The 140736-nt window shown below is 41.2% G+C and overlaps 1 protein-coding gene and 2 long non-coding RNA genes across 18 annotated transcripts; 2 read left to right on the top strand and 1 right to left on the bottom strand.

Annotated features, from left to right (window-relative positions):
* Positions 1–11877: 11877 nt before the first annotated feature.
* LOC122461584 lies at positions 11878–15109 on the top strand. The gene is made up of 3 exons (XR_006283557.1): positions 11878–12010; positions 12503–12566; positions 14513–15109. It is a non-coding gene; the product is annotated as an uncharacterized LOC122461584 (long non-coding RNA).
* A 4106-nt stretch (positions 15110–19215) lies between these two features.
* Positions 19216–130035, top strand: ACSL3 (acyl-CoA synthetase long chain family member 3). 14 transcript variants are annotated; one of them, XM_037909765.2, is made up of 16 exons: positions 19234–19394; positions 35049–35167; positions 55250–55354; positions 65901–66326; positions 81114–81291; positions 91382–91491; positions 94206–94344; positions 98542–98692; positions 99875–99998; positions 100293–100364; positions 101592–101731; positions 105032–105204; positions 111006–111080; positions 112554–112745; positions 117539–117653; positions 118797–121878. In XM_037909765.2, exons 4-16 carry the CDS (start codon positions 65976–65978, stop codon positions 119131–119133), a joined length of 2157 nt encoding a protein of 718 aa, XP_037765693.1. In that variant the 5' UTR covers positions 19234–19394; positions 35049–35167; positions 55250–55354; positions 65901–65975; the 3' UTR covers positions 119134–121878. The 14 variants fall into 14 exon arrangements, 12 of the variants coding, with proteins under 12 accessions (XP_043377703.1, XP_037765693.1, XP_037765695.1 ...); XM_043521764.1 differs by lacking the exon at positions 19234–19394 and adding an exon at positions 25034–25142; XR_006283556.1 differs by lacking the exons at positions 19234–19394; positions 35049–35167; positions 55250–55354 and adding exons at positions 48026–48170; positions 125508–127688; positions 127828–130035 and having other exon boundaries at positions 121851–122008.
* On the bottom strand, positions 81285–89590 carry LOC119567144. 3 transcript variants are annotated; one of them, XR_005226936.2, is made up of 4 exons: positions 88817–89590; positions 84965–85009; positions 83464–83549; positions 81285–82601 (listed from the first exon to the last, which is right to left on the bottom strand). It is a non-coding gene; the product is annotated as an uncharacterized LOC119567144 (long non-coding RNA). The 3 variants fall into 3 exon arrangements; XR_005226935.2 differs by lacking the exon at positions 88817–89590 and adding an exon at positions 86294–87712; XR_005226937.2 differs by lacking the exon at positions 88817–89590 and adding an exon at positions 85673–85782 and having other exon boundaries at positions 84936–85009.
* Positions 130036–140736: the final 10701 nt, after the last annotated feature.

Raw genomic sequence — 140736 nt, 5'->3', positions numbered from 1 at the left:
CCAATATCTGTGGCATCTGTTCACATACTTAGGACCACATTCTGAGTTTCTTGCTTGGGCAAAACTACTAAAGATAATGGGAGTTTTGCTTGATTAAGAACTACAGAATTTAGCTTGTAGGTAGTATGTGTCATTTATAGTGGAACCTGCAGAAGAGGGCAAATGTTGAATATGACACCCCTTAGCTCAATTTAATAGTTCTCTCTTTAAATATGACTTTAAAATAGCTCGCTTTGGGAGCAGCAATACCTTCACTTTAGGAACAGCAAGACCCCCAAAGAAAAATATTCTCCTGTCAATGCTGTATACAAGTCTCAGAGAGCCAGGAAATTATTGCTGTGAACAAATCAAAGGCCTATTATCCCATCCTCTCAACCATCCACTGAATGAATGAACAAAAACGAACAGTAAGAGCTGTTCTGAGCCAACAAGAACTAAAGAACTAGCATCAGTTGGTAATCCTTCTTCCTTCTAATTTCAGCCCAAGCAATCTGTCACCCAAGCAGCGGAGAATTCAATAACAGAGTTAAAGGGCAGAAAATACAGTCATTTAGACTTGATGATTAAAACTGTTATAAAGGAGAGTTGTTATTATAATTAGTGTTCAACATGAGTATGAAACAAATGGGGAACCAGGCTTTCAATTGTTTTTAAAATGCATCACACTTCCTGCACATGCAGGCTTGCTCTCCAGTTCAGCAGATGCATGACCAGTCCTTTTTGCCTACTTGGGACATCTCAACCCACAGTGTAAGTAAAAATTGAAGGAAGTGACGTGTGTGTGTGTGTGTGTGAGATTAATTTGACACCATCAGAAGTGTTTGTTATGCTTTGCTTCAACCCAGACCAGTGAGAGATTGTCCTGCCACCTGCCTTGTATCTTTGGGTGCCTCAAATGCCCATGCTGATGTGGCTCACAGCCTGGACACCAACAGCTTGCATACAAACATGCAAGTCACACCCTGGCTTTCACCAACCAGTTACTGTTTGCAGCATGACCCCAGCACCCACCCAGTCCTGAAATTGTCTGCGAGCAGTGTCCAGCCCTCTTCTGGAACCCACTCAGAAGTTAGTCAGTTTGTTGCTCCTTTAAAGAGACAATACATTACCGTTTGTTAGCTCAACTGGGGTTAATACACCCTTCCCTTCAATCAGTGCACTGAATTGTTTATATTAAAAGTAAAACTAGTTTATTTAACAAAAGGACATAGGATTAAGTGATACCAAGTATAAGGAATTAAGATAGAAAGGATTACAAGCAAACAAAAGTAAAAATATGTTTCTAAGACTAAAAACCTGATCTAACAAATAAAACTCTCTTGTGCAAAGAAGTGTTTTCAACCAAGTCTCTTTTCAAACATGGCTCCCCAGACTTTCTGGCCAGGACTCTTCACAGATCTCAGTGCTTGGTTCCTTTGTCCCTTCAGGTGAAGGATGCCAAAATGGCTGCTTCTCCCTGTTTACACCTTCCAAAAGTTCCCTGACCCTGCTTCAAGCGGCAGGAAGGTTTCCCACGGGTGCAGTCTGCAATCGCCATCAAGATTGTTAGGTAGTCTTCTTTTCCCCACGTGCTCTCCTTATGGCTTTGTTTGCCTTGTATGTAAATGTTTTAATTTGTCTTTGATCACATCTTGCCTAATTTACATCAGAGACCCATTCAAGCAGGTGGAACTACATTCCCCTGTTTGGAACAGGTGTGGTTTAGGACTGTTTGACAAATGCATTTTAATAACATATTTGCAGCACATTTCAATAAAGTCCTTGTGGACTGACCATACATACATCACGTCAGAATCTTAATGATCAGTGGGTCATTAGTTTTCCAATGATATATTACATGACACCCTTTGGGTATATGTCATGACAACAGTGTGTAGGGGTACACTGAACATGCCAGGCCTGATAAGAGGTGCTGACACAGAGCAGGGAACCTCCAATGGGCCTCTGTGTCACAGATGTATAAAGACCCATGACATGACTGATGAAGACAATGAGTCGATATGTATTAGTGAAAGTTCATTTTAGTTGTACAGCACCACAAGTGTGCATGAGGCCTTACAGATGTATAAAGATATTTCCCCTGGCCAGAAAGAGTGTAAGTCTAAGGCTACTATCCTGCAACTAGATATATAGGCATGAACCTTTACTCCCATTTTAACTGCACTGGCACATCTATTTGCAGGATCAAGGACGAGGTCACACATAATACGAGTGATACAGATAAACAAAGGGAAGAAGGAGGGGAAAGACAATAAGGGTTATATCAGTAAGGTTGGGTGGATGCTGTGGTTAAATTACAAAAGCATCCGGATCCTCCCACATTTCATAAAGTTGTTTACGATTGTCATAATGGTTTTTGCAAGGGTTGAAGTGTGCAGAGAAAATGTTGGGAGGAGAGAAGTAATAGAATTCATGTGAGTGAAAGAGGAGAGGGAGAAACAGAATGGAACGAGTAAGGGACAGAAGGGGTGTGATGAAAGGTGAGCAGAAAAGAGTACAGTAGGCAGCAAGAGTTGTGCTGGTGGGTGAAATGGAGGTGCTGGAAGGAGCAGAAGAAAACAGGAATTGTGGATCTGGACCTTGAGCCAGAAGAGGGGTCTGTGTACACACACAGTATGGATCCAAGGGTGGGCCCACCATTTGAGAATGCTGGAGGAACAGGAGGCAGCTTTGGTGGGCAGAAGTCAGGACCCCGATGAGTATGTTTGTGTGTGTGTGTGTGCGTGTATGTATGTGTGTGTGCAGGGGGTCCTCTAGCTGGATTGGCTCCAGGCCCCATTTAGTCTTGATCCGTCACTAGGTGCTAGGGCTGCCTGGTGCTCAGAAGTCACTGGAATCCAATGTCCCTGGGCAGCTTGTGCGGGGAAGAAGGGGAATAGGGCAAGTTGGCTTGGCTCTTTTTTTTCTAGTTCCTTGTTGTTGGTGGAAAGTAGTAGAGTGACATCAGTGATTAGCAAAACTAATAACAGCCAGCCAAAAAGACCGTGTGAGAAAGGTGCTGCACTGCTCAAAGCCATGACATGGGCTAGGCCTCTGTTCCTTACAGGTTCTTCCTTGCACGCCTTGTGGATGAGACCACAAGATTTTACATAATATTGTCAAGACATAATGCCGCAGTCAGTGGAACCACTGTCATTATAAGGAATTTGGGCCAACCCATGTCTAGGAAGAACCGAAGTGTATGGTGACAACATTCCAGTCAAGATGGTGTGCAACTATCATAACAGACTGTAAAGAAAGCCAGAGTAAAGGTAAGGGCTCTGATTTTCAGTTCATTCACACTTGTGTAAATTAAGAGTAAATCCAGTGAGGTCAATGGAATCACACTGGTGTAAAACTGCTGTAAGTGAGACTAAAATCAAGCCCAACAGCTGTAAGATAAAAGGGTATTATTATTTGTGTTGCAGGACTGCCTAAGAGCCCTAGTCATGGACCAGGCCCCCACAATGCTAAGTGCTGTACAAACAGAGAACAAAAAGATGATCTTCTCTGCCCTAACAAGCTTGCAAACTAAGTAGAAGCTTACAATCTAAATAGGCCCCTTCCTACTGATTGAGACTCTTCAGGACAACTAGTGTCCTTGGCATTTGAATTTACTCTACATCCAGAGTTAAGTAACTAAATTATCACTCAGCCATCCTCCTTCACTAGGCTATTTCAGAGAATCATTGAGGAGGAAAAAGCATCTTACAGCCATGCTTTCTTCCAGCTGAAATGTGATGCAAGCGATGACTTAAGGGAAAAAGATGTACCTTACCAACACCTGAATACTGAATTTCCAGGGTGTGTCCAGTTCTTGGAATATAACTACATGTTATTTTCATAATCACAGTTTCAGCCTCATGCTTATTTAGTCCTTGGACTCTTTCTCTCCTGGCACATGTTTTGTGCCTATGTTTTCAAAGACCAGTTTATATGAAATTCAGTGCTTTCTTTTTCAAATTGCCAATTGAAGGGATACTATATCCCACTGAAAATGTAGGAATAGTATTCTTCACTTCCTCTCTAGGCTTTTGTGTGATGTTGGTATGTGTTGTTCCACAGCTGTCATGACTGAATTTTGGGTGTGTTTTGAACTGATCCCTGGCCCTGGTCCTGTAAATAAAGAGTGCCCCCTGAGAACAGCATAGCCAACCCCAAACATTCAAAAAATCATGACTCAAGCCCAACAAAATAAAATTTGGGATTTTAAAAATGTTTCCTGGATTCTGTGAGCTAGTCTCTACAACAACTTACTTTCTTTAAATCTGAAAAGAGAGATTATCTCATATTCACATGGCTCCAGAAGCTGGTACTTTAGGAAAAACACCCGTTCTCACAAGACTCAAGATAAAATCATGCGAGTTGGCAACATTGTGAGAGGTGCCCTTCAGTGACACTTGAGGACACTCAGCACCTTGCAGGATCAGGCCTTTAGAATCCTTCAAGATGAAAGATGCTATATGTAAATGCCAGATATTATTTTTACTAACATGAAATGGTGACAGTTAACCTGTACCATGATGAGCTATGCTTTACCCAAATGTTTGTAGAATAGCTTTCATCAAAGCCTGTCTTTGAAAAAATAAGATTGTAAGTTGGAGTTTCTATCATTCTAAAATAACTGCTACTTTCACAGTTTAAGTACCATCTGTTTGATTAATTGTTACTTCCAGTGAAGTGGGCTGTGAAACAGCTGGGTGAAGAAATGCATAAACCTAAAAATTTGTATATTAATGTCATTCTTGTCTGTTCTTAAATATTTTGAGAGAAAGGGAATTTACTCATTACATGTGCTTGTAAACTCAGCCAGGAGTTGAATTTGGACCAGAAAGTAGTGGTACTCTTCTAACCATAACATACATAAACTGCATCCATTTGGGACAACAAAGTAAGACTCTGCTCTCTGATTGTGCAGCTGTTCAAAATATGATTGTGTATTCTCCCTGTACTATGCTGGTTCCTTCATGACTGGGATGAAAAATAACTGGTGGTGCTTTCCCAAATCCACCAGTCTGTAGTGCCAAAGTAAAGTTAAAGTAGACTATGTAGGTCTTCATAATATGATACGTTTTTCACCTTTCTTCATATTTTGATGATCACTGAAATTGTTAACAATGTTGATACTTAAAGTTTCATCATTAGCACCTGAGATGGCATCCATTGAAATGAACAGGCATTTCATCTCTGCAAACTCAGGCAGATTTTCAAACTTTTCTCTTTATCCATAACAACTAAAGATCTGTGGGTGTGGCTTTTTGGTTTTGTTTTTTAGATTCTGGAGAACTAAAGGGAGCTTCAAAGAGGGTGGGTGGTATGCTACACCAACAGGACTCCCCAAAATTTGAGTCCTTATCTCAGCTGCTATTGGCAGTGTGGGTGCTTCGTGAAGAAGTCTATGAAAACAGTAATGAAACTTTTAAAGTTGTGACCATTAAGATATTTATACACAGAATTGCAAGGGGGATGTTATACACCTAAGAATGGCCATACTGGGTCAGACCAAGCCATGCTGTATCTAAACACAGAATGTTGCAACACCCTTATCATAGAAATCACAACTGCCTTCAATTTTAATGCCTTTTCTCAAACACTGGGTGATAATGTCAGCATATAATCATACAAAAGTGCTCTCTGCACATTTTACTGCAGGTTAAACTAACAAGTCATTTTATGAGTCTTCTGTTTGAATCCTGCTTCTCTATTTTGTCCATATGTTTCCTATTTGTCTTGGTACCATAAGCATTCAGTTCTATATTTTGTATCTCTCTCTCTCTCTCTCTCTCATCTTAATAATTCTGCTTATTAATATCATTGTAAAATGCACAGGTTAACATATGTGAAGTTATGAATTTCTTCTGTATGAAGTTACTAGAACATGTTTAAGACAAGACAGCCTAGCCCAGATAAAGGTGATGAACAGGTCTGTCCTAGACAAAGGAATGTGGGTTTATCTCAGTTTACAAATTAGCTGTAAGCAAAGTTCTCAAGCTAAACCAGCAGAGGTTGTCCTGAGCCAGAACTGGAGAGATTGATAATTAACATAGCTCATGCACCTCGGAGACACAGGAGACTGAATCCTCAGGAGGCCTCCCTGACTTGCAAGAAAAAGACATCCCTTTGGGAATATAAGGAACAGAGAGAGACTATCTTGCTTCTTCACCTTAAGGAGATAAAGAAACCAAGTGATTTTTATCTCTGTGTTGGGTCCTGGTCAGGCTGGCCAGTAAAAAGCTGGAAAGGAGACTGTAGGTGAGAGAAACCATCTCAAACAAAGACTTTATCTTGCTAGATTAAGTTTTAGACTCTTAGATGTGTTTTCACTTATGCTTGTAACCATTTCTATCTTTATCTGCTTTACTTGGTGCCACTTAATCCATGTTATTTTGTTAATAAACTTGTTTTACTTTTACTGTAAACCAACTCAGTACTGTTAGAAGGGGAGAGTGTGTTTACCCCAGTTAAAATAATAAACTGTGATGTACTGACTCTTTAACAGAGCAGCAAACTTAGTATCTTCTATCAACACACAGCAGTAGGGGCTGTACGCTGCAGAGAAACGTCTCTGAGGAGCTTTGGGCTGGAGCTTACTGATTGTTACCTGCGGGGCAATGTCTGGGTTGGGAGAGCCTTGAGCAGTTAACTGATGAGGAAGATAGAGTGGTGTGGCAGGGAGCTGACACACAGTCTCCAGCAAAGCTCAGCTCTGGAGAGCAGCATGTGACATATATATATTCGCTATAGTAGTCTTGATCTTAGTCATTTCCTGCTTCTTCTGGGGATGCTTTACAAGTATTCCAAGTACTGGAAATCTATAAACTTAGAGAGAAACTGATAAGGAGATGAATTTCCCTCCTAAATTAGACTCCCTTTATCTTGCATGGGCTTTAGATCATACTCTTCATGATTCTTCCTCCTGGTATTTTCCATTACATACTTTTTTTGAGAGAGCCAGACAGACACCCTTGAGGATTTGAACTGTTACAAAATTTCAAGTTTTATAACCATAATTATTTGTAAGCCAGTCAAAAAGTTTCTATTCATACCTCTGATAATGGGAATCTTGCTTTTCAGCAACTTTACATAAGGCAAACTATGTAGAATAATCTGACACATCAGGTATGTTAAAAGACAACTGTTGTACACCTGCAGTATGTGTTGCTCTGGCACCATGTGGTTTTCACTTCTCTGTGTAGGGCTATTTTAAAATCGGTTGCACGGGGTGTCTGTATATCTTGTGGCTGAGCTGTTGGGCTTGCTCAGTTAGTAAGTCTAGATTAAATGAATCAAATGAAATACAGGGACAAGATCTCACTGGAGGATGTTTCACACTCTGTACAGTTTGTCTAATGAGATGACTGCCTCAGTGCCTAGCTGAAAGAGCTTTTAGAGTATGATCCAGCTCTCATTGAATTCCAGTGGGAATTTTTCTATTGACTTCAGCGGGAGCTGGATCAGGCCACCTATGAAATTTGTTAAAATGTATATCACATGTAAAACGGTTTCAGAGTAACAGCCGTGTTAGTCTGTATTCGTAAAAAGAAAAGGAGTACTTGTGGCACCTTAGAGACTAACCAGTTTATTTGAGCATGAGCTTTCGTGAGCTACAGCTCACTACAGCATCCGATGAAGTGAGCTGTAGCTCACGAAAGCTCATGCTCAAATAAACTGGTTAGTCTCTAAGGTGCCACAAGTACTCCTTTTCTTTTTACATGTAAAACAGTTTCCATAGAGAAGCCATAAATGAGCATGAAACTGAATTGCCCTCTAATTGATAGAGATAATGCCTCTACAAAGGCAGGTCCAGATCCTACTGAAGTCTTTCAATTGACTGGAATGGGCTTTGGATCAGTCCCAGCAATGATGCAGATGGGGTGAAAGAAAGCTTCAAGTGCCAGTGCAGGTGCTGTTGATAGAGGACTTTAGGCCCCATGCAAAAGCAACACATTTACTTAAATATTAAACTTGAAAATAGGAAGTTGCATGTAGTCCAATAAAAGCAAGGAAATGGTTAAGTTTTCTGGTTTATCTGTTGCCAGTAGTGGGTATCATGATTCAAAATCTGATATTTGCAAATGGATTAAGTCTGGTGCCTAAGTGTCATTTCTGTGGCAGCCTCCTGCCTTGTAAAGTAGAGAGACAAGAAGGAATTGGTTTATAAAGTACTTTTGTAGCTCTCTCCCTTTCCCATGTTTGTAGTTATTCAGTTCAAGTCTTATTAAAAACCCAACCTGTGGAACAGGATTTATGACATACTTCTCAAAGTATTCATGGCAGGCATTCCAGGCTTTTGGGTGTTACCAGTTGTGCTGTCGAGTGACGTGGGAAATGATTGTTGTTCAGTTTGATTTAGGGATTTGGGAGTTAGGGAATTAGATGAGAAAGGTGGAAGAGTGAAATTTAGGAATAATAACTTTGCTTGTACATATAGTGATGGGAGGTGTGTGCATGGGGAGTGGGGGGCGTCACTTTGTACTTCTTATACATGAACTACAGAGGATGTTCTAATATATTGGAAGTTTTGTTGCAAAATCATTAATCTCTCTCTGTCTGCACCTGGCACATCCAAGTAAACAAGTATTACACCAATTTCTAGTTTTATGTTGATTCTTTTCCATACCAAATAATCAAAGCCAACATTTCAAATCAGAGAATATTTTTAGTAACCTGCTAATTCAGGATTTCTACCATTTCCCCCAACTTTATAGGAAAATCCATTTTAGCCTTCACAGAAAACTGGCAACTTTTAAGCCAAACCAATTTTTTTCTAGTCAAAGTTATATAGGGCTAAAAATAGGACTGGGACTCAAATTATCTCCATCTCAAAACAGGGAACACAACTGAATCATGACAGGGAAGTCATATTTTTTCCAGGAACAACTTCACCATAATCAGAGGTTCATCAGAACTGCAATTTGCACATTCCAATGCTTTGAAAAATTTCAAGACTTTCATTCTACTGAACTAGATACTCATTTTCACAATATCCTAATTCATGACAAATGATCTCCACTCTTTTATATCTGATAATATAGCTCTAGATCTGGGTTAGTGCTTGTCTTTTCCAAAGTATTTATATTGTTAGCCACTTCTCCTTCTGTCTGGACAGAGGAAATGCATTCATTTATCCCCTTCATTGTGACTTAGCTTGTTGACTTGGCTTCAGGTCATAATTTTTCTTTGTGCTCATGAACATCAAGCCTAGTATAATTTAAGTCTTAGGAGTCTTAACTAAACTGATAGAAGTAAATGTCTAGAGGAGTTTTCTAAACATGTAGTGTTGTCTCCTCATTTGAAAAAAGTTCCCTGAAAACTGTGGTTAATTACAGGCTTACAATTGATCTTTTTTCTATTATAAATTGGAATGAAGCAGATATATCTGACTGTAGGTTGTCTGTATAAGGCTGTGAGATACAGAGGCCAAGATTTCCAAAAGAGTTAAATTCATACCTCGATACCTTGATACCCGATTAACTGGTCTGATTTTCAGAAGTGCGAAGGACCCAGCATTTCACAGTGATTTACACAGTTGAAAAACAACCTACTTATTTAGGAGATTAACTTTAGGCTCCTATTCTGGAAAGTCTTGGTAAGGATTGTTTGATTCCAGATTTAAGTCATATACACTTTTTTTATTTTTATTTTTTATTTATATTTATTTATAATAAATTTTTATTTTAGGAAAACACCTTAAAGTAGTTAGGTAAATAAAAACCCACAGGAAAATATTGGAAGCTCAGTCAGCTTTCACCCTGCTGTGGTGGGAAAGGTTATCTTGGTTAGTTATAACCAACTTTTCTGTACATAACAGTTATACACCCATCTCTTTATATAATACTGTTACCATACCATGCCATTTTTATCTGGTCAAAAGTCCAGCAAAGAACAAGGCTGCCGCAGGAACATAAGATCATAAAACTGCCATACTGGGTCAGACCAATGGCCCATCTAGCCCAATATCCCATCTCTGCCAGTGGCCAGTACCAGAGCTTCAGGGGAAGTGTACATAACAGGACAATTTTGGAGAGATCCACCTGTCTTCCCCTCTCAGCTTCGGGCAGTCAGAAGCTTAGTGTCACTCCGAGCATGGGGTTGCATTCCTGAACATCTTGACTAATAGCCATTGATGGACCTATCCTCCATGAACTTATCTAGTTCTTTTTTGAACCCGGTTATAATTCTGGCCATCACAACGCTACATGACAATGAGTTCCAGAGGTTAATTCTGCATTGTGCAAAGAAGTACTTCTTGTCTGTATTAAATGTGCTGCCTATTACTTTCATCGGATGACCCCTGTCTTTTTTTGGTATCATGGAAAGCGGTGCTTTGCACCTTTTTTCTCTAGGAATAGGTGGGTTTTGGTATGTTCTGGGAGAAGCTATGTCTCCAACTTTGCCTCATTCTCCAATATATAAATGGTAAATCAACAGCTGTCTTATAGACCTACCTAGAATTCTCTGGCATGTGATGAACTCAGGACCAGTTACCCTCAACCCCATCAATGGGACACTTTCCTTCTCTAAGGCAGGCCAGTTGGTCACTATGTCAGACAGACAATAACACATGCCATTCATTCAGGACTTCACCCCAACCCCATCACACAAAGGCATCTTCTATCTGACAAATTTCAGTCAGATTTTCAAGGTGGGCATACAACAGAAATGTCTTTGTCCAGAGACTGTCACTATTGCCTGCTCTGGGCAGACTCTGGTCAATGTTCATGTTTGATGCCTTTGATTCTTCTTTTGCTTTTGATAGTATCAACCAAACTATAAAGTTGCGGGGGTTGGTAACTATTTGAGGCTTTCATGCAAAATGTTCAAGAACAGTTTTATATCCTATTTTTAATGCCACCTTCTATTTCCTTTGGTGCCAAAATTCTGATAATATTGCAACATTCCATGTTTTGCTTTGCAGGTTTTTATTGTAGGCCCCAACCTATTTAGAATGTGTATATATTTATCTTGGGTAGATATTTCAATCTCTTTGGGTTATCATACTATTGTTATACAGATGGCATTCTGATTTATTTGCATTAGTCTGGAAATTTATCTGTGCTATTAGAGAATATGAGATGAATTTAAGGAACCTAAAGAACTTTTAAGTACTTAAACATTATCAAAACTGAACTGTTCCTTTTTGGTGCCAAGTGATTGTTAAATTCTTCACTTAGCCACTGAGCACCTTGTCATAAATCTCATGATGTCTTCCTCTGTCAAAAGTCAAGGGGTATGATTAGCCCGAGTCCTTACTATGTTAGAATATGTTGACAGTATTACTAAATATTATAGTAAGTACTGAACTGGTTTGGGTTTCATTTTCTCTAAATCAGACTTGGAGATTCACTCATTCATTCCTTTATTTTCAGGCAAACTTCTTTCCCAAGCAAGTAAGCAAAGTAGTTGAATTTGTATTTCAGTGGTGACCAGCTACCAATCTGTATTGCTTCTTTTATAATAATTCTATACTTAAACAAACAGCCTCTCTCTCCCCTCAGATAATAATATTGCTGGAAATGAACAAGTTCAGGAATCCAGCTTGTCTCTGCTGCCATAATTCTTCATTCTCTTTCAGCCCAATTGATTTATACCACCCACTCAGTATTAGCTTTGCCCCCTAAAATTTGCAAAAGGGCATGCAAAATGCCAAATTATTGAGACATTATTGGAAATGGATCCCTGGAATAAGAATGGGATTTTATAGTAGGCTGATTTTTAAATCAAAACCTCATGGTAGTCTGATTGGGCATGTATGTATAGTGGGGTGGTTACCCTGCTCCTGAAATAACAGGAGTGAGAATAGCTGGGGGAAGCTGACTGAGTAGCTGACCACAGGTGTGGCCGGCTGAATCAGGGCCCAGCTGGCCCTGATAAGAGAGCTGCAGGCCTAGCTGTAGGGAGAGAGAAGGACCTGGTAGCTCAGGAGCTCAGGGTACCAGGAGCAGAGCAATGCTGGGGAAAGGCAAGAGGCGCTGGGGAGCTCCAGCCTGGTAAACCCCCAGGCTGCAGGCCTTGTTAAAGGCCAAAGCAGGTACTGGGGTTGCAGAGGTGTAGCCTGGGGTTAGGCAGAGGCAGCTGATCCAACCCTGCCCCCCCCCCCCCCCCCCCAATAATGAGTGGCCATGACAGACTGCCCCAGTGAATAGGGGCTGGATGATGACTGGCAGTAGCCACTGAGGTGAGGTGGGGTTAGAGGGTTGGGGGTTCCCTTGGGAGGGGAGACCTAAAGTGAGGGGGTACTGCTGGGGCAGAACCCCAGGGTAAAAGGGCCTTGGGGTCCAGGAGGGACATGGGGCTTGAGGCAGGCAAGACACTGGCCAGCAGAGGGCACTCCGAGGCTAAAAAAGAGCTAATTCCCAGACAACCAGCAGGAGGTGCCACAGCAGCAAGTCTTTGCTTCACTACAGTATACATTTGAGAAAGCTGTTGCTTTTGAATCTCAAGAAATCTGACACCTCTGCTCTTAAAATGTTTACTTAGTATGTGGTTACATTTTTTTTTTTAAAGCTTTTTTTTGTCATAGTGCTATGAGACATATGAGCAATGCTCCATCATTGGTATTGTCCAGTTATCCAGTGAGTCATACAGTAAGTTTGCTAATAGTCATTTTCCCTTCAAAATTCCCTTCAGAAATTTTAAGGTGTATTATTAAATCCTACCCAGGCTTGAAGCTTAGCCCTACCCAACCCATTCTTAGTTGTCCGTTGTTTCAAGTGATATCATCACCATGCTCTACATGCAGTCTGCCAATTGTAATTTTAGTTCTTGTTGTTTACTTTAAGAAAGTACTTATTTTGTTCAACTATGTCCCTCATTGGAGTTTTACTTACGGGCTTATATATGAGCATCTGTGATGTTTGGATTTCTATTAGTTCTAACTGTAGAACTCCCTCTATCAAGATATAGCAGACTCTGCTCATAATGAATTAACTGAGAGTTTCCCATGTGTATTCTCCCATTCACAGTCTGTTTCATAATGTGGCTCCTGGTTTTGTTTTTTGTGTGTACAGTATATTAATGTAGAGCTGGCCAAATTATTTGTTACCAATAATATTTGTTATTTAGTCCCTTTTTCTGGAGAGTGAGTTGTTTGCTTACTGATTCTGACTTTCTTTAAATGTATTGTTTGCAAATTATCCTGAGTACTTACAATCTAAAAATCGTTCATGAGCTGTTAATGTTCTGTGGTTGGTCACCCAAGCCACAAGGCATCGTTTTTGCTCTTTGACTGGATGACTGAAACTTTTTACAACAGGAAATAAGAATATTGGAAAACTTGTATCAGAGCATTTTTCACTAAATAATATTTGTACTAAAATTTGTGCAACTTTGGGGGTTAATGAACATTTTCACAAATATCCCTTGATTGCCTGAATACTCAAGAATAATCTAAGAGCTGCACTCACTCCCTTCATCTGCAAGATCATGTTAATCTTTGGTTTATAATAACATCGTGCTAATACTTAGTTTGTCATCGAGCTCCGATCATCTCTCATTTTCTTTGCTTGTGAACAAAGGTAAATTTCAGAGTTTCCCAAAAGTACTAGCCTATATCTCTTGTACATCTGAGATTTTTAAGTATAAATACAGATTATGAATAATTTTAAAAATTAGTAATTCTGTTTATTACAAAATCACCTCCCCCCCCCACTTTGGTTTTCTTATGAATATTCAGCATGGAACTATTATATCATACAGTGAAAATTTCCAAGGTTCTTCAACACATTTAAAACGTAAGAGAAACTTTAGTTCTGACCAAGATACCAGGTATTTCCCCACTATTAATATTTTCCAATGATGGAAAAAAGTATTGACATAATCACAACAGAACAACAATTTAGTATGTCACAGGCACTAAGATCTTTTTCTCTGATACAATATAATCCCAATGCTCTCATTTTATAGAGGGAAAAACTCCCACCTCTTGGTACTTGAAATCATTGATGCCAGAGAAATGAATAACAAATATTCTAAGTATTCCATCTAGCTGTACACAGAAATGATGCAATAAGTTTGCCTCTTGTGGTAGTATTAACAACTGATACACTTCCTATGAATGTGCAAAAAAATTCCAGAAGTCAATATCAGCATCTTTCAATATAGTCTAATTCAAGATTTCATGGTATTTAATCTAAATGGATTGATAGTATCAACTGTACATAAAAAGAAATAGTTTGTCTGAATCCATTATAAATGCTTCACACTTTTTAATGTAATCCCCAGACAGGAAAGTAAAGAGCTGACGAGTCATTAGGCTCTGAACAGATAGTAAGGAAGTGTTCCTTTTATACCATAAGGCCACTTGGTGCAACAGAGAGAGGAGAAGCTGGTTACAGGTCTCTGATTCTCTGGGAAGATCTGCACAGTCTGCAGGATGCTTTCCAAGTTAAGAACATTTCTGACGTTTTAGCAAAGGGAAGCCCAACTGCCTTTGTACTGAGAAACATAAAAACTCACCATTTACCTCACCAATCCTTAAACCCTGTGTAATCAAGCAGTGGACTGACACGTGGGTTTGAACCTTTCATCCTAGATGAGGACCTGGCCATGCATTTCTCATCTCCAGGCTGCATTGTATTTGAAGGTGAACGTGAAGATGATGCACAGGCTCCAGCTGATACAGAAAGTGGCTGTTCACCTTCTGCATGACTCAAGCCCTCATGAGCACATCAGGCCTCTGCTTAAGTCCTTCCACTGGTTTCCAGTCAGTATGTGATGGCCATGTAAAGCCTTGGTCCTAATTTCGAAAGCAATCAATATCTTCCAGAGGAGATCAGGTGAGCTGAGTCTGACCATCTTTGGGAAACGTTGCAAAGCCTTGCTTTTTGAGGGGAAGTGACGCCACCACAAGCGACACTCACATTTTGAACATGCTTTTTATTCCACTATCCTCCGCGCTTTTTTAAAACAAAGTTACTCCAAGCAGAGTTCTGACCCCATACAATGAGAAGTGGCAGACTGCATGAAGTCCACTAGGGACTTTGCTACAAGGAAGATGTTCAGACACTCCAATAATGGACAGCAATATAAAACTCTTACATAAAAAGTCATGTGGAGAGTGAAATCACAGTTGAACTGATTACTTTGCATAACACAAGGAACTGAACAAAGGTCTGTTCCAGATTTTGCCTCAGGTGGCATGCCATCCTTGATACGCACCTTTTAGGCTGCTCAGTCAGGGGATTGTTAAAATAAGCAGGCAGTGCATTTTAGCCAGAAGAATAATGTTGCCCTAAAACAACACAGGGTATGTCTACAGAGAGATAAAAGACCTACAGCATAGCTGCAGCGAGAGCAGGTCAGCTCTCTCAGCCTCCCAGGCTGTGGAGCTCAAAAATTGCTGTGTAGACACTCGGGCCCAAATGTCTATACAGTGATTTTTAGCCCTGCAGCCTGAGCCATGGAGGCTGAGTCAGCTGATCCAGGCCAACTGCTGGTGCGTGGGTTTGTGGGTGTCTTTATTTAAATAAATCTATCCCTGTGAAGATGTACCCAAAGAGATCTAGCATGTTTTTGGCTGCAGAATTTTGCCCATTCTGCATAAAAGTATCATGAACTTGCAAAGAGGTTCCTGAGCTGCAGGGGGAGTTAATTTAAGTTCCTATAGAAATCTATTTCAGATACACTGCAGTGTTTTTTTTGTAGAGATATCTGAAATTTTGTGTGTATGCACAGTCTGTACCAGGTAACCTTTCTGCTCAGCTGTTGGACTGAGTTAGGAACATAGCAATTGCCAGAATGCATCAGACCTGTAGTCCATCTTGTTCAGTAATCGGTCTCCAACAGTAGGCCACATCAAATGCTTCAGAGGACAGTGCAAGAAACCTTGCATTAGGCAGATTTGAGATAATCTGACCCCTACATTAGGTGTCCTTTTAATCCCTGTTAAAGATTGGCTTAAACCCTGAAGTATGAATATCCTAAAATTTATCATTCACTAACTCTAGGTGATATTGATGTGTAGTTCCTTTCTGAATCTTAGTAAGTTTTCAGCCTCAATGTGCTGGACAGCCTTTGTGGGAAGTAAAGGCTGCTTCATAATGGGTGCCTGCCAGGCATGAGGTCCTGCACACAAGATTCTGTCTGGGTTGGATTCTCTGATCAGTGTTCTGAAAGCAATCTATACCCAATTATAGTATCTATTCTGGGTGCTCTGGACTCAGTGTTAGGGGTGCAAATTGATCAAAGTATTGCAGCTATTTAGAGTGGAGCATGGGCTAGTTTTGCTGTTATCCCACTCCCTTCAATTCTACAGAAAGCAGAGATTGCTTCGTGCACTCTGTGCATGCGCACAATTCTATTGAATGGAGTCCAAACAAAGTCAATGAGAGCTTTGAGTACACAGCATATCTGGAAATCGGGCCATCAATTACTAGTTTCTCAGACTTGCTTTTCTGGAGAGGTTGTCTTTAGGGATCCTGATATTGCCATGTTGTGCGGGGAAAAATTAACAAATGCATTGTCCTGAGAAGTTTCCACTTAGAGTGGAGATGGGTCTGTGACACACAGTTTGCATTTGTATGTCAAAATTCAGCCAAGTTTAGATCCAGCATGTTAGTTCAGCCTTTTATAAAGATGGGGACAAGGTACAAACTTTGAAATGAGATCCAGATTTGGAGTGTAAAATTCACCCTCTTTCCTAAATTTTGGTAGATTTAAAATCCAGGGGGTTGGGTCAGGGCCATTTCTAATTCCAAGTTAGGTGTCCTGTGAGTCTTTGGAACTGAGACTCTCACTCAGCGTAGTGCATCGTCACATAACACCTAGTCAACCTGTGGAACTCATTGCCAAGGGATGTTGTAAAGGCCAAAACTATAACAAGGTTCAAAAAGGAATTTGATAAATTCATGGAGGATAGGACCCTCAATGGCATCAATTAGCCAGGATGGTTAGGAATGCAACCCTATGCTCTGGGTGGCCTGAGCCTCTGACTGCCAGAAGCTGGGACTGGACAACAGAGAAGGGATCACACAATGAGTACTTGTTCTGTTCATTCCCTCTGAAGCACCTGTCGGAAGTAGGCTTGTAAACTGTATAATCACACAACCCAAACACCTTTGCCCTGCGCCTTGGCTCTGGGAGTAGGCTCAGGTCTGGGGCAAGAGATTGGGGTTTGGGAGGGGATGAGGGTCTGGCTGGTCAGCACTTACCTTGGTTGATGGCACAGTAAGGGCTAAGACAGGCTCCCTGGCCCAGTGCAGCTTCCGGAAGCGGCCAGCACGTCCCTGGGATGGGGCAGGGGACTCTGCACTGTCTGTGCCTGCAGGCACTGCCCCCACAGCTCCCATTGGGTTAATGGGAGCTGCAGAGTCACACCTGGGGCGGGGGCAATACACTGAGACCCCTTGCCCCCCACCTTCCCTGGGGCTGCAGGGATGTGCTGGCCACTTCCGGGAGCAGTGCAGGGCCAGGGCAGACAGGGAGCTTGCCTTAGCCCTGCTGTGCTGACAGACTTTTAGCAGCCTAAAATCTCCCGGTTTGGCTTCAGTAGCCTCCGGGAGATAGAGTGCAATTCTGGAGGCTCCCAGCAAAACCAATCGGAAGACAGGATCCTGGGCTAGGTGGACCATTGGTCTGACCCAGCGTGGTCATTTCTTACAGAACACCCATAGGTAAGCGCAAGAAAAAGGGGATTCATTCTGTCATCCACACACCAACTATAATAATGCACGAGGCACTCTCCCTTGCTGAGTGCAATCTGAACCCTGTGAAGTCTTGTCTGTGTTTACATAAAATAGCTATTGTTTTATCGTGGAACTGTCCTTTGCCTCATTGAAGTAAAATTTAAAAGACTAGAAGTTCAAGCCAGAGAGTTCATCACAACTCTGAATTCTCCCCTTTTGTATTCACATCCTACCTATTGTCTTTAATTTGGCATGTGTTTGTTGAAACAAGTGAATTCCTTGGCAGAATGTCACTTCAACTCCCTCCTTCTGAAATTATTAAATTTTTTTCCTTCCTTGGAACAAGTGGGTGACTGGTTCTTCCATTTCCAGGTACACAGGCTTCTATTGTTCCTTTTCTTATCCTCATGACTATAGAAGAACTCTTGAATTTTTAATCTAATGCTGTGATATTACCTATAATGCTGCTATCACCTGTATTGGCCTGTGATCCTTCATGCTGCTTATAATAAGCTCAGAAATCTCTCGTATACTATTTCCATCTTGCAATATTTTCCTCCCTTTCTGAAGGAGATTCATGTAATTACAAGGACACCTCTACAACTCACATATGTCAGAAGAAGGAAACCATGAAGCAGGCAGCCCAGGCCAAGCTATGAGTCTTTCTGGTGCCTATAAGTCTCAGATGACCTGAGGGGAATATTCCTGCTCTCTCCTAACGTAAAAAGAGCCCTTGTAGTCTGAGAAGACAGGAGTAGTAGATCAGGGTACTAAAAAGGATCATTTTAACTGTTTGGTATGGACTGTGCCCTGCTAAAAATTAATAGGAGCAACTGGAGGAAAAAAAAATGGAGAACGTGGCCTAGGGGGAAGTGATTATCTCTCTACCATTTCACACTTACTTCAACATACTGAAGAGTGGTAAAATGTTCATATTATAGTGTATGCATGCTCTAGAAGTTAAAAAAAAAAATTCTGCTTCATTTTGTGCTTCTGATTATAATGTTGCTGTATTGATACTTATTTTCAAATAGTACAGCATCTGTAAATACAAACTGAATCTCCCTAATTTAAAATGTTGCTCCTTCTTTAAATTAACTGAAATGACACAGTTCAAGTGCTTGTAAATCTTTGAGTTTACAAAGTGATTTGGGATTATTCTATTGTGCAATAAATACCTGTTTATATTACAGCACTAAATGAGGGGGAGGCTGCCTGCAAGGCAATAGTTGTTTGCATAGTAATTATTTACACAATGTGCAGTAATATACACTATTTGCATAATAAATTACTCCATGGACACTAGTGCATTTGAATGGCAACTGTTACTTATAGCACAGTGTCAGTGAAAATCCGTTACTCGCGCTTTCAGCCCCACCAGCCTATTTCCCCGTCCCGAGGCCCCGCCTTCCCTCGCCCTGCGCGTTACAGCGCCTGACCCCGGCAGCGAATACCCTGTAGTAACCCCTGTACAGCTCGCGCGCTCCCCTCCCCTGCGTGGCAGCCGTTAATAATATTACTGAGCCGGCCCCTCACGCGCCACCCCGCTTCGGCCAATCGCTGAGCGCTCCTCATGTATATGGAATGAGGGTGCTCCGCAGCTGCGTCGGTTTGTGCGAGGTGTGTGCGGTCGGCGGGGCGGGGCCTAAGCCGGGCCTGTATTGGCTCCACGGTGCCGGGACATGGGGCTACGGCTGGGTGGGTAGTGCAGGGAGCCGCTTGGCATTGTGGGCACGGACCCTAGGCTGGACCCCAGCGTCGCGGCCTGGACACCGGATTCGGCAAGGCGCGGTGAGAGCGGCCGGCGGCCGGCAGCTGCTCTTTTGCTTGGGTGTATTTGCGGGGGTCGGGGGGGGGAGGAAGAGACACAGGGGTGCGTTGGTGTGAGGGGCCTTGTGTGGGGGTGGGGGCTCCAGTAGGCGGGGGAGGGGACACGGGGTGAGTTGGTGGGAGGGGGCCTTGTGGCGGCGGCGACGATGTTGGGGGGGCTCCAGGAGCTGGGGAGTTAGGTTTTGGGTGTGTGTGGTTGTTGGGTGTGGGGATAGTGGGGCCGAGATTGGCGGGTGTGGGAGAGCTGGAGGGAGAGCGGAATGAGGATGTGGGCGTGGAGGGGGGCTGGGGTGGGGGCTGGAGCGGTGTGCTTGGCGGGTGTGGGAGGTCAAGGGGGTGGGGAGTCGAGAGAGGTAGGTGCGGGTGAGGAAGGTGGATGTGAGGGGGCTGGTGGAGGGTTTAGGTTAGTGGGGGCTCAAGGGGGAGGGGATGAGATTGGTGGGGGTAGGAGAGGGCTGGTGGGGCTGAGGTTGATGGGCGTGGGAGGGCTCAAGGGGGAGGGGAGTAAGGATGGACCAGGAGGAGAAGAGTGTATGGCACGTGTATTGGGTAGTGTGTGGGGTTGATGGCAGGAAAGGGAAATGGCTGGATGGGGGTGTTGAGACTGGTTGAGTGTGGGAAGCTGTTAAAATTGGGCTACAGCTTCAGTGAAGGGCAAGTAAATAGGACTTTGGGATTTAGTTAGGGAGCTGGGGTCATGAATGGCATCTTTTTGCATTAGGAGCTGCTTGCTGTAAGTTCCAAGTTGTCCCTTCAGTTTCCTTCCCTGATCCTCCAGTGCAAAATAACAGTTCCAGGAAATGAAACTACAGATACTGCTTCCCATGTGCAGTTGGTCTAATGACATGTGTAACTCTTTAAAGGGACAATAACTTAGGCCTTGTTTACACCTAAAAATTAGATTGACAACTGCAGCACTCAGAGCTGTGGAAAAACTTTGTGTCCCGTGCAACATAGTTAAATTGACCTAACCATGACTAGATGCAGCTAGGTCAACAGAGGAATTCTTCTGTTGGGCTAGTTACTGCCTCTTGAGAGGTGGATTATATACATGGACAAAAATACCCCTTCTGTTGAGGTAGGAAGTATCTGCACTATAGCGGCACAGGTGCAGTGCTGTAGCATAGAAATACCTTTAGTCTCAGAGTAAGTCTCAGTCCCAGCTACATTAGGTTTCCCAACATTGCAAGACTGCGATTTGGACTATGTCTACACTTGCAGAGTTTTTGCGCTGTCAGTTTCACCGGTGATAGAGAATCAGTAAAAGAAAAGCGCTGGTTTGTGTTCTCACTTACTTCCACAGATTGTGTTCACATTTGCAGCACTTCTATCGCCAATGAGAGCAGCGCACTGAGGGCAGCTATTCAAGAGTGCAGCTCTCTCCATTTTGAGGATAGGTCTTGTGGGAAGGAGGGGGCATGATTGTGGGGCATCTTGCGTCCCTGCACAGCCTCCTCTCCCCAAACACTCATCAGCTCCAGTAGCTCAGCATTGCTCCAAGCAGGGGATCCGCTGCTCCATGGAGCAGCCATTGTCACCTGGCCAGATGATAAGTGAGTATTTGCCAAGAAAACAGGAAGGGGAATTTCAAAGTTCTCCAAGGCTTTACAGGGGGAGGGGTGGGCTTTACAAGGGGAGGGGCAGATGGCAGTTTACCTGGCATCAGAGCAGCAGAGCTGCTGGCCAGAGTGGTCACCTAGGCACTGTGGGATATCGTCCAGGGCTAAAAGCTGTGTAAACAGGAAGAACGTGTCTCCATTTGCACATCACCGCAAAAGTATCACCGGTAAGAACTGTATGCCTCTTGTGGAGGTGGTTTTCTGTTTGCGGTGAAACTTCTGAGTTTCACCGCAAAAAGTAATTGGCAAGGGGAGACGCTTCCACAGTTTTTGCGCAAAAAAGGGACTTTTTGGACTTTTAGTGGCAAGTGTAGACACGCCCTTGGTCTTTACCAGTGCCTCTCAACCTTTCCTGACTACTATATCAATTTCAGGAGTCTGATTTGTTTTGTGTACCCACAAGTTTCACCTCACTTAAAAACCACTTGCTTACAAAATCAGACAGAGAAATACAAGTGTCACAACACACTATTCCTGAAAAATTGCTTGCTTTCTCATTTTTACCGTACAATAAAATGAATCAATTGGAATATAAATATTGTACTTACATTTTGATATATAGTATATAGAGCAGTATAAACAAGCCCTTGACTGTATGAAATTTTAGTTTGTACTGATTTTGCTGGTGCATTTTATGTAGCCTGTATTAAAACTAGGCAAATATCTAGATGAGTTGATGTACCCCCTGGAAGACCGCTGTGTACTCCCAGGGGTACGTGTACTGTGGTTGAGAACCACTGGTCTATACTACCAGTTTCTGTATTTATATCTGCTTTGCTCAGGGATGTGGAAAATCCACACACCCTGAGCAATGCAGTTATACTGACCTAACCCCGAGCATAGACAGCACTATGTCAGTGGCAGGGCTTCTCCTGTTGATATAGCTACTGTTTCTCTTGGAGGTGGATTACTTATGAGCTTGCCTCTCAGTGCAGGTAGAGTCTTCTCTAAGTGCCACAGCGGTGCAGCTGCACCGTAAGTGTAGACAATTCCTGAGAATTTTTTTTAAAACTTCCTATTGCACACTGCAGCCTTGCAGTAGGAGCAATGAGAAGGGATGGGGATGCTCAGTCATGTCTATTGTGGTGCTCTAGTTGTTTTGAAACCTGTATATGAGGTGAGTAGACTTTATTTTGTCTAGGCTGAGAGGATTTCATGGGTGATTGTACTGGTGCTGTATCTCCCCACACAGTAGGAGTGGTAAATATAATGTAGCTTATTTCAAGGAAAGTGTTTGGAGTTAATGACACACAAAAAGACGGACAGGAAGCAGAAGGTTTTGTTCTGTCCTGAATATGTCCTGTCTGATGGTGCATCTTGGTTTTTTGTTTTTGTGGGGTAGGAGAGGGAGAACAAGTGACTGGAGAAGAGAGATTCAGGGACTTGAAAGAGACAGGCCAAATTTGGTCCAGAATTTGGATTGTGTATTTAAAACAACAATGCTAAAAACAAAACAAATCCAAAACACCCAACTGTATGATATCACATTCCAGTGTAACTTTTTAACAAATAAATATTCCCAACCAGTGGCGAATGCAAATTTTGCAGCATTGTACTAGTGCATGAGAACCAGGACCTGACACTCACTTGACAGTGTCTAAAAAGAGAAACCAGATAGTCTATTTACATTGTCCAAATGGAAAAAATATAGAAAACAAAAAGTTTAAGTATATTAGACGTGTAAAATTTTCAGTTCTGCTAGTTCTTTAAGTTTAGGTAAGGGAAAGGAAATTTGTAGATATTCTCCAGTCGTGTTGTGCCTTTCTCTGTACAACTATGTGATGCCCATAAAATGTACTAAAAATGATTTTTTCATCAGCACTTTAAAATTACATGTTACTGTATTTCTAGTGGTCATCTATTACTTAATTCAACGATAATTAAATCAGTGAGGTAGCTCTTTTATAAAGTTGAAAAATGTATAGAGAATGGGGAATATACCAGATAGAAATAGCTAAAATACGGTTTCAGATAATTCCTTAAAGGTGGTGCTATACTTTCAGATTTAGAAAACAGGGATCTTTTGTTTTCCTTTCAACTGTTTCATATATTGATCTGAACTTCTTTCACTCTTCGATCATCCCCTGAGAGTCTTTGGTGAGAGTCAAAAGGGGCTTTGCCTGAGCACAGGGGTTCACTCACACAGTTGTTAGTACAGGGGGCCTTAAAATCAGTCTCTGCAGTTGCCGACAACACTACAAAAATCTGATAGTTGTGACAAAGTTTGAGTTTCTGCATGCTCTGACATCTTTAGCTTGATGGGCATGGTAGCTGAGGAAACTAGATCTGTATTAGTTTAATATAGGTTTTTCCCTCAATTAGTTTTTTTTAATTGGCAGCATTACGTCCTCATTAAAGAGTGTTAGGTTGCCGACCCCTGTTCTAGAACCTATGGCACGCGTGCCAAAGACGGCACGCGAGCCGATTTTTAATGGCACACTGCTGCTTGCCGGGTCCCAGCCGCCGGCCCCGCTCAGCCCGCTGTCAAACCCAGGCAGCAGAGTGCCATTAAAAATCCTGCCTGCCCCGGCCCGCTCTTCTCTGCCCCCTGTGAGGGCAGGGTGAAGAAGCTTGGTCCTGCCGGCTGCTGCTGCAGGGCAGGCAATCTCCCACCTCCCCTGCCTCTTCCCCCAGCGTGCTGGGTTCCTACCTCTCCTCCTCCTCCTCTCCCTCCCTTCAGCCGATCAGCTGATGGCCCTTGTGCAGGAGGGGGAGAAGCGGAGCTGAAGCTCGTTCGCTGCTTTGGGGAGGAGGCAGAGAAGAGGTGGGGAAGGGGGGTGGAATCAGGGCGTATCCCCTCCAGCCCCCTGCCGTGAGCCGCTCTGGGCAGGGGGCTGGGAGCACCCCCAAGACCCTAGCCCACACATCCCAGCCTCCTGCCCTGACCCCTGCATCCCCCCATGACCCGAGCTCTGACTCCAGCACCCCCCACACGTACCCAGCCCCCCACACCCCATGCCCTGACTCTTGCACTCCCCCCATTCCCACCTACACCCTCGCACCAAATGGGAGCTGCCCAGATGAGCAGTCCACACCCAAACCTTCTGCCCCAACCCTGAGCCCCCTCCCTCATTCTACCTCCTGGCCAGACCCTACACCCCAGCCCCCAGCCTGCTCCCTCACCCCTAGCCCTGTGCTCAGTGCACTTCCCACCCTCAGTTCAGTGCAGAGAGAGAGGAAGAGAATGGGCTAGAACCAGGGAGAAGGTAGGTACCCACTCTACGTGGGCAGGGCCGGGATCCCAGACTGGCAGCAGGCTGAACGGGGCCGGCAGCTGGGACCGTGGCTGGCAGGAGCCAGCGGATGGAACCCCAGACCGGCAGCGGACTGAGCTGCTCAGCCCACTGCCGGTCTGGGTTTCTGGCTGCTGGCCCCTTGCCACCCGGGGTCCCGGCCGCAGGTCTCGCTCAGCCTGCTGCCAGCCTAAGTGAACAGAACCCCAGGCTGGCAGCGGGCTGAGCGGGCCGGCGGCTTAAGATCAGCATTTTAATTTTAAATGAAGCTTCTTAAACATTTTTAAAACCTTGTTTACTTTACATACGACAATAGTTTAGTTATATAATATATAGAGAGACCTTCTTAAAAATGTTAAAATGTATTACTGGCATGCAAAACCTTAAATTAAAGTAAATAAATGAAGACTCGGCACACCATTTCTGAAAGGTTGCTGACTCCTGTTCTAGAATGTGTGTTCTGGTCTTGGTGCATAGACCCCCTAAAACAGTATGGTAGCTGATGATCTAAACATCAGTTTAAACCTTTCTGGATGGTGGGTTCCACAGGAGCTGCATGCACACCCTGCATTTCTCCTCACATCCTGTATCTGATCGTTTATAAGGAACCACAGCACCAACTGCTACATAATTCCTTCTTATTGTTGCTGGGGGTGTAAGCAAGTACTCACTATTGTCTGTTGCTACTCCTGTAGGTCCCTTTTCTTGGGAGGGGTGGGGTGGGTAGTAAAATCTTTTTATTTTCCAGTACATCGGTTGGGACGCGGGACAAACAACTAATTATCGGGACAGTCCTGATTCTTATCGGGACGTTTGGTCACCCTACCAGGGCCTCAAGTCTTGCCCCTTATGTGAAGGTACTATATACATACAAGTACAATTGCTTGCTCTGCCTTAGAGGGGTAATATTTAGGATCTGTGCTTTTGTGTGTGGATCTCTTCTAGCCTCACATAGAGCCATAAAATGCCAACTTGAGCTTAATCTTAATGACTCCATTACTAGACTGTACTATTCACCCTATTACTTCTGGCTGAATTTGGCTCCATCACACATACTGAAGCTCAGGAGCTCTGAAAAATGTCTAGAGCTGCAACCTGTGAAATGGATCTGCATCCTTCCTGGTTGGTTAAAAGCAAGCAAAACCACAACTGTGCAAAATAGTCAGTGCCTCCTTCAAAGATGCATACATACCAAATTCCTTGAAAAATACAAGGTCTCTTAGAGAGACTTGGCAGCTTTGAACCTGAAATTGTTGGGGTTTGAAAAATCTCACTGACTTTCAACATTGTCCAGTTCAAGCAATTGGGAAAGGGAAAGCCACTCAACCAAAATATTTTGAACCTAGCCTTCAGTCCACCTTCCAAAAGAGCTGACCATTTCTACCCAATGCTCTAAAAAAGGATTAAAGTATTTTTATACAGATCCTGTTCCTGGTTTTTGTACTGAATCTGCAGCCCACAGTAGTAAAGTTGGGCTGATTTCCCTTGCTTAGTCCCACAGAAGCAAGAGACAGAGTGCAAGATATGTAGAGGAGGAAGTCATGCTCTCCAGCTATCCTCCATATGAGTATAGTTAATTAGCAAGCTGTACTAGTTCAGTAAAATTTCTTATTGTGGGAAAACTGCCTCCTTTGCATGAAGAGGCAAAGGAGGCCATCACGATGAATTCGTCAATTCTGAATTTACAAAGTATACAGCTTCAAACAGGGTCTAGAAAATGATTTTAGTTAATTTCTTCTTGTTTCACTTAAATTTGACCATGTTTTTGTGTAGTTGTATTACAGTAGTGCCTAGAGACCACAACTGTGCATTGTTGGGCTAAGCACTACCAAAAAAAAAAAAAAGGTAAGACAATCCCTGCCCCAAAGAGCTTACCTTATAAATAGACATGGTAGACAACAAGTATGGAGGGGTAAAAGTGTGGGCAGTCCTTGGTGTGGTGCTGCAGGTGTCAGGGTGGATTTGATTTAAATCACTAGTCAGGAAGACTCGATTTAATCATGGATTTATGCATAAAAGTGCATTCTTGTTAGTTGTTATAACCTTAATACGTATTCTTTACAACTCAGGTTTCATTTTTAGAAGGTACATTTTTAAAGTGATTTATTTTGAAAACTTTTCAGATTAATTTTACAGGTATATCAGAAAATGAATGATTCGTTTTTTCATTTACCAAAGGTAATTGAAGCAGATGTTTATGAAGTCATTTGGAGGTGAATTATCTCCAAATCAACAGGTTAATCATTAATATTTGGAGGATTTTTTTTGCCATGCTGTATTAGGAGGAGAACATCACCAGACAGACATTTAAATTGTTGTTTTAGTTAAATAAAACGATATTATGTATTCTGGATTTTTTCTTCAACAGCAAACATAATATTTTAACAAAACAAGCATATTAATTTTTGAATTTAAACATTTAGTTAAACATTCAAGTTTTTTAAAATCAGGTTTGTTTTTATTAAAATTGTTTTTAACTAAAATAGTTAAATGAAATATATTTAAAAAAAACCCCCAAAACCCAAAATCGACTGTCAGCCAAGTCAATGTGAGAAACTAAAAATACTGGCTTCTGCAGCTGAATCAGTCGTCTTCACCTTCATTTTCCTGTTTGTTTATAATCTGGAAAAGGAAAAACAAGCTTTCCTGCTTTTTTTCAGGTCCCAAACGATTTCTCAATTTGGAATGAATTAGTCCAAAGGAAGAAAATATTCTTTCTACACTGGCAGAAGAAGCTACTGCTCTTAAAAGTGAGATGATCACTTCAACAGTCTCTGAATCCAAGTGCTTAAGTGACTTCCACCAGTTCACTGGTGTGACTTTCTTTAAAACATCATCAGCAAACATCTATTTTTTGAACGGTTCACCCTTAGCTCTGAAGGTTAGGATACTTGACATTATGGGTGGATGATTGTTGGATGGTCATGTCATAGCCAACTCCTCTTCTTCAGCAGTTAAGGTTTGACCCTGGTACCAAGCATTGAAAATAGTTGCAAGAAAATGAGCTGGAGATAGTGCTTGTCCCATTCGTTTTTTTAATGCTTGTAATTTAACTCTGTCATTGCATATTTCTCTTTTTAAGATGTCACTCCATTCCTTCCAAATTTCAACAGCGTCAGCAATAAAACTGCTATTTCCCTGTATTTTGTTCAAGGCTACAGAAATACGCTTCAGGGTACTCAGCACGTATTTAACATTTCTCTTAAGCCCAATGTTGAGAACTTTGGCTGTGACAGTGCCATCTATTTTTTCACGATTTTTTCATGAACTGTCATCAGATTAGGCCAGTTCTTGATATAGTGCTCAAAATCGTCCACTACTGAGTTCCATCGCACATCTTCTGGGAGAGTTAGCTTGGTTCCTCCCACTTTTTTCAGAGCAGCTTCTGCAGAGTGGTTGTCATGAAAGTATTTTGCAATTTCAACAACATTAGCCTTTCTGGAACACTGAAGTCTTTGGCTAGGAGGTGCATCAAATGAGCACTGCAGTCATATGTTATTAGTTTGGGTCTCTCTTCTAAATAATTTCTTCTCATCTTGGATACATTTGCAGCGTTGTCTGTGACCAAGCTGCGTACCAGACATTTGAATTTTTTCTCAGTGTCTTGTAGCTTTTACTGCTACTTGTAAGTATTTTGTTGTGTGTGCATTTCCTGATGTATCAATTGTTTCTGTAAGGAAGACGTTCCCTTCTGTTGTCACACAAGCACATACAACAGGATCATTGTGGACATTGCTCCGCCCATCAAGACTCAGGTTAACAATTTCACCCTCTAGACCTTTTGCACACTGCTCAATTTCCCTTTCATACACTTTATCCTGCAACTTGCCGGCGACCTCTGCTCTGTTGGGTGGACTGTATCCTGGTCTTAATGACTGAACCATGTTAATAAAGTGTGGGTTCTCAATCCTAGGGAAAGGAGAGTTTGTTACATAAACAAACTGGGCAGTTTTTCATCAATTACCTCTTTTTGTAATCTGCTGGTTCTTATCACAAACTTATCTATGGTGGTTTTCTGGATGATGGAGATTTTTTTTCCTTTTTGCTACAGGTGATATACTGTGGCTATGTGACATAAATGATGTGACTGAAACACTATCATTGGCAGATAACTCTGAAACTATAGAAAATGGTGGTGATCTTGAAGGTGGATAGTCTTCAGAATCCTGTATGTTGAGGATTGATTCTCCTACACAAAATAAGTCAATGTAGTTGTTTGTTTAATTATTATTCCCATAATGCTCATTTAGTATTATTCATTGGCACTCAGTACTACTTTAAAGGTGAAATTGTAAAAGGAAGATCTGCCTATTTCAGCTATTTATTTATTATCACAACTGTATCTAAAATGATAATACCATAGAGTAACAACTATATTTTTTGCTCAAACGTGAGAATTCAAGAATAGTCCAGAAGGAAGACAGGCAGTCCTTAAGAAAGAAGTATGAAATAAAAAAGTTTACCAACCTGAAGATTCTGCATGTTCAGACATGTTCCTTTCATCATCTTCAACTCAGCTTCCTCCTGAGAAGGAACACTTCTCATGATGTTGTTTCATTTGGGCAACCAGCCTTACATTTCTTTGTTGCACTGTTTGCATTTTGCACGCATACCTGTCTTACCCACGAGTAGAGGAACTTCATTAAAATATTCCCCAACTGGGTCTCTATTATGGCCTGCTGTCATTATAGGTTTTCCCTTCTAGTGAAAGAATGGCATGGTAGATCTCAAATCAATGAAGGCTACACTCAGAAAGACCTCACAATTTCTGGAATATGCTGCTCAAACAATTTCACTTTTGTTTCTACTGCCTGTCCCTCCCTTCTCACATTTATCTCCAGACTTCCTCTCCTTGTCCAGATCTATTCTGCCCCCAACAATCTTCTGTTCATTGAACTTTTTGAAACTTTGCACTTTTAGAGAGGGGTAACGAATTGACTCTGTGTACACAAATTTACAGAGTGACAATAGGGTTGAGGTCTGTTATTTCTCACCTCTATTATTTATTTAAAAACATTTTTGTTGTTAACAAGCATGTTATCTCTGGAGACTGAAATCCACAGTTTGAGAACTGCAAAACTAAGCATCTCTGATAGTGCTCAGTCTAGAAGATACCGAGTCCCATTGGGTAGATAGAAAGATTAACCCAAATAATCTATACAGAAGCCCCTAGAACCCCCTAAAATTGGGGTCCCTAATCCATGAACTATTGGAACTCATTTAGAAAACTTTTCTTAAACATTACATGAATATATTGTCTCATGCTATAGAATTAGGATTTATAATCCTTATTCCATGATGAGACCTCTTTGAGCTATAATGCATCTTTCTTTAAAATGCTTTTTGAGGAAAAAAAACTATCAAAAAATCCAATTTAAATTAAAAAAAAAAAAATCTGATATTTATTTTATTTGAAAAATCATTGATTTTTATCCACCCTGGCAGGTGTGCACCACTTTAATTTCCCCTTATTGGCATCAATATGTTCAATTTAATAGCCTGAGCAAGAAGTCAATACACATTAACAAAATATCATATTCCCTTTTTAATAAGGCTTCAGGACAGGAGGCATTACAGTAGACAGTTCATAAGGTTCCCACCTCAGGATCCAAACTTAAATCTATAACACCAAGTTTCTGAGGCCTGGTCAGTGTACGGTAAGCTGCCTTACATTGAACTAATTATGTCAGAGTATGCACTACAGCCTTGCTCCTGCCAATGTAAGTGCCCTACTACACTGACATAAAACTCCACCTCCACAAGAGGCATGGGGCTTATGCCTGTGTAGTTAGGGCAATGCAGGGTAGACACTGCATTACTTACATCTGTTGGCTATCATTCTTATCAAGCTGGAGTCGTGAAATTGACCAAAAAGCCGACTCCCAGCTTTGCTGCTCCACTCCAAGCTGGGCTGCCACCCAGGCTCCTGGCTCAGGCTCCCTCATCCCGGTTGGGCTGCCGCCCGGGCTGTCAGTTCCCTGCTCCCCGCCGGGAGCATGGCAGCTGACTAGGCTCTGGGTGTGGATCTCCCTGCCAGGAGCCCGGCTGCTCCCCTGACACTTGGCTCCCTGCTCCCCACTGGGAGCACAGCTGTGCCTGGGTGGGAGCTCCGTTTCCGGAGTCCAGTTGGCTGCCCCATTCCCAGTGGGGAGCCAAGATGTGTGTGGGGAGGTAAGTCAGGCTCCTGGTGGGGAGCTGCATGCAGAGCTGAAAGTCCTGGCTCTCAGCACCCCACACTGCCCCTCTTAAATTGATGGGAGTGCTCCTGGTGAGGATGCACAACACTGACAGAAAAAGGGCAGTGTGGACATGAACCACTATAGTAAGTTGACCTAACATAGGACCACTTAAGTTTATAGTGTAGATGTACCCCAAGGGTATGTCTACACAGGGATAAAAAACCCATGACCGGTCCTCCGAGAATTGTGGGTCCCAGAGCTCAGGCTCCAGCCTGAGCCCAAATGGTCTACACAGCAATTTTTAGCCCCGCAGCCCAAGTCCCATGAACCCAAGTCAGCTGACCTAGGACAGCCGCAGCTGTGCCGTGGGTTATTTATCCCTGTGTAGACATACTCTGAGTCTGATTAGGCTCATTTAGAGCCAAAGAGAGAGAAACCACTGCAGCTTGCATGGCCTTTCCTTCCCACTTCCTGTTTATGTAACCCAGCCCTAGGTTGGGGCAGGGCCTCCTTGATTACACCCCAGGCTCTGCTTAGCTGTAGGCTCCACCCTGTCCCTTAAAGGAGTAGTGCATATCTTCACAAGGGGAAATAGATGGGGAGCAGCCAAGTGACTTGCTCAAGATTACACAACAGGTTAGCATCGGAGCTGGATATAGAACCCATTTCTCTTGACTCCTGGATCAGTGCCCTATCCTTTAGATCACACTGCCTCTCTTGCTATTCTAAGGGAGATAATACTTGGAAAATTGGGTTGGGGTATGTGTGTTGCAGAGAGAAGTTTTGTTTTGAAGGCAGTGATATCTTGTGTTCTGGAAGTGAGTTCCATGTTTGTGGGCCAGCCACCTTGAAAGTTCTGTCTTCAACCCTTACTTGTTTTACTCTTGTGAGTTAAAGTTTCATTGGTCTAGTAAGCGTAACTGCTGAAGACAACCTCAATTTCCATGAACATGAATGTCTGTTGAAGTTTGGGGTCTTATCATGGAAGACTTAAGAGCAGAGCTGGAACACAATATGTGCTCTTCAACAATTAGTCTGATATGATTTCAGATTCCTGCTAAGTAGGTGGCTGCTCTCTTTGGTATCAGCTAGAGCCTTTTTAAGTTCAGTGATTTAAACACAACATACCTAATGATGCAGTAGTCAAGTTGAGGTAACAAACAGCTGGGTGGGAAATGGTTTTGTCGTCATGCAAAAATGTTTGAAATGTCAAAATTTTCCTGTTCTGCATTGGGATGAAGGTTTCACTTTTTGACATTTTTGTTATGAAAAACCAAAGAGAGGCTCCCCCACCCCCTTTCCCTTCTATGGAATAACAGCCTAATAGTGATTAGGGCACTCAAGTGGGATGGAGACCCAGGCTCAAGTCCTTGCCATGACTAATTCAGAGGGACTTGAATCAGGGTTTCCCATATACAACGTAAGTGCCTTAACCACTGGGCTGTTGGCTATTCTGGAGGCCCGGGGTGGAGTTGCAGGGGTCTTGTTTTGACTAGAAATACAATCCTGGACCTGAGAGAATTTATTTACTGAAGTTTTTCAAAACTGATCAGTTCCTATGAAAAGTTTTGGTTTTGGTGACTATGCATTTTTGACAAAAATTTCACAACCAGCTTTCATTATAGATCACCATGGTCATATCAGAGTGTGACAGGATGGAGCAGTGTCCTAGTGAGGAGTAAAAGACCTTTTTTTTGTTTTGTTTTTTGCATCCATAGCTATTTGTGTATCCAACAGTACTGAGGACTCTTAAGAGGGCGATGAACAGACTTGAAGTAGACATTTTATTTATAACCTTACATATCGGTCCTGAATGAAGTTAGATTGGGGTTTTCTTTCTTATGAAAGCCTTTTATAAAAATTAAACAATATTAAATGTTGCACATACTATCTAATCTAGTTAAAATTCTAGCTTAATAGATTCATAGATTTTAAGTCTAGATGGGGCCATTATGATCTAATCCAGTGGTTCCCAAACTAGGGGCGCTGCTTGTTCAGGGAAAGCCCCTGGCAGGCCAGGCCGGTTTGTTTACCTCGGCCTGTGCCGCTTCCCTCAGTCCCAATTGGCCGAGAATGGCGAACCGCAGCCACTAGGAGCTGTGAGCAGCCAAACCTGCGGACGTGACAGGTAAACAAACCAGCCCTGCCCGCCAGGGGCTTTCCCTGAACAAGTGGTGCCCCTAGTTTGGGTACCACTGATCTAATCTATTTGTCTTAATGCAGGCCAAAGAACCATGCCCGATAACGTTTGCATCTGGCTCATAACTTCTGTTTGAACAATAGCATATCTTTTAAAGAGATTTCCAGTCTTGATTTAAAGATGTAAAGGGACAGAGTATTCACAACATCAGTGGTTAATTATTCTCACTGTGTACCTTAAAATGTGTGCCTTATTTCTAATCTGAATTTGTCTACTTCAGTTTCCAAACATTGGATCTCATTGTGCTTTTTTTAAATGTTAACTGTATCTCATAAAATAAATAGGAAGTGTTAACACAGCCAAAGTAATGCTTCTTTAAGAACCTTACATTTTGTTTCCTGACGTTAATGTTTTGCTCTTAATGTTACATTAATGGACACTGTTCTAAGGTGAATATTTTTACTTTATAGAAAAACTGGGTTCCTTCATTCTTCTAGAAACCACACCTTCCTGTTGTCTTGTTAGTGAACAACATTGCATTCCATTTATATTTTAAAAATAGTTTGAGATTTCTCATTCTTTCTTTATCCCACCACCAGCAGGTATAGACAATAAGCATTATCCTCTTCGATTGACCCTTTCCAGACCTGCATGTGTAGCCATTAGTCCTAAGGTGATCCTCAAAGGGGGAGTGGGGACAAATTGTGTGGTTTTTTTTTTTTTTTTTTGCTTTTTCATGAAGTATAAGGTCTAAAACTATTTTAAAAGGTTTGTTCCTGTTTGTTTTTTTTTCCTTCGGTCATCTGTAGAATTCTAGAAGAGACAAGAGAATGATTTTAACATTACCATGTAAACTGCCTTTCTGTGAAGGAGCTCACCAGACTAGAATCTGAGTTGCTGCTCCTTTTTGCACTGTTTCAGAATAATGAATGAGCACAGTCGCTAGGGCAGAGGTGGGCAAACTACAGCCCGCGGGACCGTCCTGCCCGGTCCTTGAGCTCCTGGCCCCTCCCCCGCAGCCATGCCGGCAGTGTGGCTTGTGCCCGCCAACCTCCCACGCTTTCCAATAAGCCTGTCCTACCGCTCTGAGCGGCATGGTAAGGGGGTGGGGTGTAGGGTGAGGGGAGGTTGGATAAGGGGCAGGAAGTCCTGGGGGGCAGTCAGGGGACAGGGAGCGGTTGAATGGGGCGGAGGTTCGGGGGGGAGGGGAGGAGGCCGTCAGGAGATAGGGAGCAGGGGGTGTTGGATGCGGGGCAGGGCTGGGGACAAGGATCGAGGGGGTTGGATGGGTCTGGGGTTCTGAGGGGGGTAGTCAGGGAGTGGGAATGGGAAGGGGCAGATGGGGGTGGGGGCCAGGCTGTTTGGGGAGGCACAGCCTTCCCTACCCTGTCCTCCACACCGTTTTGCAACCCCGATGTGACCCTCGGGCCAAAAAGTTTGCCCACCCCTGCACTAGGACTTAGGGTATTGGGGCAATTGAAACCGGTTATTGTGACAGTCTTGAGGGGACCTTCCAGAGAGTCCAGCTTGGGAACTGGGGCCTTTTGGGACAGCCTAGTGGAAATGCTAACACTGCCAGTGCTGAGAACAGGGTTGAGAACATGATTGTAGATCTAAAATTATGCTAGAGAAGTCCCCAGCCTTGCCTTAGGAGCTCTTGCGAAGTTCCTAATTAATAGTTTAGTATGTGAAGTTCAAGATTTGGTGTTTACATGTATTCTGCTTCTGGTGTGCGTGTGCCCCATGTGCTGGAGATTGGCTCTGATTGTAGGGGGTTGTAAGTAACAATTCTGATTCCATAGTTAAGGCTGTTAGAAAAAAATCTGGCCTAAGCCCTACTTGTAACACTTTACTATTCACACAGTGTATTAAGGTTGTTATAAAAAAAACATATTTTGGCATAGAAATTCAAATGCTTTGCATCATTCCACAGATGCATTTTTTTTAAGCTTGAAGCAAATCAGCTAAGTAACTTCGGAGATATAATGGTATAAAGTTCTGAAAAATTACCAAATTTTCTATTTTCGGGGGGGCAGGAAGGTCATTTTTGGTGCACTGTGATACAGCTACTTTATATGTTCTTAGTGCTAAATGAGAGCTCATGTAGAGGATAGATTTGAAAAATATTTTTCCAAAAATAAGTTACTCAGAAGTTAATTGTGATTTGGTTGGTTACACATCAGCATTTTAAACAGCATCTGTCAACCTGTGGAGGACTGGTATTGGTTACTGTAGAGGTTAGTCTTCATAAAAGCAGTGTAATACAGAGATTGATGGAAATTGAAGAAAACAGACTTTGTGAGCAGATTGTAATCTGTAGCACCCGATAACACAGATTATCACAAGTGTACAAGAATATTGCATTTTCATATGTCTGGGGAAGACTCAGCTCCCCAGTCTTTCTAGGGTTTTGACTCCACAAATTATTTCTGTTTACCTTCTAGGAGAAAAACTACCTGAATACTTCTTCTCTAGTTCTTGTGGTGGGGTGAAAAGTGTCCTCTTGGCTACCCGACTCAATGGGAAGGAAGAATTTTTTCATTCCACCCAGCCGGACCACTAGGTGAGTTGAGGAGTGCCTTGTGGCAATCTTCCATGTTTCTCATGAGAGAACTCCCAGCTCACACCTTCAGTTCCTTCAGATGAGATTTTCTACAAAATGGGATGATAGTGCTATGAATGTCCTAATGGTTGTGAAATTCCTTCTCAGTGGGTCATTCATCCTGTCATTGTTTATCCCATATGCACCCTGGTGAGGCTGTTCTCTGCAAAGCTTATGGAAAATATCCTTGATGTCTTATCTGAAGCACATTAAAGCACTTTATCCATCCAGCTTGGTTTCTTTGCAGTCGCTGCTGCTCATTCTTATAGGGTTCTTAAGTAACATATGATTAAGGCTACGTTTTAGTCACGGGTATTTTTAGTAAAAGTCATGGACAGGTCACGGGTTGTAAACAAAAATTCACGGGCCCATGACCTGTCCATGACTTTTACTAAAAATACCTGCCCTGACTAAAACTTGTGCAGGGGGCCGTGCAGTGATGAGCTGCCAGAAGCTGAAGAACTGGTTCCTTCAGTTGCTCCGAGCCTTCGGCGGCACTTGGGTGGCACGACCTTCAGTTGCTCCGGGTCTTCGGCAGCACTGAAGGATCGGCCGCGGAAGGCTCGGAGTGCCGCCGGATGAGTAAATACTCACAGGGGATCCTCGCCAGCCGAGAGCTCAGGCAGGATGGATAGGACGGTCCCGCAAGCCGTATGTGACCCACGGGGCAGAGTTTGCCCACCCCTTTAACAACTGGTTCTAAACCGGCTTCTAAATTTAACAACCGGTTTGCATGAACCATTGAGAACCGGCTCCAGCTCATCACTGGGGCTGTGGGTGCTCTGCGGGGGTAACCAGGGGTGCTGGGGAGGTGGCCTGGGACCACCACTGGTACTGGGGGAAAGGAGGCCTGGGCTGTGGTGTGTGGCCCAGGACCCTGCTGGTGCTGGGGGAGAGGGGGTTGGTGGGGCTGTCAGGGGCTTCCTACCCGGCTCTTGTGTCCCTGCATCTCCTAGGTGGCGGAGGCAGGGGCCAGGGCAGGGGCTCCACTGCTCCCGCCACAAGTGCTGGCTGCCGCAGCTCCCATTGACCAGGAACCGCAGCCAATGGGAGCTGTGGGGGTGGGGTCCATGGATGTGAGCAGCGTGTGGTGCGGAGCCCCGCTTCGCCGCCTAGGAGCTGCTTGGGAGCCAGGGAGCCCCCCACCCCGAGGTAAGCACCCCCCTACACTCCCCAACTCCCTGCCCCTATCCCTGAGCCCCCTCCCACACAACCAAACTGCTGGTGCAGGGGCTGCCCAAGCCGGGCAGCACCTGAGCCAGCACTAGCCATTACGAAAGTCACAGAATCTGTGACCTTCGTCACAGACTCGCAGGCTTACATATGATTAAACCTGCCAAAGCAAAAATTTGAAAATTAGTAGTTGTTTTTAAAATCTGCACAATGAAAATACCTGAAACTTCTACTTCTTGCTGTGTTTAAAAAATGTTACAAGGTGGATGGCAAGATCTACAGATCTCCTAAACTCACTGGCACAGTTGGGAGTGCAAGTTTTTGAAGTGGGTCAGTGGGCTATTTTAAAAATACATAATTCAAAGAAGACAGTAATTAAATAGTTTTTATTCTTAAAAATGAGTCATAATTTGTCTAAAATAAGTGGAAACTCTCTTTAAATGCATTTAAAGAAAGTTTGTGACATTTAAATATGTGCCCTGAAAAAAGAAACCCCCTCAAAGCTGCACCCAAGATTTTAATAATGCTGTGTACTCATCCTTTCAGATCCTTCAGGACTAATATACATTGCTGAATTTATTTCAGTCTTCTAGTCTTTGCTTTTCAAGACTTAAGTAGATGTTCTGCTGATGTATTTTAAATCAATTTCTGTATTGACCCATTCACTTCACCCACATGTTTGTTGTTCCCATCTCACTATCACTTTCAAATCTCCCTGAAGGACTGCTTCCTTTATCCTGAGGCTTCTAGAAAAAATGGGAGAGAAACTTTGGAGAACTGATCAAATAATAAGTTGTATAACAGAAAAGTTCTTTAAATAATTGCCGTTTCCCCCTGTCCATTCATGCGAAAGCTTAGTCTGCCACCCAGTGGAAGTACTTGAAAGGAGACTCTTAGAAGATGATGATGATAATAATAAAATCTCCATAGTTCTTACCTTCATAGTTTTCAGAGAGAATGTATTCATTCTTTAGCTATCTTTCCCTCTTCAGTGTGGCTCAAAGCCTCGGGGTTTTGCCCTCCCCCCCCAGAACTCTTTCCTATAACTTTTTTTGGGTCGGGAGGTGTCTTCTAGTTTTAATTTGCTTCCATATGTTTCATTAATCACAATGATTTGTAATCTCCTAATACTTTACACATCCATATTCTGATATTATATCAAAAAGTACTTTCCTGCCACCTCACTTTATTTATACGGTAGAGAGCCTTTAGGCATTGTATTATTTGTGTTACAATTTCAGTACCACAATGTACCTTGACCTTCTGTATGTCAAGGACATTGGGAGTTAGAATATTACCAGAAAAAAAGAAAAGAGAAACAGCATACAATGTAACCAACAATTTCTCAAAGTGAGATTCCCTCTGATTCAAAATGGTGTTTCATGTTGACCATGAATCTGTTTTTCAGGATTTAAATTTGTATATCAATATTGAGATGCTAAATTGAATATGCAATTTTATCCCAAGTAATAGAACATGTCCCCCATGCCTTCAAGGTATAGATCATTAAACATGATAGAATTGTGTGACTCTCATGAGTCTGTTACCCTGTTGAATTTTGTTTTACTTTTTTGTACTTTTCAGAGTTGCCTGTAAATACTATATTCTCTTTTGTTCAAAGTATTTTAATAATTTTTTATAGGAAGTGTGGGGGGCATGAATTAGTAAGGCTTGATAAATCCACTTACCTAATAACAGTGAAAAATACATTTTCCCTGTTTAGGAGGTAGTATGGCCTACTTGATAAAGCATTGGCGTAGGACTTGGGACACCTGGGTGCTGTTCCTGGCTTTGCCATTGGCCTGCTGAGTGACCTTGGGCAGGTCACATCCCCTGTCTGTAAAATGGGGGTAATGGTACTGACTTCCTTGTAAAACACTTTGAAATCTACTGTTGAAAATCTCTATATAAGAGCTAGATATTAGGGAGCTTGTTTACCAGTTTCTGCAAAATTGAACTTTTTATTTAATGATCGAAAGTTTCTAGCCTTTTTAGTTTGGAGGAAACCCTACCAAATGTAGCATTGCAGTATTGTCTAAACTGCAACCAGGGTATAATTTGCAGATCGTGTATACTTATCTATGGTATCTTTAATCTAGCTAGCTCGGTAAAGAAAAGCACTGAGGACGTGGTGGCATGGGTTTCAATGTGATCTAGCAATGTAAGTATGTATCTACAGGGCTGCCTCCTATGCTGTCATGTCCTTACTACTATTTTGAGCAAGCTAGCTAGATTAAAGCTAATGCGGATATGTCCACATGAACTACATATAACATCCCAGGTTGCAGTGTAGATGTAGCCTTAGTTGGCTGACAGAATCTTTGCTTACCTTAGGATATTTACCTGTTGCAGTCAGTGGGTGTCAGTAACAGGTGCCGGTTTAACTATCATTTCTGAAATGTTGCTGAACACCGTTTGATCTGATTTCACTCACTCATCAAGTGGAAGTGTAACACTGTTTAAGTGCATGGTCTAAGTAGCTGGACTCTGCACTGGGGAGTTACTGTAGTGGGATGGGGACATTTTGTGGTTGTTGTTTTAGCCTTCCAGGTAAAGTAACCTCCAATACTTTTGCTCCTTGTGTGTGTGTGTGAGAGAGGAATAAGACTTGTCTACCTGGGGAAGCTTTTGCAAAAGAAACTAGGGTGTGAATTTAAAACTCAACAGTTATTCCACACTCATTAGATCACATTAAACTCAAACATCTAAACTCAAAGGTCATGCGTACACTACAAAATTAAATTACTGCCGCTTCTGCGTGTCTACACTTTGCTCCTTGTGTTGGCAGTGCTCGTCCTCACCAGGAGCGCTTTGTATCAGTTGTACTGTCAGTGTGGGGCATTGTGGGATGGCACCGGAAAGCCAGTAACAGTAGATGTAAGCAGTGCAATACCTACGCTGACAGTACTATGTCAACCTAACTACGTAAACCGTGGCTCTACGCTGCTCTTGGAGGAGGAGTTAAGTCGGCATAGCGGGACAGTTATGTTGGTGGGAGCAAAATTTAAGTATAGACACTTCCATAGTTAGGTTGACGTAAGTTGCCTTGTTTCGACCTAACTGTAGTGTGGACCAGACCTTACACTGCACTGAGTGCTGTTGTGTGGTTTAGTTTAATCCCACTACCCAACAGGGTGGAGTGATATAAATCAAAGTGATTTAAATCACCAAGCAGGAAACTTTACTTTAAATCATCAAATTGAATTATGTTTTGAATTTGATCTTTTAACATAAGAGCGACCATACTGGGTCAGACCAAAGGTCCATCTAGCCCAGTATCCTGTCTTCTGACAGTGGCCAATGCCAGGTGCCCCAGAAGGAATGAACAGAACAGGTAACCATCAAGTGATCCATTCCCTGTCGCTCATTCCCGGCTTCTGGCAAACAGAGGCTAGGGACACCATCCCTGCCCATCTTGGCTAATAGCCATTGATGAACCTATCCTCCATGAATTTATCTAGTTCTTTTTGAACCTTGTTATAGTCTTGGCCTTCACAACATCCTTTGGCAAAGAGTTCCACAGATTGACTGTGCGTTGTGTGAAGAAATACTTTTGTTTGTTTTAAACCTGCTGCCTATTAATTTAATTTGGTGACCCCTGGTTCTTGTGTTATGAGAAGGATTAAAAAGCACTTCCTTATTTACTTTTTCTACACCAGTCATGATTTATAGACCTCAATCATATCCCCCCTTAGTTGTTTCTTTTCCAAGCTGAAAAGTGCCAGTGTTGTTAATCTCTCATCATATGGAAGCCATTCTATACCCCTAATCCTTTTTGTTGCCCTTTTCTGAACCCTTTCCAGTTCCAATATATCTTTTTTTGAGATGGGGCAACCATATCTGCATGCAATATTCAAGATTTGGGCATACCATGGATTTATATGGAGGCAATATTATATTTTCAGTCTTATTATCTATCCCTTTCTTAATGATTCCCAACAGTCTGTTTGCTTTTTTGACTGCCGCTGCACATTGAGTGGATGTTTTCAGAGAACTATCTACAATGACTCCAAGATCTCTTTCTTGAGTGTAACAGCTAATTTAGACCCCATTATTTTATATGTATAATTGGGATTATGTTTTCCAGTGCACATTACTTTGCATTTATCAACATTAAATTTCATCTGCATATTGTTGCCCAGTCACCCAGTTTTGAGAGATCCTTTTGTAGCTCTTCGCAGTGTGACTGGGACTTAACTATGTTGAGTAGTTTTGTATCATCTGCAAATTTTGCCACCTCTCTGTTTACACCTTTTTCCAGATCATTTATGAATATGTTGAATAGGACTGGTCCCAGTACAGATCCTTGGGGGACACCACTATTTATCTCTCTCCATTCTGAAAACTGACCATTTATACCTACCTTTTGTTTCCTATCTTTTAACCAGTTACCAATCCATGAGAGGATCTTCCCTCTTATCACATGACAGCTTACTTTGCTTAAGGACCTTTGGTGAGGGATCTTGTCAAAGGCTTTCTGAAAATCTAAGTATACTATATCCACTGGATCGTCCTTGTCCATGGGCTTGTTGAGCCCCTCAAAGAATTCTAGTAGATTGGTGAGGCATGATTTCCCTTTACAAAAACCATGTCGACTCTTCTCCAACAAATTATTATGTTCACCTATACGTCTGACAATATTGTCCTTTACTATAGTTTCAACCCGTTTGCTTGGTACTGAAGTCAGGCTTACCGGCCTCTGATTGCTGGGATCACCTCTGAAGCCCTTTTTAAAAATTTGCGTCACATTAGCCATCCTCCAGTCATTTGGTACAGAAGCTGATTTAAATGATAGGTTACAGACTACAGTTAGTAGTTCTGCAATTTCACATTTGAGTTCCTTCAGAACTCTTGGGTGAATACCATCTGGTCCTGGTGACTTATTACTGTTTAATTTATCAATTTATTCCAAAACCACCTCTGACACCTCAATCTGCGACAGTTCCTCAGATCTGTCACCTAAAAATAATGGCTCAGGTTTGGGAATTTCCCTCACATCCTCCGCCATGAAGATCGTTGCAAAGAATTCTTTTAGTTTCTCCACAATGGCCTTGTCATCCTTGAGTGCTCCTTTAGCATCTTGATCGTCCAGTGGCCCCACTGGTTGTTTAGCAGGCTTCCTGCTTCTGATATAATTAAAAATTTTTTTGCTATTACTTTTTGAGTCTTTGGTTAGTTCAGGGATCAGCAACCTTTGGCACGCGGCCTGTCATGGAAATCCGCTGGTGGGCCGGGACGGTTTGTTTATCTGCAGCGTCCGCAGGTTCGGTCGATTGCAGCTCCCACTGGTCGCGGTTCGCTTTTCCAGGCCAATGGGGGCTGCGGGAAGTGGCGGCCATTAAATTTAATTATACTGTGGTCCCTATTACCAAGTGGTCCAGCTATATTCACTTCTTGGACCAGATCCTGTGCTCCACTTAAGACTAAGTCAAGAATTGCCTCTCCTCTTGTTGGTTCCAGGACCAGCTACTCCAAGAAGCAGTCATTTAAGGTGTCAAGAAACTTTATCTCTGCATCCCATCCTGAGATGACATGTACACCAGTCAGTATGGGGATAGTTGAAATCTCCCATTATTATTGAGCTTTTTATTTTAATAGCCTCTCTAATCTCCCTGTGCATTTCACAGTCACTATCACCATCCTGGTCAGATGGTTGGTAATATATCCCTATTGCTATATTCTTATTATTAGAGCATGGAATTACTATCCATAGAGATTCTACGGTACAGTTTGGTTCATTTAAGATTTTTACTTCATTTGATTATATGTGAAAGAAAGCATAGATAGTGCCACTCCCCCACCAGCATGACCTGTTCTGTCTGTCCGATATATTTTGTTCCTGGTATTACTGTGTCCCATTGATTATCCTCATTCCATCAAGTTTCCGCGATGCCTATTATATCAATATCCTCATTTACTACGAGGCACTCTAGTTCACCCATCTTATTATTTAGACTTCTAGCATTGGTATATAAGCACTTTAAAAACTTGTTACTTTTTAGCTGTCTGCGATTACATGATGTAATCAAATGGGACTCTTTCATTTGACTGTTTCTGATCAGATTTTACCTGTATTTTATCATTTTCCATCCTCTCTTCCTTACTAGGACATAGAGAATCTCCATTAATAGATCCTCCTCTTAAGGATACTTCTGTCCGAACCACATGCTCTTCCGCACCTGTCGGCTTCCCCCCAGCCCTTAGTTTAAAAACTGCTCTACGACCTTTTTAATTTAAAGTGCCAGCAATTTGGTTTCCTTTTAGCTATTTTCCTGAAGAAAGATTGATTCTTGTTGATTGGTAACCATTAAAACATGTTGATTTACAACTAAATGTAGCCTTTACATGAAATTTGTTTATTTTTGATAACCAGGAGAATACACTGTTTCTGCATTTATTTAAGCAGTTATATAGCTTAATTTGGATTTATTTAGATTCTTAACTTCTGCATTTTGTATTATGTTATAAAATGGTGAATGATGCATTTCTTGTTTACTAGATTAATTTTTTTGCTTATTTTCATGAAACTCTATCTGGATGGAAATTCAAATTCAATTAAGAATGCAAAAAACAGGCTTTTTTTTTTTTTTTTTAATTAACTAAATGTGCTGGATGCATAAGAAAAATAACTTATAAAAAGTTTACCAGAACATTTTTTTCATTTAAAACTAACTGATCTAATAAACAAAAGTAGTATGATTTGTAGTAGTGAATTGAGATCATTGCTTGTGATCACTATATCCTTCAAGGATTTAGAACTAGTACTGTACATCATATTGTCTCTCACTAGTGGAAGAGGAAAACAAGCGCTCCTGCTTTTTCTGCTCCCAGTTGGTTTCTTAAATTTCAATGAACCAGTCATTGAACTGAACTAATTTCGGTTTATTCAACGAAGAAAATTATATTCTTTCTGCACCTGGAGAACGCGTTACTACTGTCAAAAGCTGATTTAGTGTAACGTCGACAGACCTTGGTCGTCGGCAGGCAGGATTGAACCTGGGACCTCTGGAGCTTAGTGGATGAGCTAAAAGCCAACTGGCTGTTAGCTCAGGCTATAGAGCAGACTCATTAATTGCTCGCTCTCTAAGTAGTTTCGATGCCACTAGATGGGATAGAACACCACACCCAGAAGGTGTGTGGGTTACATACTTCCCCTAGCTGAGGAAGCGCACCCAAGCTTCAGAGACTTCCCAGTTGAAATCCCAGACGAGCCCCCACTTGTAATGCCGATAGACCCTGGTCATCAGTGGGCAGGATTGAACAGGGAACCTCTGGAACAGACTCATTTTATCTCTCTCTCTTTCTCTCTAAGTGGTCTCCATGCAACTAGATAGGACCGAACACCACACCCAGGTGTGTGGGTCACATTAGCACTTTAGCAAATTCTGATTCAAGGTGCTTAGCCAGTGACATCTACCAGTTCAGTGGTTTGACTTTTTTTAAAACTTTGGCAGCAAACATGTACTACTTAACGTATTAATTTAGATGATTTTAATAAGTTTAGGCCTTAACATAGATTGTCAATTTTAAATTTAATTTTAAATAGATTTATTTAAAAACAAACAAGCCTGTGTTTAATTTAAATTTTAAAAATCCTTTAAACAAAAAATCTGTTTTTATCCACCTTGCTTCCAGAGTGGAGTAAGCTAAACGTGGACACTCTTAGTGCAGCATAAGAGTATTTACAAGGGGAGCTATTCTCCAATAGCTCTTCAGGTCTTTTTTCCCCCATATGGATGGTAGATTTATATACCCACATTTTCTGCTCCACTGCAACATGACGGTTTACTCCATGGAGCTGGGCTGTGCAGTGCACAGAGGATAATGATTCCCATGCATGGGCTGTCCAAATCCTTCTCTGTTTCCTGTACTGTACAGTTGAACTTCACTGAGACGGTAAAAGGGACCTATGCTACCGTAAAGGAAGGAGCTGTATTTGCCTGTAAGAAATGTGAATTGCTTCCATTTATTTCATTGGTGTGCTAACTGAAATCTTTGTGTCTCTGGGGTCCTGCCTATACTGGAGGAGTTTTTTGCAGCGTAGATGGGTTCAAAGTGCAATTGCTCTAAGAAAAAATACCAGTATTGTAGTAATGGTATAGCTGGGTTCATGTATTTCTTACAAACATTTCTTTGGAGAAAGAAGTGCTTAAAGCACTGCTACTACCAGTCCTGACACACTGCTGGTAATTATAGTATGAGTACAGTTGGAATAGGCTTTTGCTAGAGGTATAGGCTCTTTGCCTCATCTCTGTGCAGGCAGCTATAAAAAGTAGTGGCAGATCAACAGCATTTGATTACAAAGGTTAAGAGTCTGCTTTCTGCTGTCAGTGTTTGGGAAGTAAAGCTGTTGCGGTACTGTAACTAGAGGGGGAAGCAGTGATTCATTTTGCAGTCATAGGGTAAGAGGTAACTGGAGGAAGGAGCAGACAGGAGAAAAAAGAAGCTGACCCAACAGAAAGAGGAGGGGCACAAGTAGGGGAAGTGGTCAAGCAGGAAATGCACAGGGAGATGAAAACCAAAAGACCACTCCAGGATGGAGGAAAGAGATGCAGAATAAAAATTGAAGCAAGCTGCTTACTCTTAAGGTTGTTGGCTGGCTTAATTCATCCTATTAATTAGTCAAAAAATTCAGAAATAAAACTTGCACCTTGCCCTAAAATGTTGCAGCATCTGTCAAATGTTGAAAGGCCTTTTGACACAATTTGGCGGTTTTCCTTGTTTTCGAGCAAGTTAACTCCTTGCTTATCCTACATGGCTTTCCCTCTACTTATATAGCCCCTACTATTGTAATATCTGAATATCTTACAAATACTAATAAACTTGTCCTCAAAATACCCCTTATGAAGTAGGGAAATCCTTTAGATAAGGCCTCATTCAAAACCCATTGTGGTCAATAGGACTCTCTCTAAAGGATCAAGCCCTTTTGTCACTTTTGGAAGTGGCACTTAACAGTCTTAGTCACTTAAACCTTGCAGTGCTGAGCGTAGCAACACCTAAATACCTTTAAAAATCCTGGACCTTAGTGTCTTGTCCAGGGTTACACATACGCCGAATGTGCAAGAGCTGGGAATTGAATCCAGGTCTTTGGAGTCCCAGTCCAGTCCCATAACCACAAGATCAGTCTCCTTGCAGAATGTTCTAAGCCCTTGTTAATGCTTTGAAATAGCACTGTTTCAGTAGGTTTTTTTTTGTCAGCAGTCAGTTTAATGAAATTTGAGCTGACCATGGATTTGTTCTTGTCTACGCTTGGAGGCCAACACTGGTTCAGCTAAACAAACTGATCGAATGGTGGTGTTTCTAAACATAGGAAATCTCTCACTTGTTTTTTATGGTGTAAGTTTGAGGAGACCAATCAGAGTGGAACATGATAAAAGTATATAAACTAGAGAAAGTAGATCAAGGGCTTCTGTTCTCCCTGTCTCATAACACAACACCCTTAAGCCAGTCTTTAGTGATTAGAGATCAGGATAAGAGCCAATATAGAGAACATATTATCCCACAATTACCTGCTGCATGGTTCTTATCTCAGAGGAAAGATAGTCCAGTGGTTAGCCCACAAGCCTAGCAGTTAGGCGACCTGAGTTCAGTTCCCTGCTTTGCCACAAACTTCTGTTGTGACCTTGGTCAAATTACTTAGCTTCCCAGTGCCTCAATTCCCCATCTGTAATATGGGATTAATAATACTTACATACCTTACTGGATATTATGAGGATAAACACACTAAAAATTGTGAAGCACTTGAGATCTATGGAGGAAAAGTGCTATGTAAGAGCTAGGTATTATTCTCTGAATCATATGGAACAGGTCACTGTTAGACACAGGTGACTGGATGGACTTGGGATCTGATCTAGTATGGCAGTTTGTATGTCCCTAAGGGTGCATTTGTTTCTGTCATTGTGTTTAGTAGTTCTTCTGATAGTAAAAAATGCCTGTGCCCTTTTTACACAATAGTGAGAAATTTTCTAGTGCAGCTGGCATACGTGCAGGTTCCAAAAACAGCTTAATCACTGGAGTGTGAGTAGAAATCAAACTGCCATATATAACTGTTAGCCTGGGTTGTAACCCAGGCTGGGTTTTCTGGTCATGTAAAACCACTTTATTTTCTTGTAATCAATACATTCATAAAAAACAGAGAATGAAACCTTGAAATTGAAAAATGTTGATTGAATGACACTTTTGTTGCTGAACAAATTGTTCTGTTTCCTGGGTTAGAGGATCTGCACTTTAGCAGAGCTTTTAATATATTTCTGTGTGAAAGTAAACACTTAATGCAAAGATTTGTTTTCTTGACAATTGTTTGGTATAGAACTTCCTGACCTTTTTGTTTAATTTTTTCCCCCCGCTACAGCACATAATCAGGTTAGCTGCATCTGTCACCAAGATCCGAGTGGTAGTACTAGCTTTTGGTATTCCCATAATGATTCTGCCAGTCCCCTCTTTCGTTGCCTTTCTCTGTATGAGATCTGCTGGAAGGGCTGAGTTAGAAATAGGTTCATTGGCACCTGCAGCAGTTGATTGGGCTGAATCATGAAAGTAGGGATCATGAGATAAGAGTGCTGTTTTTAGTGATTTTTTTTTTAATTTTAATATTTAATTGCTGAAATATACATGCAGGTACAGACATTAATCTTGCATCAAAATGAGTAAATATGATTGTTGTTTAAATGTCCTCAACTAGGCAGAGTATCTGTGCAAGACTTGCTTTAATGTCTTTAGGAAAAACAAGTCTGAAATGTGTAGTGACTTTTGTCCTTTGTATGTACCTTTTTCCAAGGTAAACTAATAATTTCACACACATGCATAGGGTGCTGGGGAGGGGTAGAAAGTCTTCTAACCATGTATTTAGTTCAGCTCTTACAATGAGAAAGTAGGGGTTGAGGAGGGTGCAGAGAAATTTCCGTTATGAGGATCAGGGTATGGAGTTGGCAAGGATTGTGAAAGCCAGGTAGCTTCTTGACTGCAGATCGCTTTCTCAGTGGTCGCTACAATATACTTTCCTGCTCTTCAGAGCGAGCTCCCCTTACTGAAGGGTTTTTGTTAAATCTGAATAACCTATGTATGGTCAGATAGAATTGTTTTAAGTATTTATTGTTGATTGGAAGTGACTTTGGCAGTCTTCCCACTTCCTAAGCTTGATGATAGCTTAGGGTATGTTGCAACACTGACAGAAGCTTCAAGCCTGTAAACAACAGCATACCTGTCCCAAACTCGCTCAGTTGGGGAATTAATTTTAAAGCGGTGTTTAATGTTTTGTTTGAAGCCGTGAATTGGTTTTCCTGTGTTTCAGGGAGGCATTTATTACCCTCAGGTTCTGAAATAACTGTCTCTGTTTGTAATTTGTTAATGGAGGCACCACGCAGAGCACAAGCCATGAGGAGGAGAGAGAAAGGGGGGTTCCTGTACGTAAAGGATCCGGGAGCTAATGCCAGCATTCTAGAAATTACAGGGAAATGACTGAGGGGATCGGAGCGGCGGGGTGGGCGCTAGGACTCCTCTGAAGACAATTGGATAGACCTTAGCACCAGCACAACTTGCAGCAGCTACGTGTAAGGAAGACCAACTGCCTTTGTCTGGGTCACAGGTGGGGTGGGGGCTAGGGACAGGAGGAAAGCGGGCGCGTGTGAACGCGTCACAAAGCAGATTTTCCGTTGCTACGGAGACGCTGCCTAGCTTAGAGCCGCTGTTAACCCCGATCTCCATTACATGAATGGCAGTTGTGGGAGCTGCTTGCCAGACTTCGCGGGGTGTGTGTGGGAACGCGAGTGGGCTCCTCGGGAGAGGGCCGCAGGTAAGGTCAGTGGCTGAGGCGCACAGACCTTTTAAGCGATTGCAGGGTAAAAGATCGTTGGGCAGCCGGGGCACAGTGGGAAGCGGAGGGACCGGGGTTCAGTAACCCTCTCTAGTGGTGGAGACAAGCGTAGTTTGACGCCCGCTGCCGGCTTCTAGTTCCGAGATCTTCTCGGCTCCTTGCCTTCAATTTCCTTTCACTTCTGTAAGGGTGTGCTTGCGGCAGAATTCAGAAAAACGGACCCTGTGCCCCGGCCATCATTCAAGGACAGTGGCTAAATACTTTCTCCCATTTTCTGGGGAGGGAGATCTTGCTGTGTGTATCAGTGAAAGGTTTTGACGTTGTTCGGTTCTTTTTAATAAGAAAACATTTTTAAACAGTTTTGAGGAAGTCTTTTTAAAAATACATGCTTTAGTTCATATTTCAAGACTGGGCATCAGCCTAGACCTGGGTAGTTTGAAGAAAAGATTATTTCCAGAGGACATCCATCATACTAGAGGCCCTTTTTACCTCAGTGCATTTAGAGCAATTTCCCTGGTAAAATAAGTTCACTTTTGTATCTGTTTCCTACTTGTATGTACTGACTAGAAAAGAGAGAGCATATGAGAATTTTACCATAAAGACAATAAACTGTGAACTAAGCAAGAATGTATTTTAAGTCCAAAAAGAGGAATTTAAAACCAGGAATTAGACTAATAAATTTTGAAAAGTTCAGTAAAACAGTAAATTTCACTGCATGTTGGCTGAAATTGATTGGTTTGTTTAAGAATCGCATTAGCAAATGCGATGTTGGTTATACCTTAAAACACTGGGAAAGTAAACCCAATGCAGTTTGCTTCCCCTCTCTCCAAAAACTTAAGTAGCTGACAAGTGACTACAATCACTCTCAATCTCTATCCCATCTCAAAATGTCAAACTCAGTTTTTTCAAGTGTCTGTCCACTTAGAAGAATAATTTCCAAGTATTAAAATATTGTGCTGAAACTTCTTAATGTGGTTATTCTTAATATGTGAATTTAATAATTAAACTTAGGTAAAATGGATTTGAGTGAAGTATCAAAGTAAATTAAATATGGTGTTGCTAATATAAATCATGACTTAAATAGTATATCTTGTCTATCACTGCATCACCTCTTGGTAATAAATACTTGCTGGAAATTAACTAAAATGTTTTGGCTAGCAGCTAGAATGGGGGATTTCAGCTGAAATATAGTAGAATGAAATGCTGCAGTAGGTCACTACTTAAAGGAGGCAGTGAAAATGCAGGTGGAAACTAGTAGAGACAAACTTTTTTACATTTAAATTTGTGTATTACAAGTGTTTATATTGACTTGGGTACCTTGGTTAATTATTTAAAAATAGATCTAGGTGAATAAATCAAAAAAATATTCAAATGCTCTTTCAAATAAAACCTATACTCTCAACCCCTTTTCTTTGCTTTCTGTGAACATTCATAAAAAGCAAATTAATTTTTGTTTGCAAGGTTCACTGAATTTGAAAGCTTTATGAATATTCATGCAAATGTATATTGGAACCAAAATTGTACTTGTGTGGCCGTCTTGAAATCTTTCTGTGGGTTTGTGTTAGGTCATCTAATAAGGGTACAGAGACAAAATGATGTGAGTTAGGTAACCAGTGATAACATCTAGAACATTGAGTACTTTCAGCGAACAGTAAGCCACCCATAAGCTGAAATTCTTTTGTACAAAATAATAATTTCCACAGATATGGTTAATGAACTAATCTGTAACAGTGTTTACAGATTCCCAAACAGGGAAAATGTGTAAATTTGCTGACTAAATTAATTACAAATGTAAAGTTTAAAGCAAGAATCAGTATTTACGTAAAGGGATAATAAATAAAAACTTCATGTTTACTAAAAGTAATAATTATGCATTACAAACTCTTCCTCAGCAGTAGCTGGAAATATTTCCTTCGTGTCCATGGACTGAAAGATTTGAGGGGGAATGTAAAAAAGCTAATTTTGATTGTTGCCTCACTGGCTCCTTGACAATCTGCATGCATATGGTTAATATTGTTTCAAACCTCTTGACTTTCATGACTTTGTAGGTGACCATGAACGATGAGTATTTTTATTACGTTACAATGCGTTTTATGAACTCAGATTTTGTGGGGGCAGTTCTCTTCAGGTGTGAAGTAACATAGCATGGATGAACTGAATACTTTACGTTTGTGTTCAAATCATATTAGATGTATACCTTTTTTGCATACGCATCTGTGAAATGTACTTGATGTCCTGATTTTGAAAATATGTTCCTTCAAATAATTGTCTTTTTAAAAAAAATTGCATTTTAAAAGGTTTATCCTGCTAAAAAGGAAGAGGGGAGAAACCCTTTTGATTTTAGTTTGTCAATGTGAAATTTCATAATTTCTAACTGTTGATGTAATGTCTATATTGGCAAAGTCTCCAGTATCTGCAGCCATTTTACCCCAGGGTAAAAGTGAGTGGTAAATGCTACCAAGTCGTCATGGTAGTGTTTCTCTCTCACTCTGTTCTGTCTGAACAACTACACTAGATGTAAGACAATGATGAAAAATCTACATGTTTCTTGGGCCTGGTCTACACTTAGAAGTTTTGCCGGCAGAGCTATGTCCTTCCCAGCATAGCTATGCTCGCAAAACTGTAGAGTAGGCAAAATTCCTATGGCTATCCTGGCCTGACTTTTTAAGGTAAACAGTGTTTAAATTCTGGTCTACCCTGAAAAGTGGCAGGTAAACTAAAATATATGGGATTCCATGCTGATCATGTCTCGCTAATTTCAGTGTCTAAATTAAAGTAAAAATATTTTGTCTAATAGGTAGTTTATGAATTCCCCTTAAGTTTTGACTGTGTTGCTGTTTTCTTTTTGGTCCCCATCTTGTGCATAATCAGTGGTAATAAAGATAGTGGAGATCAAATGTATGTCTTCAATGACACCTGTAGTCTTCACTGGGGATCAATCCTGTTGCATTGTAAGGCAAATCATAGCTGTTATGGCAAGTGCCTGAAACAGTAAATATTTTTAAATCCAATTTGGCATGTTGAGCCCTAAAGGACTTTTGTTTCCTTTGTATCCCACCCAAATCTCTCTACTCCTTGTGTAATATCTACATTACTTAGTCAAAACAGGTCCTCATACCTAGAGTCATAGAATATAAGGCCAGAAGGGACCACCAGATCATCCAGTCTGACCTGTATATTACAGGCTACTAAAGACCACCCAGCCAAGACCATCAAGCCCAACAGACAAGGAATTTGTCTGAAGTATTACAGTCCTCAGGAGACTAAACTGTTCTGTGCCACAGGCAGAGAACAAGAGGGATGGAGGTGCACCAATGCCCAAGACCTCTGCAATGGCATGGAATTGACTAAGTGAGATAAACCCAGATTGTCCTGGAAAGGAACCTGCACTCCATGCTACAGAGGAAGGTGAACCTCCCTGAGGCCCTTGCCACTCTGACCTTGTGAAGAATTCCTTCCAGATGCCAGATATGGCAGTCAGTTAGGTCCTGAACATGTGAGCAAGAGCCACCAGCCACGCACCTGAGAATGAGATGGTACTGAGAATTCTTTGAGCACTGGCCCATTTTGTCTATTATTCCATTCCAGCCATGGCCATCCCTAATGTTACAGATGAAGGAAGAAAAAAACAAACAAACCAGAATACATTGTGGGGAGTGAATCCTTCCTGACCCTTACAGGTGACCAGCTGAAGCCCTGCAGCATGATATTTTTAAGAACATAACATGTAGAACCGGAAGAGACCAAGGTTGCCAAGCCCATCATACAATCCCATTCATAATTTTTTCAAGCTGTATCTTAAAACTAGTTAGATTGTTTACCCACAGCTCCTATTGGGATGCTGTTCCACAGCCTTATCCCACTGATGGTTCTAAATGTTTTAATTTCAAGCCTAAATTTATTCATGGCCAGTTCACCTCATTTGTTCTTGTAATTTTCCTTTACCTTAAATAGCTCTTCTTCCTCCCTGATCTATTTATAGGACGCATTCATATCCCATCTCAGCCTTTGTTTTGCTAGGCTAAACAAGCCAAGTTCTTTTAGTCTCCTCTCATAAGATAGGCTCTCCATTTCTCTGATCATCCTAGAAACCTTTCTTTGCACCAATTCCAGTGTGAATTCATCTTTCTTGAACAAAGGGGGCCACAATTGTACAGAGTATTCCAGAGGAGGTCTTACCAGTGCCTTGTAAAATGGTATTAATACTTCCAAAATTTCTTTAAAAATTTGCCCTCAGAAAGAAACCTCAATTTCAAATTTTCTCATAGAATGGGAATTCTAAAGGTTAATTTAGAAAAATCTAAACAGTGTTTTGTTTAAATGCGCCAAAACAAAATTGATGAGGCACCCCAGAGACGTGGTAGCTGTACTTCTAGGCTCCCTGTTGCAGACCTGGCAGACCAGAGATCCCTGGCTCCAGACAGGGGTCCCATTGGTGTAGGACTGTTCGGCTTCTCTACGGCAGGGAGTCTAGAAGCTATGACAGCCCTAGTTTGAGCCAGAGTTAGAACCATAGAACCATAGAATATCAGGGTTGGAAGGGACCTCAGGAGGTCATCTAGTCCAACCCCCTGCTCAAAGCAGGACCAATCCCCGACTAAATCATCCCAGCCAGGGCTTTGTCAAGCCTGACCTTAAAAACTTCAAAGGAAGGAGATTCCACCACCTCCCTAGGTAACCCATTCCAGTGTTTCACCACCCTCCTAGTGAAAAAGTTTTTCCTAACATCCAACCTAAACCTCCCCCACTGCAACTTGAGACCATTACTTCTCGTTCTGCTACCACTGAGAACAGTCTAGATCCATCCGCTTTGGAACCCCCTTTCAGGTAGTTGAAAGCAGCTAACAAATCCCCCCTCATTCTTCTCTTCTGCAGACTAAACAATCCCAGTTCCCTCAGCTTCTCCTCATAAGTCATGTGTTCCAGTCCCCTAATCATTTTTGTTGCACTCCACTGGACTCGCTGGGCTTTGTGGCAGCTTGCTAGGCAGGCAAGCTGTCAGAAAGCCGGACAGGTTTTCTTGGGAAACCAACCTGGTTTACATCGGAAGATCTGATGAAATCAATGTGTTTCTGCAGAACATTCAAATTTTGTTGAATTGGCATTTTCCAATGGAAAAACTCAGAAAATTTGTGACCAACTTTACTTTAAACAAATAGGCCTGGCATCCCACTTCAGTTTGAATAATTGGGAACATGATAATTCAATGACTCAGATTATTGACTGATGTAATTGGTATAGCTCCACTGAAGTCAATTTACTCCAGCTGAGAATCTGTCCCAATGTTTGAAGACCTAGGGATTCAACAAACTGCTATAGGATTTTCTTTAAAACTGCTCAAGATGAGGTACTGAAGAGGAGGAGATACAATTTTTACTGTCTAAGGCTCTTACTATTTTGTTAGTTTTTTAGTGACAAAAAAAGATTCCAGTGACAACTACTGGGATTTCATTGTTCTAGTTCTTTAAAACAGTTGAATGAAACTTTTTATTCCACAGAAGTGTAGCATTCACTCCAAATGAATTCAGAATTCCCTCACAATTTTCTGAGTCAGTGCTCAGCTCTTTTGTTAACCCTTAATCAGGGATGAATGGTATGTTTAAAAACAACCAACCTTCATCATTATTTCTGTGGTGATTCCAGCTAAGGACTTGCATGAAGCATCAGGACCCCATTGTAATAGGCACCATGCAAACTAACACCAGGAGTCCTTGAGAGTTCACTGCCTATAATTTGCAACTCAGCTGAATCATCTTGTCCCTGTGGCATTGTCATGCCCCAGTAGACTCACCAAAACTGGTGCTAGAGTAGAGAAACATGAGAATTGAGAAGAATCTGAGTTATAGTAAAAATAGAATAAACTTTCAGCATGATTGTCTTAAACTATTTTAAAAAAGGAGTACAGTGACACTTGTAACTTGTTAAGCAGAGAAGAGTAGTCCTTGGTTTGGAGACTGCAGTCCATGTGACTTAATTTAAAAAAAAAAAATTCAGTCAGATTCTTGAGAACCCATCACTGTCTTCCTGATTCTTCAAGTCTCTCTGTAGAATTGATTGTAATCTAGGATTTCCTTGGTTTCTTATTACACACACTGCAATTGTACATTTCATTTTGTATTGCCATTGTGTTATCACATCTGGCAATTAGCATACTGAGTCAGTGTAAGGCAGCCAGCTCACCCCTGCGGCACCTCCAGCTGGTCTTAGTCGGGAATTAGCTCACCAGGCTCCGGAGCGCCCTCTGCAGGCTGGTGATCCACCTTACTGCTGGCCCCGTGTCCCTCCCAGACCCAGTGCCCCTTGTCTCTTGGATGGCTGCCCCCGGTAGTACACCCACTGTCTCTCAGGGTTCCCACCCACTATCCTCACCTTCCCTCAGTGTAAGGCTACTGCCAGTCACCAACTAGCCCCTTGTATCGGGGGCAGACTGCAGTGTAAAAGCCACTCATCACTGGCAAGGAGGAGTTTGGACCTGCTGCCTCGGCCTACCCGTGGGCTGCCCCCTTTGCAACCCCAGTACCTGCCTGGCCTTCTACTAGGTCCAGCCTGGGATTTTCCCGGCCGGAGCTCCCCAGCTCCCTTGGCCTTTCTTCAGCCCTGCTCCAATCTAGGTACTCTCTGCTCCCTGCAGCCAGGTCCCTCCCTGTCCAAAGACAAGAGAGAGAGTGACTCAGCTCCTGGCTCACTGCCTACTTATAAGGCCAGCTGAGCCTACTTCCCTACTCAGCCTGGGCTGCTTGCCCCAGCCACAGCCCTCTCCTGGGCTGTTCTAAACCCCTCAGGGTAGGAGCAGGTGTCTACCCCGCTACAGTCAAACAAGCCAATAATACGATATTTTTAATCCTTTTGTTTTTACCCAGATACAGCTTCTACTAGTAAATGTTGCTAAATTTTGAAAAAGATCTGATTACTCAATTGCTATTGTTATGTAACATGAATATCATTGCTTGGAAAATTACAAATCTTAAACTACAAAAGTGATTTGGGTGAAAGTACAACAGTTACAGTATATTATGCTTTTATAATTGCCTTATTTAATTGGGATTTTTCTTCTGTAGATTTCACCACACTTGCCTGTGACAGCTCCTGTGGGATAAGCTGGGACTGAAGCATCTGGCAGTGGCTTTCACGTCTTTACCTGCCATGATGAAAAGTTGCATGAGGTTTCTTTTTTTTTTTTTTTTTTTTTTTTTTTTTGACACTCTGTGTGCATTTATTCTAGTGTAGTTGTCACAAGATAAGCAGATCAGTTAGTAAACACATTTTTGTAAGGATTTATTTCTTTCCCACTTCACAAAAGTTTACTTTTGAAAGTAAAGGGTAGAATAGTATTAGCATGGTAAGTACATCACCAGGTCAAATCACAGATTATAGTCTAAGAAGGAAGGATCAGTGCTGGAAACTGCCAGTCCATTTCCCCAAGATCCAAAATAAATATGCCTGACTTGCATTGACTTGGAGGACTGAAGGAGAGAACACGGAGGATTTCTTGTTTTCTCCCTCTCTCACACTTCAGTACTGCTCCATCAAAAAGTATCATGTACAACTGTATAGCGATTGTGTATGCATGTGCATGTAAACAGACTTCTCTCTTTAAGTTTTCTGCAGTGTTCTTTCATTGATTAGTAGCATCTTTTCCTCAAAGATTTTGATTTATGTTGCTGAGCTATCTTGCATCTCGTACTTAATAATCAGGATCTGATTCCAGAAACAGTTCTTCTACTCCAGGACCGATATGGCTTCTTGTTACTCCAAAGCCAGATGTTTGGAACCAGTCCTATACAAAATGGACAGTCTGAATTGCATTTGGCCTTCATATTCAGCAACTGCTGACTATTTAGTTACATTTTCCTGCTTTGAATTTCTGGAATATCTAATGTTAAAGCATAAGTTCATATTCAAAAATTAGTCTGTTATATAGAACAAGATAATCTACAAACATTTGTATCTTAATTGAAAATGATCTTTTATTCATTTTTTAAGATGTCAATATAAGTGATTTTTGTTGAGGATTTTAAAAAAATCTACTTGAGGGGAGGGGAAGTGATTTTTTTTTTTTCTGTAAAAACAACAGTGTATTCCTCTGTGGTTGGCTGCATTGAGATAAGAATTCTATTCATATAAGAATTGCTGAGTCTACACATAAAAATGTTTGGTTTTTATTTGTAATTGCTAGCCCTAGAAACTCAACTTGGCCTCTTCACGGTGAAGCTGGATTCTTTCTTCCTCCCACATCATTATCAGGAATAAAGAACCTACAAGAGTTTGGAGTCTCCTGAAAAATGTCCTTAAATGCTTGTTTGAAGATGGGGACAGTGCTCTGTGCACTGAGCGTCTTTCAGAGTCTTGGTATCCCACAAACCGGTTTTGATTCAAGTGAACAGTTAGGCCATCATATCCTGAATAAATTATCAGGAAGGAATAGGCCCATATCTCCTCTAGCTGACAGTCCATCAGTTCTGAGATTGGATTGTGTTCTTTAAGGCCTTCTTAATTGCCATTAACCTGGCAAAAAGGGGAGCTGGCTCAATAACATACCCACATGAGTGGTCCCTGGGTTGGAGATAACAGTTCAGATATTTTTCCAGTGGGAAAAAAATAAACATCTGTTTGCTTTACCTATAAATATGACCATCTGCTCAAGAATCACTGTCCATCTATGGCTATTAGCCAGGATGGGCAGGAATGGTGTCCATAGCCTCTGTTTGCCAGAAGCTGGGAATGAGCGACAGGGGATGGATCACTTGATGGTTACCTGTTCTGTTCATTCCTTCTGGGGCACCTGGCACTGGCCGCTGTTGGAAGACAGGAAACTGGGCTGGATGGACCTGTGGTCTGACCCAGTAGGGCCATTCTTATGTTCTTATGGTGATACATGCTTTCTTCAGTCACAAGGTGGATGTTGCAGGAGTAGTTGATATGGGGCTTTCCCCTATTTCCTCTGGTAGCTTCATTGACATTTTTGCTCAGGAGACAAAGGGCCCATGGTCTGTATGGCTAAGGCAAATGTTTATCTGTTGGGGATGATGTTAATCCCATTGTGCTGAAAATGTTGCCATGTTTAATCATGCAGAACCAGTGCTCCTATTTAATTCCCTGCCTAAGATCCCTTTTCCTGTCAGTGTGGGAGACAAACTACTGAAGGAAAAACAAACAAGGAGTGAAAGTATCTTGTTTTTTTTTTTTCTTACCCACCTTTCACCCATGCAAGGAAAGAGACAGAATCTCTATGTTGCCAACAAAAGTTCCTTTTGTCACAGTTTATCTTCTGTAAGAATTTCCATCTTGCAAATTAGATCATTTAGATCATCCGATGAAGTGAGCTGTAGCTCATGAAAGCTTATGCTCAATAAATTAGTCAGTCTCTAAGGTGCCACAAGTACTCCTTTTCTTTTTGCGATCATTTTAGTATGACTACTAAAATATTACTTCCCTCCTTCCTTCAGAAAGGAACTATGGATTTTCTTTCATTCCCTCTTGGAAGACGTTTTCAAATTGGAGTGGTAATATCTCATTAAACAAGCACAAAAAATCTATACTGTACTAAAGTTAAATGCTGACTGCCAAATTACCAAAAGTGGATGCTGTAGTTGTCACGCTTGTTAAGCATTCTGTCATCCCCCAGAAAATTGTAAAGATAAAACACTTGAAGCTCTATTGGCCTCTGCAGCAACCATCTGCTTTGCAAAAGCTATTCTTTTTTTTTCCCGTTTGAATTATATCAGTGCTATAGAATTTTGTAAATGCAAAATTACTTTTACAAACAGTTAATCTTCACAACACCCTTTTGGCGTAGGCAATTGTAAGTAGTGGTGTCCTCATTTTACTGAAGGAGAAACTGAAGTAAAGAGATTAAGTAGAGCTGTCAACCAATTAAAAAAAATTAATTGCGCGATTAAAAAATTAATGGTGATTAATTGCACTGTTAAACAATAATAGAATATCTATTTAAATATTTTTGGATGTTTTCTACATTTTCAAATATATTGATTTAAATTACAACACAGAATACAAAGTGTACAATGCTCATTTTATATTTTTTATTACAAGTATTTTCACTGTAAAAAAACAAAATAGTCTTTTTCAGTTCACCTCCTAAAAATACCATAGTGCAATCTCTTTGTGAAAGTGCAACTTAAAAATGTAGATTTTTGTTGTTGTTACATAACTGCACTTAAAACCAAAACGATATCAAACTTCAGAGCCTACAAGTCCACTAAGTCCTACTTCTTGTTCAGCCAATTGCTCAGACAAACAAGTTTGTTTACATTTGCAGGAGATAATACTGCCGGCTTGTTTACAATGTCACCTGAAAGTGAGAACAGGTGTTCGTATAGCACAGTTGTAGCTAGCGTTGTAAGATATTTACATGCCAGATGTGCTAAAGATTCATATGTCCCTTCATAATTCAACCACCATTCCAGAAGTCAGGCCCCAGCTCAAGTCGAGCAGTGCAGCCCATCCCATGCTTTGCCTGCGAGCCCGGATAGCGGTGCAGGCCCTAGCCAGCTTCAGGTCTCATCGATGCCCAAAGCTCTTATAGCAGCTCAAGAGATCCTGACGCTCCCGGTGCTGCCCACACCGGCTCCCGTGGTATCCGTCTCGGGGAAAACCTGCGTTGGGACATATGCGTGTGTTTCTGCCTCAGCAATACCGATCCCCATCGAGAGGGATATCCCGCCTTCATTCGCTCGCCCGAAGCCGTCACATCTCAGGACTGAAGAGGCAGGCTTAGTGGAGCCCTCTTTGGTCCCCCCCACTGGGGGCACCGATCGAGGGACTCAAGGTGTACCTCGCCGGTAGATTGGCGCAGACGCTCTGAGGCACTGATCAGACATCAGGGACCGCCGATCGCTGGGCCATCATTGCCTGGCTCCAAGAAAGAGGCTGCCCTACTCAGGACGATCCTCCTGGCAACTGGCCTGTAGTAGCTCCTGGTCCTGTTAGACATACTGGTCGAGTAGTGTGAGGCATGGCTCGTCGGGTATCCGACGCAGATCCTCCAAACACCGTTGCTCCCCGGGAGCCCAACAAAGACAGTCTCGCTCGGACAGGTCGACTTTAGGACGCAGTGACTGGTCCCGGTTGGACAAGAGCCACCGTTCAGCCCGATCCTGGTTGTCCAGTACCAATCGCTCCACTGGTAGCTCCGGCTCGGAGCAAGGTCCCCTGCCTGCGGATAAGCTCCGGTACCGGCAATGCCATCTACATTATCGGCACCGAAACCTGTCCCACGGCCCCAAGCGCAGTGGCCGGCACCCTGGTATCCATGGAACCCACGGGGGTTCACCCAACCTTGCGAGGCTGCCCTATTGGTGTTGGGAGCCTCGGAGAGGCCAGCAGCCTCGGTATCCCGTCCCTCTCCTGTGCTTGGAGAGGGGGACCCAGGAGACCCAGGGGAGCAAGCTGCTGGACTACCAATGGACGTGGAGGTTCCCGTGGCACTGGCATCGTCCTTGTCGTTGCTGGACGAGGCTATGACGGGAGCCCCGTCACCCAGTTCCTCAGGATGACGCCCAAGCGCACCAGGAATTTTTGAAGAGAGTTGTTTCTAACCTGGGGCTTCAGGCAGAGGAATTTGAAGAGCCCTCAGACTCTGTTCGATGTCCTCAGCTCCTGCCAGGGTGGCTCTACCCTTTCATAAAGGGGTTTCCAAAATCATTAATACCTTGTGACAGACCCCCTCTTCTCAGGTCCCTATCTTTAAAAGGACCGAACACAAGTACTTCGTGCCGACCAAAAGGCACAAGTACTTGTACTCCCACCCAGCCCGTAATTCCCTTGTGGTTGAGGCGGTTAACCACAAGGAGAGACAAGGACAACCCAGGGCCACCCCCAAAAATAAAGACTCGAGGAGGCTGGATCTCTTTGGACGTAAGGTTTATTCGTCTTCCAGCCTTCAGCTGAGAGTGGCCAACCACCAAGCCTTCCTTGGCTGTTATGACTTTAATAAGTGGCAAGCCATGGCCAAGTTCAAAGGGTTGCTCCCCAAGGCTTCCAAGAAGGAGTTCCGAGCAGTCCTCGATGAGGGCATGACTGCGGCCAGGGCGGACCTCCAGGTGGCGTTGGATGCTGCTGCCCGCACCATGGCTTCCTCTGTCTCCACACAGTGAGTCTCTTGGCTGGTCCTCTCTGGGTTGTCCACCAAGGCCCAGAAGTCAGGACTTCGACGGTGGGGCCCAATTTGCGGAGCAAACAAGACAGCAAGTTGCATGGCCTCAAGGATTCTTGCATCACCCTGAAAACCTTGGGTCTCTACGTCCCAGCCCCAGCGTGTAAGAGGTTCAAACCACAGCAGCCTCAGGGCCGGGGAGTCAGCCTCGGCAGGGCGAGCCCCATAAACAAGACAAGGGTTACAAGCTCCACCCGAGCCACCCGCCTCCATCCTCAGCCCAGTCGGGCTCAACCCGTAATGAGCAGATTGCCAAGCGGTTGTTTTGAGGGTGTTCCCAAGGGTGACCTACCAGACTATTCCCTGGATCCATCTTTCCCAGTGTTCTCTGACTGCCTTTCCCCTTTCCTCCTGGCGTGGACCACTATAACTTTGGACCGCTGGGTCCTCAACACAGTGGAATAGGGTTATATTCTCCAGTTCCTTTCTACCCCTCTTCTCCCCACCTTCCCCGTCACTCTTCAGTGACCCCTCTCATGAGAGTCTCCTCGTGCAGGAGGTAAAGGGGTTACTACAGCTGGGTGTGGTGGAAGAAGTTCCTCTCGAGTACAGGAACAAAGGGTTCTATTCCCGGTACTTTTTAATCCCAAAGGCCGAGGACGGTCTGCAGCTCATCCTGGACCTGTGAGACCTCAACAAGTGCCTACAGAAGCTAAAGTTCCGCATGGTCTCTCTGGCTTCTAGTATCCCCTCCCTGGATCTGGAAGACTGGTATGCCACCCTCAACTTGAAGGACACATACTTCCACATAGTGATCTTTTGAGGACAGTGGGTTCCCACCACTACCAGTTTATGGTCCTCCTGTTTGGCTTGGCAACAGCACCAAGGGTATTTACCAAGTGCATGTCGGTGGTGGCAGCTTACCTCAGGTGCTGGAGTATCCAGATCTACCCATACCTCGATGACTGGCTCGTCAAGGGTGGTTCAAGGTCTGAAGTCCAAAGGGATGTCGCTGTGCTTAAAGCCACATGCCGCTCTCTGGGCCTACTGGTGAACAACAAAAAGCTGACGTTAGTGCTAGTGCAGAGGATAGAGTTCATCGGAGCGGTTCTCGACTCCATCAGCACCAGAGCGTTCCCACCACTGGAAAGGTTCCACACAATGGCAAACCTCATTGTGGAAGTCTCTGCGTTCCCTTTGCATACAGCCAGGACCTGCCTGTGCCTGCTGGGCCACATGGCAGTGTGCACTTATGTGGTCTGCCATGCCAGGCTCCTGCAACAATGGCAGGCAACGGTCTATTCCCAGTCCCGAGACCCCCTGGAGAAGATCTTTACCATTCCCCAGGCTATACTTATCTCGCTGAAATGGTGGACCAACTGCAGGACAGTTCTGGAAGGGGTTCCATTCAACAGCCCTCCTCACTCCATCGAGTTGCTGTCGGACGCCTCAGACCTTGGCTGGGGGGTCCCTGGAGGAGGCACGGTTACACATAAACGTCAAATAGCTCCGAGCAGTCCAGCTGGCGTGCGGAGTCTTCTTGCCCCACCTGTTGAGCTAAGTGGTATGAGTCCTGACAGACAAGACAGCTTGATCATCAACAGGTACGGGGAGTGCACTTGCCAGCTCTCTCTCAGGAGGTGCTCCGTCTGTGGAACTTCTGATTCAGCCACGAAATCCACCTAGAAGCTTGTCACTTCCCCGGCATCAGGAATACACTGGCAGACTAGCTCAGCAGGGACTTTTCCTCTCACCACGAGTGGTCACTCCATACAGAGGTAGCCTGCATGATCTTCCAAAGGTGGGGAACTCCCCAAGTGGACCTGTTCACTACCAGACAGAACAGGAAATGCCACCAGTTTTGTACTCAACAGGGTCTGAGCAAGGACTCCCTCGCCGATGCCTTCCTCCTGTGGTGGTTGGGGAGCCTGATGTATGTGTTCCCTCTGATTCCACTCATCAGCAGGACCCTGGAAAAAATCAAGAGAGACCAGGAGCAGGTTATCATGATTACGTCAGTGTGGCATTACCAGCATTGGTTCGGCATGCTCATGAGCCTGTCAGCGGCCACTCCCTGGCCCCTGTCCAACCGACCAGACCTGCCGTTGCAGGTCCACGGTCAGCTCTTGCACCCCAACCTCGGGTCCCTCCACCTCTCGGTATGGATGCTGTGTGGCTGAACCCAGAGGAGTGGACCTGTTCGGAAGGAGTCCAACAGGTCCTCCTGGAAAGTAGGGAGCCCTCAACTAGACTGACTTACCTGGCCAAGTGGATAAGGCTGGGCGTCCGAATGGGGCATTTCACCCTCGTGTTCTTTCATACAGGCTGTTCTGGACGGCCTGCTCCATTTGAGGAACTAGGGCCTGGCACACTCTTCCGTTAGAGTGCGTCTTGTGGCCATCTCCGCTTTTCACCCACCGATCCAAGGACAGACGGTGTTCTCCCATGACATGACAGTCAGATTCTTGAGAGGGATGAAGAGACTCTTCCCGCAGGTGCAGGCTCCCTTCATGCAGTGAGATCTTAACTTGGTCCTCTCTCTAGGCTCAGTGACCCACACTTTGAACCACTGGGGTCCTGCTCCCTTTCCCGTCTGTCATGGAAGGTTGCGTTCCTGGTGGCAGTGACATTGGCGAGACGGGTCTCTGAAATCAAAGCCTTGATCTCAGAACTGTCATACACGGTTTTCGACAAAGATAAGGTTCAGTTGCGGCCCCTTCCTGCCAAAGGTGGTCTCCACCTTCCACATGTACCAGGACATCTTCCTCACGGTGTTCTGTCCCAAACCACACAAGACCACTGAAGAGAGGTGTCTTCACACCCTGGAAGACCACCATTTTTACTTAGAATGTCCCAAGCCTTTCCATAAATGGACTCAACTCTTCATCACTATAGCGGATAGGATGAAGGGTCATCCGGTGTCCTTGCAGAGGATTTCCAATTGGATCACCTCATGCATAAGGACCTGTTACGACCTTGTGAGGGTTCCGCAGCTGCCAGTTGTCAGAGCCCACTGGACAAGAGCTCAGGCGTCTTTGGCAGCCTTCCTGGTGCACATCCCTATCCAGGACGTCTGTAGAGCTGCAACGTGGTCCTCTGTCCGCCCGTTTACTGCTCATTATGTCATCACTCAGCAGGCCAGGGATGACACTGGGTTCAGCAGAGCTGTGTCGTAATCTACACGTCTGTGAACTCCTACCCACCTCTAGGGGTAGTGCTTTGGAATCACCTAATATGGAATGGACATGAGCAAGCACTCGAAGAAGAAGAAAAGAGTTACTTTTTCCGTAACTGGTGTTCTTCGAGATGTGTTGCTCATGTCCATTCCATGACCCGCCCTCCTTCCCCACTGTCGGAGTTTCTGACAAGAAGGAACTGAGGGTGGGGGGATCCGGCGGAACCCCTTATACTGCGCCATACAGATGCCACTTCAAGGGGGCGCCATAGCTGGTCCCCTACAGATACTGCTGAGGGAAAAACTTCTGGCACGGTTGCATGTGGCGAGCACACACACCTAATATAGAATGGACATCAGCAACACATCTTGAAGAACACCAGTTACGGAAAAAGTAACTGTCTTTTCTTGGAGGCATCAACATACAAGTTCCTCCACTTTGATCGTGAAGGAATATACTCCTGCATAATTTAACCTTGTTAATGCCATAAGATAATGGATAACTTGTGCTAGAAAAATAACATTTTTCATTAGGTTTTCAAAACATAAATGAGCATAATGAGCAACTAGCAAAGAAAGCTGACCTGTCCTAACTTGGACTACCTCTTCTGTGGCACCCTCACCACCTTTTGAGTTTGAGTTATAAACATTATTTAGAGAAGGCTATTTAGAGAGAATTATCTTATCTATGTAAAATAAATAAATAAATCTGTATATATGCACGCTTATTTTTTTGTTTGTACATGATAAATCAGCCCTCCAAAACAGTGCTTCAGAAATCTTAGGGCCAGAAGTTTTTCCCTCAGTAGGATTTCACTTTTGGTACTTGTATGTAAAGAGGCCATACTTGTAGCAAAGAGTGCATTTTTACTATAAACATAACCATTCCGTAATGACACTTAGTGACATGGAAGCATGACAGAGGAATTAAGATTCTAATCATATCACCATGGACAAAGAGTTAAATACTGCCCTTGTTGAAGTCAATGGTGCCTAAATTTCAATCAATAAAATCCCCATGGTGCCTAAATCTCTGCCAGAGGGTATGCATACAAATACCAAGAGTGTGTGACACTTGAACACCTAGCTCATGCCAGAACTCCAGCATGATCTTCAAAGTAGGCATTGCCCTGGCTATCTCTACAGCAGGGCCTGACTCGGTAGGAGTTTTTGGAAGCCACCGACTGGATCAGGCCTTTCAAAAAATGGTTGTCTTTATTACGTTTAGCCCAGTTGTTAAAGCATTCACCCAGGACGTGGAAGACCAGGGCTCAAATTCCCCCCCCCGCCCCCCTTCTCCCTGTTGTGGAGCAGGGGCTTCAGCTTGGTACCCAACACCATAGGTCAACACCCTACCCCTTGGATCATTCTTACTATCTGGTCCAATGGCTATTTTATTATTCAGACAAAGTGGAATAGCTTCAAACAGGAGACAAAGAGAGAGACACCCCATAACGCTGTATTTAGGGCACTCACCTGCAATGTAGGATACCCAGGTAAAAGTCCCTGCCCCACATCAGGCAGAAAGGAGATTTGAACGCATATCCTTAGTGAGTGCCCCACCTTCTGGGCTAAAGGTCATAAGGAGGCCAACACCTCTTCAGTTTTTTGCAAGAAAAGGCTTAGGCACCTAACTCCAGGAGAAGGTTCAGAGCTGTGAATTCCAAGTGGAAATAGGCACCATTGTGTTATTATGGGATGGTTATATTTATAGTAAAAATGCACTCTCTTTGCATACAAGTACCAAAAGTGAAATCCTTTAGGCCATGTAATGCCCTCATGTAGAGGAAGCAATATAGTTCCACTGCATGCACTGTGCCATACAGCGGAATTGCATAGTTTCCTGTATAGTCTGGAATAGAGCTCTGCAATGGCCCAATTCAAGGTACTATGTAGGGTTTTATAGGGACTTGGCCAACATACTAATTTGATGGATTTACTGATGACTATGTGAGGAGCAATGGGTGTTACTACTTTTCTCATAGGCTCTTAAGTAGGTTGATAGTTCAAAGGAGTTGAAGATTACAGGTTAATGTCTAAGCACAGAATCTTATGATATTCTGATGTGATTGGGTAGCGTGTCCTCAGTTTTTGTGGATGTATCTATTTGAAAATTGGAACTGAAAATTTGTTTAAATCCAGATACTGTATTGAAAAATAAGATTTTTAGTGTGCCTAGATTTCTGCATAATTGCCAGATAAATCAAAATAAATACTGCAAGTCATAGATTGGAAGAGAAGAATTGTTATCCCCACTCCTGGTCCCTTGTGAGATGCTTGATCTTTGTACAAAGGGACTAGGATTTTACCCTAAACTTTTAAATGCATAAATTGACCTACTACTTTGATAACTCTTAATCAGAAAATGGGAAATACATATTTTTTAAAAGGACTGCAAACGGACTTTTTCTTTCTCTTTCAGGTCTTCGCTGATCTACATGTAATCAACAAATTTGTCAAACTCCCGTGTGATCTACAACCTTCACAAGCAGACAAAATGAAGCTAACGCATACTATCAATCCTGTTCTTCTGCAGTTAATAAACTTCATAATATTGGTGTACACCTTTATAACATACGTTCCATGGTACATACTATCTGGCTCAAGACAGACCTTAGCAAAATCAAAACAAATTAAAGCTAAACCTGTGACAAACAAACCTGGTAGTTCATACAGGTCTGTTAACAGTTTGCATTGCTTAGCTTCCGTTTTATATCCTGGATGTGACACACTCGACAAAGCTTTCAAGTATGCTAAAACTAAATTTAAGGACAAAAAACTCTTAGGAACACGTGAAGTCTTGAAAGAGGAAGATGAAATCCAGCCCTCTGGAAGAGTTTTTAAAAAGGTAAGTTATTTTGTTGTCTGCCTTTAACTTTTTTTTTTTTTTTTTAAACCAGTAAAGACTACTCTCCATTGCAACAGTTCTAACTAGAGTGATACAGACTGAAAAACTAGGTTTCTTTCTGAAATTAAGTAGCCATGGCAAAGGTTATAATTCCCTCTTTCATTAATCCCTGTTTAAGACAAATCTAAAATCTCTTTTTTTGCATTCTTTAGATATCCTCATTTATGGTTTCAGTGAAACAGGAAAAAGTGATGGTGAAATTATTGTGCAAGATTGTTCTCTGATTTTTTGGGGAATGTACTGCTTGTTAAAAATCTAGAGGTGGAGGAGGAAATAGGTTTAAGTTTTCTATTGTGACATTTTTAGTCAGTTAAAAACCTTACTCCTGTTTCTCTAAACTTTTGTAGACAACATATAATATGAAAAAACAAACTAGTATGTGCCTTTCTAATAAACTGAATTGTAAATGAAGGGTCCAGTTATGCACCAGACATGCAGGACTTTAATGGGAGTTTTGTTTGCACAAGGACTTCCAATTTGGCATCACAGATCATAATTGCAAAGTCTTGTTTGATTTGGTTTTTGGTGTAGTCACCTTAAAGGTGAACTACAGATTTAAAAAAAAAAATGTAAATAATTCCAATAGTACATTTTGAACAACTCAAATACTATATGGGGATTATTTCAGTACAGTAGCCTTTTCTGTAGTTTTGTAACTTCAGGCCTCCCTTGATGATTGACTCTTGCTTTTTGTAAGCTCCTAAGAAACATGCCACTGCATTAGGGGATAAGTCAAGTAATATTTTCTCCATTTTTTCACATTATTTAACTCTCTAATACCATGATTTTGAGATGGTATTATGAGGACTTGCATATATGTACATGGAAATCTGCATGCTCCAATGCAGTTCATGGCAGATGTATACTCAGTCAAGCGTGTGCTGATCAGGAACCAGTAGAGGGCAGTATTGTGCGCTCTAGGACTTCCAGAAAGGGTTGCCATCTTCCCAATAAAAAGATTAATTTTGGTGACGATAATCTTTTTGTGGGGAACCTGCTTTACTTTGAATGTTAACAAGGATTTTTTAACCACGCACATGTGGTTTTTTTTTATTTATAAGAACATGGTTAAAATACCCTATAGTAAACAAGAGTTAGCATCTGTTCTGTTTTAAATTGTCTTACAGAGGGGCTCTAATTTATGGGGAACCTTTTCCAGAGCTCTGGAGATAATGTCCTGGTAAAAGGGAAATACTGTACAGAAACATTTGCTTTCATAAGGAGTATAATCTATTTTGATGCACCGTTCCCAACTTCGTTGGGCTGTAAAGTAAGCACAAGAGCAAGTTAATGTTTCATGCAAACTGGGCCTGCCTCTGAGTACAGATTAACATTTTGGCCACAAGTAGTCTTTGTGGGTTGTTTTCTAAGCATAATTAATGCCATAAATGTTAAGCATTAGAAAGCTTTAGACTATTCTGTTATGCAAGTAAGTGTCTTGGAAGTAGTGGAAAGCTGAAAAATGTGTAGAAATTGACCTACTTATTTTTCTTGCTCTCTAAATCTTCAATCAGGAAATTTTAACTAAACTTGAGATAACAGTTCTTTTTGATTGCCACACTTGATGCTGTGCCGTTTTGTTCCATGGGGTGGCACTGCTGCATAAGATTGTTTTTAGAATTTCTTAGCATTTTCATTTTATGTTAAGAAATGCTGTCTTTTCTTTAAAATGCGATATAAAATGTTGAGCAAACAAATCAGACTGTAAAAGTTTTACAAGGTACTTTGCACATTTTTCTAGTAAGACTTCTGTTGAAATCAGTGAGAGTTTTGACAATGAGTTTCATCAGGAAGGATAGCAGGAATTGGCTCGTACATTTTTTGAAATGGGACTGTGGTCTAATTTTGGTCTCTGAAGTCAATAGTAATACTTCCAGTAGCTTCTACTGTAATTCCCTGCAACTCTGCTGTAAAGAACAGATTCTAAAAATTGTTTGAAGACTAACATGCATCTGCCAGACATATTACAACAAATCTATATGTAATGTCTTTATAGAAGTCTTATTTTTCAACTAATTGATCTAAAGTCATAAAGCCCATCCCCTAGAACAGTGGTTCTCACACTTTTGTACTGGTGACCCCTTTCACATATCAAACCTCTGAGTGTTTCTCACCCCCCATAAATGAAAAACACTTTAAAATATATTTAACACCATTATAAATGCTGGAGGCAATGCGGGGTTTGGGGTGGAGGCTGACAGCTTGCGAACCTCCCCCCTGTGTAATAGCCTCGTGACCACCTGAGGGGTCCTGACCCCTAGTTTGAGAACCCCTGCACTAGAGCATATTAACTAATACTTTAGTTGAATAACTAACTCTCATTGGTCTTTTTGCTAGTTTTCCTATTTAAAATCATTGTTTATCGTCTAGTTCTCTTTGTAAAGGCAGCTTGTCACTGTTCAGAGCAAGCTTTTGAACATTTACATAATTTGTAACTTTTATTTATATGGTGTACTCATAAATCTTAAATTACTTACAAAGGGTAGTAATTATTATTGCCATTTGGGAAGCTGAGTACAAACTGGTGAGAAATGACTTGCTTTGGATCACTCAATAAGTCATTGGCAGAGCTAGGCATAGAATCCAGGTCTCCTGAAAGCCAGTCAAGAGCCCTGTCCGCTGGACCATGCTCTCTCCTTGAAGAGGCATTTCACTTGTGCGAATGTCAGTAAGTTGAGTTAGATCCTCTTTAAAAAGTAAAAAGTTATGCTTCTGATTTTCAGAAGAACCGAGTAGCCATGGTTCCATTTGAAGTCACTGGGAACTGCAAGTGCTCAACATCTCTGAAAATCAGGCCCGACATTAATTTGCTGTTTATTGTGAAGTGGATTGATGTCACTGATAGCACATGAAATTACTGATTATTAAACTAATACTGAGATAAAAGGATACTAAACAGAAAATCAATTTGTTTGAAAGATTTGTATATTCTGCAGTTGAGAATAATACCCAAGACTACTATAAGTGAATGCAGTTAGAAAAATATAGTTTTTCCCTTTTTTTTTTTTTTTTTTTTTTTTCATTTGACAGTACTAAATCTGTATTCAGTTTTCTAGTTCCCTTGTGTCGTGGGACAGGTGTTTTTCTTTCTTGATGAAAATACCTTTTAAACATCAACAAGAGAACTGGCAAACTTTTTCCCTTCCCCACCCCAAGGATTTTTTTCAAAAGGCCAGGATGCGCTAATCTTGAAAATAGGTGAAAATTTAGCTGGAAGCCTAATTTAATTGGAAAGATTCAGTGAATTTAGGTTGTGAAGAGGACATTTAGGATTGGTTTTCTTCATCTTGTATGCTTTTGTGTTTGAAAAAATAAATTGACAAATTTGAAGTAGAACAAAATGGGAAGGTTAGTTCTGTAAATTGGACCAATATTCATGAGATTATAAACCAGGCATAAAATTCTGGCCTCATTGAACTTAATCACAAAACTCATGTTGATTTTAATGGAACAAGGATTTCACCCCAGAAATTTATTTTCCGTAGATCTTAAATGTTCCATTAGTGAGGGAAAGACATGGGAGAATATGTGATGGCATGTAAAAATATAAAGGTTTTATCAATATCAAATAGCCTCACCTGCTTATCAGTGGTAAAGGGAACTATGCAGATCATCTAAAACAAGTGCTGACAAACTTTTATACCTCAATACACCACCGTGTAATCTATTTATGCCACAGAAATACTGTTTTTCAAATGTATTATAGAATTTTAAAAATTTATATTGGGATAAATTTGTTTCCATCCACCTCCAGACACAGGCTCCCTTAGTTACCATGAGTCTGTCTTCAGAAAGTCAAAAATATTAATAAGATTAACATAACTTTTGTAGAGGTAAAAATGTTGTGATTTTAAGGCCCATTATCTCGGGGACCTTCCGGGACTAGACATAGATGCAGGATCATGTTCTAAGTTTGTGAGGCCAGTCCATCTGGTTGATCTAATATTGAGTAACATGCTTCAAAAGCAATAGTAATAGACTAAATCTTCTATTATTTGCCTACTGTTTTAGTCTCTCCAAAGTAAAGGAAAACATGCAGAAGAGAATTTATTGCAAGATTTGGAATAAAAATGTAACGGTAGGAATCTTCAAACCCACCCAGTGTTGGTCAGGCTCTGTTGCCATTAAAGTTAATGGTAAAAATCCCCTTGACTTCAGTGAGAATAGAGCTTGGCAAATTCTGAGCACTTTTTTTGAAAATTTTACTTCACGCAAAAGAACAAATAGGTAAGCATATACAGTTATGGGAAATACTACCTGTCAGTGTTCCTGGCTGGAAGACCTGCAATTTGTGCGCTAGGCACTCTCTAGGGGTTACTTAGGTTGAAATGATCTCATACTCTAGAAGGAGAATGTAGAAAAATCCTAGAGGTGCTCCTTGTTTGTGGGTCACTGGCTTCCATATGGAATTTGCTTAGTTTACAAGAGAACAGTGTTTTTCCAGTTTCTAGTCCTGCAAACAACTTGGATTCTGAAAGTCAAAGTAAGTTCTTTCCTTTTCATGCATAATCAATAAAGCCATTGCAGCCCAGATTTTGCCATCAGTTACAGGTGTCACCACACTAGCTTTTAGAGTGGGGTTTCACAGGTATAAATCCATAGGTTTTTATTTTAACAAGTAGTTCAAGAGTTTTTTCATATGTTGGTAAATTGTGTGTGTGTGCGCGCGAGCGTGTGTGTGCTTTTTGAAGAAGGAACTGGCTTCAGATGAAATTGTTTTAACACTGGCAATAAATGCTTGCGAAGACCGAAGGAATTTTTTTTTGTAAACAATTTGAAAGCAGTGTCCAACTTTTTAAAATCAGAGAAATACAAATTAACTTATTGTTCATAACAGGGTTCTTGCTTGCATCTTTCAGCCTCTGTACATCTAGGTGCCAGTCCTGCAACTGACTTTTTACAGGCAGACCTGTTGGCCTTAGTGGAACTCTGTACAGATGAAGGGACTCTACTTGTGCAGAGCCATTTGCAAGATCAGGACCATTTTTATTAAAAGGCTTAAAGTCTCTTTTTGAGAATTGCCATGAAGTTGCATTTTTGCTCTAGCTTTCAAAAGCTACATTCAAGTGTTTTGGCAGAGTGTTTTAGGAACTTTATTGTACCATTGTCTGTCCATGTGGTTTATGAGTAGAATTCAGTCCTTCTCAAAACTGTGAGCCAAGTACATAATGACACTATGACTGTTTACACCATCTGAGGATCTGGCCCTTGTGTGTTTAAAGTTAAGAGGAAATAAACGTATGGGTTTTATGTATATACATTTTGTGTTTTAATATTAGTATAAATATGATGTGGCCCTTTTTATAGTGGTTAGGTGATTTTCAAGTTTGGGAAAATCTCTTAATTCGCCTTTGTGTCTCAATTTCCCCATCTTTAAAATTGCTTTGAGATCTGCAGATGAAAAGGGCTATACAAGAGCTTAGTGTTACTAATGAACAACTGAAAACAGCTGTTTTGTATTTATATATTTTCTAGTATCTCTGAACATGTCAATTATGTAGTAGATTAAGGAGACCTGGTTAACATAATTTATTTAGATTTCCAAAAGGGCTTTGTCAAAGTCCTGCACAAGAGGTTACTAAAGAAGCTAAGTTGTCATGAGTAAAATGCAAAGTATTGTCATGGATCAAAAATTGGCTAGGAGATAGAAAGCCAAGAGTATAGGTAAATGGTCAGTTTTCATCATGGCAATAGGTTAGTGGAGTGTTTCAATGTTCTGTACTAGGTCCAAAGTTTAATATGTTAATGATTTGGAAAGGGGGATGAGTAGTGGGATAGCAGTATTTGAAGATGACACAAAGTTATTTAGATTAGACAGGTTCAGAGAGGGCTTTGAGGAACTGCAGAGGACTCTAACCAGGCTAGATGACTGGGCAACACAATGGCAAATAAAGTTCAACATGCAAAGTAAGGTACACATTGAAGGGGGGAAAAATTAAACTCATACATCTTACAAGGTGCTAATTTAACGGTATCAACTCAGGAAAGGAATCTGGGTGTTATTTTGGAAGGTTCAACTAAGACCGTAGCTCATTGTGCAGCTGCAGTCATGAAAGCAAACTACATAGAATCATAGAATATCAGGGTTGGAAGGGACCCCAGAAGGTCATCTAGTCCAACCCCCTGCTCGAAGCAGGACCAAGTCCCAGTTAAATCATCCCAGCCAGGGCTGTGTCAAGCCTGACCTTAAAAACCTCTAAGGAAGGAGATTCTACCACCTCCCTAGGTAACGCATTCCAGTGTTTCACCACCCTCTTAGTGAAAAAGTTTTTCCTAATATCCAATCTAAACCTCCCCCATTGCAACTTGAGACCATTACTCCTCGTTCTGTCATCTGCTACCATTGAGAACAGTCTAGAGCCATCCTCTTTGGAACCCCCTTTCAGGTAGTTGAAAGCAGCTATCAAATCCCCCCTCATTCTTCTCTTCTGCAGACTAAACAATCCCAGCTCCCTCAGCCTCTCCTCATAAGTCATGTGCTCTAGACCCCTAATCATTTTTGTTGCCCTTCGCTGGACTCTCTCCAATTTATCCACATCCTTCTTGTAGTGTGGGGCCCAAAACTGGACACAGTACTCCAGATGAGGCCTCACCAGTGTCGAATAGACATGTTACCATTCATAGATTCCAAGGCCAGAAGGGACCATTGTGATCATTTATTCTGACCACCTGTATGAAACAAGCCATCGAGCTTCCCCAAAATAATTCCTAGAGCCTACCTTTTAGAAAAAAAGAAAAGGAGTACTTATGGCACCTTAGAGACTGGCCAATTTATTTGAGCATAAGCTTTCGTGAGCTACAGCTCACTTCATCGGAAAGCTTATGCTCAAATAAATTGGCTAGTCTCTAAGGTGCCACAAGTACTCCTTTTCTTTTTGCAAATACAGACTAACACAGCTGCTACTCTGATACCTTTTAGAAAAACATCCAGTCTTGATTTAGAGATCACCAGTGATGGAGAATCCACTTTGACCCTTGGTAAATTGTTCCAGTGGTTAATTGTTCTCACAGTTATAAATTTACTTCTTATTTCCAGTCTGAATTTATCTAGCTTCAGCTACCAGCTATTGGATCTTATTATACCTTTCTCTGCTAGATTAAAGAGCCCATTATTAAGTATTTGTTCCCCATGTAGATACTTATATACTTTAATCAAGTAACCCCTTAAACTTCTCTTTGTTAAGCGAAATAGATTGAGGTATTTGAGTCTGACCTATAAGGGATGTTTTCTAATACTTGTATTCATTTTTGTGGCTTTTCTGTGAACCCCTCCAATTTATCAACATCCTTCTTGAATTGTGGGCACCAGAACTGGACACAGTATTCCGGCAGCAGTTGTACCAGTGCCAAATACAGAGATCAAATAACGTCTCTTCTCCTACTTGAGATTCCCCTGTTTGGTGCATCCCAGGATCGCATTAGTTCTTTTGGCCACGTCGTCACTCTGGGGGCTCATTTTCAACTGATTATCCATCACAACCCCAAAATCTTTTTTAGAGTCACTGCCGCCCAGGATAGAGTCTCCCATCCTGAAAGTATGGCCTGCATTCTTTGTTCCTAGTTGTATGCATTAACATTTAGCCATATTAAAACTCATATTGTTTAGTTGCTCCCAGTTTACCAAGCGATCCAGATTGCTCTGAACCAGTAATGTGTCCTCTTCATTATTTACTACTACCCCAATTTTTATGTCTTCTGCAAACGTTATCGGTGGTGGATTTTATGTTTTCTCCCAGATAATTGTTAAAAATGTTAAATAGCATAGGACCAAGAACTGATACACACCTACTGGACCCTACTGGATACACACCCACTCAGTGACAATTTCCATTTACAGTTGCCTTTTGAGACCTATCAGTTAGCCAGTTTTTAATCCATTTAATGTTTGTTAATTTTATATCATTCTAGTTTTTTAATTCTAACTATTTAAAATGTTGTGTGGTATCAAGTAAAATGCCTTACAGAAGTCTTAGTATATTATATCAACGCTATTACATTTATTAACCAGATTTGTAATCTCATTTTAAAAAAAAAGATAGTTTGACAGGATCTATTTTCCATAAACCCAGATTGATTTGCAATTACACTATCCTCCTTTAATTCTTTAATAATCGAGTCTCATATTCGCCATACCATTATCTTTCCCAGGATTGATGTAGAGGCAGACAGGCCTATAATTACGTGGGTCATCCTGTTTTCCCTTTTTTTAGAATTGGCACATTAGCTTTTATCCAGTCTTCTGGAACTTATCCAGTGCACCAAGACTAATTGAAAATCATCATTAACGATCCTGCGAAATCCTCAGCCAGCTCTTGTAAAACTCTTGGATGCAAGTTATCTGGATGTACCGATTTAAAAATCTTCACCTAAGTAGTTGCTATTTAACATCCTCCTGAGATAACAGTCAAATGGAAAAAGTGTTATCACCATATAGTGAGACTGTCCCATCTGTTTTTTTCCCCAAACACAGAACAGAAATAATTATTGAATACTTCTGCCTTTTATGCATTATTATTGATAATCCTGTCTTTTCCATCTGGTAATAGACCAATACCATTGTCAGGATTCTTTTTGTTCCTAATGTATTTTAAAAACTCCTTATTTTTTCTTAATTCTGCTGGTCCTAGATTTCTCCTTATGTCCCTTTTGCTTCCCTTAACTATTTTCTGTAGTTCCTCATTTCCGATTTATATTCGTTACAATCATTTGTTATATATTATTTATAACTATTTTCACTTGCCTCTAAACCAGGTTGTTTTTTAACCTGGACTTTGTTCTTTCTCGATTGTGGCTTTTGAGGCATCTATTGAGGCGTTCTTAAATGGTTCCCAATTATCATTCACATTTTTCTGATTTAATGCTTCCTCTCAGCTGATTTTGCTCAAATTTGTTTTCAGCTTGGTGATATTAGCACTATTAAAGCAACAAGTATATGTATTACTGGTCTGAACGTTATTCCGCTTGCACATTGTAAATGTGATCAAGTCGTGATTAGGTGTATCTAAGCTACCATTAATTTTTAGTTCTGTGATCAGTTCCTCTTTATCAGTTAAGACAAGGTCTAAAAAAGAATTTCCCCGTGTTGGCTGCAAAACTTTTTTGAGTTAGGAAATCATTATCTATAATGATATTGTGCAGCTGTGTTCATGAAAGTAAACTAGATGTTAGGATGCATAAAGAATGAGATGGAGAATAATATAGAAAATATTTTAATTCCATTATAAGCAGTGGTGTTTGCCTTATCTAAAATATTGCATGTGGTATTGGTCACTTCATTTCAAAAAGGATATTCCAGAATTAGAATAGAATGTTTGGCTGTTCATAAAAAGGTGACGAGACTGATTAGGGCAATGGAAAAACTCTTATATGAAAAGAGTAAAAAGATTAGAATTGGAAGACTAATGAGAGGTGACATGGTAGAAGTATGTAGAATAATGAATAATGTAGAAAAGGTAGCTCAGGAGCTTCTGTTCTCCCCATCTCATAACACGAACAGGGGGACATGCATTGAAATTAAAAAATGGGAAATTAAAAACTACTAGTAAAAGGAAACACAATTTTCACACCATGTGGGACTGTAGAACTCACTGCCACATGATGTTATTGAGGCCAAGACCTTAGCATGATTCAAAGAAAGATTGGAGATTTATATGAATAACAAAAATATCTGGAGTTGTAATAGTTAATGCTAACATAAATTTTGGAAGAGAGATTAAACCTCATTCTTCAGGGTTTAAACTGATCTCTAACTACACCTCTACCCCGATATAATGCGGTCCTTGGGAGCCAAAAAATCTTACAGCGTTATAGGTGAAACCGCGTTATATTGAACTTGCTTTGGCCTCAAGCATTTCCGTTATTAATAGTCACTGCTTGCCCCCTGACTGACCCCTCAGAACCCCCAACGCATCCACACCCCCCGCCCCCCCCGACAGGCCCCCCAGGACTCCCACGCTCTATCCAACGCCCCCGTCCCCTGATCGTCCCGCCCCCAGAACCTCCGAAACATCCAGTCCCCTCGCTCCTTGTCCCTGATCTCCCCCCGAGACCCTCTGCCCCTTATCCAACCCCCCGGCCCGGCACCCTTAACACACCACTCAGGAGCAGCATTGTTGGAGTCAGACATGCTGACGCGCTGATCCTCCAGAGTGCGCAGCCCCGCCCCCCAGAGCGCTGCTTTACCACGTTATATCTGAATTCGTGTTCTATCAGGGTAGAGGTGTATTAGGAAAAGACCTTATGTGGAGGGCAGATTAGCCTGCTTATGCCTATTGTGGGGTTTCTTGCACCTTTCCTCGGAAGCATCTGGTACTGACCACTGTCAGAAACAAGACATTGGATGAGAATGAGACGGACTATAGGTCTGATCCAGTTCCTGGATAGGCAATTCCTATGTTTTGGATATATGCGTGGTGCTGCTTCTATCTGAGAATGTATATCTATATATAAAAAAACTGCATTTGGATTTATAGCAATGAATGTGGGGAAGCAAGAGTTGGTTTTGCGTACTTGGCTTTTTTTTTATTATTCATTTTTATTTTTTAAAACAAAACAATAATGTTGGGGAAAAAACAATATTCTAATGTTTGTAGGGTGATATTTTCAAAAGTGCTCAGATTCGGCTTAGCCCAGTTGACTTTAGTGAGAGTAGAGTTGGTCCAAGGCTGAGCACTTTTAAAAAATCCCACTCCTAATATATTAAATGTCTGGACAAATATGTAGAGAGGCACGGTGGGTGAGGTAATAACTTTTATTCTGTTGGTACCTTTTCCAGACCTGAATAATAGCTCTGTGTAACTTGAAAGCTTGTCTATCACACCAACAGTTGGTCCAATAAAAGATATTACCTCACCCACCTTGTCTCTCTGGTATCCTGGGAGCAGACTGGCTACAACAACACTGCATGGACAAATATGTGAAAGAGATTTGTCCAAGAACCACTAAATGATTATTCTTTAATGTTTTAAAACATTTCCAAATATTTAGTATTTGTATATGACATTTTTTCTGTTTAACTAAAAGTATGAACATGTATATTAATTTTCATAATCAGTATAATTTTAGCAGTTAATTTGCTGTTTAGATAAATTAAAAAATCAGAGGCACTAGAGGGCAGTATTTATTTTTTGTTTTCCACTCTTAAGGTTGACTGCTTCCTCAGGAGACCTTTAAGCACTGCCTCGATACCTAGTATTTCTGACAATGTTTGGGTATAAATGTCTGATAAAAGAGAGATTCTTATATTACTTTTGACCTCGTAGAGCCTATAAACACCTGTATGCATACTTTACTTATGAGTAGTCCCCCTAGGGACTGCTGAAGTGTGTAAAGTTAAGCATGTACGTAAGTGTTTGAAGGATTGGGATCTTTATATGGTAAACAGGTTATTAAGTTTGGCACTAAGTGCTGTACAATGGAAAGTACCTGTGTAAACATTCACACTTTGTTGTTTTTGTACTCTCTGTGGATTAAGAACCAAAGTTATTGTAAATTGTTTTTAAAATCAGTAAACCCTTTTCTTAACAAGGACTAAATTAAAATGCAAACTAACCCATCATAATTTTAAAAATCCATTATAGGCATTACCTTACAAAGGTTCTGAACCAGTGATTTCTAATGTGTCTTATTTTTTTTTTCTGAACTATCAAAGTGAATGACGAGGAAGAAAGTATCATTTCACCCTACCCCATTTAATAAAAATACTGAAGCAGTGCAAGGGGAATTCTAAAAATATTTTTCAAAATTCCAAAATACTCTTTTGATAGGTAAATATCTATACGTTATTTTTTGTATGCCTTGAGGAAAAATCGCCTTAGTAATCTGAGTAGTGTTAACTGGGGGGGAGGTGTGTGTGTGTGGGGAGAAATAGGGGGGTCATGGTGCTGAAAAAAACATAGAGTTGTCTCCAAGTGTGTAAAGAACAACCTCTAATAATATAAATTGATCTTCTAACTCCAGCTGCTGAACTGAGGCAGTTTAGATAGGAGTGTAAACATGAGGTCAGGCAATTGGAAGGGAAATGGATTTGGAATTAGGGTACTTGGAGGTAGGGGTGGCAGAACCGGAAGGGCAATGGAAATATTTTGTGGACTCTGTCCCTACATAAAGCTGCGGAGATGAGAATGGGATCAGGAGGGGCTGGAGTGGCTGCTGCAGTACCCAGGATTGGGTCAAGGAGCAGGTACGAACCACTGGGATCGTCCTTCCCAGCCTGGAGCAAGTGGCCTCTGTGCTGCTGAGTCTCTAACTCTCCTTGTGCTCCCTTGCACTCTTTCCTGTCACCCTCTTCCCCCCCCCCCCGTTCACAGCTGTCTTCTGCCACTCTATTTGGAAGCCTGGAGGGGGGTAAAGAGGCTTTGGTTCATATCCTCAGAAAATGTGTGCTTGGGAAGGCAGGAGGAAGTAGCATATAGATGGTGGCAGGACATTGGCATGTCATGGAAAGAGGAACAAATAAGGATGCAGGGGACCATGGGATTTGGGGTAAGGAAAATGAGTTCAGGGAATCAAGGAAGCATATGTGTACGTGCAGGGAGATTAAGGATCTGTCTACATGGCAATCAGATGGTGTGGTTTCAGTTCATGTATATGTACCAAAGCTAGCTTTGATATAACTAGCTAAGGTACCATTTGTGAAGCCACAACAGCATGTGCTGTTACCCAGTGTACCAGGCGGGCTTGTACAACCTGTGCTGGGGTGTACGCTGCTGCATCTTCAGTACCTGAAATAGCTAAGAGAGGTAAAATTTCCTTTGTTAATAAAAGCTCTTCCCAGCTCCCCAAACACACCTGTATCATTGCTAAGCTCTGGTGAAGGAAAGCACTGGTTTAGTCATAAGATCTGCTAAAGCAGGACTCCCCTTGTTCAGATGTCGTAAGCCAAATCAGTTTAAACTTTAAATATAACATGTAAACAAAAATCTGTGTTGAAGGGTTAAAGTTGAAATTCCATTGCTTATTTTAGGGATCTCTTATCAGGCCTCTAGTAATTTGATGTTTTGACCTTCACATGTATTTCTGCAAATTATATTGGCAGGTAATGTTAAGTTTGAGTGGATGATGTAAATCACACGGGGAGGTAGTGATAAATATTACATGGCAGTAGGCCCCTGCTTGGATCCCTTAGTATAATAGGCTGAGAATAGAGTTTGGTGGTGGTGATCTTAAGTGGGTCCTGCTGCTCATTGCTCCAGGTGACTTTATATCTAGAGCTGGCAGTGAAACTGATTTCCAGGTCTGCAAAGAATGCTGAGTCTTTTGGAAATTTTTTCATCCCAAAACAGGATGAAAATCCAAAAATTTAAAATATTTTACAGACCAGCTAAATGCACAATATTTTGTTTCAAAAACACAGAGACAGCCGGAATATTTCAGTGTTTCCAATATTTCAGTGTGACCAAATAGATTTATTTTGCCACTAGAATAAGCCATCGGCTCCTGGGCTCCCTGACTTTGTGGCAACCAGTCAGGTGATCTGCTGGGAGTTTGGGAGCCAGGGCTGCCAGGCTCCTGACTCCTTGGTTGCCCATTTTTTGTTGAGGGAGTTCTTTCTTTATGAATAACTCCAGTACCTGCCTCTAATATTTTGTTCACAACTTTGTCAAAAAGCAGCAGCTAAATGAAGTTAACTAGAGTTAGGTCAGTTTCACAGCTGCTATTTAATAGGGGGGGGATAGTCATGAAACTGACAACCATCATGTCCATTTCAGTCAGCTTTCTGAGCTCCCAAGCTCTGTGGCTTTGCAGTAACCTGGGTTTCCTAGGCCAAGGCTGGGGAACCCAGACTTCTCAGCCAAATGGCTGCCGTGGAACTGGGGAGCCTAGATTTCCCAGAAGCCCTCAAGATAGGCTGCTGAGGTGCTGGGAAGGGTGGGTTGGCAGGTGGGTGAACTGGTAGGAAACCAGTAAAGCAAAAAGAGTATTAGAGAAAATTTTTTACTACTAAGCTTTTATCCTTTTCTTAGCATGGAATAAACTTTTAAATACTTAAGGGTTAATTACTGTGGTGTTTAGCATGGCCTCAGAAGACCTCAAATACTGTACTTCCCAAGTGTGGGAGCAGAAACAAAAACTGTGATATCTATTAGGAGATGTCACAGTCCTTGTGAATTCTGGGCCCAAACTGTGTGCCAGTTCTCTGGGGTGGTAGTGGGCAAATGTTTTGGGAGGGACAGTAGAGTAGGAGAGGCTGTCTTAGCATTTTGAACTACATCTGTATTAGGGGGTAGCCGTGTTAGTCTGTATCCACAAAAACAACAAGGAGTCCAGTGGCACCTTAAAGACTAACAAATTTATTTGAGCATAAGCTTTCATGGGTAAAAACCCACTTCTTCAGATGCATGGAGTGAAAATTTGAAGTGAGTTTTTACCCACGTAAGCTTATGCTCAAATAAATTTGTTAGTCTTTAAGGTGCCACCGGACTCCTTGTTACATCTGTATTGTGCTGCTTTGTACATGGGGTTGTGGTCCACAGTATACCACACCCACCCTGCAGCCAATTTCTGTTCCCTCAACAATCACATAATTTCCTTGTACAGAGCCATTTAACTTGGACTTTGAGGGACAAAACGTGGAACTTCCACAATGTTGGCAAATTTTGATAATATTTTTAGACTTATATTGTTCATATTTTCACATGGGTTAAGGCATAATAAAGATCTTTGCTGAAGCCCGGGGACCTACCCTTTTCTAAATTACATTTACATAAATTTATATTACTTTATTAGGTCATCCTTGGAAAATACACTTGGCTCTCATATGATGAAGTCTACATTAAAGCTACTAATTTTGGAAATGGCTTAGCAATATTGGGGCAGCAACCGAAGACTAACATTGCCATCTTCTGTGAGACTAGAGCAGAGTGGATGATCGTTGCACAGGCCTGCTTTATGTGCAATTACCAACGTAAGTACTTTTCTTCACTGACCCTATATTTTTAATACTTTTTGGTATCATGACACAATCTGAAAATTCAGATTGATCTTGAGGTCACTTCATGTATTAGAAGTTTATTATTTTTATATATTCTATAAAATAAAATCATTTAATCTCAAATGAAAAGTATCTATGATGCTAAGTTAAGTCTGTCCAATTCTGTTCTGGTGTGTAACGTTACAAATCTCTAGATGCAGAAACCTCTGTGTGTTCTATCAATCCTCAATCCACAATTGTAGTAGAGTCTCAATAAATACATAAAAGTTAAATAAGTATATCTTCCTCAGACCAGTTTGTGCCCTGCTTACAATCTTCAATTTTTTTTGCTATCTAATCGGTGCAGGTTGCTGTAGTTCCTTTACAATAAAATAAATAAATAAAAAACCCTGTAAGAATTAATTGAATCAGATGTATATCTACACTTTGTAGTTTAGATTTCAGATTGGACACTTGCTATGTTTTGCATTACAAGATGACTTTTTCATTGTTATAAACTTGATTTGAATAAGGATTTATATTCATTTTATTATATCGCACCAACACTGTATATCAGTGTATCTGAGATTACCCAGTTTTCTTTCAACCTTATCTGTTATCCATCACTTCACTGTCATGAATTGACCTGTCAAATTAAGGCCTAGTCTACCCCAGGGGGCAGGGGAGGGCGAGCTAAATTGGTTTAAGTTATGCAACTTCAGCTACGAAGATAGCATACTTGAAGTCGACGTACTTAGAGTTACTTACCGTGGTGTCTTCGCTGCGGCAGGTCGACTATTGATACTCTCCCATCAACTCTCCTATGCGTCTCGCTCCGGTGGAGTACCGGAGTTGACGGGAGAGCGCTTGGCGGTCAATTTATCGCGTCTTCACTAGATGCGATAAATTGACCCCTGCTGGATCGATCGCTCTGGAGGTAAGTGTGGACATGCCCTAAGTTTTCTGTTTTAAGTAAAGTTAACTAGATTGAAATCACTTGCACTTTAATTAGCTACATTGTTCTGGTTAGGACTAATAATGTTAGTTGAGGAACCCATTTTGGTTGGCCACGTAGGTCTCCTAAACCTCATTTATCTGTCTTAATTCTCTCGTCTTCCTCTTTTCTTCTCCTACTGTATTTATATTCCCGCTGATCTCTTGCATTTCCATTCACCACTTTTCTTCAATCTGCCGAAGAAAATGGCTGTTCTTCCTCAAGTGATCACATTGGTCCAGCCATTTCTTGAGATGAATTTTTCACACACTCAAGACTAGTTAGTAAAAGCAGCATTCGAAAAATCCATCTAATTGAAAACAAAGGAGAAACGAAATAAGAAATAGTAAAAATGTTGATTCTGTTTGGAGATCCGTACACACTCTAGCATTTGCAGAAGGTCTGTATTTGCACCAAAACTCTACACCAGAGACCCTGAAATAGGGACCAGCCGTTTCAGAGCCAAGACAATGTCAGAAGCTGTCAGGAGTCTTTGCAGCCTCCTTGTTTACGGTTCACATTTAATATAGTGGTAATATAGGCTTTATGGCACTGTATTTAAATGTGTTTTCTTAATTCTTTAAGGATGTTTTAGTCACTTACGATGTCCAGCAAACAGTGGTTAGCTTCATTTGAAGGACTGTGATAACATTTGTTAGGATGCATGCATTTTTTAGGGGAAATTGTAAGTAGACTGTTTTATCTGATGTGTAGGAGGAGATGTTCTAAGTCTCTAAGGTGCCACAAGTACTCCTTTTTCTTAAGGCACTATTATGAACTGAGCACCTATGTCTCCTTTTTGCCTTTTCACAATATTCCTCTATAATATTCCTGTTCTGTTGCCTATTTCACTGCAACAGTTGTTATAAGGTGAGCCTCTTGAGTGAAGGTGTCATGCTGGACTCAGAATCTTTCATTTGGGAGACCTCATCCAGAAGAGATCAGATGCTGGAAGAGCCAAAGAACACGCTGAGAAATCTGTGTTGGTGATTATGCATGTTTTACTGGCCCCAGCAGGATGAAATCCAGGCTCTATTGAACACACAGCAAGGTATTGCAGATTCCCTGCCGTGATGGACTTTTCTGGACAGCTCTTGTCAGGGAGCACCATTTTCTCTTCCTACCTGAGCTGTACATGTAACAGATACATCCAGCCTTGGCTGGTGGCTCACCTGAGTCCAACTGTTCGATTAGCAGGAAGAGGCCAGACTCAGTGTATTGGAATAAAGGGCAGTTAAGGGCCATACAGTCTCTCCATCTGCAAGGCAAAGAAAGCATCCTAGCAAATTACCTGAGCCACAAGTACTATGCTCATGATGAGTGGTCTCGGAAAGATGCTATAATCAAGTCCGTATTTCAGAAACAGGGAAACCCCCAAATAGATTTATTTTGCCACTAGACACACACTCTTCAGTTCCCTAGATTCTTGTCAGTATTCACCGTGTCATCTCTCTTATGCTTCTAGTCCTCAGTGTTATCAGGAAGATAAAAGCAAGAAAGAACCCATGTGACTTTTTCACAGATCCACAGCTGAAATAGCAAATATAGTTCACAGACTTGTTGTCTATGAAAACAACTCCCTCTCCCCTCACCTTTGTGCCATCCCATCCCCAGTCTTATATGTTTGGATTATCATCTCTTTGAGACACAGTCCCTTCATCCCTAAATATCTGTACAGTGCCTAACGCAATGGGATCTTAGTTGAGATCTGTAGGCACTATTATAATAAAAATTATAACAATACACCTCTACCCCAATATAACGCAACCTGACATAACACGAATTCGGATATAACCCGGTAAAGCAGCAGTCTTGGGGGCAGGGTCGCGCGCTCCAGCGGGTCAGCGTATCTGGCTTGACACACCGCTCTGAGCGGCGTGTTAAGGGTGCTGGGCCGGGGCGATGGATAAGGGGCAGAGGGTCTTGGGGGGTGGTCAGGGGACAGGGAGCAGTGGGGGTTGGATGGTTCGGAGGTTCTGGGAGTGGGGCAGTCAGGGAACGGGGGCGCTGGATAAGGCGTGGGAGTCCCAGGGGGCCTGTCAGGGGGCTGGGGTGTGGATAGGGGTTGGGGCAGTCAGGGGACAGGGAGCAGGGGGCTTGGGTAGGGGGTGGGGTTCTGGGGGTGATTAGGAAAGGGGGAGTCTCTGGAGGGGGCGGTCAGGGAACAAGGAGCAGGGGGGCTTATATAGGGGGTGGGGTCTTGGGAGGGGTGGTTAGGGGTGGGGGTCTCTGGAGGGGGTAGTCGGGACAAGGAGCAGGGCAGGGTTGGATAGGTCGGAGGTTCTGAGGGGTCAGTCAGGGTGTGGGAAGTGACTATTAATAACGGAAATGCTCAAGGCCAAAGCAAGTTTGATATAACGCGGTTTCACCTATAACGCGGTAAGATTTTTTTTTTGGCTCCCGAGGACCGCGTTATATTGGGGTAGAGGTGTATTAGCTAAAATTGGGCAACTAAATTGACTTATCTGATATTTTTATCAGTCTTTTTTTGCTTTTAAGGTTTGAGTCTACACAGTCTAGGGAAGCAATCCTGTAATCTTTAAATATCCCTATTGTTAGATAACAATAAATATGCCTGTTGTTAGATAATCTGCCAAGGATAGGGGTCTGCACAGGCAATTCTCAAATGAGCAGGGTTACTGACCTCTAATTGGAGACCTCAGAATATGTTACCTGTGCAGATTCATCCTCTTCCACTTCTGTGGAATCCATTATTTTCTGAATGAACACCCAAGGGAATAAGATACAGATGCACAGATCATTTATTTTATCCTTGGAAATGAAATAGATTTACAAATTTTAAGAAGTCTTAAAAAATTCTAACATAGTGAAATGTCCCAATGCATGGTGTAGAGTGGTGTGTGGAGTTATTTTATTTGGCCTAATGTTTTAAATTCTCTCATTGAGACGTGCTTCAGCTCACTGTCTGACATATTATTTAGTGTCTAAGCAGAATGTGATCTTGTGTGAACTTGGCTGACTTTTTTGTTGGCAGATGATAGTATCATGCACTGTTCACGTAGTCAGAACAGAATGAATTATATTTTAACTAACTTTAGCAATATGGTAAATGATTCACTTATTGTGCTGCTGCTAAATTATACATATGAGTATTAGTATTTTCCCAATTTGCAGATATGGAAAGGAAGACTTATTCCTTCAGTACTGCACCATACACTTGGAATGTAAAATATAATATCTTTTATGGTACAGTATGCTAGTGATACAAGCTTTATACTCACTGATAGTCCATAAAAACATTCTATCCATCAGCAGACTTACTCCTGTATTTTGGTGTGTATTATATATTTCATGAATGGCACAAAACTAAGATGATTTGATAATTAGAAAAATCCTACATATTCAGTTTTATATACTTACCTTTTATTTCGAGACCTGTAAATTGTTTAAAGCTTCAAAGAAGTTGTGTGTATGTGTGAGAGTGATTTACATGACTAGTTTAAATTGGTAACGTAGAAGCTGCTTTGAACTTTTCCCTCTTTCAAAATCTATTCATGTACAAAACCTCTTACCGACCCACTGGGAACAACTGAAAGACCTGAGTCAGTGTTAAGTAACACCACAAAAACATAAGGTCATGTATTGCGTTTTCTCTAATAGCCTCCGAATACATTGATAATCTGAGGTTGGACATCTCTGGGCTTTTTTTCTAGGATGGATTTGACTCCCTCACAGAAGTCTTTTTCATGAAAAATATACTTTGTCTGTTTGACACATAGTAGGGAGTGAATGAGTCTAGTCTTAATGTGTGAAATCTTGGTCACATGGAAGTCAATGAAAAAAATTCCCATTGGCTTCAATAGGGTGAGGATTTCACCTCATATCAGCTGACAAATTTAGTGCTTGGAAGTTTTGTTTTTGTTTTCTGACTTTTCTTGGATCAGTACCAAAATCAAATATACAAATAGAAGTTAAATTTCAGACTTAATAATATTGTATATATAATGCAGTCTCAGATGTGCCTGAGAAAGTGTTAGATACCTTCGCTGAGTAGTGATGACTTTGCAGATCAGCATTGGTGATAGTGGCAAGCAGCTGTCATAGCTCACTTTTTCTTTTTCTCCATGACGTCAGTGCACCATCTTGTAAGCTATATAAACCTCTCAGCCTAGTCAGCTCTGTCACATAACTAATTTGTTTTTCACTTGTTTGCTTTGTAGGTGAATAATTATATAAATTATTATTCAAGAGATTATACTTTTCTTTCCAAGTACTTTGGAGTTTCAGTACGCTAGCTGGCTCGGGGAAACTAAATTTTTGCTAAGTTGTTTGTATAACAGGGGTCACTGGACTAAGTGGAGAGAGCTCGTGGGAACTAGAGGCACTCTTCTGTCCTTTTCTCCCACCAAATTAAAGAAAACAATGTGCATGTGCATTTGCCCTGCAACAGTTCCAAACTATGATAGACTGTTTTAACAAGAAAAAAAATAAAGGTTGATGATTAACTTTTTTGATGAAAAGAAACTGGCTGCTTTTGCCTTTTTCTTAGTATACCATAGTGAGTTGTTAGTTCCAGGAATTACATATCCACTGATAGGCTAAGACTTTTTCTTTGGTGGTATTGGGACCTAACTTTACTAAAATAAAGCTAATGCAATAATATCATTAAACTGTAATGGGTTTTTCCTCCGGTTAAAAATTTCAACAAACTAAATCCAGATAAAAGCCCAAGTGAATTTTAAAAATATCTGATTCTGATAATGGCACAAACCTTCTGTGCTTTAACTTGCCATTGTAATAAATGATTGTGTCAAAGGTGAAAAGAATTAGTGATCTTGCAACTTGTTCCAAGAGGTGAACTGCACTAAACTTTCTTCACTACTCAGTTGGGATTTCATTTTGGAAAAGTAAAGTTAGCTTTGTTTTTAGACTTATACTATAAATTCCCCGGTCCCTTCCCTTTAAATGGTTCTTTCTGCCCCTTTCTCCTCTTCTGTTGTGATAAATGAGAGAGGGGATAGCTCCCTTTTGGAGACTCCCAGCCAGCCAGTTGGCTATGGAATCCCTCTTGGTGGTGGTTCTCTATGTGCTTTACCTGTAAAAGCCTAATAAGCCCACAGGTAAAAGGAAAGGAGTGGGCACCTGACCAAAAGAGTCAATGGGAGGGCTAGAACTTCTTAAAATTGGGAAAAAAAACCTTCCCTTTGTCTGTGTGTTGTGGTTCTCCGGGAAAGAGGGGAACAGGGAGCAGTTATGCTGTGAGACGCTTAAGCCAGATGAAAAACCATCAAATCATACCTAGAGATTACTTATCTGAAATCGCACATATATAAGTAAATTAGGGAAGGTCTAGAAAGATGCAGTTAGGTTTATTTCTTATTGGTTTGTGGATTCCTCTATGCTAACCCCAAATGCTTTTTGTTTTGCTTATAATCTTTAAACTGGACCTCACGAAGGTTATTCTTGATGTTTAAATTTTGTAAGTGGGTTTTTTAAATCTAGCAAAAGCCTAAATTCCAGATTATTTTCTTTCTTTTTTTGGTTTTTAATAAAATTTACCTTTAAGAACAGGGCTGGATTTTTTGGTGTCCTAAGAGGTTTGTGCATATATTGTTAAATTAGCTGGTGGCAACAGCTGATTTCCTTTGTTTTTCTTTCTCAGTTGTTCCCTGGGAGGGTGGGGTGGGGGTGGGGGTGGGTGTGTGTGTGTGAGAGAGAGAGAAAGGGCTTGAGGGTACCCCACAGGAAGGAATTCCCAAGTGCACCTTTCTGGTTTCAAAGGATTTTTTTTGCATTTGGGTGGTGGCAACATCTACCCATCCAAGGTCAGAGAGAAACTGTAATCTTAGGAGTTTAATACAAGCCTGCAGTGGCCAGTATTAATTTTTAGAATTCTTGCGGGCCCCCACCTTCAGCACTCGAAATGCCAAAGTGGGGAATCAGCCTTGACATCTGTTCTCTTCCCACAAATTGTAATAATGAAATTTGGGTGTACAATTTTAAGTATGAAGTAATTACTGAGGTTTACAGCTTTCCTAATCATGAGTTACTCTTAAAATATGGAAGGTATTTAACAGAATAGTGCAGTTTTTCTGACCATGAAATCCTGGCCCTGATGAAGTTGACTTTAGTGGGACCAGAATTAATCCATTGTATCTATAATTCTGCCTACTTAAATAGTTGTGTGAATGCTTTCTGATGTAATGTAGCCTTCACCAATAGGAAATATTTTTTTCCCCAAGTAATTCCAAGGAAAATAAGGAAGGTAGGAAAAAACAGTAAAGAGTATATTTTTACTACATTGTTTCAAGTAGAATACTAGTGGATGCTGATTTCCAGTACAGAAAAGCTTTACTTAACCGTACTCTGGTTAAAATGCTGGGCTAATAGTCCCTGGACATGGAAGTGTGCATGAGATTACTTAGTTCAGCTGTAAGCCCATTCATTTGAATGTTCTGGGTATAGAGACACCCAAAACATTTTGAATGAAGAGGCAGATTGTTCAGTTCTTTATAAGACCTGTGTAAAAACACTTTAGCAAGGTGTAACAGGGCGCACACTCACCACAGTGGTGCCTCCTGCTGGTTGGTTTGGGAATTAGTGCTTTAAGTGGTGCGCCTTTGCTAGTGGTGTTTTGCTCACCATTACTCTGTCTCAACCGTCCTCACAGTTGGACCTATGTCACTCCCGGACCGCGGCATCTGCTTCTGGACAGTGCCCTCCAGCTATATCTGCTCCGCTGGCTCTTCCCCTCTCCCCCCCGTTCCGGGGGACTGGCAGCTTCTGGTTCTATCACTCACCTCAATGGCTCACTGCAGTCCTCAGTCTAGCCCCTTACTCCAAGGGCAAACTGCAGTCTGGCTTAGCCATGCTCATCACTCGCAAGTTGGGGGAAAAAAAGCCCGCCTGCCACTCTGGGCCCCAACCAGGGACCCTCCAGCGGCAGCCACTTACTGCCCTCCTCCAGCTCTTCTCTACTGCCTACTTCCCTCGGCCACTTCCCCGTAGCCCCAGCACCTTCTCTGCCCCGTTGTGTCAGGGCCCCAGTCTGGCAGTCGTCAGCCTAGAGCTCTCCTAGCCTCTACTGATCCTGCCCAGCCCTGTTCTGTCTTAAATGTTTCTCTGAGAGCCAGTTCTTCTCCCTTTTCTCTCCAGGGAGAGTGTGTGCTCCTCTCTACCCTGCAGCCCTCTTATAGGGCCCAGCCTGTCCCTGATTGGCTGCTTTCAAGCTTCCACTTGACTGGCTTCCAGTAAGACCTTCCAAGATTGGCTGGGGTTCTGTGCAGCCTCTCTGGCTTGCTTTAACCCCTTCCATGCCAGAGTGGGGCAGCTGCCCTGCTCCACAAGGACAAAAATTGGTATATTGTCTTGCTCATACACATTCAAAATTACCCATCTTCCCCTCCCTCCTTCCTCCTCCAGGATTGGTGTTTTATGCATTCTTTTATTAGTGTTCTTCCTATCATATGAAAAAACAATTCTTCTCTGATCTTGCTGTTGGATATCCACAGATGAACCTACAGACTCCTTTTGACTTCATTGGGTCTACCACAGAGGCACAAGGGTCTGCATATGCAGATCTGATTGCAGAATTGGAATCAATGTTTGAAAAGACCAGCAGTAGGCAGTTCGGATCTGGTGATTTTAATATAATCTACTAAACACCGCAAAAATAAAAAGGATAACTGATCCTATTTTTGTCATATAGAGGAAGCTTAGGAAATTTAAGGGAAACCGTTGTAGTTGTTGTTTTGAAGAACAAATGTTTCAAATAATTACTTTATAAAGTGTCACATACTATATATTCTACAGTATGCAAATCAGGAAATAAATTTTTTTTTCACTTCATTAGCAGATAAATGAATTAGACTTTCAAGATTAAACATTTATTTACTTACATAATTTATAAGTAAAAGCAATGCTGTTTATGCAAATGTGTATACTCTGTTCAGTGAGCCCTATTTCAAAGACACAAATCTGAGGTGAGTTAATTTAAATAAAATACTTGAATTGGCATTTGGTGCACAAGAAGACTTTTAGCTTTAACTACTACATACCTCTGAAAACTACAGTTATGCATACTATAATTTAACTGAATGTTGCATATAATTGAAAATCGGTGTAGGGGCTTGTTTAATAGTAATAATATCAGTATATGAATTTACTATAGCATTTGTATAATTGCAACCAGTGCTGATCCTCCCACTCCAACTCCTATTTCTTCATTACAGCTGAACTGATTTGGGGCAAACTCATACAAAGTGTGGGTTTAAAGACTGTGAATCAGGATTGTTTCCATGTAATTGTTTTCAGATGTTTAGCTATAATGTGCATGGATAATAGCAATGGGAATCATTAGAAGTGCATCATATGATAGAGCTTTTTATATGTATGTATGTATATATAGAGAATGAGGGGGAGAGGATAAGGGAGAGAAAAGCAGCTTGATTTCAGAGCCTCCCCGTTGCAAATTTTTTTCATCTATACCAACCAGACACAGAAAATTTGTGTATTGGACAGAAATTGTAAGTGCTATTCGTCAAAATTGTTTGAAGGGAAATCCTGAACCCATTTTTAAACTAAGAAAAGTTCAACCTTATATTAATTACAACTTACTAATAGCTTCTGATCAGTCACCAGTTCAAAAAGTCTAGTAATAGAATATATGATTTTTGGAACAAGAAATTAATCAATTAAAGTTAGTCCTCTTCTATGCAGGAAGATTAGGTACAATGTAAAATTTTACAAATTAAGAACAGATTCCTGAATTTAAAATGATAAAAGCTAGGAAGATTGAGGAGCAAGTCTAGAGAGGGTTACACAGGCTCATATGATTTTTGGAATATTCAGTTCTGCTTGCTTAACTACAAATACTCATATAAGCAACATTTGTTCTTGATTTCTCTCATAAGAAACTAAAACTTGCATTCATTTCTTTTAAATGCATATAACATACTTTTACCATAAGACTACATATCTTCTTGGCCGTTACCTTAGCTGGCAACACAGGTTAGCAATTTAGCTTGCCTGAGTTGGTTAATCTGAGGCCCCTTTTTTTTTCCTCCTTGAAGACCTTTGAAATATCTTGAATATTTATAAGGATTCATCAAGTTTATTTTTCCCCCACAGTTGTTACGCTGTATGCTACTTTAGGAGGCCCAGCAATAGTACATGGATTAAATGAAAGTGAGGTGACAACCATCATTACTAGTAAAGAACTGATGCAAACAAAATTGAAGGTAAGGAATATGACTTTTCTTTGTGAATAAATCTGTTGTAGTGTATGTGATCTGGTGTTTTTGGAGACTAAAGACTGATGTATATGGCCCAATTTATTGATTTACTTGCCTTTTGTAACGCATGTATTTAACATGTTACAGATTTATTTCTTTTTTTACAATATAAGAGAACAAGAAACATCTAAAGTAAAATGTAGGGCTTGATTTTATGCTCCTTGACTCTTGCGCAGTTATCTGTACCAGTACAAAGTAAGGCATTAATCTTTTAATATGCAATGCATGGGTGGAATGTGAGCCCATACACAACCCCATTGAAACCAGAAGGGCTACTTACAGATAGCAGGAATCTGCCCACCTGTTGTATGTTACAGTGCTGAGGTGTAAAAAGCTACCAGTCTGATTTGTTAGGGGTTTACACGTACTTTATAATCCCATTACCCTTTTGCAAAGCAGTGCAGTGCAGAATCAGACTCATAAGTTATATAAGTAAGCAAAAAAACATGTTAATTTATCCATCTACTAACATCTAAAGTAGCCGAACAAGACTTAAGAAAGTGTTACCCCAGTGATTTAACTCTCTTACTAGTGTTGAGGCGTTCAGATACTAAGTTGATGGTTGCGGTAGACGAATTTGGATGGGGTAGTGCCACTACACAGGTAAAATTTGTAATAATTTTACTTGTACTGGTGCAGCTATACTGGTCCTACCAATTGAGACTATTATGTAGACAAGGTGCAGGCATTTTTAATATCTTATTTAACCTTACTGAGCTGGGTAGCTTAAAATACCTCAGTGCAAAAGAGTTTGCACCATTGGAGCTGGATTAGTGCAGAAAAATGCTCACATTTGGCTTGTGAAAACAATGCCAAAGAGAATAAAAGAGTTAGTCTTGAATCTGTCACCTTTAGCAGAAAACAGGGCAGGTGAGGTTAGATCTACTTGTGTTCTGTAAAGCGTTCTGAGATCATGGTTATGTATTTTCAGTATCCTGAGTGATCAGAAATTAAGCAAATAGGCAGCGCAGAATTATGCATAAAGTATATATGCAATAATAAATGTGACAAAATTTAGCACTCCTAGTTTATTAATTGTTTACCCAGCAGACAGTAGATTGTGCAGAGTGGCAGCCTTTGTTTTTGAGTCAGTGTCATTTTTGAAATGGAAGATCAGCTTAAACATTTTTATTAAAGTAGCTTAAAGGTTGAACCTGCCAAGTCTAATAGAATCCTTTTTAATTACAAATAAGAATATGTTAAATTTAGCATGGTAGTTGGAAAAATAAGTAAATTTGATGAGACAATTTTCCCCAGCCTAAAAATGGCCACACTTAGTGTGGCATCAGTTTTACTCAAACAAAAGTCTGAAGTGCTTTGTCATTCATTTATGGCTTCAGTTTGAAATCTTCAATAATTTAAGATCCAAAAACTAGCTAATACATATATGCAGAAATTTAACTACCTTTTTATAAATTCTAAAGTAGTATAACTAATTACTGTATTTTTGTAACTATTTCCATAAAGAGGTTTGGATAAGATTAAAAAGAAAGGTTTCAGAGTAGCAGCCGTGTTAGTCTGTATTCGCAAAAAGAAAAGGAGTACTTGTGGCACCTTAGAGATTAACAAATTTATGCTCATATAAATTTGCTAATCTCTAAGGTGCCACAAGTACTCCTTTTCTTTTTATTAAAACATTTTTCAGAGACTTAGTGAAAACTATTTGTGAAATAGTTAATTCCTCCCACTCAGAAATGAATCTAACCCTTAATTGTAGTATTAAGACTGATTGATTTTTAATATATACCTAACAGTTTATTAGTCATTAGGAGTGTTGGATTGGTCTTCAAATTACATTTTTCTCCAGAAGCTGAGTGCAGAATATTCAGAGTGCTCCAAGACCTTACTGACTGCAGATGGGACTTCTAATTTGCATTCCACACCTAGTAGCACATTGTGCAGCCATTAGACCCCTGAGCTGGTGCAACACATTTTTTTAAGCCAAAAATTGTGTTATTCCATTTAGAGTCAGGAATCCCTAAACTGTATTTTTAAATTTTCTTTTGGATAGTTACAAGAATTTGTACTGAACAAATAAAAACTAGAATGAATGAGTGTTAGAATTTTCTCTGATCAGCAATTTAATATTTTGCCTTGTATCCTTAGAATTGTGGTCAGTATTCTTAGGTGCTCTAAAACTTAGATTTTGCTTTTGGTAATAAATACTATTTGACTATTCATTTTGCTAGACTTCTGTTTGCTGCAGAGCATATTTTAAATACCATACTAAACATTGCATTTCAAGAAATAACAGAGAAGACAAACTCAGTCATCCTTTCTGAGCTCAGTGTTACCTTTGAATTGACAGGGTGATCCTTTTCATCAATATTCGGTGGGAGTGGCAGGTGGCCAGTACCTCTGAAAATCTGACTGTCTCAACAAGAGCACATAAAAATGGAGGCACCCAAAATTAGTGGACAGTTGTGAAAATTTTGGCCTTAATTTTATGTTTAAAGAAACGCTTAAATTAGCCCTGATGTCCCAGAAATCCTGACCGTGGGAATCTGCAGTTTTCACCCAAAGAGTGATTTTATTACAATTTAGTCATTTACATCAATAATATTTTAACATGTGCAGTAAAAATATTTTGTTTCTTTCCTGGCACAAACTTTTGCACTAGCTTTCTGTGCAAAATGAAACATATGTATCCATTTCCACAGGAAATTGTTTCTCAGGTTCCACTATTGCGACATATTATTACTGTGGATGGCAAACCAACAACATGGTCAGAATTCCCCAAGGGTGTCATTGTTCACACTATGGCTTCCGTGCAAGCAATGGGGGCCAAGGCAGATAATGGTATGTACTTTTAAAATATTTGGATTGGAGAAACTTTTGTCCAACTAAACCTGACTGAGTCAGGAGAGGAAGATGATAGCCCTTTACTGCTGAAAATCCTGTTAAATCATTTATGTATACATTTTATATATCTTACAAACTGCTTTTTGATGCAACTTGTTATTGAAAAGTTTTAATTTGAAAAACACACAAATCTACAAACTTTCACCTTTTTTTTTTTTTTTTTTTTGGCTACATGGCTTTTTCTCTTGACATGTTGGGTTTTTCAAAAAAGCAGGGTGGAAAGACTTGCATTAAAGCTGTATAGTGTATTTTATGTACACTTTGGTAAATTTGGGTATAAATACACACTAGAAGTAACACGTAAAATCTGTTTTAAATCAAGAGCTATTAAAACTTTAAATTATTTTTACTGTATTTTAGAAGGTATCAAAATATATTATGCCAATTTCTTGAATTCTAATTTTAATTTCTTTAACACCTTAGAACCAGAAATCTGAATTTCCTTGACATTAAATGTTGTAATGCATCTCACTAAATGGCAGAAAATTCTCACTTTTAGTGCTAAAAAGTTGGTTAATCTGATTATTTCAGATGTCATGCATTGAGTTCCTCTGAACTCCTCCCCTCCCGGTTCTGAGTGTTGTGTTTTATTGGGGTTACACAATCCTTTTAATCATTAGGTCATGTGAATGTTGGATGGAACTGTTTAGGAGGAGGGGTGTGTGGTTAGTACATGCTGTTAATTACGTGGGAATAATATTTTGGGCAGTTTTTTTCCCAATATTACAAGGGCTTAATTTCTCCATTTAAAGGAATGATTGTGTTCCTTTTTGATGAGCTAGCTCTATGTGCTATTAAAATGTTAAGCCCACTATCAGCAGAACTTAGTACAGCTATACTTCATGTTGAATCAGTTGAATATTGTTGTTCAAAGTACAGTAGAACCTCAGAGTTACAAACACCTTGGGAATGGAGGTTGTTCGTAACTCTGAAATGTTTGTAATGTTATGGTTGTTCTTTCAAAAGTTTACAACTGAACATTGACTTAATACGGCTTTGAAACTTTACTCTGCAGAAGGAAAATGCTGCTTTTAACCATCTTAATTTAAATGAAACAAGTATACAAACAGTTTCCTTACCTTGTCAAATCTTTTTTTTAACTTTCCCTTTATTTTTTTTACTAGTTTACAGTTAACACAATACTGTACTGTATTTGCTTTTTTATTTTGTCTGCTGCTGCCCAATTGTGTACTTCCGGTTCTAAATGAGGTGTGTGGTTGACTGGTCAGTTCGTAACTCTGGTATTCGTAACTCTGAGGTTCGACTTTACTAAATAGGAGGCCTTATGTTTCACCTTGCTTCAATCTGTTTAATATTGCATACAAAAACTCTATTAAAAGAATGATAACTTTGCAAAGTAAAGCTTTCAGAAATTAGAAAATGCCATAATTAGGGTTCCTCATGCAACTTTAATTCAACCCCCTTGGTCCTATGCATTGTGATATGCTCTTTAATTACATGAACACCTTTTTTTTCTTTCATTGGACCCTGTTTCATTCAGTGCCCATGATGGACAGTATTCTCTGGTTGGGTAGCTATGCAATACTTTTTATACTCGTCAGTGCTCCATTCCATATTTACTGCACACCATGCAAACCCTTCTCTAAATACAGAATTATTATTTTTCTCATGGGCTTTTCTGCAGTACTCATCACTGTAATAATATCTGAGCATTTAAAAACATTAATGGCCTTTCCTTCATAACACTGCTATGTGTTATGTGGTAGTATTACCCCATTTTACAAACCAGGCACTGAGGTTTTGTAGAGATTAAGACCATGATTGTCAAAAGTAATTGCTAATTTTGGGTGCCCAGTTGGAGATGCTTAAGGCCTGATTTTGGTTTTTTAGAGTGTTTAGCATTTGTATAGCAGTTCATATGTTCAGTGCACAGCCTTGAGTAGATTACAGTTGCAGTTTTGAGTGTTCAGTATTCTTGAAAATCTTAACCTATGTGTTCCAAGTGGAGCATCCATAAAATAAAGAACACTCAATTAGTGGGCACTTGTGAAAAGTTTTGGTTTAAGGTCTAGATTTTTAAAGGTCTGTAGGTATTGCTATGCTCAGCGTTGCAACACTTAAACAGATTTAGGAATCTAAATCTCATTTTCAAAAGGGATTTAGGCACTAGAAACCAAAATCTCAGTGACAAAGTGACTAAATCCCTTTTGAAAATGACCTTTAGGCTCCTTAATAAGTTAGGCGTTGCAATGGTGACACCTAAATATCTTTGAAAATCTGGCTTAAGTGACTTCCTAAATACATAGGAATTGTGTGACAGGGATAGAATTCAGTTCTCCAAGTTGCCGTTCAGCTGCCTGAATCACAGGAATATCCCTTTTCTCCCTGCAGTCCCTTGCATTGTTTACTATGCACCTTGCAGCCTCTGCAGCAGATAAGTCAGGGTCCTGCAGAGGGCTGTCTCATTCACTACTCTGAAATCATAGAATATCAGGGTTGGAAGGGACTTCAAAAGATCATCTAGTCCAACCCGCTGCTCAAAGCAGGATCAATCCCCAGTTAAATCATCCAACCAGTTTTTGCCCCATATGTGTAAATGGCCCCCGCAAGGGTTGAACTCACAACCCTGGGTTTAGCAGGCCAATGCTCAAAACACTGAGCTATCCCTCCCCCTTCTAAATCCCAGGTTCTATTCCAGGTTCTGGAAGGGAGTGATATCTACTGATTACAGACCCGTCTTTCCCTACCTACTCAGCCTCTGTTTTCCCCTTTGCTCACCCAACAGATGTTTCTGTCACACCTGCTCCTCACCACTCTGCATTCCAGTCAGGCAGTTTCCTCTTTTGCATGTATACCAGCAGTAAGAGCATTGAGAGCATGTATCCCTCCTCTGTCCCTGTGCTAACACCACAGTGGCCCTGGCTGCCAGGAGAGCAGTTGCAGGAATAGTTCTGTTCTGTGTAGATGGGATCTTCTGAGATGTTAGTTGCCAGATTCTAACAGTAGCTTAGAAATGGCACAAGTTTTTTCATGGTGGCAGAAAAAGACATGTCCCAGACACCTGGGAGACTGCTCTGTTGTATTTCAGATTCCTGCTCCAAGATATATAGGCACTAAAGCTGCTCTACGAAATGGTTGTAAGACTTCTTTAACATGCGCAAAACAGTGTATTTTCCATTATCTCATTCTGAGAAACAGCTGAACCGTTTTTGCATAAACATTAAAAATATAGTCAACCTCCAACAGACACCTGGAATGGAACATTTCGTAATGTTATAAGCAACTGAAAATAGGGTCTTATAATGGAAAGTGACTTACTGTTACCAGCTCTGCATATAAAACAGAACCCTGTATGCAAGGGCAAAAGAATAAACAAAAGGTGATTTAGTTTGCCCAACACTAGTAAACTTACAAATATAGCAAATATAATTTTATATACAAATAAGGGCCCCAGTTCTACAAACACCTATGCATGTGTTTAACTTAGTGCATTGAAGTCAACAGACTACTCAAGCAGAAAGTTAATTACAGAAAATAAATTGCAGGATTAGGGCCTACATTTCTACAGTTCGGTGTGGATTACTTATTTCAAATGAATTACACCATCTTCACAGATGTTATAGTAGGTGAACAGAACATGGTTTTGAGAATTGACATTGGCTCAAATGTGGCTTTGCCGTGAGCCCTATGTGTAAGGTAGTGTGTTGCTATGCCCCAGGAGCGCACACAAGCAGATTGATTCAATCAGGCTCTTGGTTCCCCTCCCTGGTCTGGTGGGTATATATCCTGCCCTATATCTGGTGCAGCAGACATCTCCTGGCATGCCAGTGCAGCTCTGCTGTCCAGCACATTGAGGGTGGGAACAAAAGCTTTGTTCATTCCCCATTCTTCCCACCCATTTCCATCCAGGTGTGTGGTTGAGATGTAGTAAACTCACAGAGTCTGATTTTTACCATAGTGTAGCTACGCAGTATTCATAGATGATGCAGAGAAGTTAGGGGGCACTTCAAATTTTCTTTCTCCCTGTGAAGGTTCCTGGGATTAATTGTCACAGAAGTAGTAATGTCTGGTTCCTTATCAGAATAATCACTATAATATGTTTTAGTATTTAAGATACTACATTTTATATGCTTTCTATACATTGTGCATAATTTTTTTTAATAAAAATTACAGTAAGCAAACAGCAGGCCAGGCCTGTACCCTCAGATATTGCAGTAATCATGTACACAAGTGGATCTACAGGACTTCCAAAAGGAGTCATGATTTCTCATAGCAACCTTATTGCTGGTATAACTGGGATGGCTGAAAGAATTCCTCATTTGGGGTATGTACCAATAGAAATTTTCATTAAAGATGGCTTGTAATTACATGCAATCATAGATTAATTATTGTATAACTAGTTATTCTATATAAAGTCTTCTACTGCACTCATTGTCACCATAGTATCTGAGCATTTTTCAGTCGTGCATTATTATTCTGACAGATATTAGTCATGTGGTTTTTTCCCATGTATTTGTGTTAGGGATGGCAAGGTCAAAGAAACGGGCCTTGCACTTGGACTAGAAAGTGGTGAGGTTTGTGGTGGTCCTTGGTTCCATTGGGCGTTCATTCCACAGTCTTGGACTGACCCCTGAGTAAGTTCTGTGTCCCAAAAGGATGATCTTTCCCCTTAATGTGGAGAGTTTCATTGTATCAGCAGCAAAGTTGTTGACCACAAGCAGGCATACAACTATTTTATCCACGTTTTTCAAAGGAAGTGCTGTTGATTATTTGCCCATTTACTATGTAGTAGATCTTAGCTTTAAGATAAGAGCATGACATCTCACTGAAAGATAAGTTAAAGCATTTACTAGGAATATTCTGAATAGTGACTTATTTTTATTTATTTATTTTTTTAAAGATTTTTTTTTAAAATCCAAATGACTAGCAAAAATCGAAATAACAAGCCAGGGCAGCAGTGGCATATGAGGGTCAGAGTTTCAGTAGGGAGTGCTGCAGAGATTTTGGGCAGCATTGTGGCTCAGAGGGCAGTCTGTGGAAGCTGATGTAAGTTAGCCCCTTAGAACTGTCTAAATTACGTTTGGGACCGCTGAAGCCCCCGGAGCACCCCGGAATCAGGAGAGCACAAAGGCAGGGTAAAGCCCCCTTCTCTTCTTTTCCCCTCTAGCTGTCAATTCTATGCTGCACCTCTAGTTGGTATAGCATAGACTCTTGCCTCTGGAGAAGTCTTTGTGGTCTTAGTTATAAGTGATCACTTTTTGAATCTTTTGTTCCCTGATAAGTAAATAACATAGTTTCCTCAGTGCCCCTAAATTTAAAATGAACATTTCACAACTTTTGAAACCACACATTTATGCTCAAGAATACTGAGATTGGTTTTCAGGCACACACATATTCTTTAACCTTCTCTGGTTCTTTGGAGGCTGTAAATACAGTTAGGCTTTAAATGATTGTCATGAAGACACTAAATAGTACAATATGAATGTATCTTTTAAAAACTTTTCAGGGAAAAAGACATTTATATTGGATATTTGCCTCTTGCTCATGTTCTGGAATTAAGTGCTGAACTTGTTTGTCTGTCTCATGGATGCCGTATTGGTTACTCATCACCCCAGACATTAGCTGATCAGGTACGTAACTTGTATATGTCACACCATAACAATAAAAGATCAACTTTTGATGGATCTCTTAATAGCTGTTTAAAAATTTTTAATAGGAAAGCAATAAGAAAATCTTTATATACCAAAATATAAATGGATATATTTTTTGTTATATATCAATACATTAAACTAGTTTCTTTTTTTAAGGTGAAGGCTCTATAAACTGACATCACTGATTTTCTAATTAAGTAAACTGTCACTTTTCTATTTACATATTCAAACCTTTCACAAATCCTCCATTAAACTTTGTTCCTCCCTATTTAGTCCTCTAAAATAAAGAAAGGAAGCAAAGGAGACGTTACTATGCTTAGACCTACCCTAATGGCATCTGTACCGGTAAGTTTAATGCTTTCTTTTAAAGATATTTCGTCATTGAAATGTTACATGATGAAGAGGAATAATATCTTGATAGTTACTGTAAATTACAAGGATGAGAAGACCTTTAGCGTTGATAGTTTACATAATGTCCTCTGTATTTAAAAAAAAGTATATAAATATTTACACGGTGGTGTGAACATTCTTACATACTAGATGACTAACACTATTTGAAAATGTGAAAGCAGATGCGAAAATTACACATGTTGGAATTTCAACTTTTATCACACTATTGCTAATAGTAGGTAGTATAAATATGATTTAAGTAAAATTAGCTAAATATGATCTGTAGAAGACATTTTATTCTATTTGTCATGAGTGTGCTATACTATTGTCTCCTAATAAGAAATGTTCCTTATAGAGCAATGAGTCTGCCAGCATTATGTAAAAAGAATGTGGAAAATTGGCTTTGGCGTAAACATTCGTTCATTTGTTGGTTTAAAGGGAAAAAATATACAAGCTAGTTAGGCCTTTTGTGGGCAAAGAATGTAGTGGGTATGCTTTGCACCTTGAGGTATATTACTAATGAAACATTTGAAAGGTGGTATTTAGCAGTAATTAGATTACAGTTTTATACTTCTAAATTCAGATAGTGTGTAGTGCAAGACATCAAAAATTTCAAAATATTTGAGTAATACTGTACTTTGTACATTAAGATTTTATCATTATTTTTGTTAGCTCATCCATGTTTTACCATTTAACTATAAATTGAGGACGGTGTCCTTCTGTAGGCTTTGCTAATGCTGAAGGGATAGGAAAGGGATCGGGGTGGGGGGAGGTGTCTACACCCTTGTATAAGCAGGAGAAGTAAACTCCATAGCATTTAAGAACACTGAGAGTTAGCAAACATGCCAGCTTGCACACCATAGCCAGTGCAGCATGAGATGCTGGTTAGGAGATGTTAAGACCCCTGGCTATATAGCACTTATGCTGCAGGCAGGATGTAAATTAGAATTGCACTGTGCACCTGCTCAGACTGGGAGTGCATTTTACTGCTGCTCTGTCACCTTGGTCCGTCCTAGAGATCCTACCCCAGATACAGGTATCCTGTAAAGGTGGGAGCAATAGGCAAGGATTTGTGCCTTGAAATGTACTAGCATTTCTACGTCTCACGTTTACCTTTTAGTGCACTAAATTTAGTATTGCTATTAACTTGCTTATCTGTATTTAATCCTTTAATGTAACTAGGAAATCATGGATCGGATCTACAAAAATGTCATGAATAAAGTGAACGAAATGACCAGTTTCCAAAGGAATCTGTTTATATTGGCCTACAATTACAAAATGGAGCAGATTTCAAATGGCTACACTACGCCACTTTGTGACAGGTAGATTTTCAATTCCACTTTTATAGGGGTCTTTTTAAATGCTCATCAAAATATTGCTATAAGTGCAATATGTGGTCTTCAGTGAAGTCATACTTTTGTTTAGTTTTAAAGCTCACTGTTTGATTGGGGCACAATCCATTGACTCGCCTAAAGTCACACAATGAGTCAGTAGTTAAGTTGGGATTACTTCCGCATTTATTAATATAAATATAATAAAAGTGTTAAGTTTATTATTTTTCTTTCAGTAATTTGAAAGCTTAGATATCTTTTCCTATTCAAGTCATTGTGTTGCTCCTGTTAGCTTTTAATCTGGGGTTTTGTACATACCTGGAGGGAAAAATCTATTTCTATAACCTAGCAAGGCTTTATCATATTTTGTTTTTAACATAATGTGAACCTTATCGTCGTAAAACTGGTCTGTAAGTATAACCCACGCACCTTCTGGGTGTGGTGTTCTGTCCCATCTAGTGGCACCGAAACCACTTACAGAGCGATAAAAATGAGTCTGCTCTACAGCCTTAGCTAACAGCCAGTTGGCTTTTAGCTCATGCGGTAGAGGTTCATGCACTGAGGTCCCCGGTTCGGTCCCTCCCGCTGACGACCGGGGTCTGTCAGCGTTACGTAAGGTCATGGGAAGAAAATCTAAGGGAAAAAGGAGTTGAGGAGGGCTGGCAGCTTCTCAATGAGACAATATTAAAAGCACAACTGCAAACTATCCTGAAATATAGGAAGAACAGGAAGAGGCCCATATGGCTCCACGAGGAGCTCTTTAATAACTTGAAAAGCAAAAAGTAACCCTACAAAAAGTAGAAATATGCACAAACTCCTAAGGAAGCACAAAAGAATAGCATAAGCATATCGGAACAAAATCAGAAAGGCTAAGGCATGAAATGAGTTACACCTTGCAAGGGACATAAAAGGCAGTAAGATGCGGTTCTTTAAAAACATTAGGAACAAGAGAAAGATGAAAGTATAGGTCCTCTACTTAGTGGGGAAAGAGAGCCAATAACTGATGACATCAAGAAAGCTAAGGTGTATAATGCCTATTTTGCTTCAGTTTTCCACTAAAAACGTTAATGGTGACCAGATACTCAACATTATTAATATTAACAACAAGGGGGAAGGAATGCAAGCCAGAAAAAGAAAAGAACAGGTTAAAGAACATTTAGATAAGTTAGAGGTATTCCAGTTGGCAGGTCTTGTTGCAATTCATTTTAGGGTACCTAAGGAACTAGCTGAAGCAATCTTTGAACTGTTAACAATTATTTTTGAGAACTCCTCCACTCTTCTGGGACCTCCCCCATCCTTCAGAAGGGCAAATGTAGTACCTGTCTTTAAAAAGAGGAACAGAGAGGACCCGAGGAATTATAGAGCAGGCACACTAATTTCAATACCTAGAAAGATACTGAAATCAGTTATTAAACACTCAGCTTGTAAGCACCTAATAGCCATTATGGATTTGTTAAGAACAAATCATACCAGACCTACCTAATTTCCTACTTTGACAGGATTACTGGTCTAGTGGATATTGGGGAAGCAGTAGATGTGATATATCGCGATTTTTCATAAGGCTTCTGACACAATCCCACATGACATTCTCATAAGCACAGTAGGGAAGTGTGGTCTAAATGACTATAAAGTAGGTGCAGAACTGTTGAAAGACCATACTTCAAGAGTAGTTAAAAATGTTTCATCGTCAAATTGGGGGGACATAGCTAGTGGGGTCTTGCAGAGGTCAGTCCTGGATCCAGTAGTGTTCAATATTTTCATTAATGACTTAGATAATGGAGCGGAGAGTATGTTTATAAAATGTTCAGATGACACCAAGCTGGAAGCTTTAGAATTCAAAATGGCCTTGACAAATTGGAGAATTGGTCTGAATTCAAGATGAAATTCAGTAAAGACAAGTGCAAATTATGTTACTTAGGAAAGAAAAATCAAATGGCCAACTACAAAATGGGGAATAATTGGCTAGGTGGTAGTACTTCTAAAAGGATTGGTGGTTATAGTGGTTCGCAAATTGAATATGAGTCAAGAATATGATGCAGGTGCTAAAAAGGTATCATTCTGGGATGTATTAACAGGAATGATGTAAGAAAGGCACGGAAGGTCACTGTCCCACTCTACTTGGTACTGGTGAGGCTTTAGCTGAAGTACTATGTCCAGTTCTGGGCACGACTCTTTAGGAAAGAGGTGGTTAAATTGGAGAGTCCAGAGGAAAGCAACAAAAACAGTAAAAGGTTTAGAAAACTTCGCTTATGAGGAAAGGTTAAAAAAATTGGGCATGTTTAGTCTTGAGAAAAGAAGGCTGAAGGGGGACCTGAAAACAGTTTTCAATTATGTTAAGAGCTGTTGTAAAGAGGACTGTGATCAATTGTTCTCTATGTCCGCTGAAAGTAGGACAAGAAGTAATGGGTTTAACTTGCAACAAGGGAGACATAGGTTAGATATTAGGACAAACTTTCCAACTGTAAGGGTAGTTAAGCTCTGAAATAGGCTTCCAAGTGAGGTTGTGGAATTCCCATTATTGCATATTTTAAAAAACATACTGACAAACACCTGTCAGGCATGGTCTGGGTTTACTTGGTCCTACCACAGGGCCGGGGGCTGGACTTAATGACTTATTGAGGTCCCTTCCAGACCTACATTTCTGTGATAAGTTCTGATAGAAGCAGGGCCATAAAGACATGGGGGGAAAGGTAGTTACTCACAAATGCAGACAGAAAGGTAGAGTCGCATCAAGCTAATTCAAATCCTCTTGTAAACCTCAATTAAAATGAACAGCACATAAATATTTACAGACTACTGCTAATATTTTCTGAGCCTTTTGCATACACGTGATACATGGGTAAGTCCAATTTAACTCTGCAAAAGTGTATAAATCATACAACTTATCTCCAAGCTCAAGTCAGTTGTAGGATTTAAATGATTTCAGACCTTGCTGAGACTAAAAGATATAGTATAAACAGATTTCTGCAGTTTGTTTTCCTTTTCAATAATGTGGGCAAAATAAACATTAGAACTTTGCTGTCTCAGTAAAACATATTCAAGAGACTTTGACTTATCCTGCAGAGTAAAATGCAAAAGTAAAACCTGAAAATTTTCTATCTAAACATTGTTTTTAAAAACTTTAAAATTTTAAAGTGTACTGTTTGTGGATCTCATCCTGCATTTTCTGCACATCTAAAAATCTTTGGAGTTAGTGGAAGTTTTTGATGCCAATGCAAAATAAGATAATCTCCTTGGTCTTCTATTTTTAAGCAACAAAAACATCATCTTTTCTTAACTTTGCATTTTTAGCCTTATTTTCCGGAAAGTACGAATGCTGCTAGGTGGTAAAATTCGCGTCCTACTATGTGGAGGAGCTCCACTTTCTGCTGCAACTCAGAGATTTATGAACATCTGTTTCTGTTGCCCTGTGGGACAGGGATATGGACTAACTGAGTCAGCCGGGGCTGGAACAATCACTGAAGGTTAGTGTTGGCATGTCCAAATGGATGCGGTGATCTGTGTTTGTATAATCTTCAGCAGAGTATTCATTTGGGCTTATGTCCACAAACTGGTAAGTGAGAAAACACTGAGAGGTGACAGGCTTTTTGAAGAGTAAATTAATTTTAGAAGGCATAATCTGGGGATTTTGTGCTAAAACATAGGAATATATAAATTGATGTTCTCATTATAGCAAACAAAGGTGAAATGGTCTGAACTGAATTTTGGAATTATTTGTGTATACTAGCTGAACTGAATAAATTTGTTCCAAGAAGCCTGCAGAATAGGTTGGCCAGCATCATGATGGGAATAATGCATTCACCAATGACCTGCAGTCTTTCTTGGGTGTACACAGGCTCCGGAATTTGATTTTCTACTTTTGGATAGAGACCATATAGTAATTAAGTTAAATATATAAGTCAAATATGTGAATGCACATTGCTGTGAATATGCAGTCACATTTTTTTCCAAGATACCCAGTAACTCATGCAGTATTCCTGGGATTTGAATCAAGCCAATAGTATTGACTCAGATAAGAAAGAAACAGATCTACTTAAAAATATATAATATATACAGTAGATAACTCAGCTGAACCATCAATATATACTGTACTTGACAACAGGATTCTTGAAATACCTTGAGTTACAGTAAGTGCTGGTTAAAAAAGCCTTGACATATCATGCATGACGAATATAGAAAGTGTGCACTACAAAGTCTAGTTTTTTTTTTCAAAACAGCTAAAAAAATTTAAATTTGTTACTATGGATGAACTGACATTCATACAACAGTTGTGTGAAAGGCTTATTTTATAGGTTATGCTGCTTTATGTACAGTATGCATGTACTTAATAAACAGGGAATACACCACATCATTGGGTGAAGACTTCATTGGCATACTATTGGAATGTCTACATTACTCATGAGTAGCAAAGATGTTTTTGAGTTGTGCTGGTCATTCCAAAAAAAAGTTTCATAAAACTTAAGGCCAGAAGGAACCATCATATCCTCTAGTCTGACCTATATATCATAGACTATTACATTTCACCGTTACCCATATATTGAGCCTGAGGCCCCAGCAGTAAATTGTTCTTTGAGTGATGGTCCCTATGTGTATTCCATTTGAGGTGCACATGTGTGACATGCACCTGAGACTGGAAGATTCTTGCTAGCAGTATCCGTTTGTCCACACGTGTGTCTCTATCCTCCTTATACTCCAAACTGCTAATTCCTTTCTACTGCCCGTGTTCTGAGACAGAACTTCTTCAGTATCTGCAGTGTTAGCTAGCGTTCTTCAGAATTTTTAGTTTTACATAGTTTTAAAACATGTTTTTAGATAGTTTCAAATTAGCTGGAGTAGTTTAGTAGTCTTTCGGGCTTTGCCTCCCTACCCCACTGGACACCCCTTCTACGGCTGCCTAGTATGTCCAGGATCCAAGATCTGTATGTCTTGTCTGTGGGCTTTCCCAGCTAGCAACACTCATATCCCCTCTAAGTGCAACATCTGCTGGTCCTTTCCCAGATGAACTTGTCAAGCCCATGAGTACAGGCTTAAAAGATTACAATGGGCTCATGTAATGAGGCCCCGGTCTGATTCTGGCTGTCAACCACCCCTGTACATCAGGCAGGGGCACCAAGAAGTACCCTTCTGAGCATGGTGTCTCTGAATCCGAGGATAATCTGAGCGGGGCTAACGACCCTGCCAAGCAGAGACCTGAGGAGGGTAAGAGAGAACTTTTTCACAAGAAATGTGAGAAATCTCACTCAAGCTCACCTTGACTTTCTCCACAACACCCTTTAAGTCGGGTGAGACTCCGTGCCCCACTATACAAGTGTCACGCTCACAAGGAGCATGGGACCAGTTTCAAGTCATTGAGAGGCAAGAGTACCTCAAAACCATCCTTAGCCAAGGGGATGGGACCATCCTCAGTCCTACACAGATGCTACCTATGCTGTCAGTACTGACAGTGAGAGAGGAGTTGTTGGTACCGCCAGTGCTACAAAGGGACAGAAGCCTGGTTCATTCTCCAGTATCAGGAGTTTGATAGAGTGCCCTGGAGGACATTTCAATCTAAACAGGCTAAGAATTGCCAGTACTGTTGTATCTTGCCCTGACCATCAGTTCAAAACTCACTGGTACCATCAAACAGTCAAGGTGTAAAAAGACTGCTAATATTGACAGCACTGCACATCAGTATAAAAGCCTTCTTTTTTGCTACCCAGAATTTCCCACAATTCTTGACATATGAGCTACTCTCCCCCTCCGCAAGCTACTGAGGCAGATCAGAGTTTTGGAGCCACATTGTCTGTCCGTGCCCCCTCAGACCTTGCTTGCTTCCAGTTTCTCTGCCTCTGTTACAGTGTGCGGACAGCAATTTTTACAGCTTCTGCCTTCACATATGCCTAAGGGTGTGTTTTGTCAGATTTGGGGTAGTGGTGAGCAGTTATCTCCTGCCCAGCCCCTGTTTCCTCTCAGGCCAGTTTTTTAGCCAGGTGTTGGAACTGTTTGGAGCCTCATCTGCAGTGCCTTTCTGCTGACTCCTCTGAACCATCCAAGTATTGCATTGCTGCCTAAAAAGCACCAAATGGTGCTCCATCTGTGGGACTGTATTCCCAGGCTTAGTAGATGGTGAGTTGTGCCCAGCCTCCGCCCAGCCTTCTGTCTCTCTAACTCAGGGCTATGAGTCAGAGAGGCATGTGGAATCTCCCACCCACTGGAGTAACCACAACTCCAACATGGGAAAAATGGACCAGGGGTCCATAGACCCCTGGTCCATTTTTCCCATGTTCTCCCCGCCCGCTTCCCAATTTGGCCAGGAGGGTTGACGCTATCATAGCATCTCTGGCTAAAGATATGGTTATCCCCTCAGAAGGGGAGTTCTAGTCTAAGGACCCCATGGATAAAAAAAAGGTGGAGGCCACTCTCAAAAAAGACTTTGAGACCTTCTCAGTCTCCTTCAGTGAATCCCTATCAGCTGCTTGCTTTGTGAGCACATCTCTCCCGACTGGAGGATCTCAGGGTCTTCAAAGATAGAGATCACCCTGACTTTGGCTCTGTTTTAAAGGACGTTTCCCTGGCAACAGAGTTCATTGCTGATACCTCAATGGACACAATGAGATTCTCAGCCAAAGTCATGGTCTCTAGGTCAGTGACCAGTTGCCACCTAAAGCTCTGTGATTGGAAGGTGGATGGCCACACAAAGCAAGTTCTGTGCTCCACCAAATTCGTGGGAGCCTGGCTTTTCAGAGAGAAGCTAGTCAAGGTAGTGGTGGACAATGCTGCAAAATCTAAACAGTCGCTCCCTCTAAATGCCACAGGATGTCTTTAAGAGCAATAAAAGCGTTCCTTTTGGCCTTCATCCTTGCGGAAATGAAGAGACAGCAGATTCTCCAGAGGAAAGCTGTGAAACTGTGGCTCGGGAGGAAAGCCAAGAAGGAACCCTGCTGCTCCCAAAGCCTCTCTCTGTGTGATGAAGCCCATCTAGGTCTTTGCCTGGAGCTGAAGCTTGGGAGCAGGATTTATCATTTCCTGGAGGAATGGGTTGTTTCAACCATGGACCAGTTGTCAGGGAGATAGTGAGTTAGAGATGTTCCTTTGAGTTATAGGCTCCACCCCTCCCATTCTTCATCCAGTCTTCCATCTCAAATGACCCCATAAAGCATGGTCTAATCCAGAATCTGTTTTCTTACCTCCTGGATATGGAAGTAATAGAAAGTGTTCCCTTATAAGAGAGATTCTTTATTGTTCAGAAGCATACAGGGGAGGGAGAAGCTGAGCCCTTCTAGATCCCAAAAGGCTCAAAAAGTGGATGAAGAAAACAAAGTTTTGGATGGAGACCCTAACTTCTAAGGTGTCATCCCTATCTGAAGGGAATTTTCTGACTTTGGTGGATCTGATGGATGCATAACTTCATATCATGATCAGACTGTGCCATCTCAGGTTCCTAAGGTTTTTGTACGTCAGGAAGCATTATCAATATTGGATGCTCCTATTTGGCTTGTCTGCAGGCTTCTTTATCTTTACAGTGATGGTGGTGGTAATCATATTCAGACTCTGGTCACAAGGGATCCACCTATATTCCTTCTTGGATGACACTAATCAGAGCTCTTATCCACAGCAACAGCACATAGAGCTACATCCCTGACCTTGAATCTCCTTGAGGTTCATGGCTTTATTATCAATATCAAGAAAAGCTTGATTCCGTTCACCCAAATAACTCATTTGGGAATGAACATAGATATATTTTTGCTGTCGAGGTGTCTATCTTTAAGAGGTTCCAGAAAATTCAGAACCTCCTTGTGTTGCTTAGGAATTTCAAGAGGCCTGCTATTGCACTGAGCCTTCAACTGTTAGGCCTCCTAGTATTGTGCATAGGGATCATTCCATGGATGCACTCAGACATCACGTGCATTCTAGGCTTCATCTTAAAAGTATGGGTCCACTCCCTGGAACTCATGAAAGATTAGCTGAGGGTTCCAGCACAGGCAATCAATTCCTTAAAATGGTGGCCAGCACAGAGCAGTGTCAACTGGTTGTACATGGGGACACCATATCAAGTATGGATGACAACCCTGATCCTGCTCAGATTCCTACACTTGTCAAGACTCCAAGAAACATAAAAAAGTCCATTTTAGCTTCCACACAAACTATAGACTTTATTGGAGCAACCCTAGATTCAATCAGAGCCAAAGCATACCTACCCCAGGACATATTCCAAGCCATAAAGGATTTCATCACTTAGCTTTGACTGAGCCCTCAGACAACAGTTGGAACCTGTCCTAACTGTCTAGGTCATGTGCCTTGTGTATGTATATGACACCATTTGGTGAGACTTCGACTTTGTCTACAGGCTTGATTTATGGACAGTGCCAAACAAACACAGTCCAGACAAATTGATCTCCTCCCCCCTCCCCCCCCGAGTTCTGTGTTCTCTCCCTTGGTGTGAAAAAAGGGGACATGGGACTTCCCTTTGTCCCTCCCCACCCTCAGAAAGATGAACTACAGACCCCCTCCCATCTGTGCAAACGTGTTGGATAGAGTACCTGGACCCAACGAAAATCCCAGCTGCACATAAACCTTCTGGAGCTGCATATAGTGCACAAAGCCTGCAAGTGATTCCTACTTTTTATTCAGACCTTGCATGTTCAAGGCCTATTGGATAACATGACAAAAGTTTACTATATCAGCAAACAAGGGGAAGCATGGTTCGCCCCTCTTTGCATAGAAGCAGTCAATCTCTGGAACTTCTGCATTTGCAGATCACCTTCTCAACCAGTGCACCTTCCTGGAGTGTGGATGCTTTGGCAGAGAGCCAGAGCAGACATGATCTCTGGAGATCACAAGTGGGAACTACATGGTATGGAGCATCATTTGGCATTGGGGATTCCCATCTTGGAATTTCATTGTGTCTGTTCAAAGGTAGTTCAGAAAAGAAATTCAGTATTGATAAATTATTGTGAAATTTTATTTATTGTTGACTTAATCAGCAAGCACACAAGCATCCATTTACAGCTGTAGGCTCTGCTCCTGTAATGTGATTCATAAGGGTGGACTGCTGTGACTACCCAGAGCCATATTGACTTAATTTGAGCTCTTCACCTTGCTCCCCCATTGCAGGATCAAGATCCTAATCAGTATGCTTGTATCTTAATTGCACATTTTGAAAGTTGTGTTGAGAACTAAAATTAAGAATTAATTCATTAACTCAACTCTGTTCAGTTTTGATAAATAAAATTTATTTGTAATCACTACTTGCAAATTGTTAATTGAAAATTATTTTTAATTTTAGTTTGGGACTACACTACAGGGAGAGTAGGAGCACCTTTGGTTTGCTGTGAAATCAAATTAACGAACTGGGAAAAAGGTAAGAAAACTCTTATGTAATGAAACTCAAATGCATGTAAGAACCTTATGTCAGTATTTATTTATTTGGCTGCACTATGCCCAATCCTCCATAGTGTAAAGCTGTTTCCTGGGTGACACAGGATTAGTGAGCTGCAACCAAGCTCCCTTATAGAGCTTGCTCAAGCAGGATTGAGAAAAATCTGCCTCAAGAAGTACCGTGCATGTGTTGCTTACTGAAGAGGAAGTGAACAAAATGTTTAAATAAATTAAATGTAGACAATAGACAATTGTTGATATTTGCCTAAATAGGTGATGGTTAGTATAATAAAGCCATGGAATTAGTCTGTTTTTGTTTCAGGATGAACGGAAACTTCCTGTGTTTCAATAATATTAGATTGGTAGATGAATATTTGTTTTTCCTACCTTGTTGTACACAAGTTTGATTTTAAAAAAATCAGCTCCTAAGCCACTGTAAAATGTTATAAATATTTATAGATTTGCTTATTAGCACACACTGAATATTTTTAAACAGTTCTGATTTACAGCTTGTGTTTGTACAGTGCCTAGCACCATGGGATACTGGTCCATTACTGGAACTCCTAGGCACTAGGATAATATAAATAATCTACTGTAGTATTTCTTTCTTTTTGTTAGTCACATGATATATGAACATACATCTTGTGTGTTTGTGCGTGTGCATGCATGTACCCTCCTATCTAGAGAATTATTTAATGTCAACACACTGGAATGGGAGACAAAACTCTGTATGTGCCAAAGCAGGGGTGTTGGATTCACTGTGGTTCAAGCTAAACTACAAGTACACATTTTCTCCTCTTGTTGTTAGAAAATTTCACAGTAGGCATAGTGCAGTTTACTAGCATTAATGTAATAAAGACAGAAAGAAAGAAATGGCCAGTGAAATGGAAGCCTATTAAATAGATGCCAAATCTAATGGGTCTAATTAGATGTTTGAAGTACCTCTCAGTCCCTCCTTGCCTCCCTTCACGGTTTCTTCTAATTTGGATGGCGGAGCTGCTTTATTATTTTGGAGCGCTTTTGTCTCACAACACTGAATGAAATTCACCCCTTGGATTTTGGGCCAGTGTAAGGCTTATGTCTAACTTAAGTCCCCTGAATGGGACTGAGGTGATACGTATGCTTTAAGTTGGTCCTTTGCACACATAGGAATTTCACCATTAATGAACAGTGCCTACCCACCTCGCTAACTAGATGCTAAAAGTGGTTTGGAGCCACTAATACTCTAGTTAAATTATTCAGAAATTTATTGTAAAAAAAAAAGATACTTTCAAAAATAATCATTCTAATCTAAACCTGCTCTATAAAATCTAATTTTGATAAAAAACCAAACACATCAATCCATTGAAAACTGTATAGATTTGCTTGGAATAGTTTCTGTTTTGTAGTTTTTTTGTTTAACTTCAATTTTTTTAAATCAACATCATGTTTAGAAAATAATTAACTCTGTTTTTAGGTGGATATTATAATACTGATAAACCATATCCTAGAGGTGAGATTCTTATTGGAGGCCAAAATGTGACCATGGGCTACTACAAAAACGAAGAACGAACCAAAAAAGATTTCACTGTGGATGAGACTGGACAGAGGTGGCTCCATACTGGAGACATTGGAGAGTTCCATGCAGATGGATGTCTAAAAATAATTGGTGAGTTACCTAAGGAATTTGATTAATTTACTCCTATCAATTGACACAGTTCAGGTAAACAACATACTTGAACTGCTTTATTGTGTTGTTACCTAGAATTCTCAAGTGGTGGACTACTTGGCATTTGGGCTCATGTTGTTCTGTGTATCCAAGGAATATGTTTATCCCTCAACCCTAAGCTCCAGTTAATATTTTAAACTACAATTGTTCTCCCTCTTTTAGAATATTAATATAGATTTAGCTGTGATATTGGGTGCATCAACAGAGGACTCTACTTTCCTAAATCAAGATTTATGAGCTATTTAAACTATTGTATTAAGTTTTAGAGATTTTTGTTTGTGTTTTGTTGTTTTTTGATGGGGGGGGGAGGTTGGGGGGTGAAGTTGTATTGGTATTATGCTGTCAGTAATTCTAAGGTGTGTTTCTTTGTCTTAAGAAAAGGAGTACTTGTGGCACCTTAGAGACTAACCAGTTTATTTGAGCATGAGCTTTCGTGAGCTACAGCTCACTTCATCGGATGCATAGCATATCGTGGAAACTGCAGAAGACATTATATACACACAGAGACCATGAAACAAAACTTCCTCCCACCCCACTCTCCTGCTGGTAGTAGCTTATCTAAAGTGATCATCAAGTAGGGCCATTTCCAGCACAAATCCAGGTTTTCTCACCCTTCTCCCCCCCCCCCCCCCCCCCCCCACACACACACAAACTCACTCTCCTGCTGGTAATAGCCCATCCCTCTTTGAAACCTCTCTTTATAATGCGCATGATAATCAAGGTGGGTCATTTCCAGCACTAATCCAGGTTTTCTCACCCCCCCCCCCACACCCCCCTCCAAAAACCACACACACAAACTCACTCTCCTGCTGGCAATAGCTCATCTTACAATGTGCACAGCAATCAAGGTGGGCCATTTCCAGCATAAATCCAAGTTTAACCAGAACGTCTTGGGGGGGGTTTGTAGGAAAAAAACAAGGGGAGATAGGCTACCTTGCATAATGACTTAGCCACTCCCAGTCTCTATTCAAGCCCAAATTAATAGTATCCAATTTGCAAATGAATTCCAATTCAGCAGTTTCTCGCTGGAGTCTGGATTTGAAGTTTTTTTGCTTTAAGATAGCGACCCTCATGTCTGTGATTGCGTGACCAGAGAGATTGAAGTGTTCTCCGACTGGTTTATGAATGTTATAATTCTTAACATCTGATTTGTGTCCATTTATTCTTTTACGTAGAGACTGTCCAGTTTGACCAATGTACATGGCAGAGGGGCATTGCTGGCACATGATGGCATATATCACATTGGTGGATGTGCAGGTGAACGAGCCTCTGATAGTGTGGCTGATGTTGTTAGGCCCTGTGATGGTGTCCCCTGAATAGATATGTGGGCACAGTTGGCAACGGGCTTTGTTGCAAGGATAGGTTCCTGGGTTAGTGGTTCTGTTGTGTGGTATGTGGTTGTTTGTGAGTATTCGCTTCAGGTTGGGGGGCTGTCTGTAGGCAAGGACTGGCCTTTCTCCCAAGATTTGTGAGAGAAAATCTTGGGAGAAAGGCCAGTCCTTGCCTACAGACAGCCCCCCAACCTGAAGCGAATACTCACCAACAACCACATACCACACAACAGAACCACTAACCCAGGAACCTATCCTTGCAACAAAGCCCGTTGCCAACTGTGCCCACATATCTATTCAGGGGACACCATCACAGGGCCTAACAACATCAGCCACACTATCAGAGGCTCGTTCACCTGCACATCCACCAATGTGATATATGCCATCATGTGCCAGCAATGCCCCTCTGCCATGTACATTGGTCAAACTGGACAGTCTCTACGTAAAAGAATAAATGGACACAAATCAGATGTTAAGAATTATAACATTCATAAACCAGTCGGAGAACACTTCAATCTCTCTGGTCACGCAATCACAGACATGAGGGTCGCTATCTTAAAGCAAAAAAACTTCAAATCCAGACTCCAGCGAGAAACTGCTGAATTGGAATTCATTTGCAAATTGGATACTATTAATTTGGGCTTGAATAGAGACTGGGAGTGGCTATCTCCCCTTGTTTTTTTCCTACAAACCCCCCCCAAGACGTTCTGGTTAAACTTGGATTTATGCTGGAAATGGCCCACCTTGATTGCTGTGCACATTGTAAGATGAGCTATTGCCAGCAGGAGAGTGAGTTTGTGTGTGTGGTTTTTGGAGGGGGGTGTGGGGGGGGGGTGAGAAAACCTGGATTAGTGCTGGAAATGACCCACCTTGATTATCATGCGCATTATAAAGAGAGGTTTCAAAGAGGGATGGGCTATTACCAGCAGGAGAGTGAGTTTGTATGTGTGTGGGGGGGGAGGGGGAAGGGTGAGAAAACCTGGATTTGTGCTGGAAATGGCCCTACTTGATGATCACTTTAGATAAGCTGTTACCAGCAGGAGAGTGGGGTGGGAGGAAGTTTTGTTTCATGGTCTCTGTGTGTATATAATGTCTTCTGCAGTTTCCACGATATGCTATGCATCCGATGAAGTGAGCTGTAGCTCACGAAAGCTCATGCTCAAATAAACTGGTTAGTCTCTAAGGTGCCACAAGTACTCCTTTTCTTCTTACGAATACAGACTAACACGGCTGTTACTCTGAAACCTTTCTTTGTCTTGGTATTAACTGGAGTCCTCTACAGACAATGGAAGAGGAATACACGCAGACAACACTTTTTTTAAACAAGTGCCTAAAGTTAGGCTCCTAAGGCCATATTTAGGCACCCAAATAAGTGGCAGGACTTTCAAAAGTGTGAAGCACCAGTGAAGTTAGTGGGAGCTTCTGGGTGCTCAGTAATCTTGAAAATCAGAGCACTGATTTAAGAGTAAAATGAGGACTGTTGCTATTGACTTCATTTATTTTGTGATATGGGCCAAGTCCTAGGTCCCTTTGCAATGGTCTTTCAGGACACTATAGGTGCAAAAGTAGCTTAATTGGCTGCCCCAGAGAGCACCTTGGGGTATGACCAGGGAAAGGGGGTTTGGCCAAAGTGCCACTGCACTTTGCAACAGACAGGAATTGCCACAGCCCCTTGGATGCCATTACAGCTGGTGCAAGATAGAACAGCCTTCAAGTTGCTCTCACTTGTACCAAGGTCTGAATCAACCCCTTACCACATCCAGGATTGGGGGTCACTTTACTATCCTCCCCACTTGGGTCCTGTATTAATGAGACCTCAGCCAGACCTGAGAAATGAGGCCTGTATCTCTAATTATTGTGTCTTGCGCAATAGATGAACTGTTAAAATATAAATTAAAAGAATAAATAATAAAATACCACAAAACGTTGCATTCCCTGCATATGTTTCTGGTCATATGTATAGGAGCCAAGCAGCTTGAAACATACTTCTTTGAAGAGTGTCCCTTTGGGTCTCCACTTTAGGTGAATCTGCGCCCCTGCGCTTGTAATTGGAGATTTTTAGTAGCAGTGCCTGGTTGGATCACACATGTGCTGTCCCTGTCCCGTGCTGCTTCTGGCGGTTACATAGTGCTGTGTGACCAACCCCCTCCCTACCCCCCCCCCCCAAGTTCCTTCTCCACCTTTCTCAGCTTGAGATGGAGCATTTGGCAGCACCTCTGAGATTTATCTTTAGCCTTTCTTAACTTTAGAATACTAGTTAATCAGGGTAGTAAACTAAACGAACTACTATCTCTTCCCCGTTTATTCTTAAAAAAAAAAAAAAGTCTTAACGTAGGAATTTAAGTTATAGTTATTAGGATCCCCCTTAGTATAGTATAGTTACCCTTCGTCACGGGAGAAACCCTATTCTAAGTGGCATGCCCGACTCCCTGGGTTTTAAATATTGCCTCACTTGCCGGTCCTCAATCCCGGTGTCATGAGGAGAAGTCTCTGCGCCCGGCATCCGGTTAGGGATCCTGGACCCCCAGGCACCGGTCCCCAATGGTGGCATCTGACAGAGGTTCTCTGCTACCCCCTCAGAGGAAGGAGCACTTTGCCAAAAAGGTGACAAAGAAAAGAACTCTGACCTCCCCTTCTTGGGAATTTGCCAAAAAGAGTTGTTCCCGACCCATCAGACCCCATCAGTACCGACCACACTGAGACCATCCATCTCTGAGGTACCGGAACTCCACTACCCTTCCTCCCTCCCCTCTACTTTGGAGTTTTCATGTTAGAGACTCTGCAGTAGAGAGGGAACCAAGGAAGAGGTTGGTCGCACAGCACTATGTAACCGCCAGAGGCAGCGTGGGACGGGGACCGTGCATGTGTGACCCAACCAGGCACTGCTACAAAAAATCTCCGATTACAAGCGCAGGGGCACAGATTCACCTAAAGTGGAGCACCCATGGGGACAACCGTCTCAAAGACCTCAGTTACTGCAGAGGATGAGTAACCTTCTCTTTCAGCCAAATACTGTTTTTCACATAATTCTAATTATAGTCTAGTTATATTCGCTTACAGTGCTGATAGATATTGTTACATCTGATAAAGATACCATATAACTAGAAGATCTAGTTGGAATAAAACATATAGTAAACATACAAATATTTCATTGGGGACAGGTTTCTGTGTAGTTTAAAATATGGATCACAGTTGGTAGAAGGACACATCTAATGATCTGGGCAGATTGCTTTTTGTTAATCTGTGCAGTACCAAAAACTGGAACTTTATTTATCCAATTTAAAACACACAGAAATATGTTTGTTGCTTTTATACACTTATATCTCAGAAATGGGTATAAGCAAGCCCTTGGTGTGTTCATTTTGCAAATAACGTTTATTTAATTTTTCCCTTTATCAACAGATCGTAAGAAAGACCTTGTAAAACTCCAGGCTGGAGAATACGTCTCTCTTGGCAAAGTTGAGGCTGCTTTGAAGAATCTTCCACTGGTAGATAATATTTGTGCATATGCAAGCAGGTAAGAGAGCTCATGTGTCCAAGACTTTGGGGTCAACATTTTCTAATATTTAAACTACAGTGGTTGCACATAAAACTTTTTTGCTAACTTGCAAGTTTTTTGCCCATTTGAAAGAGATTTTTGTTTTGTTTTGTATTTTTTGAAGTTTTGCACTGTGCCTATTCACTCAGCTCCAGGTATAACCATATCTAAGACTTGAAAAGATTAAGCGTTAGCTATCTCTTATTGATGCATAAGTACTTGTGCATGACCAAATTAATACATTTGTAGCCAAATCTGGTTCCACATATCTGCTGCAAGTAACTGAATATGTTGAGGATCTCAGCAAGAGTGAAGGGAGAACTCACCTGACCCATCCACCATTAGACATTGAGGCAGCAGTAGAAAACCGCTCTTCAGCTTCTAATGTTGTTGCAACTCACTGAGGGCTTGTCTACATGGGGTTTTAAACTGGATTAAGTCCAGTTAATCTGGTTTGAAAATTCCTTTTATGCATGATGCAACTCATCATTGCACTCTAACTCCACATTTCCTGGGAACTCTGGAATCCTCCGCAAATGGACTAGGTTTGCTCCTAATTGAATTAGTTTAGTCTTTTGTTTGTGTGCTTACAGTTGCTGTCCACCTTTTTGCATGCATACAGTGGCTATCCCACAGTGCTTTTCAGGTCAACCGTTATGACCTGTCCATTTACTCGTGTGCCCTCCTTGCCCTGGTGTTGAGTTTCCAGGATGACCCTTCCCCTCTTTAAAGGGCGGCACAGAGCCAGATTTGGCCATTTGCTCCTATACTACAGTGTATCATTATTCTGGTGATACAAACGTGCTAGCACATGAGAAACCCCACAACATTCCTCGCACAGCTATTTGGAGCCATGCTGGGACCCTGGATCATCACCACTGGGGGAGACGTGTCAGTTCAGAAAACTCTTGTGGCCAGCCACAGGCATAAGAACCTTTTTGTGGACATAGCAAAGCAGATGTCGGGGCGGGGGGCTTGTGACCAGGATGCCGCCAAGTGCCAGATAAGAAGCCAAAAGCTCAGGAGAAACATTGAAATGAGGGGGAAAAAGGAGACAATCTGACAGGGGGCACATGGTCTCTCCATTTTTCATGAAGTAGACAGGATTCTACCCAATTATAGTACAATCCATCTCAGGCACTATTCTGAGAGTGTTGCCTGCATTCCCCCCCGCACTGAGGACGACCAGCTAGACCCATCAGAGGATGAGCAGGAAGTTGCCGAAGAGGAGCTGCCCCCTGAGAGCCTGACTCAGGAGCCTGACTCTGGCCAGCTGGAAAGCCAGCTCCCGTCATGCTCAGCTACAACAGACCCTTGTTCCTGCCCTGCATCGGCTGAGCCAGAGTCCCAGACAGAAACCCATGCCAGGCCTGAAGAGTCATATCCCATAAAGGGAACTTCAGTATGTAAGTATTTATGTTTACAATTTATTATTTATTATTATTGTTGGCAGAGCTAGAAACCCCCATCCCATTTGTTACAGCTTCAAAATCCAGCCAGCATAGTGCAATTGCAGTTAGTCCCTCTTTCTCCTCTAGTGCACCCCCCTTTCATAGCATATTTCAATAACAAAAGCATTCATTTGTGCAAAATTAACAGTTGATTGAGACCATGCTTGCAGAAAAAGAAATTGAGTTAGTTGTCATAGTTTATGTGAAGTATAAGTGCACATTGCCTGCCCAGTCAAGACACAAACAATACTGGACCCTTCTAAGGTACAAATGCCTGGTAAAATACATTGTAGCTGATGATCATTGAAGGACCCTGTCCTTCTCTGCACTTTCTCCATGTCCACAGGGGAGATATAGCAGACCTTAAGATTGAGAAATAGCTTGATATTTGTTTTGCATATTACAGGAAATAGCCACTCACCCATGCTTTTCAGTATAGCTTGTCAGCTCCTTCCACTCCTGCAGTGCTTTTTTTTTTTTTTTTTTTTGGGGGGGGGAGGGGATCCTGGTGAATAACTGAGCAGCAAGATACTGCCCTTTGCCTTTTTGAATAAGATCATTCTCTGCCTCCTAGTCAGCCACATTAGCATAATGTTATGGAGAGTGAGGACAGCTTAAAGGTGATGTAGAGGGAATTACTATCCAGTTTGCCCCCTATAGTCCCTCCTTTACACCTCCAATGCCACAGAAGCACCTCCAGGGCACAAACAAAACTGCAAAACCAAACCTGGATCATAGCTCCAACCACATCACCCCAACAGCATGAAAGCAGATACAGTAGATTTGAAATCCAAATGCACCCAAATTCCTCTATACATGCAGACCACTTAGCATCTCTGAGGTTCCCCCATGAATGGCAAGAGTCTCGGGGAGGTAAAGTCACATATACATACCAAAAAAAAGCTATCATGATTTGTCTGCGATATGAACAATAAGCAGCTGTTCTCCTCTGCCCCCTACTTCCACAGCCACAGCTCTGCAATAGCCAGATCATCAAGGACAGGATATGAACTGCTGGTCAACCTGAAGAGGAGAAAAAAGAAGACTCAAGACAAGGTGTTTGCAGAACTCATGGCAGAGACACAGAGGAAAACCAGGCTGGCTGAGAAGTGGAGACTGTATATGAGGGAGGGAGAAAGAAGTGCAGCTGTCCCAGGAGAACGTGGCAGTGAGCAAGGACAGCGTCGCAGTGACCAGTGAAAGTATGGCTGTGGCCAAGAATTGCATCACCATGGTGAAGAAGAGCATGGAAAAAGGCAGAGAGATTCCGAGGCAACTCATGGATGCTATTCTAAGACAGAACGTCCTTTTGAAAACATGCTTCTGCTAGGCCAGCGGTCCCTGCAGTCCCATAATTTGGGACTTAACCATGTTCTTCAGACCCTGGACAATTCTGGCTAGGGGACCAGGACTAACTCCTAACCTCTGCATCCCCACAGCAATGCTTCTAGCAGTTCCCATTCACCTCTCAAATCCAACCTCTAGGCACTTGGGAGTCCAGTTCTTTTGAGCCCTACAATGCCTCTGAGAATTTTGAGCCAAAGTGCTCAACCTATGTGGATGAGAAGAGACGGGGGCCAGGTGTATACTTGCCTTTAACTTTCTGCATCCCTCTTCCAAATCGTTGCATTTGAAATGTTCTTACTGTTGCACTTGTGAAAGGTTTGTATTCAGCTGGTTATTTAAGAAGATTGGTTGGTTAAATGGGGTTCCAAATACAGTTTTTTCCCATTTGTTGATTTAAAGGTTTGTATTTGGTGTTTTATTGTTTTTTCATAATAAAACTATTTATACATAATACATCCATTATGAGTCATCAATGCATTTAACACAGAAAATCCTTTAAATAAACCTGAAATAATGCATCAGCTTTTACAAAAGGATATAGGGACCATTCAACGTCAACGACCCACACACAGTACACCAGCACTCATAATGTTTGCATCTGAACACACACCGCAATGGCTACCGTGTTCAGGCATGTGACTCAAATACAAACAGTAGGCATCCCTGACAGCATTCCCCTGTTGTTTGTGTTCTGTATGGGATGCCTTGCTGGTTGCTCGAACTTCTGAGCAAGTCTCCTCTCCTCATTCTCCCATCTACCTATAAGGCTTTCCCGCTTGCTCTCACAAATATTGTGTAAAACACAACATCCAATTATAATGGACCTTTGCATATCCTCCTTATGCATGAGGTGTGCACATTCTGCATAGGCTGAGCCCTGCGTCCCCTCACCTTAGTATAGCAGAACTGCACTGATTCCTTTGCAAGAGGACTTTCCATATCTGTAAAGGAGAGGTTAAGATTTGCCCCTCAATGAATTACTTGAACCTGATATGCCCTATTTTTATTCATTATGTAAATATGCAATCCAAATGATCTCATAATAAGGAAATTACATTTAAAAATGGCTAATCTGACATTATAGTTAGGTATTAATTACAACTCTCTAAATTTGTGTGTTTTCTTCCACTATCATATTTCTCCTTAATACTTACATGGGTCTGTTATGGCATAAGTAACCATATTCAGTAATACAGACTTCTACCTATTTAAAAAAGGGCAAAGGTCCAATTTTGTGTACTTATTCTGTGAGATTCTAGATGAACAAAAGTTAAAAATCAATATAAAATAGAAAAAAGTTTAACTTTATAATTGTTTTTAAATGACTTAATTGTTAATGCTACCAAATTCATACTAAAGTACATTCTATACTTCTCAGTTTCCAGTCTTATGTCATTGCATTTGTTGTGCCAAATCAAAAGGAACTTACAGAACTAGCTCGAAAGAAAGGATTTAAAGGAACCTGGGAAGAGATCTGCACCAGTGCTGAAATGGAAAAAGAGGTACTGAAGGTAGTAACTGAAGCTGCTAGCTCAGGTGAGCAGTCAGGTAAATTTGTATTTGCTTTGTGGAACTTAATGTTTTGTAAAAGTATAAAATATAAAACAGTAGAAACAAAATAGGCATATGAATTTATAAAAGATGTTTTATTCTGAGTAATTTGTGTCCAAAATAGAATCCGCCGATAATGAAGTATTTGTGTTTTCTGCAAAATTTGACTTTAACTGGAGGATGCTTTTTGTGTGTGGGAGGGGTGGGGGACATAGTCTATGTAATTCTTCTTAGAGTGCTGGTCTCTGTGTGACTTCCACACATGGGTACATATGTGCTTCATGTGTCTGAGACTGGATATTTCTAGTAAGTAATGTCTCTTGGTCTGCACCTGCACAGTTGCTCCCCTTATACCCCATACTGACAGTATAAAGAACGGTGAGGACAGATGCTTTTCCAGTTCCTTCTTACCACCATGTGGCCTCAGTCGGAATCTTGTGTGTGTGTGAAGCTATCTTTATCTTTCATAATCTGCATGTATAATTGTATATAGTTGTAACGTTTTTAGTATTTTATAGTCTAGTTAGTGTAGTTTAGTTTGTCCCCACCTCAGGAACTATGTCTATTCCCAGAGTTCCAGGATTTAAGAACTGTATCTCCTGCCCTCCCGCATCTTGGTCAACAATGACCACCAGTACTACCTTTACTGTCTTTTGGAGTCTTATATCTCCACTAAGTGCAGCATCTGCTGCTCCTTCCCTCTCCAGACCTGTGAGAGACGAGAGCTCCGACTGAAGAAGGACCTCATGGAGAAGGCCATGAGACACAAGTCTGATCTAGGCCAGAGGGAACCTTGTGTACCTTGGCCTCAGTCTGTGAGTAGCACCCCTCTAATAGCCATGATCAGAGGCCATTCAGACTATTCTCAATTGCAGCAGAAAAGACTCCATCAGAAAATGGTATTTAGCAAAATGGAGGTGTTTCTCTAAGTGGATGCAACAGAGCCAGTTGTCCTCAGAAAAAGCATCTGCTATTTTATACTACTTTCTTACCCTCAAGATGTCAGGATTGTTCATTTGCTCATTGGAGATCCACTTAGCTGCAATCAATGTCTTCTATTCTCCAGGAGAGAGCTAATCCATTTTTAGTCACCTGACAATAGTCAGATTTCTGAAGGGTCTCACTAGGATCTTCCCTCCAGTAGCAGTGCCAGCATTGCAGCGGGACCTCAGGCTTGTACCTATAGGCGCCGACTCTGTGGGTACTCCGAGGCTGGAGGACCCATGTTAAAAACAATAGCCGGTGCTCAGCACCAGTCAGCTGTTTGGCGATGCTCCCGATGAGCTAGTTGGGGGTGCCACCAAACAGCTGTTTGGTGACCCTGCCAAACAGCTTTTGGTGGCTCACGGAGGGGCTTGGGGGAGAGCAGCGAGCAGCGAGGGGCTTGGGGGAGAGCAGGGGCCTCGGAGAGGGGTGCAAAGATGTGGAATGGAGGCAGGGCCTCGGGGAAGGGGACAGAGTGGGGGCAGGAAGAGGTGGAGCAAGGGCAGGGCATTGGGGGAAGGAGCAGAGTGTGGGCGGTGCCTCAGAGCAGAGCGCGGGTGAAGCACCCCTGGAGCAAACCAGAAGTCTGTTCCTGTGCTTGTACTGTCAATACTTACTGGGCCACCCTTTGAACCATTGCCATATGCCTGATGTCCCATCTTTCCACGAAGGTCGTCTTTCTTCCCACCATCACAGCAGTCAGCAGGGTGAGTGAACTGGGGGCACGCATGGGCGACCCACCATACACCACGTTTCATAAGGAGAAGGTTTCCCTTCACCTTCACCCAAAAATCACCCCCAAGGTAATATCTGAGTTTTTCATGTGAAGCAGTCTCTTCGCTTGCTGGTATTCTTCACTAAAACTCATGCTTCTAATGAGGAGAGGAGATTTCATTCCCTTGATGTCAGATGGGTTCTAGAGTTCTGTGTGCAAAGAATGAAACCAGTTAGGAAAATTCCTAGACTATTTGTCACTATAGCAAAGCATTCTGGGGGACCAGCTTTTCTGCTCAAGGACTCTCTAAATTGATATCTGTGTTGCTCTTTGTAATCAGTTGGCGCATCTCCCTTCCACGGACAGGCTGAGGACCCGCTGTACTAGAGCACAGGTAACATCAGTAGCATGTCTTCGAGAAGTACCTATACTGGACATTTGTAAGGCAGCAGTCTGGAGTTCCATCCATATCTCTCAAAGATAACATCTTAGTCCAGGCATCTTTTGCAGATGCAGCAGAGGTGTATTACAGGCATCTATATTGACTGCATCCTTGCACCACCCTCCTCTTTGAATACAGCTTACCAGTCACCCACATGTGGGGTACACATAAGGACCAGCACTCGGTTACTCTACCTGTAACTGGAAGTTCTTCAAGATGTGTGGTCCCTATTTGTATTCCACTTCCTGTCCTCCTTCCCCTCTGCTTTTGATCCTCTCGGATTCACAGTAAGAGGATTAATTGGAGAGACATCCATCTGCACTGCCATGTATGCCCTTGGTATGAAGAAACTGCCCATGTGTGGACCGATAAACTCTCTAATTGCTAGAAATCTCTGATCTCCGACATATGGAGTGTGTGTACCCATGTATGGAATATAGATAGGGACTACACATCTTGAAGAACCTCCAGTTACAGGTAAGTAACCCACATTTTTCTCCTTGTCCGTCTCCGAAACTTTAATAGATAATATAGCAAGTTAAGTATTGTGTAAGGTAATGAGCATTCAGTATGCAATACACTATTTGTTTTCATTAGCTCAGTGTTCCATTGACTTTACTTTTACATTACTTCATAACCTTAGCCTTCATGCTAAAGAGTAATAGTTAAACACTCCTCTCTATTGTGTTCCATAGAGAACAAAAAGGGTGGGAAAACAGTGAAAGGGGGAAATTACATTCTTCCTCTCTCCTCCTCCTTCAGTTTCCCTTTCCAGTGAGTTCGCTGAAGATCAACTGCACAAACAGTGTATAATTAGGGTTGGGCAGGTTTGGGGAAGTATATTGTAGCAAAGGAATCAGCTACTGTACTCAACACGTTCTCCCAGCAACTTTCTAGAAATACTATGAGAAATAAACAGCAGAAAGTAGCACTATTCTGAGCCTAAATAAATTCAATTCCATGCCGCCTTCTACTTTCAGAGGGTCAGGGTTAGAAAACGGGCCTGGCAGGATAGATCTTGAGTGAGCCGTTCTGCTGTGTGTATGTGCATGCATTTGCAAAGCCAGTGAGCAGCACAAAAGCCCAAGCACATGGGACATATTCCATGGTAATCGAATTTAATTGTCCAGAGATCCTGTGACGCCACATGCTTTAAAGACCTCTCTGTGTGGCATCAAACTAAAATTTGAGGAGTACTTTTATCCCCATAGCATTGGCTTTTCTGTGTGAGAGCACGATTTAGCTCCTCAATCTATGTTTTAATTAAGGAGGGGAAAAAACAACAAAAATAAACCCACATACATTTGAAATCTTTCTCTTATTTGTATTTTTTATTATTGCAGCTCATCTGGAGAAATTTGAAATACCAGTAAAAATTCGTTTGAGCCCTGATCCTTGGACCCCTGAGACTGGTCTGGTGACAGATGCCTTCAAATTAAAACGCAGAGAGCTTACATCACACTACCAGGTGGACATTGATCGAATGTATGGAAAAACAAAATAATTCTTTTCCTGCGCTTCTTTGCTACAGTGAGCTCGGATCAAATAGGAAATACTTGAATCTCATGTCTCAGTACTTGAGACCAACACACAAAAACACCATTCCTCATTTTCAGCTTAAACAGTTACTTCTGATAACATCAACATCTTTGACTGTCAGGATTAGTAAAATGTTAAGGCAGCAAACTTGTGTCTGTCTCCTTCTTTCCAGTATTCTCTGCTATCCTGTCAATAATTGGATTTTCCTGAGTTCTTTTGGGAAACTGTGTGATTTTTGAAGCCTCAAGTTTTTAAATATGATTTATAAATCCTGTATAATGTTCGGTTTGCAACTTTTTAAAGTTTGGATGTACAGGCGGATAACTTGGCTATGTAAGAAATGGTTATTCTGGGGGCCTTTTATATAAGTATTTAAATATAAAAACTTATTGATGTTGTGAAATTATGTAATCTGAAAATGCTTATAAATCAAATCACTGTTGGACGGAAGACCAGATTATTTTGTTGCTGTGCAATTGTTCTTTGTAAATTTAAGAAAGAAAAAGTCTGACATTCTGACTTATGAAATACACCTGAAATATGTGCCTGATGGTTGATCCTTAAATATTTTATTTTTTACCTGAAAAAGAAAGGTGGGCATGGCACAGCACTGTATATAAGCAGACAGCCCTGGAGAATATGTTGTTTGAGGCTTTATTAATGCAAAAGATGCTATTTAACACACCAAAAGCTACATCTGTGAATAATCTGTCTAATATTGAAATTCACTTTTAAAATATCTTCAGGCCATTTTGTACAGAAGTTATATTGTTTAAGATTTGTGAGAACTTTTAAGTGTTAAGTAAAATGAATTCAGAAAGTTTGGCGGGACTTTAACAAAATCATCTCTTTTCTCATCAGTCTTACGTACACAATTCAGGTTTTCCGTTTTGTTGCTTGTAAGTCATTGATAAGTCATGTTCAAACCTAGCTGCAGCCCAAATCTTTTGGAGGGAAATTTCTTAAAGGCCCAAAATGTCCCATTAGGTACCAGTTGGAAGTGGGCACTTAACTGCCATTTGTGCCTTTGAAAATCTTCCCCCTAAATTAATAATTTAATGTTTTTGTTTATCATCTTTTTTTCTTTGAAGGCAGATGTCGGAAGTATTATACGTTAAGAGTCATATTTATTTTACCTGGTTGGTTGTTTAATTGTTGCACCCAAATTCTTGATTTAGTTGATTTATAAATAGTCCTGTGAAGCTTTCATTTCCAGAGTTCTGGGTGCTAGCTAGGTCTAAAGTGAGAGCCTCTGGATTGGTTTCAGATATGTATTTTATTATTAGTTTTTTAATATATTAATTTGGAGAAAATATTCTGATCAGGGTCACATGAGAACATGGAAAGGCATACATCAGTAAATTTTGTGGTGGACCAGGTATTAAAAGGGCTTTAATTTGCTGAAATTTCTTTCCTCATAGGGTATATGAAATTATAATATAAAAAGTCAGGTCTTCATGCTTGCTTGATGCAATAGTTTGATAACAGAGCATTGGCTGTACAAAAGACTTGCAGTACCTAAAACCAACCTTTTCTGCTGTTGACATTGGTAAAGCTTTAATTTGGGAGTTTTAGGAGAAGGTTTCACACAAACTCTGATGAAAAAATTAATTCTGAAGTATGTGAAAATTGACACTCCTTGTTCAGTTGTATAGGAGACCAAAGTCAGGTAGGTTCCCTGTGCTGGTGAAAGCTGAATGTATCATACCTAGTTTCAGTCACTTAAATAATGGAAGAGTGAGCTGTATTTTTAATAGCTCTTACTGGATTGCCATGGATTTGCACTGTTGTTGGTGCTGGAGAACTCTCTGGACCTTTTGGTGAGGTTTGGTGTATTTAGTCAAATGGAATTGACAGAATTTAAAAGGGGTTCAAAATCACATTTGTATGAGTAATGAGGCCGTTGTAATCCAGGCTATACATGATCTGAATCTTAAAGAAGTTATAAACACATGATAGATATATACAGATAAGACTAAATGTAGGTTGCATCCAGTGAGGTGAGCTGTAGCTCACGAAAGCTTATGCTCAAATAAATTGGTTAGTCTCTAAGGTGCCACAGCTACTCCTTTTCTTTTTGCGAATACAGACTAACACGGCTGTTACTCTGAAACCTAAATGTAGGAAAGTAATTGATTGAAGAATGGGAGCACATGAACTGTCAAGTTCAAAGGAAAAGTGTCGTCATGTTTTAGTTATAGAAAAATGTTTAATAAAATATAGATTTGCACTCTGTCAAATGGCATCAAGAAGCAATGAGGTTCAGAAATAGAGCCTGCATTTGAAGCAATGATATACTTTGCTTAAAGTTGCAGATGGCTTTTTTGTGATCCTAGAAAAACAAAAATAATCCAAAAAATGGCTAACGTAATATGTCCAGCATCTTAAGACCACTTGTACTCTGTAGTGTATTAATAAAATTCTAAATTTGATTAACCCAGAAGAAGAATTCTGAAAGAAATAGTATTTTAAAGTATGCTAAGTTCTTAAATGCACTTTGGATAAATCACAGAAATTAACAGATGTTTTAACATTAGTTTGGAAATAAGTCTTCACTTTCCTTCCAGCTCTGCCAGAAGGTTGAACTGTAATCTAACTCTGCATCTGTTTTTCAATCCAGTTTTCTTTTCTGATGTACTTTTAAGTTGATGTAGACAAATAGTTCCAGTTTCTGTTGAGATCAGATTGGTTTTGTAAAAGATAAAGCTTTTGTTTCCTCTAAGTGAAAATAAACCAGTAGAACAATTTTAAAGAGAAAAGGGCCTTTGAATTTTTGGGTGGGCCTAAAAAATATTTTTTGGTAAGTATTATTATCCTGTCTCAAAGATAGGGGAACAAATGGCCTGATCCTCCGAGGTTCTGAATATCTGCAACTCCTGTACTCAGATCTTCTCTGGAGCAGGCTCTAAGGCAGAAAAGTTACACTAAATGACCAGGGCCACAAAAGGAGCTTGTGTCATAACTGACATTAAAATGCACGTGTCCCTTGTGATTGTAGTCCATCGAGCAATGATATCTCTTGGGTGCTTGAGCTGCCACCATCCTTTCATCTTGTGATCATGGGCCATGCTAGCTGCTTAGCAGAGGAACAATTCAATTGGGAGGCGGTTCATGGGAACCCTAACGGTAGCAGTCAACGTGATGCCAGACTCCAATTATGAACTGGTCTGGGGGGCTTTTTTCTCGGCCCTCAAAAGTGAAAGAAATCTAGCAACCTGATGGAATAGATTTAGCCTCCACATTTTCAAGGTTCTCATAATGAGAACATGGGGTGGGAACTGCAGCTGAGAGTCTATTCTGGCCCTAAAAGTTGGCCTTTGAAAAGAAGCATCTTGACAAGAAGCAATTTAAAATTCCTAAAATTCTGAATCTGTGGGATAGTAGTGATCATTAGCTACTTATCCCCATGTGGAAATGTACATAGCTATGAATTTTGAATTGCAGTATAAAAGAGGACTAACTGACCTAGTAGGAAACAGGACTGAAGATGAATAGTTGGCACACGTCTTCTGGTGTTGGTTTTTTAAATGTTTCAAGACTTTAGACTGACACTTCAATCTAGATGTCACAAGTGTTCTTTACAGGGAATAAACAAAGCTTGTTTGGATGTGGTTAGGAAATTAAAAATTAGAGGTCAGAAAAGACCTGGCAAGTTTACTGATGCTGTTACTATTGCAGTTTACAGAAAAATTGACTGTACCTCAAGGGGAAGCTGTGTCTTCTCAGCAGTAAAACATTTTGCTGAAGTTGAAGTTCAAAGCAGTGTGCAATTGAAACTAAAAATATAGCACATAGATATGTGCTAACAAGTTTATAAATAGGATGAAGAGAAATGTATGGAATTGAAACCCTACATAAAAACATTCTACAAAGCTTGTAAATTTAGGCAGAAACTGCCACAGGGGGTAAGAGTCCATGGCAGTAAACTTTTATATGTATGCTACTGAAATTGGCAAGCTTTTCTTCTGTATTAGAACTCCACTTAGACCTTGTGTTGCAGCATTTTTTTTTTAATAAATGTGGTGTATTCATTCGTTTGAGCTTGTAAGAAAATTGTATACATCTGTGTCTTCCATACTGGTTAAGAGGAGGGGTCTCCTTTTAAGTTTGAACACATTAGACCAGTCTGAAAATGTAATTGAATGACCAGTTGTATAATACTATAATTGGTTATTTAATGCAAACTCATTTTCAATGTAATCTTGGTTTGGTTGTTAATGTGAACTGCCTGAAAAAGTGTATATCATAACTGATTTATATTGTATGAATTATTTATTTGTAATTGGACATTAAGTTTCAAAAATAAAGAAAGATAAAATTGAGTTTCACAAATTAAGCCTCGCACTTCTTGTTCTTCACCTTTTCAGGGTGTTGTTTTTTCCCCCCACAAAAAATCATTCTGGACCACAACCATAGCTGGTGTAAATTAGGGTCACTCCATTGACTTGGTGGAACAGAATACTTGTCCATCAGCTGAGGACATATCGAACCCTTCACATATAAACTATGTTCTTGCCGCTTTTAAAAATGGTGATGAATTAAGACCATTCAGAATGTTACCATTTTCAAAGGGTACATACTCTGAATTTTTCTCCTTTTGTTGGAAACCTTTTTGCACAAGTGTGTGACATACTATAACATTCCTGTCTTCCTCTAATAATTCTTCCTTTTCCCTCTTACATTTTTACTGTCTATTACATTCAGACCATGCAAACTTATTTTTATAACAATACTTGTTGTTGTTGTGTGATGCTGACATTTAGTATTATAACACTCTGCTTGGCAATTTCGAAATGATACGTAAATATTATTTTTATTTCTTGTATTTCAACCTTGGTTGCAATGATTAATTTTACCTCCTTTAGACCATATTATGGTACCCATTGTGTTGGAGGGCTGGAGTGTCGTAAATGAATGCTATTAATCTGGAAATCAGTTTCAAAGATTTGAGTCAATCTCAGATACTGTCACATTTATATTGATTATATGGCAAAGGTTCAGGCTGAGGGCCAGAGTGTCAACCATGTGAACTGTCTAGTTTTAAACTTGGGGGTGAGTTTACTAGCCCTATATTTCTGCATTAATCACAGTAGTATCTTGTTGCTGTAAAGCAGTAGTTCTATTATTCTTCATATTGAAATGCACCCACTCTCACAGTAGGTTTTTAGTCTCCATGGACCTGGTGGGACAGAATGATCTCTGGCTGAATGCTAAGCCCTTCCTGATGAACAGACAGCCCGTTTATTTTGCCTTCATCCATGTGTGAGACGCCAGACTCCTCCTGTTACACACTTGTATTCAAAACCTTCAAAGATATTATTTCTAAAGCTGGAAACTTTTTTAGTTTAAACTAATTCTAGATAATTTGACTTTAATTTTCCTAAGGCCCTGCAGCAGCAAAACTCTCTGCAGGATGCTCTTTGTATGCTAAATTCAATAAATAGAAGTGAAGGACTGTAAATTATTGTAGAAGCTAATCTAACTCTGGGTACTAAGAAAGGATAAAATATAAAGTAACCCTATGGAAAGCTTAATTTTCATATGGGTGTTATATTAAGGAAACTGCCAGGAGATGGACAAACGTGTGTAGAAAAATGGATACAAGAATAATGGATGAGTCGAGCACATACAACAGGTAGTCTACTTTCCAGTGATCTTCGCTAACAAAAGGTAAGGGGTAAAACACAAATGGCTTAAAATAATAAACCAGAAATGGAAAAATATTGCAGATTTATTAGGATAAATAAAGGAATTCTGACAACCTGTGGTAGGGCTGTGTGTGTGTGTGTGTGTATATATATATATAATATGTGTGTGTGTGTGTGTATATATAATGAGAGAGAAAATGCAATTACTAAAACTACATAGTAATAGACTGCGAACAATACCAGCGTACAGCTATGCAACTGTCTGTGAAGCACCTCAGGCTATGTCCACGCTGCATTTAAAAACCCACAGCAATGAGTCTCAGAGACCAGCTCTACAGTCTTGGGCTTGTGCGGCAGTGCTAAAAATAGCTCTGTAGCCATTTGGTCTCAGGGTGGCTCTGGGGCTTGGAAGCTCAGGGAGGAGGAGGGGCTTCAGAGCCTGAGCTCCAGCCCAAACTTCAGTGTCTACACAGCTGGTTTTAGCACTGTAGCACAAGCCTGAATCTGTAGACCTGGGCTCAGAGACTCACTGCCACAGGCTTTAAAACTCTGTAGACTTATCCTTAAGTACATTTACTCAGCAGCTGGAGTTGTGCTTTCCAGCGTGGGCAGGGAGCCGTGCTGGCTTTGCTCAAGTTACATGGTAAAAATCACTGTGTAGCTGGAGGTAGTACTGGTGGCAGCTTGGGCTAGCCGCCTGAGTACAAACCCACCTAGACCCCTTAAGTACGTACTCAGGTGGCTAAGGCCAAGCCGACACCTGTGTTGCCCCTGGCTTCACTGCTTCTTTTTAGTGTGTCTGTCTACCAGAGCTGGCAAGCACCTTCCCAGATGCAGTGTGAACATAGCTTTCCTATGCTTACGTGAATCCAGACTTAACACAGTTAATTAGCTGTTTTGAAAGCCTTCGGCACCTTCAGTGTATAACTGGTTGAAATGCAATGTACTGGCTCTTTCAGGCCAGAGGGTGGAATCTTAGGGTATGTCTACATTGCAATTAAAAACCCGCGGCTGGCCTTTGTCAGCTGGCTTGGGCTACGGGACTGTTTAATTGCAGTGCAGATGTTTGGGCTTGGGCTGGAGCCAGGACAAGTGGGAAAAGGAACTCGGCCAACCATGGCAAGTTCTGGGAAGGGGAGGGCAGCATATCAAGTGCTTTCTTTCTCTGTACTTGGCAAGTCCCTAGCAGAAGGACTGCTTGCCTGCCTGCTGACCTCTTCTAGTACTGAGTTTGGACCTTTCCTCTTGAGCTATCTCCCAAGTTGTGCAGGAAGACTGGAAACTGCATCCCAGCAGAGACTCTGTGGTGGAAAGAACTTTGGCGTGAAGGTTTTTCTTTGAGGTTTGTTTATTTGAAAGCCTTTGTTGCCTGTTTGAGTAGAGTCCGTGAGGGTGATTTAAAGGGCCAGCTGCGAGAAACCAACTCAGGGCCACAGCCTGCTATGCTGGTTAGTGTGCTATAAACCCCTCAGATGAAAATCAGTCTGGTTATGTCACACATACAATTATATCACAGCATATTGATTCTAGGTAATAGTTTTGCAGATTTTTCTGCTTTATAATCAACACTTGGGACTCCTCCTATATATACATCATATCTGAGTACAGAAAAACTACTCTTAAGCCTAATTGGTGAATCTAAGGAAGCCTGTCATATGCACAGCAGAAAATGGACTTTTTTTCTGGAGTATCCCACAATTAATAAGTGCATTTTTCTTTAAACCAACAAAATAGTTAAAATGAAATATAAGCTCCAGCATCATTATGTGGACTGAAACAAACCAATCTAAAAAGAAGAGATCAGAGTGGTAAGAACAGCTTTCTAATAGTCAAAGATTATCAACACTGTACTGGTACTGTGATGGTGTCTCACGTCAATGTACTAGGATTCAGCAAACACATGTATACAAGGTCAGGCCAATGCAGGGACCGCAAACACAGTTACAAGTGGGATAGACAGGACTGTGCATGACCATTGCAGGCTGTTGTAACTTTGATTTGCATGGTTCATGATTTTCACTGTGAAGCAATGAGATTCTTTTCCCCAAGAATCAGGCAGCACAGACAATACTGAACAGGCTTATTCACGGCACCAGGAAGACTGATAAACAGCTTCAAAAGTATGGTGTTACAGTGACCAATTATATACTTTTTCTTTCCAATCCATTTGCCTTTACCTTGTACTTTGTTTCAGAGAGAGAGTGAGAGAGAGAGAACACTTAACATGATAATGACAGGAGCAGAACATACGCATAGAAACCATTTTGATTACATCAATTATCTATGACTACCCTTCAGGTGAAGTGGTGGGGTTGGGGTGAGTGTTCACATATATCCGGAGAGCTGGGGAGGGTTTGTACTGCTCTTCCTTACTGAGAGGCCGAGTTACTGGGCGGCCATCTGACCATTTAAGTTATCAAGTGTTTACAGCTGCCATTGTCCTTGGGCCTCTGGTATTCCTACTTGTTAGTTATGTAGGTTTCTGCCTCAGCTGCTAACTGAATTTTTAATTCTTGCCTAACATCACATAATGTGTTAATGTGCCTTGCTGCAAAGCAGTTAATGGCGACATGACACATCTGCCATCTCGCTTTGATGTTGTTTCCCAGATGCTGGAGTCAACCTGACATGCTTTCAAGTCACTACACTGTGAAAATGGGTGTCTCGCTTTAGCTGACAATCAAATATGACTTTGGGTATTCTCAAGTCAGCCATAGGAACAAGAGGCCCATACCAATGCCACTGAGCTTTTATGAGCTTGCTTTGAATTGCAGACATCTAACAATTACCCAAGGCCAGCTGTGCATGTGGAATGATGATATACCTCCAGTGGAATGATAGGGGCATCAAATAAGCATTTAAAAATAAACTGATACTGTACTTACAATATCCGTAATCACATAGCCCATATGAAGGACCTATTTAGGCTGCAGAGCAATAAAATAAATATGGAAACTTACTGGAGCACACACATTCAATGAGTTATTACACCAGTGCTGACAAAGCAAATATTCCTCTTTCCTTCCGTAGCCCCACTGTCTTCTCTCAGCATTCTTTCCTTTGCTCTACTGCTTTGACATGTGTGAAACATCATCTGTGATTTTCATAGTGACTTAAATGAGTCACGGGTGAGAAGGAAACTTTGTAACCAGAACGTACAATGCATGACAAGTAGATGATACATCACCTTGTTCAATAATTTCTCATAAGAAAAAAAAATGGAAAAGCAGAAGATTGGAAAGAGAAAATTTATTCTATCATGTATTGGGAATAGTTCATCCAAAGTCTGGGAAATGATTGGTCCAAATGATTTGGAAAATACTCTCAAATAATGACTCCATTCCCTGAGGTCAGAGTCTGTTTGAAAATTGTTCTAATCAAAAAAGTCCTAAAGCCTTAGGATTTTAGTTTAGCTGGGAAAATAAAATTTGTTAAACTTTTCATAGTCAATAGACTTCAGGTTTCAATGTATTCAGAGACAGAGTGGAGGGATTCACTGGACTAAAGCACAAATATCTCCTCTGTCCCTCCCATCCCAAAGCCTACTGAATTCAGTGGAAAGACATTCCCGTTGTCTTCAGCAGCTTAGATCAGCTCTTGGAGTAGCTAAAGGAAGTAAAATAAGAGCTCTTCAAGTATTTCCTGTACAGACTGATATTCTTGGGATGCTCCTGCAAACTCTACATCTTTGCTAGACTCCTTTGTCTGTCTGTCCATGTGGCCTCCCTGTCTGTCCATCATTGGCCTGATGAAGGCAACAGTCAACAGGGGGCACCAGGAGCAGAGAAAGGAAAGAGTGCAGGCTCGCACCCAGCCAACAGGAGGCACACACGAGAAGTGAGAGCACTACATCACAGAGAGGAAGAAGGAACTGTCCAGGAAACAACGGGATTTTGGATAGGGAAATGGAGGGGAGAAGATGAGCAGAGCTGACATTGAGCTGCTGGTCTCTTTTTGCTGGGTCTGGGGGAAGTGCTTCCCCCCACATCCAGTAGACACAATCTCACTGACGACCTTTGGCTTTTCAGACTGGGACTTCTCAGATGAAGAGCTAAAAATAAGTTACCAGAAAGGAAAAACTATTGGAGCAGTAGGGCTGGTAGCTTGGTTTATAAAACAGCTTCAGGAACAAGTCCACCGACTTGTGTCTCTTCCAACTATGACCAAAGAAAGAGACTGGAATAAATATGATAAGCAATCCCAGTGCTGGATACTGAAAGGATTCTCAGATCCCTCTTTGGGGAGCTATAGTTCATCAGCTGGGATATTCCTGTCTGACAAACCAAAGGCTATTTGGCAGAACAAAAGTGATAGTGAGGGGAAGCATGTTCCCCCAGAGCTAAGGAGCAGGATTGTGTATCGCCCTCCCCACAACCAGACCTACCTTATATCTGTTCTTATCTGTTCCCACAATTTTGGCATTCCAACTCTATGGTCCTGTTACTGCTGATTTACCCTCTGCCCTCAAGACAGCCATTGACCCTTTCTGCTAGGTCCTCCTCCTGGGCTCACTGGAGTTCTGCACTGAATCTTGCTGGTGAATTGGGGAGAGCGGGTCAGAAACAAGAAGTGGATGACTTTAGTAGAACTCCATTGGTAGCTCGTGGCAGGGAGCTACTTAATGTTGTGATGAATGAGGAGAACAGCATTGACAATGTTTCATTTAGATAATTCACACCAGCGTTTCATTGCATATGTGTACTGTGTGCACATGCAGCCAGTGGTTTCTAGGTGCTACGGTTCTTTAACTAGAGAGATCTGAAAAAATGGTGAGGCACCATGACCCAAACTTCCAAAAGAACATTTTCAAATGCTTCCTCTAGAAAACGGCAAAATTTTATCTGTCTGCACACAGAGAATATATACAAATTCAACAAGGCTGGGAGCAGCTTCTGTGTAAAATCTGAAGCTTAAATTCACTTATCTGTTGATTTTTAAAAGGGCTTTTATTCCTGCTTTAAGTGGAAAGCTCAGCTCAGCTTTAACTATAGAAGCTCTAGTATGTGTCCATAATATATAGTTAGTTTTAAAATGACCCCATGTTATGGAAATAGCACGGGATCAGTCTTCACTGGGAAGCAACATGGTCAAGGGAAATGAGCTTAGGGTTGTGAGTCAGGATGGTCCTGAGTGCTCATCCTTGTTCTTTCAGGGACTTGCTCTATGATCTTGGGCAAGTCACTTCACTTCAATGCCTTGGTTTCCTCTGCTATAAAATGAGGATGTTACCTACTTACATTGCAGGGCATCATGAGGGTTTGTCAGTTTCATCAGTTTCTTCAGCACTTTGAAGACACAAAATGCATTATAAATGCTAAATATTAGGCAGGATGATTTTATACTTAAGACATTGCGCTGGGATTCAGGAGATCTGAGTTCAGTTCCAGCCTTCTGCTCAGGCTCCCTGTGGGACATTGGACAAGTCACCTGATCGCTCTGTAAACTTCCTTTGTCTGTTTTGTCTATTTAGATGGTCAGCTCTTTGGGGCAGGGGCACACCTAGCACAACAGGGTTCTGATCTCATTTGGGGTGTCTAAGCACTACTGTGATACAAAGTAATAATGGTACAGTAGAACCTCTGAGTTACGAACACCTCGGGAATGGAGGTGGTCTATAACTCTGAAAGGATTGTAACTCTGAACAAAACATTTTGGTTGTTCTTTCTAAAGTTCACAACTGAACATTGACTTAATACGGCTTTAAAACTTTACTCTGCAGAAGAAACATGCTGCTTTTAACCATCTTAATTTAAATGAAACAAGCATGAACACAGTTTCCTTACCTTGTCACATCTTTTTTTAAACATTCCCTTTACCTTTAGTAGTTGATGTTTAACACAGTACTGTACTGTATTTGCATTGCGGGTTTTTTTGTTTGTTGTTTTTTGTCTCTGCTGCTGCCTGATTGCATACTTCTGGTTCCAAAAGAGATGTGTGGTTGACTGGTCAGTTCGTAACTCTGGTGTTCGTAATGCTGAGGTTCTACTGTAATAATAATAATAGTCATGTCCATCCTTCTGAAAGTAAAGGGCATGTAAAAACTTCTCTTAGATCTCTTTAGGCTTTCACACAGTTTCTAACATTTGACTCCTGAAGATACATAGATGGTTGAGGAGAAAGTAACATAATTCTGAAATATAAAAATTGGGTATAATATTAAGTGTCTGCAAAGGAGAATATCTCTGCCTATTACAATAATTGCACATAAAATCCAGCTATATCCCAAAGCCACCCTAGAGTCTTAGATGAAAGCACTTCAAAGAATATACTTCATGTTAATTAATATGGATTTTGTTGTAAAGCTGGACCTGAACTACAAAGTTCAGATCCAAACTTTTACTCCTGGAGGAATTCTGCACCAATACGCATGCACATATAATTAATGAGCCATACACATTTTAATTTTTTTATGCAGAAAAGAATGTCTGCCAGAAAGTTGCTGCAGTTCTGCCTTTTGCCCACCAGAGGGTGCTGTGGTGATAGAACAGAGCAGCAGCTCCTGGCCAGCTAGGGAAGAGAGAGAGCCTGCCTTCTTCACAGTGCCTGTCAGGCCAAGTCAGGATACAGAGGCAACAGACAACATAGGACTGCTGGGGGGTCAGACAGGGACACACAAAAGCTAGTGTGGGAGGACAGACTGAGGCAGGGGCTGAATGGAAGTGGAGGCACAGGCACAGGGGGAGGGAGGTGCAGGGCCACAGGGACACATGGGGATGGGGGAGGGGGTGCAGGGCCACATGGGGATGGGGGGAGTGGGTGTCTGAGTGGGGGTGGAGGGACACATGGGGATGGGTCAGATGTGCCTGACTGAATGGGAGAGGTTAGGGGTCAGCCAAGCTCTGCATGGGGGAAGCTCCCTAACAATCCCTCTCCATGTCCGTCCCCCCGCCCCCAAAACCTGCTCCAAATGTTTCCCACCCATACCCAAGAACCCTCCAAATTCACACCCAGGCTCCTTCTGAGCAATTACTTCTCTCTTCCTCAGTTCCTCCATTACCCCTAACTCCACTAAGCCTTTGCACTCTGTCTGAGGTGTGGCAGAAATATGGTTCTATTTTGTAGTTTAAATGAATTATTACTCACAGTTCTGTATTAATATCCCTAGTAAGGAATCTATTTCTCAAAAAATATTTCCTGAATTTATGTTGTTTGTTACAAACATACTTACTGCCAGGTATTTTGAAATAAATGACCAAATATAATTTAAACTGGGGTGATTATATTGTTATTTTGAAAAATAAAAGATGCAGAATTTTAAAATACTGTGCCCATAATTTTTAATTTTTTTGGCACAGAATTCCCCTAGGAGTAAAACTTTCCCAAAGGTCAGGGGAGTTGAGATCAATGGCATTGGTCCAGACAGATACTATGTACAGTATAATTCCAGTTATCCAAATTCCCTTTATTCAGAAATTCTAGTTATCTGAATCTGTGTGTAGCCCTTTTAGTTAAATGTTCCTTTTTATCCAAACACCTGGTTATCCAAAACTTTTTGGATAGCCCCTAGTCATTCAGGTCAATGGAGGTGTACTCTGTTCACAGATGTTCAGCTCTATCTATCTGCATAAGTGTATAAACTATAAGACTTCAGTATAACTAGTAGAAAGTTTGGAGGGAGCATAATTTTTATTAGCTGATGCAGGCCGAATACACACTGTGTATTCTGGGGTTTTCAAAGGGGCCTAAAGGAATTAGGTTTCCAGGACCTATGGAAAGTCAATGGGAATTGGATGCCTAACTCCCTTGGGCCCCTCTGAAATCCCACCCATGTTCACTTCCCTTTTCAGTTCTGGTCTGGTCAGATGAGCTAGAGTTCATGCACAACAACAGCATCAGAAAGGTCAGTGTGCCTAAATAGATGTGAGTGTATTCACATCCACAGAACTCTTGTGGCCAATTTGAAAAGCCACCTCCTTAATTTTCATAAGAGCTTCATCTAGCAATTACAGTTACTGAACAAATTATTACAAATCCCAACCTGTTCTTGGATCATTCATGAATTGAAAAAAAGGGCCAAACCAGGTCAATAAATTATTTGCAACTAATAATTAGACCAGCTGAGCGCGCGCACACATACACTCTCTCTCGCATGCATGCATCTCCCCCCCTACCCCCTCAGGTCCTCCACAGCCAGAGCTTAGGAAGTGAGGTTTGGGGCAGCACATTATGTCAAGAGATTTGGGTAAGGTCCTCAGCTGCTGTAAACCAATGTGGGTCTATTCACTTTGATGTAAAGATGCCAGTTTCTACCCGCTGAGGATCTGGCCTGTGGTTAGCACATTTTAACAAATATATTTTCTGGCCTTCTCCCCTATGACTCATGCAGATTGTCTGCCATGGGCAGAAATATAATTTGTGTGTGGGACAGGCATGTGGCTATAGCTAGTCTGTATGTTGGCAGCACTGATTTTGGAGAAACATAGATGCAAAGACATATACATCTGGAGGTGAGTGCATGGCTGCATGGTTGGTGTCACAGGGTGGGCCTCAGTTTTCTTGACCATAAGATGTTGTTCAAGAAGAAGGACTACTGAGCAGAGGTGGGGTCCACCTATCTAGGAAGGGGAAGAGTATCTTTGAATACAGACTGGCTAACCTCATGGACTTTAAATTAGGTTTGATGGGAGCAGGAGACAGAAACCTGCCGGTAAGTCCAAAACATGGAGAAGGGTGAAGGGTTGGAATCTGGGTGCAACATGGGAAACCAAAACAGGGACAAAGGAGAGATAAGATGGAATATATGGGGAAATCTAATGAACATTTTGTATGTCTGTATACTAATGCAAGAAGTATGGGGAATCAACAGGAAGAGAGAGAACTAGAAATACTAGTGAATAATCACAATTATGACATAATTGGCATTGCCGAACTTGGTGGGATAATTCGCATGGCTGGAATATTGGTGTAGAAGAGTACAGCTTGTTCAGGAAATACAGGCAAGGAAACAAGGGAGGAGGTGTTGCCTTGTATGTCAAAGACGTATATAGTTGAACTGAGCTGGAGATAGAAGCGGGAGGCAGACCTGTTGAAAGTCTCTGGATAAGGATAAAAGGGGTAAAAAACAAGAGTGATGTAGCAGTAGGGGTTTACTATAGACCACCTAATCAGGAAGAAGAGGTGAATGAGGTTTTTGTAAAACAACTAACAAAATCGTCCAAAGCACAGGACTTGGTGGTGATGAGGTACTTCAAATACCCAGATATCTGTTGTGGGAAAATAATATAGCAGGGCACAGATTACCCAAAAAATTCTTGGAATGCATTGGAGACAATTTTTTTTATTGCAGAAGGTGGAGAAAGCAACTAGGGGAGAGCTATTCTAGACTTGATTCTGATGAACAAGCAGAATTGGTTGAGTATTTGAAGGTGGAAAGCAGGTTGGGTGA

The sequence above is a fragment of the Chelonia mydas genome, chromosome 9 (genome assembly GCF_015237465.2).
Source record: "Chelonia mydas isolate rCheMyd1 chromosome 9, rCheMyd1.pri.v2, whole genome shotgun sequence".
Taxonomy (NCBI): domain Eukaryota; kingdom Metazoa; phylum Chordata; order Testudines; family Cheloniidae; genus Chelonia; species Chelonia mydas.
Note: the sequence above shows the minus strand (reverse complement) of the source record. Positions and strands in the feature narration are given on the sequence as shown.

Excerpts from the sequence above, each read along its gene's own strand:
- ACSL3 (XM_043521759.1), top strand. The coding sequence starts at position 48,090 with ATGGCAGTTGTGGGAGCTGCTTGCCAGACTTCGCGGGGTGTGTGTGGG. Across the intron at positions 48,171-65,900 it reads TCCTCGGGAGAGGGCCGCAG|GTCTTCGCTGATCTACATGT; the intron begins GTAAGGTCAGTG and ends TTTCTCTTTCAG. Across the intron at positions 99,999-100,292 it reads CCCAGACATTAGCTGATCAG|TCCTCTAAAATAAAGAAAGG; the intron begins GTACGTAACTTG and ends CTCCCTATTTAG.